Source organism: Bubalus bubalis, chromosome 18 (assembly GCF_019923935.1).
Source record: "Bubalus bubalis isolate 160015118507 breed Murrah chromosome 18, NDDB_SH_1, whole genome shotgun sequence".
NCBI classification, from domain to species: domain Eukaryota; kingdom Metazoa; phylum Chordata; class Mammalia; order Artiodactyla; family Bovidae; genus Bubalus; species Bubalus bubalis.
In genome coordinates, this window is record NC_059174.1 from 51099377 (window position 1) to 51227911 (window position 128535).

Sequence of the window (128535 nt, forward strand, 5' to 3'; positions counted from 1 at the left end):
GGGAACTATATTCACTATCTTGTAATAACGTACAATGGAAAATAATCTGAAAATAAGAATGTACACCTGAAATGTTATATATCAACTTCAGTCTTTTAAAAAAGGTAATATCAAATGTGGTTTTATAAATGGTTAACATAACACAGGAAAAAGAAATTCTAAGACACACAGAAAAGAAACAGACTCCAAAAGCACTGGTGAAGACTTACTAAATTGACTTCCTGGCCTACAGATTTTGTCCACAAGCATATTATTAATATAAGAGCAAATACATATATAGGTTGTATCACGCCCTGGGCGCTGCTCTAAGTACTTGACAAATACTGCTTAATCCTCACAACAATCTTAGGAGGAAGGTAACATTCACTCCCATCTTAAAGGTAATGATACTAAAGCCAAAAAAGGTTAAGTAATGTGCCCAAGGTCACGCAGCCAAGAAAAGGCTGGCTTAGAATTTTAGGCTGCCTTCACAAACGGCCTTGCAAAAGGAATATGATTATCCCTCATTTGACAGATTGGGTAACCAAGGCTCAGAGAAACTCAATGGCCAGGCTGATTCTGAAAGCAGAGACTAGTCCTCAAGAACAGACTTGCATAATCAGGGAGAAACGATGTCAGTGCTCAGATCCCGAACCAGGAGCCACTGTTTGCTCATCCAACCCGGTTACAAGAACAAGCCTCCTTTCACCAGCACTCAGGCTGTCGGACCAGAGCTTCGCTGTCCAACAAGGTAGTCACAGGCCACGAGCGGCTGGTTAAATTTAATTCAAATTAAACAAAATTAAAACTTTGATGTCTCTCACTCACCACCTTTAAACATGCACCCATGAGCTCATTGCTAGCACAGTGCACAACATAGGCTACAGACCATTTCCATGGTCACTGGAGGTTCTGTTGGACAGGGTGGAATCTAGAGATTGCCTTGCAAGGGCTTGACAATTGTTTTTCCAAAAGCAGGGACTGGGATAGTCTGGATTTTCTTTAATATATGCTAGAGCACATCCTATCAGATTTTTTCCTAACAACCACATTTAAGTGTTTTTATTAAAGTCACGGGCTTCCCTGGTGGCTCAGATAGTAAAAAAAAATCTGCCTATAATTCAAGAGACCCAGGTTGTATCCCTGGATCAGGAAGATTCCTTGGAGAAGAAAATGGCAACCCACTCCAGTATTCTTGCCCGGGAAATCCCAGGGACAGAGAAGTCTGGCGGGCTACAGTCCATGGGCTCACTAAGACATGACTGAGCATCTTTTGCTTTCACTTTTTTTCATTCATTGAAGTCACATTGTCAGATTTTTCATATAAACTAACAAGGTAGTAAGTAAATAAAGTCCACAAACTCCAACTCCAACTTGGGTTTCAATCCATAGCCGTGATTGCTGATGGCATTTGTAAATTCCCACCTTATAAATTTCTTTTTTGTTTTTGTTTGTTTTTTCTGGCATGTGGAACTTCCCCAATCAGGGATCGAACCTCCACCCCTTGCAGTGGAAGCTCCAAGTCTTAACTACCACCAAGGAAGTCCCACCTTGTAGATTTCTAATCCAGTGGCTTGAAACCCCAGATCTTGCTTCTGAATGTGGCATTCTGTGCCACATGATGTATGTATTGCCCTGAAGAATTACAAGTGCAGAACTCAGAAAGCAAAGTGTCTGCAAATGACAGCAGCTACCAGTCATTAAATGTTCTACCCACCTAGGGCTGTTACAGACCTAATTGTCACTATTTTCATGCTAACCCTAAGAGGGCTTCCCTGATAGCTCAGTTGGTAAAGAATCTGCCTGCAATGCAAAAGACCCCGGGTTGATTCCTGGGTCGGAAAGATCCACTGGAGAAGGGACAGGCTACCCACTCCAGTATTCTTGGGCTTCCCCTGTGGCTCAGCTGGTAAAGAATCCACCTGCAGTGAGGGAGACTTGGGTTTGATTCCTGGGTTGGGAAGTTTCCCTGGAGAAGGGAGAGGCTACCCACTCCAGTATTCTGGCCTGGAGAATTCCATGGACTGTAAAGAGTCGGACACGACTGAGCGACTTTCACTTTAACCCCTAGGAAGCACATGTGATGATCTTCATTTTACAAAATGAGGCACAGTGGCTCACAGAGGTAAAGTCACCTGCCCAAATCCACACAGGTAATAAATATAGAATGCAAACTAGATCGCTCCACCTCAAACTCCACATTCATCTTCTTCCTTTACCTAATCTAAAGAAAGGTTTCCCAGCTTGCGCTAGGGGTAAAGAACCGGCCTGCCAATGCAGGACACCTGAGTTTGATCCCTGGGTCAGGAAGATCCCCCGGAAGGGGCATGGCAACCCAGTCCAGTATTCTTGCCTGGAGAATTCCATGAACAGAGGATGCTAAGGTCGCACAGAGATGGACACAAATGAAGCGACTTAGCATGCATGCAACCTAAAGCAAACCAAGGAGAGACACAATTCTAGCACAAAAATAATTCTGATTCAGCCCACTGGAAATTCATCATGATATGGATCCAAGCAATTAGGATTACAATAGACGGATAACTGAATTTATGCTGATGATAGATATGTCAGAGGGAGGGTGGAGAGTAGGAAAAAATAACAGGTGTATGGGGGCAGATGAAAAGCCTGCAAAAAAAATAATAATAAAGATTAAAGCTAAGAGCGAGGAGAGGCAATGTCCAGCTGGCTAAATTTTTCCCCAGTCTGTTGTTGACACACCACCTAACCCAGCCCCATTGCTCATCAACATCACCTCTGCCTTGGGGATTGAAATTATATACCTTTTCCATCTTATCCAGTAGGGTCCAGCGCTGTGATGGAAGAAATTTTCATATATTGAGATTCCAGGAACTCATTCTGGCCTATATATGAGCTAACAAACTTTCTCTTTTTTTGGCCTCACTGCTTGACATGTGGGATCTTAGTTCCCCCACCAGGTATCGAACCCAGACCCTCAGCAGTGAAAGCGCAGAGTCCTAACCACTGGACCACCAGGGAATTCACAAGCTAACTTAAATTTTAAAGATCAGCAAGTTTTGTGGCACATCAGAAGAAGTTCATCTGCTTTAACCATGAAATAAAATGCATTTAAAAATTCAAATGGGGTAACTGTGGTTCAGTCATTCAAAATGGAGCTGAGTGGCCACTGCGGATGTGGTTTCAGACACATTCCTGCATCACTTGAGAACTTGCATTTTCTGAACTGTACTGGATTTGAGGATACCACCAGCCGTTTTCAAAGCAATATCCGCTAGCAGCTGCCAGCTGCAACCTTATGGTCTCAAGAACTCCCGTTGTAACTAAGCAACCCACTTTGGATCCCAACCAATCCTTGCTTAAACAGCACCCTTACTTCTCGCTAGTTCCAGTCCTGACTCTTGACAAACAATTTATGTAATTTTGTGGTTTTTGCTCTTACAAGCCTCCCTCTTTTTGTAGTCTAGCGAAACACAATTCAAGTGCTTCTTGAATCTGTGTCTCCTGGGCTATTGCTCTGTTTGGCTCAAACAGAAACTTAAAATTTTCTATTCCTATTACAGTTTGTTTATTGCTTATGTCCACTGACAGCTGTAATAATGGGAAGTTTTATGTCTGAAACTGTTCATACAACGGCCACAGGTGGTTATCTGAGCACTCAAAGAGCACCGAGAAATTGAATTTACATTTTTTATTTAATTTTAATCATTTAAAGTTAAATGTAGGGACAGGACTTCCCTGAATCTGCCTGCCAATTCGTGGGTCACAGGTTCGATCCCTGGTCTAGGAAGATCCCACATGCCTCACGGCAACTAAGGCCAAGCGCCACAACTACTGAGCCCATGCTCTGCAACAGGAGAGGCTGCCGCAATCAGAAGCCGGAGCACAGGGGCTAGAGATTAACTCCCGCTCAACCGCAACTAGAGAAAGCCTTCTGGCTGCAATGAAGACCTAGCACAGCCAAAATAAAGTTTTAAAAGAACAGGAAATGGAAACCAAAAAAAGTTAGATACACGTGGCACATGTGGCTAGTGGCTGCCGTATTGAACAGCACGGCACTAAATGGCAAGACGCAGAAGTTAGGGCAGGGCTTTCCCATTTGCGTCCCCCAAAACCTAACGTGTGAACTAGTTGTTTAAGGGGCACCGTCTGAGGTCAGACTCCCTGGGTCCAGATCTCTGTTCTGGTTTTGAAACTTTGAGGAAGCACTTAATCTTGCTTGTACCTCAGTGTTTGCATCTGTAACATATATATATATATGTACATATATATATAATGGAGTATTACTCAGCCATAAAAAGAATGAAATAATGTCATTTGCAGCAACATGGATGGACCTAGAAATTATCGTATTAAAGTGAAGTAAGTCAGAGAAAGACAAATATCATATGATATCATATTCTGGGTATTGTAAATAGCCCCAGTGAATATTAGGGTGCATGTATCTTTTTGAATTATGATTTTTTCTGGATGTATGCCCAGGAGTGATAGTTCTATTTTTAGTTCTTTAAGGAACCTCCATACTGTTCTCCACAGTGGCTGTACCAATTTAGAGTCCCACCAACAGTGTAGGAGGGTTAAATCCACTAGTTTAAACCTGTATGTTTTTTTCCAACACTACAAGCAAGTAACTCAATTCTGACACTATCTACTGAGAGATAGCATCGGATTCCACAGGTTAAAAGCTCAGCCGCTACCAACTACGGATGTCAATCGCAAGTCCAGGTTGTCACCTGTGCTTCTGACTGATGGGCTATAGCTCAGAGGTTCCCACAATCCTCTCCTTGGTGTTGGTTAATTTGCTCGAGCAACTCAAAGAACTCAGAGAGGGACTTCCTTGGTGGTCCAGTGGTTAGTTAAGACTCCTCTCTCCCAATGCAGGGAGCCTGAGTTTGATTCCTGTTTGGGGAACAAAGATCCTGCATGCTGTGTTGCCAAAATAGAAGAAGGAGGGGAAAAAGATAATGCCTTGAATTGAATAAAATGAAAATACAACATAATCAACTTAAAAAAAATTTTAATAAAGAACTCAGAAAGACATTTTACTTACTGGATTACTGGTTTATTACAAAGGATGTAACTCAGAAACAGCCAGAAGGAGGAGATGCACAAGGCAAGATCCCAGGAGGGGGCGGGGGAGTTCCAGACACACCATCCTCCTAACACCTCCACAGTTCATCGACCCGGAAGCTCTCTGAACCCCATCTTTTTGGGGGTTTTGGTGAAGGCTTTGGGGGTTTGGGGTGGAGGCTTCATTACCTAGACACAATTGATTAAATCATTGGCCATTGGTGATTGATTTCAACCTCCAGCCCCTCTCTCTTGCTGGGAGGTGGGGGTTGGGAGGGCCTGAAAATTCCAACCTCTCTAATTACATGGTTGATTCCCCAGGTAACTGCCCCCATCCTCAGGTGCTTTCCAAAAGTCACCTCGTAAGCATAAACTCAGGTGTGGTTTAAAGGGGTTTATTATAAATATCAAGACTCTTTTACCACTCTTATCACTTAGGAATTTCCAAGCGTTTTAGGAGCTCTGCGTCAGAAACCAGGATGAAGACAAATATAGGTTTCTGATTATAAATCACAATATCACAGTATCTATGGTTGAATCTTGCTTGAATTGTCATTATAAAGGTTGTCAAATGGTGACCTTTACAATCATAACTATTCCTTCTACATCATTCTTTAATTTGTAACTCTAGGAATGTGCTTTTGCTCCTTTTATTTTAAATCAGTCTGTAGTCACGAATTCTTGTTCATTTAGTGGAGTATAATCCTTTTTTTGTTGCTGTTGTTTAGTGGCTAAGTTGTGTCCAACTCTTTTGCAACACCATGGACTGGGACCTGCCAGGCTCCTCTGTCCATGGGATTTCCCAGGCAAGAATACTGGAGTGGACTGCCGTTTCCTTCTCCAGGGGAAACTTCCCAACCCAGGAATCAAACTCAAGTCTCCTGCATTGGCAGGTGAATTCTTTACCAACATGCCACCAGGGAAGCCCTTTACTATCTTTATTTAATCTGATGTTCAATTTGTTCCAGATTTGGTCATAAGAAGCCTCTTTAAGATGTCTTCCTGCGTCCTTCTGACATCCCCATCATTTTTTGAGTATTTCCTTACCCAGATTGCTTTTCTCTTAAAGATGGAGAAACTGAGGCACAAGGAAGTTGAATAACTTGCCCAAGTGGTCCTGATGTTAATTGGCAGAACCAAGATTTGAAAGCAAGCAGTGTGGTTCCAGAATCCAAGCTCTTAACCACTCAACCATATTCCACCTCACAGGGGCAGGAATCGTGGCTTTTTCTTGGTAGCTAGTTCCCTGACCAGGGATTGAAGCCTGGATGCCAGCAGTGAGAATGTGGTGCCCTAACCACTGGACAGCCAGGGAATTCCCCTTTATATATATATATATATATAAAGTGGGCTTCCCAGGTGGCTCTGTGGTATAGACTCTGCCTGCCAATGCAGGAGATGAGGGTTTGATCCCTGGGTCAGGAAGATACCCTGAAGGAAGAAATGGCAACCTGCTCCAGTATTCTTGCCAGAGAAAAAAATCCCATGGACAGAGGAGCTTGGTGGGCTACAGTTCATGGGGTGGCAAAGAGTCAGACACGACTGAGCAACCAAGCACATACACACACATAGATGTTAAGTATACATGCTTGGATTTATTCTGGGATTCTTTTTTTAACTGAAGCATAGTTGATTTACAATGTTGTGATAGTTTCAAGTGTGCAGCGATGTGATGCAGATACATACATATCTATATCTATATTCTTTTTCAGATAAACCATGACTTCTTGTTCAAAGCTATATTCCCACCACTCGGCATGGTGCCTTACCCATGGTAAGTATTAAATATAAATATGTTAAACAATGAAAGTGACGAAAGTGAAAGAGGAGAGTGAAAAAGTTGGCTTAAAGCTCAATATTCAAAAAATGAAGATCACAGCATCTGGTCCCATCACTTCATGGCAAATAGATGAGGAAACAGTGGAAACAGTGTCAGACTTTATTTTTCTGGGCTCCAAATTCACTGCAGATGGTGATTGCAGCCATGAAATTAAAAGACACTTACTCCTTGGAAGGAAAGTTATGACCAACCTAGACAGCATATTCAAAAGCAGAGACATTACTTTGCCAACAAAGGTCCGTCTAGTCAAGGCTATGGTTTTTCCATTGGTCATGTATGGATGTGAGAGTTGGACTGTGAAGAAAGCTGAGCGCTGAAGTATGATGCTTTTGAACTGTGGTGTTGGAGAAGACTCTTGAGAGTCCCTTGGACTGCAAGGAGATCCAACCAGTCCATCCTAAAGGAGATCAGTCCTGGGTGTTCATTGGAAGGACTGATGCTAAAGCTGAAATTCCAATACTTTGGCCACCTCATGCAAAGAGTTGACTCATTGGAAAAGACCCTGATGCTGGGAGGGATTGGGGGCAGGAGGAGAAGGGGACGACAGAGGATGAGATGGCTGGATGGCATCACCGACTCGATGGACATGAGTTTGGATGAACTCTAGGAGTTGGTGATGGACAGGGAGGCCTGGCGTGCTGCAATTCATGGGGTCGCAAAGAGTCCGACACTACTGAGCGACTGAACTGGAACTGGATGTTAAACAAATGAACAGATTGTCTGCCATGGCCCTCAGGTCCTAAAGTCCCTCCCTTTCAACCTTAAATTCCACTCTTCAGCCTTAGAATCACATTTTTGCATATACTCTCAAGTCCCTGACTTGATCGTGTTTGTAAGGCAATCTGCCAATATCCAACTTTCTACCCACTCAGTGCTTGTACCAGAGTGATGTAAGTGACCAGAGCTGGTGTCAACCTCAAAAAAAGAACGCAGGAGGCTGCGAATTTTTAAAAAAGAGTTTATTGGTGGTTTTACAAATTGCAATTTGGGAGACACGGACCAGGTAAAGGCAAAAGAGTGTTCCGAGGAAGAGGAAAAGTCAGGGGCTCATAAAGACAAAAAGCCACAAGGTTGTTAAAAGCTGCCGGGTGAGAATTGTGACTGACTCTAACCAGAGTCAGAAAATATTTGTCCTTAGGGAATCACAAGTTGTTTTAGGGTAGAAGTCCAACAAGTAGACAGATGGTCATGAGTCACTTTAGGGCAGTGTGTGGTAAGTATCTTGAATTTCTGGCAGGTGATCTAATCAAAAGATCAGATTCCATCCAGGCTCAGCGTGCAGAAGTCACACTTCCTTACTAGCCTCCTGGCTTCATTTCAGAGTCCTCGCTTAGCAATACCAATTCCATTTTATAAAAACTTTTTATTTGTATTGGGGCATAGCAGATGAACTAGTCTCAGATGAACAGCGAAGGGACTCAGCCATACACATATGCGTCCTGTCTCCCCCAACTCCTCTCCCATCCAGACTGCACAAAACAATGAGCAGAGTTCCATTTGCTATATGGTAGGTCCTTCTTGGTTATCCATTTTAAATACAGCAGTCTGTACTGCACTATATTCCAAACTCCCTAACTATCCCTTCTCCCCATCCTTCCCCCGGACAACCATAAGACCAACTCCATTTTCACCTTTCTCTCAAACTAGAAGAAAATCACTTGACCCTGTTGAAAATTCTGACTTTAAATCTATGATATATAACCTTCATTTGGCCCTTAATTCTGCCTAGAAATCAGCCTAGACTTTTCTGGTCCCATATACTTGCATGCTCTCCTATTTTATTTCTTCTCAACGCTCCACGAAGCTCCTCCCATTATCCTCTTAGATACCACACTAGTGAAAGGTTACTCCAAATGATTAGGGACTAGGGCTTCCCTGGTGGCTCAGCTGGTAAAGAATCCACCTGCAATAGGGAGACTTGGGTTCGACCCCTGGGTTGGGAAGATCCCCTGGAGAAGGGAAAGTATTCCGGCCTGGAGGATGCTATAGACTGACTGTATAGTCCATGGGGTTGCAAAGAGTCGGACACAACTGAGAGACTTTCACTTTCACTTTCTGGCAGTCCAGTGGTTAAGACTCCACATTTCCATAGCAGGAGGTGGATAGCCGATTTTGAAAAGGGTCTGCTAGTTTCTTATTAAACTTAATATACCCCCATCCTTTGACACAGAAATTCCATTCGATATTTATGCCAGAGAAATGAAAGCCTGTGTTTGTAAAAACAAATATACAAGAACACTCACACTAGCTTTATAACATAACAGCCCCAAACTGGAAACAGGTGTCCAGCAATAGAAGAATGAACAAACAAACCGTGACAATACCATATTTCACTGAGTGAAAGAAGCCTTTCCCCCAAAAGGATACACAATATATCTTCATTTATACAAAGCTCTAAAGCTTTAGATATTGAGCACGTAAAACGTGGCTAGTGGGAACTGAAATGTAACATAAGCATAAGACACACATTGGACTCTGAAGACTTAGTACAAACACCCCCAAAATATCTTATGAATAATGCTTTCACATTGACTATATATTTAAATGATAATGAAAAGTGAAGGCGTTGGTCGCTCAGTCCTGGTCTGACTCTGAGATCTCCATGGACTGTAGCCCGCCAGGCTCCTCTGTCCATGGGATTTCCCAGGCACGTATATTGGAGTGGGTTGCCATGCCCTTCGCCAGGGAATTTTTCTCAACCTAGGGATTGAACCCGAGTCTCTACATCTCCTGCATTGGCAGGCAAGCTCTTTACCCCCAGCGCCACCTGGGAAGCCAGCCGCAGGTAAGAGACAACACAACAAATACACTTAATGTTCACTCTTGTATTTGTTATAATATAATTTCTATTATGTATTAAATAGTGTGCACATAAGACTATGAGGAAAAAGCATTTTGATGTCCCAGATTTGGTTCAAAAGACTGGATTTAGGTTTTCATTTTTTTGTGGCTGTTCAGAATATTGTATAAGAAGAAATACTGTTTTGTTGTGATAACATTAAACATATTCAGTTCAGTTGCTCATTCGTGTCTGACTCTTTGCGACCCCATGAACCGCAGCACGCCAGGCCTCCCTGTCCATCACCAACTCCCGGAGTCCACCCAAACCCATGTCCATTGAGTTGGTGATGCCATCCAACCATCTCATCCTCTGTTGTCCCCTTCTCCTCCTGCCCTCAATCTTTCCCAGCATCAGGGTCTTTTCCAATGAGTCAACTCTTCGTATCAGGTGGCCCAAGTATTGGAGTTTCAGCCTCAACATCAGTCCTTCCAATGAACACCCAAGACTGATCTCCTTTAGGATGGACTGGTTGGATCTCCTTGCGGTCCAAGAGACTCTCAAGATTAAATATGTATGCACCGTAAAATATTTTTTAACTACAAAGATCATATAAAAAAGAATTGGATCTTCTCTTTTTACCTGTTTAACATGAATACTGTAAAATTGTTATTTACATATGCAATTTAAGTGTGTTTTGCAATATACTTCTGTTGGGCCATAATGGCCTAAAACTTAGAAATAAGATAAAAGGGGAACCACATATAACAGACCCATTCAGGGATTATCTGATTCTCTGTGGGTAATAGGGATATGTCTTCTTATTTATTATTGATTAGGGCTCAAATTCCGTAAAGTTTAGATATTAACTTAACAAATGATAAGAAGACTGGTATAGAGTAGTAACAGAGCTGAGATTTAAACGCAAGGAATACAGCTAATTCAAAAGCCTGTAGATGAGCGGGGATCGAACATGCCTCGAGGCTGCTAAGCCGAGCCCATACACCTAGAGCCCAGTGCTTGGAAACAAAGAGAAGCCACCACAGTGAGAAGCCCGAGCACCACAATGAGGAGTAGCCCCGCTCGCTGCAATCAGAGAAAGCCCACACACAGCTTTCCTGTGGGGAAACCTGGGGGGCTGTGGGGAACCTCGGGGTGTGGGTAACCTGGGGGGCGTAGCCAGCCGGGGGCGGGCCAGAATCCCGACTGTAAAAAGGTGCCTGGGTGCCCAGCACAAATATAAAACCCAGCAGAGTCAAATATAAAAATATATAAATAAAAGCCTGTAGACCAGATGGAAGTATATTTAGTCAACAAAAGAAAGAATGCTGAAATGTCCCTGGCAGTCCAGTGGTTAAGACTGTTCACCTTCCAATGCAGGGGTTTGGATCTCATCCCTGGTTGGGGAGCTAAGATAACCACATGCCTAGTGGCAAATAAAAACAAAAAAACAAAAAAAAAAAACAGAGAACAGAAACAATATTGAAGCAAATCGAATAAATACTTTTTAAAAAATGGTCCACATAAAAAAGACTCTTTAAAAAATGAGATTCAACATGAATTCTTGTCTTACAGGGTGATAAAACCTTACTCTCTGGGGCTTTATTGTTTACTGGGCAGAAGTCATTCTGTCAGAAATTATTTTCTTTACCAAACAAAAATTATTTGCAATGTCCGAACTGTGAGTCAATAAATTTCTGTTATCTTAATCACTAAAGGTCCAGTGGTTAAGACTTTGCTTTCCAAAGCAGCAGGGGAGCAGGCTCCAGGGTGGATCCCTGGTCAGGGAACTAAGATCCACATGCCTTGCAGTCAAAACACTAAAACATAAAGCAGAAGCAACATTGTAACAAATTCAATAAAGACTTTAAAAAAGGTCCACATCAAAACAAATGAAAAAAAAATTAACTATGATAGTAATACTAAAATGATATAAACTGATAACAATGCAAATATTCCTGCCTGGCAGATTATCGTTGACTATTTCTCTCTGGATACTGACCAGTTCTTTTAGCATTCCCGATCGCCTATATGCATGTGCTCTTGAATTCTCCTTTGAACTGGTTGCAACATTTTACGTAAGGGTCCTCTCATTCATAAATGAGTTAAATAAAATCTTGGACATCCTGGATCTGTGTAAGAGCTGATTTTACTTCTTGAAAAATATTATCCATCAGCACCCACTTCCCGAATTTGGAATTTCTTCCAAAAATTAGAAAACTCCCATGCCCACAGAATGAGAGGTGATAAGAGGATGATTTCCAGTCTCAACACCCTCAAAACCCAGGAGTCCTCTGACTTAGACTACAAAGACGGTAAAATACAGACTCAGAGTTACCTCTAAAGAGTGTAACACGCTGGTTAGCAGGTCTTGCTTATCAAAGCGAAAATCACACAGGTTAAGTTAACAATCTTCATTCCAAGGTGTTCCAGGGCTTCCCTCTTGGCTCAGTGGTAAACAATCCGCCTGCCAATGCAGGAGATGGGAGTTTAATCCCTGATCTGGGAAGATCTCACATGCCATGGAGCAACTGAGCCTGGGGGCCACAACTATCAATCCCGTGCCCTCGAGCCCACGCTCAGCAACAAAAGAAGCCTCTGCGGCAGGAAGCCCAAGCACAGCAATGCAGAGTAGCCCCCTCTTGCCGCAACCAGAGAAAGCCGACATTCAGCAACAGAGACCAAATGCAGCCAAATAAATACAAAAATAAATAAAATTAGATAATAGTAATTAAAAAAAAAAGATGTTCCAATAAGGTGGACTTCCTGGTGGTCCAGTGGTTAAGACACAGTGCTTCCACTGCAAGGAACACGGTTTAAGCCCTGGTCAGGAAACAGATCCCACATGCCTCCCAGCATGGCCAAAAAATAGAAGGAAAAAAAAAAAAGCCATTCCAATTAAGAGACAGAGGCTAGAATTCAGTCTGAACTCAACTTGGCTGAAACACAGGCCATTGAGTTTTTAAGAATTGGGGTGGGAAGTAGGGGTGGCAGGTCATCTCTGTTTGCTAATTGTCTTCACCCACGGGAAAAGGAAACTGTCTTGCAACATCAGGACAAGGAGCAGAGTCACAACTTGGAGAAAGGCCCCCACTGAAGTCAGGAAACTGGGAGACAGACGTACTGTCTCCTTTGATGTTTATATTTCAAAGAGATAGATCCCAGGTCCTTTCTAATGACAGTTTCTGGGTTGTAAAACTGGCAAGAGGCTTTTAGAGATTTATATGCAACCCACTTCAGTATTCTTGACTGGAGAATCCCTTGGACAGAGGAGCCTGGCAGGCTACAGTCCATAGGATTACAAAGAGTCAGACTTGACTGAAGTGACTTAGCATGCACGCATCCATCTCAAAAGGGCAAAGAATTTATGACGACAAGTCTTCTAAAGTACATGCTCTAAGAAACAGGAGGTCGGAGGCATCTGTGGTTAGGCTGTCTGGATTCTGGAAGGGATGAGGGTGAGAGGGAGTACAGTGGTTTAGAGGCAGGAAAAGTCTATCTAAAATTTAGTTAAGCTGAGGGAAAAGTTACAGCGCTTGTGATCATGCTCTATAAGGCTGGTCAGCCTGGGTTCAAACTTGAACTCCATTGCTTATTAGCTGGGTGACACGAGGTAAGTTACTCGACCTCTCTGGGCCTAGTTTCTCATCTTATAAAAAGCCGATGATTACTACTTAATTCATTAATATTTAATTCAAAAAGCAAAGCCATCACTTTGCCAACGAAGGTCCATATAGTCAAAGCTATGGTTTTTCCAGTAGTCTTGTCCAGATGTGAGAGTTGAACCATAAAGAAGGTTGAGCACCAGTGAACTGATGCTTTCAAATCGTGCTGCTGGAGAAGACCCTTGAGAGTCCCTTGGACTGCAAGGAAATCAAACCAGTCAATCCTAAAGGCAATCAACCCTGAATATTCATTGGAAGGACTGATGTTGAAGCTGAAGCTCCAATACCTTGTCCACCTGATGTGAAGAGCCGACTCATTGGAAAAAGCCATTATGCTAGGGAAGATTGAAGGCAGGAGGAGAAGGGGATGACAGAGGACAAGATGGTTAGATGGTGTCACCAAATCAATGGACATGAGTTTGAGCAAGCACTGGGAGATGGTGAGGGACAGGGAAGCCTGGTGTGCTGCAATCCATGGGTTCACAAAAAGTTGGACATGACTTATCAACTGAACGACAACAATACTTAATTCACAGGATGGTTGGTTAGATTAAATATGTTAATCCAAGTACAGCCCTTAAACCACTACCTGGTACATAATAAATATATGACTTGCTGTGGGTTAAATTACTTTTCCGTTCTTAGCCTGCATTTCCCCAAATCATGCCATCTAAGAATTATATGGAAAATTAAATGAGAAGATGGATGCACACAACCTTAGCCCAAGCCTGGCATCTGGTAAGACTCTTTTAAAGGACCAGTATTCCTGTAACTATAGCTACCATTACTGATACTTGTATTATTTGTTGCTCAGGCTCTTATTCCCTATTTTGTTATAATAACCACTATTTACTCTTATTATTAACTCACATACTCCCTATTATGAATGGTAATATCAGCAATATTACTTTTTTTTTTTTTTAAGCCACCCCAAACCGCTTATGGGATCTTAGTTCCCCCACCAGGGATTGAAGCCCAGCCCTCTGCAGTGAAAGCACAGAGTCCTTAGGACTTCCCGGGCAGTCCAGTGATTAAGACTCTGCACTCCCAATGAGAGGGCACAGGTTCAATCCCCGGTGGGGGAACTAAGATCCCACATGCCATGAGGTGCAGTCAAAAAAAAGAAAGCACGGAATCCTAACCACAGGACTGCAAGTGAATTCCCAGTATTACTATCTCACTATTCTGCACATCTGGTCCTCCTCTGTCAGTCAGTCCAGAAGCCTGCCAGGGTTTCTCCTTCCCAAGCCAGGCTTTTCCTCGCTGGACCCCCAGCCCTTCATCTGATTGGAGAAGGCGGTGGTGAGGATCAGGCCCCAAGTTCCCAACAGGAAGCAAAGACCGACAGCAGCACCTGCCAGCCCTTTGGACAGGTGGGATGCCATGACCGAGCCACTGAATGATTCTTTTTTCTTTTCATCATGAAGCTAGGCTATGTTTTCCTATATAATTTTTAAAGGTTACTTTCCATTTACAGTTATTAAAAAAATAGTGGCTATATTCCTCGTGTTGTGCAATGATTCTCAAGAAACCAGATAGATAGCAAGGTAGGTAAACCCATGAAACAAAACTCCCCTCTGCTCCCAAGCATTGCTAAGAGTCCCATTCACTCCTCCACATTGCTCAGAGGTCTCACCCGGTCTCCCTCTCACCGGGTGGGACAGCCCATGTGCGCTGCTCAACTCAGGAGGTGAAAGGTGTTCAAACACGACTTCCCCCGGGAGCTGTAACTCTGGATCTCAGTTTCTCTATCTCAGTCTTGGCAATCACACCCTAGGTCAACTTCCCACGAGTCTGGTGTAGGCAGTGAACTAGGAATACTTCTATAAAATACTACACAGGACTTCCCTGGTGGTGCAGTGGCTAAGACTCCACACACTTAGACTCCTTCAAGGCAGAGGGCCCAGGTTTGACCCTTGGTCAGGAAAGTAGATCCCATGTGCCGAAACTCAAAGATCCCTCACAACTAAGACCGGGCACAGTCAAATAAATAAATTTTTTTTTTTAATTTTAAAACAAATAAAACACTATAAAAGTAATCAAACTTTTATTGAAGCCTTTATGCGCCAGACATGGCACGGGCCCTGCTCTTGAGGAGCTCACAGTCTAGAAAAGAGAAGATACCAAAAAAATGATTCCCACAAAGATGGAGGGGCCTGGGGGGGGCGGGGGGCAGAGCCATCAACCCCACCGCCTCTCCTATTCCAGGTTGGCTGGAACAGAGAACAGAGAGCTTATCACCGTCTCTCCCTCCTTCCCTGGGACAGCTCTGACTTCCCACTGTCCTAAGCATCAGGAGGACACCAGGGAGAGACAAAGATGCGGGGGATACAGCTGCTGCCCTCAAAAAGCTAGAACATCCCGGCAGGATATATATATATATATATGTACAATGGTAACTTTGTGTCCCAAAGCCGCAAACCAGTGCAGCAAAAGCTGGGGAGAACAGGGGCTGGGCCAGCCCAGTCCAGGGGGTGCGAAAAGAAGTAACGGAAAGGGAGGTATCCAGGGCCCAGGGGGTAGGGCAAGAGGTGGAGAAGCTCATAGTAGGGCGCCAGCAGCCACAGCCAACAGAAGAGTTACCCATCCCGCCCAAGGAGCCACAGAGCCTTTACTATGGGTCACATCTTTTGTGGGGTACTGCCCCATATTTCTGCGGTCCTGGTGGCCACTAGCACCTCCAGCCAAGCTAGCTTCCTCTTCCTGGAAGGTCTCATGTCCCACCTCTTGTGGAGAAGTCTGGTTGGTCTGAGCTGGGGTGATGGCTTTGGTGGTGGACCGGGTGGTGGTGGGGACTGGGGTAGCTTTGGTGGTGACGGTGGAGGATGGGGCTGAGGTGGAAGTACTGACAGATTTGGCTGGGGCCAGAGTGGTGGACCGAGGTGGGGGCAGCAAGACGAGAGGTGGGAATTGAGGGGAGAAATAGGTCTTGTTGCGGAGGTCTGAGTTACAGCGGGACCCCTGGCAGCAGGAGCCGCTGAGCGTGAACCCTGGGCCTGTCGCCGAATCCCGGGTGCAGAATTCGTCCTGGACGCAGCCCCGGACAGGCAAGGACACGGTCACATTAGCTGCAGGAGAGAAACATGAGTAGGTCCATGGTTGGGGGTAGGGGGTAGGCACAGCCAGAACAAAACTTAGGGGCAACACGAGAGCAAGAACATCTAAAACAGGGGACGGAAGGGCTCTGCATCCATTAGTTCCTATGTCTCCATCTGGACCCCACTTTGAGAAACACTGTCCCGCTGTCTTTTGTACTCGGTAGACCACATTTCCCATAGGACTTAAGAGGAAAAATGTGTAGAATGAACTACAAGTTCCACAGTGCTTTGGAAGAAACATTTGAACTGGGATACAACACCTCTCAACAGGACGAAAGAGGAGAGCATTGCCTCCCTCTTCCTCCCCTGATGCCACCGTTGCCAAAATTCAGTCTTAGAGTCAGAACTCAGTTCAGTTCAGTCGCTTGGTAGTGTCTGACTCTTTGCAACCCCATGGACTGCAGCATGTCAGGCCTCCCTGAACATCACCAACTCCCACAGTGTACTCAGACTCATGTCCATTGAGTCGGCGATGCCATCTAACCATCTCATCCTCTGTCAACCCCTTCTCCTCCCACCTTCAATCTTTTCCAGCATCAGGGTCCTTCATCTCCCATAATACACCCTGCAGAGGATGGGATTTCAAAAACTCATGGTTCCCTGAGGCAGAGACCTGGAGGCTGAACCACATCTCTCCTAATACTTTGGGGTGGGACAAAGTATTAGCAGACACTAACCTTTGAGTTTTAAGGACTAGATTCCCCACGATGCCTGGGCAGAATCTTAGAGACTTAAATACTTTTCCCATTGCACATCCTCCCATTCTGCACCTGGCAAGCCTCTGTGAAAACATATTTCCTCCAAAACTCTGGGACAAAAGTATTCCTATTCCCGTGCTATCCTGGGAACAGGACTGCATTTCTCATGATGGTCTAGGACAAGCCACCAACTTAGGCCTACGTTTCCCAGAAGGCGCGGGAAGGTGGGGGAACCCTTTGGGGAAAGGGGTACTATTACCTACCACCCATGAGGCCTCAGAAAAGGCTACCACGACCCGTGCAGGCCAGGTACTTTGGAGCTCCGCTCACCTGCTGTCAAGGTGACATTGCCATCGAAACAGCCCTTGTAGAAATGGTCGCTGGCATTGTAGCAGCTCACGACGGGCGGCGCCCTGCCCTGGCACTCCTTGCGGCTCAGCCCCACGCAGCTGTAGCACTCGACGCCGTTGGGCTGGTAGGCACTCTCATTGCCTGCGAGGCGGGCAAGAAGGAAGGAAGCGGTCCAGGGGGTTCAGGAAGCACTGATCTGCTCCGCGTCCAAGTCCACGTCCCCGCCCCTCGACGGACACGCAGCTCCGCCTCTAACCCCGCCCCCAGGGTGTGACCCCGCCCCCAGCCCTTGAGGATTTTTTCCGCCTCCTGCTTGCGGCCGCCCCCCAGACGCTCGGCCCAGGCGTGGCTCCGCCCCCGGGGCGGTGGCTCCGCCCCTACCGACCTGCCGGGTTGAGCGCTCGCGAGGTGAGGTTGAGTTTCGCGTTGCAGCGGTCCTGGGGGCACTGCTGCAGCTGGATGAAGGCCAGAATCCCGTAAAGGTCCAGTCCGCGGTCATTCTTGCCGGGGATTCCCGAACCGCAGCCCCGCACTGCCACCGAGAATTGCCCGTGGACTGAGAAGAGGGGAGGGGGCGGGGTCAGAGGGGCGTGGCCCCTGGGCGGGGCCTCGAATAGATCGGCGCCAGAAGATAGGCAGGCCAAGGTGGGAGCGCCAGGGAGAGGGGGTTCAGAAAGAGCAGATCCGAGGGGAAAGAACAACAGACTTGAGAGATCTGAGTATGAGGGGACAGAGAAGCTGACAGATACTGTACATAAAAGCTGGGATGGGGTAAGAGTGGAGATAAGAAGGGGCACGACCACAGGGAGTCTCACCCGGAAAGCAACATCAGAAAGAGCCTGAGACTGACGAAAAAGGCACAGGATCAGAGATAGATGGAGCCTCCTAGGAGCTGTGACCTCAGACAAGGGCGGGTCAGAGGGACCCGAAACCTCAGCCTTGGGACCCTAGGAGAGTATCTCTAGGATGGGTCTCCATCACCAAGGGCCCCATTGGATGGGGGAGCCAAGGGTCAGAAGGCGATAGCGAGATCTCAGTGAGCCAGGCTGTGCCCTTGAAGGAGACGAGGTCCCAGGTCTGGATTCTCCCAGGTCACCTCACCCCTGCGCAGCGCTCAGTCCTCACCTCTCTGAGCCCTAAAGGCGTGGGTGTATTGAAAGGCCCAGGCCCTTGCAGACAGAAAGGGAAGAATGGGGATGCGTTCGAGTGGGTGTGGCCAAAGTCAGAAGGAGAGGCTGACTATAAGAAGGCGGGGCCCGGACTCACTAGTCTCCACGGCCCCCACAGCCTCTGTGCAGACTTCCACGCCTGGTGCACACTTCACCGTCTTCATCTTCTGCGGCGAGCACCCGTCATCTGCGTTCTGCACACAGCTGTAACACTCCAGGGCCTTCGCTCCTGGGGGTGCAGAGGCAAGTAGAACTAAGCGATCCCAACTGAAGTCTCCGCCTCAAAGAGGAAATAGTCCTTCCCAGTCCCTCCACCCCTGTGCAACTGTACCGCACATCCTTTTCCAGGGCAGGGAGATAAGGAAATGTGTGTGCGCTAAGTCGTTTCAGTCGTGTCCAACTCTTTGCTACCCTTTGGACTGTAGCCCGCCAGGCTCCTCTGTCCAAGGGATTCTCCAAGCAAGAATACTGGAGTGGATTGCATGCCCTCCTCAGGGACAAGGAAAACGTAGCCGCAAATCTGAGACCAGGAGATACACTGTGTCCCTTTCATTCCTACAGTGGGAGTATCTTTTTCACAGACCCTTATGCCCAAGGTGGGGGATCCCTGACTTAAATGGGGGGACTCTTTCTTTCAGTTCTCCACTTAGGATGGGAGAATTTTACCCACAGTCAAGTCATTCGGTGAGACATCCCTCCCCACCACCCCCCACCCACCCCGCGACGTCTACTCAGGATGGAAGAAAGTTTCCATAGTCCCTTCTGCCCACGGTAGCAAATCCTTCCTAGAGCACCCCCTCCTCCACCGAAGCAGATGATCTTTCCCACAATCCCCCTGTTCCAAGTGGAAGAATTTTCCCCACAGCTCCCTCTGCTCTGGACAGATTCTTCCCGCAGCCCTCTCCATTGAGGGGTGGCGGGATGGGGGGTGCAGACTCTTCCTTAGAGCTCCCACTGTGCGCCCTCCGCCCTCTTCTGGCAACAGACTCACCTTCTGGAAGCAGCAGCGACAGCAGGAGCAGCCAGCCAGTAGTCCAGATCACTGCCCAGGAGCCTGCTTTCCTGGCGGGGTCCATGGTTCCGTCCTGCTCTCTCGGCTTACCCCCTAGGTGTGCCGCCTCCCAACCCAGGCCCTCTTACCTGAGCCCAGGATGAGTAACCTCCCCCCAGGCAACCCTGGCCTTGCCCAACCGGGCCAAATCAGCGTCCGCTGTGGGGCGTGACACCCGCCCCTGGGTGCGTCGTCACCCACAGCTGCCAAGGAGGGAAAGGGCGGGAGTCATGGTTCCCTGGCAGTTCCCAGGAGAAAGTCTGTGTTTGGGATCTGAGACGGGGGAGAGAGGAGAGTACTGAGGCTCACAGAAGGGGTCTACTCAAAGCTCAGCATCCAGTAAATATTGAATGAGTGCAGGTTTGGGGTCGGGTGATGCTGGAGACTAAACAGAACCAGTGCTGGTCCTCCCAGAGGTCACTTTCTGATGGGGGAGAAAGATATGAATTAAATAATCATCCAAATTGTTATTTCCAGCCAAGACAATGAAGGAAGAAAAGGAGGGAGCTAAAAGGAGGTGTGGAGTCTAGAAGTAGGGCGCTGATCAGTGAAGCATCCCTGGAGATGTAAATCACTGAGTTGCCTGATAATCTTAAAGACTTGGAAGTTTAAACAGTGAAGCAGGTTGGGATGGGGTCAGAGCACATGGCAAAGCCCTCGGTGGGAAGCAACATGGACCGTTCAAACCCAGAGAAGGGAGCAGTGCCCCTGGAGCTCAGAAGGTGAGGGGAGTGAGAGGGAAACTGAGGCACAAGAGCCAGGCAGGGGTCACACTGTTCTAGGCATGCCAAGCCCCGCAGAGAGATCTGAGTTAATTTTGAACAAGATGGAGAATGTTTCTGGGGGTCTACATCTGGGGGATACACTCAGATTTGCTTTTTGATCTGTCAGTCTGGCACATGATGCAAAAACTTCTCAAGAAATGAATTCACTAAACCCAAGGAATTACCCAGCAATGAAAATGGGCCAACTACTGGCCTGGGCAGCAACGTGAATCTCAAAAACTTTATGTTGAGCTCAAGAACTCTCAAACAAATAAAAGATACCATGTGACTCCATTTCTATGAAAGTTCTAGAACAGGCAAAGCTAATCAGTGGTGATAGAAATCAGGGTCATTTTAGGAAGGTATTGCCCCAAAAGAGTGATAGTAAGTAGCCCCTCCTGTCTTCATCTGGGTGGTGGTTACACATGTAACTACAAATACGTAAAAAAAATCACCAAACCATATGCTATATATTTATGCACTTTACTGTATGTACACTATTCTTACAAAAAGAAAGGAAAGGGTCTTTCTTGACAATGCAGTGGTTAAGACTTTGCCTTCCTATGCAAGGAGTGTGGGTTCGATCCCTGATTGAGGAGCTAAGATCTCACACGTCTCATGGCCAAAATACCAAAACAGAAAAAATATTGTAACAAATTCAATAAAGACTTTAAAATGGTCCACATCGAAAAAAAATCTTAAAAAAAAAAACTGTATTAAAGAAAAAGTAAAAAAGAAAAGTGAAGTCACTGAGTCGTGTCTGACTGTTTGCAACCCCATGGACTGTAGCCCACCAGGCTCCTTGGTCCATGGGATTCTCCAGGCATGAATACTAGAGTGGGTTGCCATTTCCTTCTTCAGTATTAAAAAAAGAAAGGGATAAAGGCAGGGTGGAATGCCACTGTGGCCTCTGTAAAAAATGAAGAGACCATAGTAGGGGTGAGAAAAGGAGGGCAGGGGACCAGGGAGGGAGCAGGGCAGTCTCCTGGGTGAGAAGGACAGCAACAACCCTAATGATTGGGAGTTGGAGGCCTGTGTGCTCCGTCCCACCCCTGCACCAACACAGATGAGGCCCGCACTGTGACCCTGATGGAGTGAGACACAGTCAGGACCACTGCCTCCCACGTCTGAACACAGAAACAAATAAGAACTCTGGGCAAACCAGAGTGACTAAACATCCCCGTATATAAACTAATATAAGTGACTATGTATATTATATATTATTTATATTCTATTATTATCTAAAGCTACAGCTGTAATCTTACTTTGTTTCTCCTAATAGATGATGAGATTTACCTGTGGCAGGAAAATAGCGGCTGTGTTCATAAAAATTTTATCCGTTCCCTGGACCCCATGGGGTACCTCCCCCCCACACACTGCCAACAATGACTAGCACCTCAGTCACCTAGGCTGGGTCACTTGGCATCATGCCGCAGCTCAGAGAGAGAAAGTGAATGACTGTGAAGTCATTCAGCACTGCCCCCTAACCTTCCTGCCTCCCAGCCTTGGAATCTCAGCCCCACTTATGGTTTGCTGTGTGACCCTACCTAAGCATCTTCACCTCTCTGAGCCTCTGAGGTGTCTTATAATAAAGAGAGAAGAATCTTTCATGGTGGATCGAGGCAGTGGACAAAATTTCAAGTTCAGAGTTGGACAGACTAAAATTTTACCCCTGCCTCTGCCATCCTCTCGATCTGTGACCTCCAGCCACACCATCTCCCTCTCTGAATTTCAGCTGCCTCCTTTGCCAAGTGGGTCTGAAACCCCCTATCTCCTGAGGGATGGAGTGAGGCAGGGTGACAATACAATTATTATTGTGCGCTCCAGAGCAGGAGGCCCTGCAGGCCCCAGCTGCGTGGGAGAGTTTCAGGGAGGAACCCCAACTGGCCAGACCAGAAGAGCTGGCGTCTTGGGAGGGAGTGGGACCCAGGGTGGGGAGTTTCCTCTTGCTCAGGCCTGCCCGCATCCTGAGTGCTGACAGCCTGCTCCCCCCACCCACCCCCGCAACATGGCCTGTGACCAGAGAACACAGGGAGGTTTAAATGTAGGGTCTATGCTTATAACTACTCTATGACTCTCCCCAGCTCTCCTCCACAGGGGTCAATGCAAACAGGTTGAGAATCTGTTCCCCAGAGAGATGAACAGAGGGTCAGTGTGGAGGCACCAGGTCCCCAGCCCCAGAGGTCATGCCAGGGTGTCAGACAAGCCTGGGGCCATCTGCACTATGGGTTTCCTGTCCCCTAGGGAAGGGTAGGCTCTGGGCCCGGTGATGTTCCCAGCCTCCCTCAGACCCACTCCCTCTTGGATGTGTCAGAGAAGGGGAGGGGTCAGAGCCAGGGCCGGCTACATAATTTGCTGGGCTCAGTGCAAAATGAAAATATGGACCCCTGGTTCAAAGGGCAGGAAAGAGTGTAATGAAAGGTACTAAAGTAGAAATGCTGGGGACTTCCTGGCAGTCCAGTCCAGACCCTGAGCTTCTACTGCAGGGGTGTCATGGGTTCCATCCTTGATTTGGGAACTAAGATCCCACATCACATCGCATGGCCAAAGGAAAAAAAAAATTTTAATAAATGCTACTTTCCTTTCTTTCTCTGTCTCTCCCAACCCCATGTGTCATATTCCCTGGGTCTATTGTCTAATGTCATGTTCCCTTGTGCACAGGGATACTCATGGGACAAGCACAGACCCTCACAGGTGTTTAGAGACCCTGCCCCACAACTAAAGCATTCTGGTTGCTGGGTTCCCCTTCCACCAGTTGCCCGCTGCTGTGCCCCACCTGAGATGCTAGGAGGCACAAGTGTCTGACTCTCCTGTGGGCTCCCGGCCCCTGCCAGGCCTTGTGGATGGCAGAGGTCACAGGGCAGGAGCGAGGAGGGGAAGGCAGACAGAACCTATCCCAGGGAGGTGGGAGATGACAGATGTGGGACTTTGTTTGAGCCGAGGCCCCAATCCCCCCAGATCAATCTCCATGTCCCTTCAGACTTCACTTCCAAAATGCAAATTCAAATGTAAAATTAAGAATTTCCAGATGGCAATCACAGATGATTAAATCCAAGAGGGCTCTTCTGAATGCAGGGACCTGTCAACCCCATGAGTCACATGCCTGGGAAGCTGGTCTCTGTAAGGAGACGCAGTTTGCAGAGGGGCTGAGGGATGAAATAATCCAAAGATCCAGATATCTCATACCTGGAGGTAGAGGCCAAGGAACAGCTGGGGTCCCCAAAGGCCTGGGGTTTGGGTTGTTTGCATTCTGGGGTTTCAGGAGGACAACTAGATCCTTAAGGAATCCTGGGACAGGACACCCAGGACCAGAGGCGATGGGAACCAGAAGAATTGAATGCCTAGTTCCAGAGAAGTTTAAGGGAGGAAAAGGCCTATTCCACACAGGGACAGCCTAAAGTGGTCAAGGTTATATCTGGGGAGCTCAAGGGACTGTGGAAGCCCACCAGGGATCGAGGAGAGCTTCCTGAAGGAGGGGACACCTTGTTGCTGCTGTTGTAGCTGTTAGGTCACTCAGTCGTGTCCAACTCTGCGTACCATGAACTGCAGCACACCAGGCTTCCCTGTCCTTCACTATCTCCTGGAGTTTGCTCAGACTCATGTCTATTGACTCGGTGATGACATCCAACCATTTCATCCTCTGTCGCTCCCTCCTCCTCCCACCCTCAATCTTTCCCAGCATAGGGGTCTTTTCCAAGGGGACACCTTGGGTGAGACCTAAAGGGTAAAAAGTTCTGTCTGTCCTGTTTACCACCGCCCCATCCTCAGCATCTCTCTCATCAATTTTTCAACCATCAGACATTCCCTCAATACCTAGTTTGCATACGGGCGCTTTGTTGTGTGCCAAGGACTCAGTAGTGATGGAAACATTCCAACCCCTGCCTCCTGGAGCTCCCCCCTGCCCAGCACAAGAAACACACTCATCAGCAAGGATGACCCAGAGTAGTCAAAGCTCCAGTGGGGAAGGTGCAGGCAGAATGATCAGGGCTGGGACGGGAAGCCCTGAGGAAACATCTGACTCAGTCTGAAGAATCAGAGAAGGCTTCCTGGAGAAGGAGCCATCTGAGTTATGACCTAAATGATGAGGAGTAGGGTGGAGTGGGGAAAGGTGACTTAGCAAAGGGAACATTGGGTATATTATTACCAAGACTGAGAGATGAAAGGATAACTTTTTTTTTTCCCCTTTCATGGAATGAAATGTGCCCTATGGTGCTGGGAATACAGCTATGACCAGGGCAGCCCTGGCTCTGCCTTCTTGGAGCTCCCAGTCTGTCGGGACATAGATCCATCACCAATGATGACCCAGGATGTTCAGGAATGGACCGTGCATGCGTGACTGCTAAGTTGCTTCAGTCGTGTCCAACTCTTTGTGACCCAATGGACTGTAGCCCAGGGGAGCTCAAAGGAGAGGGTGTATTTGATCCAAGTGGGGGAGTCAGGAAGGGTTGCCTGTAGAAGGCAACAATCCAATTAAGATGTTAAGAACAAGGAGCTAGCTGGTTAAGGGAATAAAGGCAGGAGCCTAGGAGTTCCTAGAAATTGCCAATTGCCTAGAAATTGCCCAGTCAGGTCGAAAAGGGTGGAAGCAGGCGAACCCACAAAGTGAAAAAACAAAATTGCCACACGCCTCTCTACACCCACCCCCTGCTCCCATCCAAGACCATGGGGTTGAAGAAGATCTCCATTCCTTAAGGGCAGAACCAGCTGAGGGATGGTTGGTTGTCTTGGGTACCCGTAACTCAGATGCCTTGCCTAGGGTTCGAGGGGTCCCATACGTCTGTGCTGGGAACCTCAGCAAACTGTTTTCTTCCATGTTTAATTCGGTATCACATGAGCAACAATAAATAGTTTCTTCCCGCCCCTGCAATCTTCCTCCAGCCCGGGGCAGAGCCCGAGGGGCTGGCTTCCCATCCGGAGAAGGCACCTGCAGCCCGGAAAAGTCGCAGCTCAGACCAGCTGAGCCAACAAACCCACAAAACTCCCCGGAGAGTTAAAGGGGCGCGCCCAGGCTTCCCGGCAGTGGGCGTGGCTTCGAGGCAGTGCGCGGGGGCGGAGCTTCACTGAGATGTCCCCTCAGAGGGTGTGATCAATTAGGGGGCGTGGTTCTCATCAGCCGCTGTAACGATGACGTCCATCCAAATACGCACGGCCTCTGGGCTGGGAGCCACCATGTAGAAAAGGCGTTCGTAGGTTTTGACACAGAACGTTAGGCGAGGGTTCGGGCTCTGGAATAAGTAGCGGAGTGGAGGTGGTTAAGAGAACAGATATGACTCCACCCTAGTTCAAATTCCAGCCTTGCTATTTACAGGCTGTGTAGGGTTGGGCAAGCAATTTAAACTCCCTGAATGTATGCGGATCTGTCCTCCTAAATGATGTTACCTCCTTCGATGGGTTATGGGGGTTAAATGAATTAACACAGGAAGGCGCTGAGAATTATGGGAGCAAGAGAAATTTAAAGGAAGGACCCATGTCCCAATCCCCCAGCTCTGCTGCTGCGGCTGCTAAGTCGCTTCAGTCGTGTCCGACTCTGTGCGACCCCATAGACGGCAGCCCACCAGGCTCCCCCATCCCTGGGATTCTCCAGGCAAGAACACTGGAGTGGGTTGCCATTTCCTTCTCCAATGCATGAAAGTGAAAAGTGAAAGTGAAGTCGCTCAGTCGTATCCAACTCTTAGCGACCCCATGGATTGCAGCCTACCAGGCTCCTCCATCCATGGGATTTTCCAGGCAAGAGTACTGGAGTGGGGTGCCATTGCCTTCTCTACCTTCTCCTATATTAGAAATTGTTGCTGTTGTTCAGTCGCTAAGTCGTGTCGAACTCTTTTGTGATCCCAAGGACTGTAGCCTGCCAGGCTCGGCTCCTCTGTCCAGGGATTTCCCAGGCAAGAATATTGGAGTGGGTTGCCATTTCCTCCTCCAGTGGGTCTTCCCGACCCAGGAATCTGAACTTGTGTCTCCTGCGTCTCCTGCACTGCAGGCGGATCCTTTACCACTGAGCCCCCTTATGCTTAGTTGCTAAGTCATGTCCAACTGTTTGCGAGCCATTGACTGTAGCCTGCCAGGCTCCCTGTCCAAGGGGATTCTCCAGGCAAGAATACTTTAGTAGGTGGCCATGCCCTCCTCCAGGGGATCTTCCCAACCCAGGGATCAAATCCAGGTCTCCTGCATTGCAGGCGGATTCTTTACCATCTGAGCCACCACGGAAGCCCTACTGAGTCCCCTAGGAAGTCCATATATTAGAAATACAAGCATTCAAATTTCCCCTCTTCCAAATCTAGGTCTCCCTGGTTCGTAACTGGGAAAACTTTAGTCTACAACCTATTTATTGAGTACCTACTTGCCAACCCCAAATTAAGTAAAGCCTTTACGTCCATTTTCTGTCTTTAACCCCAACTGTGGAGACATGGGTTTAAGAGTGCCCATTCTGCAGGTGAAAACACTGAGGCTGGAGAATGGAAGTCACTTTTCTGATGTCCCACAGCTGGGATTCCAACCTAAGCTCTAAAGACACAGTTACTCTCCAGAGCTTTCTAAACATTGTATCAGTTTCTGGCACTGCACTTTTATAAATGTTCCAATTCCAGAATTCTCTGGGGAAAAATAAATCTGATATGACACCAGGGGACCCATTCCCATTTGGCAATTGTGAGAAGACACTAAGAAATGATCCTCTCCTTTTGATGCTCCCAGGCGGCCTCAGTCCCCACCTTGCCCAATTCAGTCATTCATTCTTGACTTGGCATCTGAGTTTCCCAAATTTCTGCTCTCAAACTTTTGTTCTAAGAAAAATAACTGTGGCTGAGAGCCAGAGACTGAGCTCTTAATTTTTGGTCCCTGCAGTGAAATAATCTGTCTGGGTTTCCTGTGCTGGATGGAGTACCCTGACAATAGGGGCTGTGGTTGGCCCTTCCCCAGGGGATAAGCTAAGATTTGACTGGCGGGGCTCCAACCATCAGGGCAGGGCAGCACCAAACAGGGGCTTCACCTTGAAGGCACAGCGTAAGTGGTCGTAGTAGACTTCCTCGATGGCCTGGAAGTAGATGACGCCTTTGAGCTTGGTCTCTTCCTTGTCTGATGGAGGGGGGTGAGGGAGAAACAGAGCCAGTGAGAGATGGGTTGGGGTTGGCGGGGAGGGTACCAAGGGGGAGAGGAGTCTCTGAGCCCAAGTCCGGAGACTGGGGTTGAGGTGAGGAGCATGGTGATAGAATCTGAAGGTCCCTAAAGCACTGTGGTTAGGAGGTGAGTGAATGTCGATGGGAGACTGGTGTGGTGAATGGATAAGGCTGGGAGGTGGGGTCTGGGGAGCTGGAATCCTAGGTCCCCAAGTCCCTTGGCCCCTGAGAAGGGCAGAGACTCAAGAAGAGGTTCAGAATCATCGATTACCCTAGAGAGGAAGGAGGAGAAGCTTGGAACCCTAGATCTGGGGGCTGGGCACTGATAATGCTCCTCCTGGGTATGGGGAAACTGGGATCTGGAGAGCTAGAATGGTACACAAGTGATACCCAATGAGGGCTGGGCCTCTAAAGGAGGAAGCGACTGGGGGTCCAGGCACATACATGGACCTAAGAGAGGAGAGACCTGGGGGTGGGGCTGCTAGGTCTCTGGGGTGAAGGTCTGGAGTGGTCTCTTTCACAGGCCTGGGGGCCCAGGCACCTCAGGCAGCAGGGCTGCGCTTACCTGCGTAGTAGGCCAGGCGGCGGGCCTGGCGGTCAAAGCAGAACCATCGCTTCCTCCAGGTCTTGATACGGCCACCCATCTTCACCAGGGGTCCGCGGCAGCAGCCCCCGGACACCCGTAAGTGCGGGCAGTTTTCCGGATTGTGGCCCCAGCGCTCCAGGTGCTGCCGGAGATCCAAGACCCGAGGGCCAGCAGGGCTGGATGGCGGCGCGGGCGGGGCCTGGGGAGGGAAGAGAAGGGGGCTGTGACGTCATAGGGTCAAGAGCTGGGAGGGAAGTCTGTAGCCTGGGTCCTGGAGGGGAGCCAGTCGGAGTAGCTCAAGCGTTAAGGACCAGCACAGCCTTTAACTTTGGCAATGAGGATTAAGACGGTATTTCTGACAGCTACTCCGATTGACTGCACACTGCCCAGGCCTTTACCAGCATCCATTCCTCAACCCCCCTCAATGGCCACTCTTGGGTCAAGGCTACTATAAGTCCCGTTTTTCAGATGAGCACACTGAGGTACAGAGAGAAACAATCCATCTGAGGTCACAAAGAGCTTCTAAGTGACAGAGTAGGGATGTGAACCCAGGTCTTCCTGACCTTAGCGCTCACCCTGAAATACCAGAGATGTGTTAGAAAAGTGATAAACCCCAGTAAGCCCTCATCTACTGTATCTGTAAAACAGGAACCAGATAATGAGTGGTTATAAGGAGAGCGCTGATTCCATTATTATTATTGTTGTAGATAGCATTCTTGCTGTGATGAAATTGGTGATCATTACCTGTGCTAAAACACATACACACACACTTTATAATCCTTTGCCCCCCTTCTCCTCAGGAGGTAGGTACGTCATTGTCCCCATTTTACAGATGTGGAAACCAAGATTCGGAGAGGTTAAGTCACAGGCCCAAGTCACACAGCCAGAGCTGACGAGCCAGGACTCCCCAGACAGAGTGGTCATCTCAGGTGGCCATAAAGTGGAGCAGAATGAAGGCAATCAAAGTGTCTACTGTTACGAGGTCTAGCCTGACCAAACCTGTTCTTCCCGAATGCTTCCTGCAAAGAATGGTATATGATCCCAAGGTCACACTGAGGCCTCAGACTCCAGCAGGCAAGCAGACCCCTAAGGGATTTTGTTAAAATACAGCCTGGGATTCAGTTCAGGGATGCTGATGCCGCTGGTCCATGGACCACTCTATGAGTATTGAGGGTTGAAAACACTGAAGTAAGGCTGAAGCAAGAAAGGATGAGAAATAGAGGTGAGAAGAATTGCATGGAGATAAGGGAGGTGAGGAGGCGGTGGGGGGAGGAGCTGGGGAATGCACAGGAGGGGAAAGGATGGTTAAAAGGGCACCCACTGGGTCATCCTGCCAACTCCACACAGTAACACTAAGTGGTCACCATGTATTGAAGGTTCACTCTGCGGCCAGCACTGTGCCAAGTGATCACCTCGCTGCTTCTCCAAAACAACCCATTATTGTCCCCATTTCACAGAGGAGGAAACTGAGGCTCTTAAAGAGGAAGTGACTCACCAAGGTTGCCCAGGTAGGACATGGGTGGAGCCGGGCCCCAGTCAAGGAGAGCAGGGATGGGCTTGGGACTGGCAACTCCCCCACTGCCCACCCGTGTCACCTCCAGGGAACGCCTGCCCCTCTCCAAGTCTTGGTATTCCTCATCCCAGCTGTTTCATGGATGAGCTCGCTGTTGTCACCTGGTGAGTCCACCCCCAGGCGCAAACCCCAGGGACACGCTTGCTCATGGACGCGAGAAGGCTGCTCGAGGTGTGAGGGGGTGGGGATGGGGGACAATGCAGTCAGCAGGGGACTGGTTAATAAATGATGGTGCTACACAGCAGGAGTGTTTCATTTTTAATGAGGCAGAGCTTATGCCTGACAACCCGGAAGGCTCCACCAGCCTTCCTGCTTTATTTTATTCCCGGCTCTCATCAGCACCTGACCTGCTACTTACTTTACTTATCGATGCTGCTTTCTGTCTCGCTCCCCTGCTAAATGCCAGCTTCCAAAAGGCAGGGATTGTCACTCTGCTGTCACCCAGGGTCTACCACACAGTGCGAGCTCAGTCACTCAGTCACGCCCGACTCTTTGCGACCCCATGGACTGTAGCCCGCCAGGCTCCTCTGTCCGTGGGATTCTCTAGGCAAGAGTGCTGCAGTGGGTTGCCATGCCCTCCTCCAGGGCATCTTCCCCACCCAGTGACGGAACCCGAATCTCCTGCATCTTCTGCATTGACAGGCAGATTCATTATCACTGAGCCACTTGGGAAGGCCACCATAAAGAGGCACTCCATAAATACTGGGTTGAAATGAATAAGGAAAGGCCTCATGTTTGAGAGAACCAGACAGTGGGTTGGGAACCATGTGCTTGTTTGTGAGGAACATAAATTCACCAAATGCAGTTTGACCAGTGAATGTGGAAAAGTATAAACACAGATTTAAAGCCTCCTCCATGACAGAAAACACTTGCGCCTCCCGGTTGGGAGAACTTCACTGGCACTCTGCACTCCCTCTGCAGGGTGCATGGGTTCAATACCTGGTTGGGGAACTAAAATCCCACGTGCCACCCGGGGAGGCCACAAAAATAAATAAATAAGGTGTATGTTGTAACAAAAAAGTATTCATATTCTTAGTATAGGTAGAAATAAAAGCTTAATGAGGAGCTGTCAGCTAAACTCAGAGTGTGAGAAATTCTACAAGATAAATGACTTTTCCACCCAATAAATGGCATTTTTTTAAAAAAAGCAGGGAGGGAGGACTCAATCTCAGAGATTTATGACATTTTTACTAAAAGCACTGTGTGTGCTTTGTTTGGATCCAGATTTGAATAACCAACTATCAAAATCTATTTTGGAGACAATTTGGAGACAATTAGGGATTTTGTTAAAATGCAGACTGGGATTCAGTCATTCCAGGGTGGGGGTCTGGAGGGGAATGAAGCTCAGGGATTCAATGCTGCTGGTCCATGGACCACACTATGAGTATTGAGGGCTGAAAACACTGAAGTAAGGCCAAAGCAAGAAAGGATGAGAAATAGAGGTGAGCTGAATTGCACGGAGACAAGGAGAGTGAGGAGGGGGTGGGGGGAGGAGCTGGGGAACGCACAGGAGGGGAAGGGGTGGTTAAGAGGGCACCCACTGGGTCATCCTGCCAACTCCACACAGTAACCCTAAGTGATCACCATGTACTGAAGGTCTGCTCTGTGGCCAGCACTGTGCCCAGTGATCATGATCACCTTACTGCCTCTCCAAAACAACCCATTATTGTCCCCATTTCACAGAGGAGGAAACTGAAGCTTCTAGAGAGGAAGTGCTCACCAAATGTTAATATGGACCAGGTATTAGAATGTTACAGAATTAGTCATAATTTCATAAGCTATGACAGTGGAACTTACGTTAAATATGTATATATATAGTAGGTACATACTGATATATGGAAGGAATGATAAAATATCTGGAATTGGCTTTAAAATATTCTTCTGCAGAATGGGAAGTAAGTGCAGGTCCAGTACAACAAAGTTAGTAAGTAAAATAAGATTCAATATTGATAATCACTGGAGCGACATGGAGGGCTTCCCTGGTGGCTCAGTGGTAAAGAATCTGCCTGCGAATGCGGGAGTCACAGGTTCAATCCCTGTGTCGGGAAGATCCCCTGGAGATGGAAATGGCAACCCACTCCAGTATTCTTGCCTGGAGAATCCCATGGCCAGAGGAGCCTGGCGGGCTACAGTCCATGGGGTCACAAAAGAGCCGGACATGACTGACCAACTAAACAACGGTCATGAGCTGCGTGGTGGGCACATGGGAGGTTATTAATCTAGTCAAACTTTGAACAATATGTTTGACTATTTCTTAAGTAAAAAGGGTTTTTTTGGTTGTTGTTTTTTAAGAATCAAATAAAACAAAATTTTAAATACTATTTAAAAGCCCCAGCTTATGGTTACCCTCATACTGCAGTAACTGCCGACACCGGCACCCACTTACAGAAGAGGAAACCGAGGCACAGAGAACTGAGCATGTCACATACCATGGATTCAGATGACCCTGATGGGAACAGAAACTAGGTCTTCAGAGTTCCCCTTCCCTTGCCAAGCCCAGGACACTTTTTGGAGGACAGGAGAGGGTGAGATGTCAAAGGGCAGAGGCCAGGGGAAGTGGGGGCAGGGGCAAGACTCACCATGATGGCAGGTACAGGGGGCCCTGAGGAATCTTCCTTGCTTCTTCTTGTCCCTTCCTGTGGGTGCAGAAGGAAAGTGTCAACGAGACTGCAAACCAATAAGAAGTAGGGGAAATGTACTGCGTTCCTGGGTCCGAGGGAGGAGGGGCTGGGGGCCTGGACTCCTGGTCCGAGGGAGGAGGGGCTGGGGGCCTGGACTCCTGGGTCCGAGGGAGGAGGGGCTGGGTCTCACCCTGGCCTGCAGCAGCCGCTCCCTCTCCGCCACGGCCTGCTGCAGGAGCTGCTCCATTCGGGCAATGTCTGGGTAGAGGGCCCTGCAGCTGGGAGCAGGGAAGAGACGGGGCCAGTGAGAGGAGCCCAGTCTCTTCCCCCCCGTCTCCCCACCTTCTCCCTGACGTCTCACCTATTCCCGGGGCCGCAGTTCAGCAGCTGATAGAGAGGGTGTCTCCCGGAGTCTCCAGCTTCAGGCGGGAGGGCTGAGGCCTCCAGGGATCCTGGGGGGAGAAGGGCCAGGGCAATGGGCTGGGATGCTTCCTGGCCTAAGCCTCTCCCTCTCTCCCCCAACGGGGGCATCCAGGTTTCTCCATCCTGTGCACAGGGAGGGTGGTGATGGGAGAAGAGGATATGTGGGGTGAAGTTGGTACTCACCAGTACAATGGAGCGACAGAGGCCGGGGACATCCTCTCTGACTGGCTCTCTCTCCCCTCTTCCGGGACAGGCTTCCAGTCCTCTGGAGGCCAATGGAGCCCTGAAAACACACACAGCCCAGGCACACAGGAAAAGATGCTCAGTCTCCACCATTAGATCAGAGAACCGCCAAGGAAAACCACCATCTTGAGACTTCCCGGGTGGCCCAAGGATGAAGACTTCGAGCTCCCCATGCAAGGGGCCCGGGTTCCATCCCTGGTCAGGGAACTAGATCCCACATGCCGCAACTAAGAGTTTGCAGATGGCAACTAAAGATCCTGCATGCCCCAGTGAAGATCGAAGATCCCCGAGCAACCCGGCGCAGCCAAATAAATAAATATTTTTTAAAAAAAAAGAAACCACCATCTCATTGGCACGGATCAGAAAGCCACTGTAAACGCAATGCTGAGTGAATGCAGGAGTCACAAAGGACCACACAGTGTACTGATCAGAATGGGCAAATCCAGAGAGACAGTGGTTGCCGGGGGCTGCGAGGAGAGGGGAATTGAGGGGTGACGGCTCAAGGGTACAGGGTTTCTTTGTGCATGCGTGCTAAGTCACTTCAGTCATGTCCGACTCCTTGCAACCTCATGGACTGTTGCCCACCAGGCTCCTCTGTCCATGGGGATTCTCCAGGAGAGAACACTGGAGTGGGTGGTCATTCCCTCCTGAATATTCTCTAAAATTGCTGATGGTAATGTTTGCACAACTCTATGACTACACTGAAAACCACTGAAAAACACTTTTAATGGGTGAATTGTAGGGTAGGTGAATTATAGATCTACATAAAACTGGTTGTTGTTGTTTTTTTTTAAGCCCACTGTATCAGGGGAGATGTGGGAAACCCAGACGTTCTCCCACAAGGCTGCTGCTGCTAAGTTGCTTCAGTCGTGTCCGACTCTGTGCGACCCCATGGACTGCAGCCCACCAGGCTCCACCGTCCATGGGATTTTCCAGGCAAGAGTACTGGAGTGGAGTGCCATTGCCTTCTCCGCCCACAAGGCTGAGGGCTGTTTTATTGGAAAAAATTTATGGAGGTCTGTTTGGCTCTTTTTAAAAAATAAAAATGGGAAAAAAGAAAAATAAAATGAATTTTTAAAAAGAAAGGAAATAAAATCAAAATGACAAATGTATAAAACTTTTGAGCCCCAACTCCATTTCTAGGACTGTATCTTGTGGGTACACTCAGACATGTGCAAAATGACCTGAGTTCAAGGTTAATTCCCACAGATGCCTGGAGACCACCTAGTTAGTTAGTTAGTGTTAGTCGCTCAGTTGTGTCCAACTCTTTGCAACCCCATGGACTGGAGCCCACCAGGCTCCTCTGTCCATGGGATTTCCCAGGCAAGAATCCTGGAGTGGGTAGCCATTCCCTTCTCCAGGGGATCTTCCCAACCCAGAAGTCAAACCTGAGTCTCTTGCATCTCCTGCATTGCAGGCAGATTCCTTACCTAAGTAAGGAAGAGACCACCTAGGAGACCACCTAAGTGCCCATCAAAAGGAGACAGGCTCAATAAACCTGAGGTCATCCACATGGAGGAAAATCCCAAAGCAGATAAAAGGCAAAGGATGCTGTTTATATCAGCTAGAAAACAATCTTTACGGTATAAGCAAGTACAGAGAGTGTGAAGAGGATACCACCTACCCATAAAGAGAGGGGGAGAGTGTATACATGCCTGACTGATTCAGTACAGAGTATTGGGACTTCCCTGGTGGTCCAGTGGCTAAGACTCTGACCTCCCAATGGAGGGGGCACGGGTTCAATCCCTGGTCAGGGAACCTGATCCCGAATGTGGCAACTAAGACCAGCATAGCCAAATAAGTAAATATCCAATGTACAATGAAAGTCGTTCAGTTGTGTTCAACTCTTTGCAACCCCATTGACTATACAGTCCATGGAATTCTCTAGGCCAGAATACTGGAGTGGGTAACCTTTCCCTTCTCCAGGGGATCTTCCCAACCCAGGGATCGAACCCAGGTCTCCTGCATTGCAGGCAGATTCTTTACCAGTTGAGCTATCAGGGAAGCCCAAATAAGTAAATAAGTAAAAATAAATACTTTTTAAAAAATACAGTACATCTCTGGGAAGACAGGAGACACTGGTAACCCTGGCTACCCCTGGGAGGTGAATTGAGTGGACGGAAACAGTGGCAAGATAGATCTTTTCTCTGAATGTCCTCCCTTTGAACTCAGAACAAGAGGAATCTTTTTTTTTTTTAATAATAAAATAAACATGACAACCAAGTGCAACCTGTGTTCCTGGACCAGAAAAAACAATTTTTTGTTGTTGTTGTTTTTTGCTAACAAAAAACATCTGCGGGACAACTGACAAAAATATGAATAACAAGAGCTTCCCTGGTGGCTCAGTGGTAAAGAATCTGCCTGCTAATAATTCAGGAGACATGGGTTCCAGGCCTGGTCCAGGAAGACCCCACATGCCAGGGAGCAACTAAGCCTGTGTACCACAGTCATTGAGATCTAGAGCCCGGGAGCTGCAACCACTGAGCCCTCCTGCCACACTGAAGCCCATGAGCCCTAGAGCCCGTGCTCTGCCACAAGAGAAGCCACTGCAACGAGAAGACTGCTGCTCCAGAGCAACCCCCTCACCACGGCTAGAGAAAACCAAGAGCAGCAATGAAGACCCAGCACAGCCAAAATTAGATAATTAAAAAATATATATATATATGAATAACATTTGTGGACTTGAATAGTATTGTCTCAATGTTAGCTCCCTGAATGTGATTGCTGTACTGTGGTTGCATCTGGGAATGGCCTTGACCTCAGATGATAAAAAGTAAAAGCATTTAGGGGTAAAGGGGAATCATGCTTCAGAAAAGAAGAATAAACTGTGTGTGTGCGTGTGGGTGTGTGTGTACAGAGAATGATAAAGCAAATGCCAAATGTGGTAACATGTTAGTCACACGATCTGGGTGACAGGTAGACAGGAATACTTTCTGCTCCTCCTGCAATTTTCCTGTAAGTCTTAAATCTTTTCAAAATAAAATAATAAAAAACTACCCCCCAAATGAAAGTAAACTTATTTGAGAGTTAACAAAGAAAGCAAACTAAAATCATTTCTTTAAAAAAACAGCAAAAACTCTGCTTGGATAACAAAAAATAATAAGAATAAATAAGTTGTATAATTTGAGCACCAACACATATCGTGCGTGCCAAGCTGCTTCAGTCGAGTAAGACTCTTTTGCAACCTCATGGTCTGTGACCGGCAGCTCCTCTGCCCATGGGATTCTCCAGGCAAGAATACTAGAGTGAGTTGCCAGGCCCTCCTCCTGGCCCAGGGATCAAACCCAAGTCTCCTGCATCTCCAGCATTTCCAGCAGATTCTTTACCAAGGAGCAACCAGGGAAGCCCACCAATATGTATGCTCACTGCTAAAGATATTAACTCATCAAATATATGTAATTCATGAGTTAATACTAAAAGAAAAATCGAACTGGTCACCAAAAGAACCAACTCTTTATTTTGAAGGTAGGTGAATGAAGTGAAATCGTCAAGCACTTTCTTTTCCTACAAAAACCATATCCCTGGGTAACCAAATAATCCATAAAGGCAAGTCCCTCTTTAGAAAAAATTGAAGAAGGAGGACTTCCCTGGCAAGCCAGTGGTTAAGACTCTGCACTTCCAATGCACGGGGTACAGGTTCCATTTCTGGTCAGGGAACTAAGATCCCACATGCTGAGTGGGCAGCCAAAAAATAATAACTGCTTTTTTTGTTTTAAGATTTCTTTAACTAAATTAAAAAAAAAAAAAAAAACCAATAAAAATAAATGAAGTAATGACAGATGGGATTTTCCCACTCATGAGCTCCAGGGAATCAATCAATGTATGCCACAAAAAAAGAGACACATGCTCCCAGGATGATTTGCCAAAATGCCAATCATGCAACTGCTCAGCCTCCCACATCCAACTTTACAGGAAATAAAGAGGCAGAGCAAGGTGGTGTTGACCCCCACACATGCAATCGGCAGACCCTGCCTGCGAAACTACAGAGCAACTGCCTGGTTTCTTCACCAAACAGATTTCAAGAGGGACAATAGAAGAAATGGGAGTCTGTGGATGCTGCTGCTGCTGCTAAGTCGCATCAGTCGTGTCCTACTAGAGTGGTTTGCCATTTCCCTCTCCAGTGCACGAAAGTGAAAAGTGAAAGTGAAGTCGCTCAGTCGTGTCCGACTCTTCGCGACCCATGGACTGCAGCCTACCAGGCTCCTTCTTCCACGAGATTTCCCAGGTAAGAGTACTGGAGTGGGTTGCCATTGCCTTCTCTGTGGATTCTAGGAGATTTAAAAGAGATGCGCTGTGCTTAGTCGCTCAGTCTTATTCGACTCTTTGAGACGCCATGGACTGTAGCCCGTCAGGCTCCTCTGTCCACGGGGATTCTCCAAGCAAGAATACCAGAGTGGGTTGCCATGCCCTCCTCCAGGGGATTTTCCCAACCCAGTGATCGGACCCAGGTCTCCCGCATTGCAGGCGGATTCTTTACCGTCTGAGCCACCAGGGAAGCCCATAGCCACACACACACGAAGTTTAAACTATAGCGTTTAGCGATAGACACTGTGGATGGAACTTTCCACTGATGGAACTTTCAACGTTAGACGACAGGGATAAACGTCAGGCTAGTGGTTATTCTCCGGGAGACCGATAGGGGTCACCATTGAGCGGGGGTACGTCGTGACCTGACACCTGGGGCTGTCACCCGAGTCTTCCCAATAATAATTAAGCTGTGCGTGTGCTCGATGTGATTCTCTTTGTCTGCATTATTTTAAAACGTTTTTTAAAAATAGTAACCATGGGACTACTGGGCTTCCCAGGTGGCTCAGTGGTTAAGAATCTGCCTGTCAATGCAGGAGACGTGGGTTTGATCCCTGAGTCCCGAAGAGCTCCTGGAGTAGGAAATGGCAACCCACTCCAGTATTATTACCTGGAAAATTCTATGAACAGAGGAGCGTGGCGGGCTACAGTCCATGGGGTCGCAAAGAGCCGGGCACAGCTAAGCACACACACACACACACACACACACGCACGCACACACACAAAACCATGGGACTCCCCTGGCGGTCTAGTGGTTAAGACTCTACACTTCCACTACAGGGGGTGCAGGTTTAATCCCTGGTTTGAGAATACGATTCTACATGCCATGCAGCTTCATTCAGAAGATTAAAAAATAATAATAATAAAAATAATAACCAGGATTTACCAAGTGCTCAGTCTTTACCTAAGAGTGTATGTGGCACACCACAGACCCATTGAAGCTTCTAGAAGCCCTGGGAGTCGGGAAAGGTTCACACCACTTCAAAAAGATGAAAATGAGCCCCAAGTTCCTGTGGTTCTTCACTCTTCCCTTCCCTCAACTCATATTCCCAGCACTTCCCAGCTGAGAGATTGTTGGCACTGAGGAAGCATGTAGGTAAGAGAGACTCAGTCTTTCCTGGTGGCCGAGACCATAAAGAATCTGCCTGCCAACGCAGGAGACCAGAGTTCCATCCCTGGGTTGGGGAGGTTCCCTGGAGAAGGGAATGGCAACCCACTGCAATATTCTAGCCTGGGAGAATTCCATGGACAGAGGAGCCTGGCAGGCTACTAACACACACTGTCAAGAGAGCGCCAAGTCTCGTCTGCATGGAGCTGACACCGTAGGGACTGAGTGACGGGTATGTGTGTGTGTGTGTCCAGTCGTGTCAGACTCTTTGCAACTCCATGGACTGTAGCCTGCCAGGCTCCTCTGTCTGTGGAATTTTCCAGCCAAGAATACTGGAGTGGGTTGCCTTTTCCTACTCCAGGGGATCTTCCCAACCCAGGGGTTGAGCCCGAGTCTCTTGCATCTCCTGCACTGGCAGGCAGATTCTTTACCACTGCACCACCTGGGAAGCCTCAAGGAACTGAATGAGTCATCATACAAGACGCATATCATCTGACATTGCTGTGAGTGAAGAGTGTTACAAAAGAGTGTTATAAAAGGGTAATATAAAAAAGGATCACCTGCAACTGGAAGACCAGGAACAGCCTTCTGGACACTGACCCTGAGGCCCAAAGGCTAAGAGTTGGCCAGGGTTGACTGAGGCGAAGGGTGTTCCAGGTCGCAGGATCGGCAAGTGCGAAGGCCCTGAGGCAGGAGCCAGCACGGTGTGCTGGGGGGTTAGTGCCCCTGCAGCTGAACAGAGTCAGTACAGGGAGGGGGATGCTGAGAGGTGGGCAGGGGTCAGACCACACAAGGACTTGTGGGCCACACCAAGGAGCCTGGGGGAACCATGGAAGGCTTCTGGGGGGAAGGGCTGAAGTAGGAGGGATGAAGATCACTCTGGCTGTTGTTTGGGAGCCAAAAACTAAGGTGGAGAAAGTCAGTGAGGAGGCTGGTAGAAGGTCACAAAAGCCAGAAATGAGGGTGGCAGTGGGTGGAATAAGAATTATAATAATTATAACAATATCAATCAAGGACCGCCCTGGTGGTCCAATGGTTAAGAATCCACCTTCCAATTCGCGGGACATGGATTCAATGCCTGGTCGGAGAGCTAAGATCCCACATGCTGCGGGGCAACTAAGCCCTTAAACCACAACTAGAGAGAAGTCCACGTACTGCAACTAACTAGCCCGATGCAGCCAAAAATGAATTTTTTTTTAAAAAGCTGGCCTTCCCTCATTAAAAAATATAATAATATTAATCATTATATAACCAGAGCAACAGATGCCCACGTTTACTAAGCACCTGCTATGTGCCAGGCATCACACCAAGTACTTTAATGCATTAGCCAATGAATGCTGTTATTATTCCCATTTCAAAGCTAAGTAAACTGAGGCACGGAGCCGTATCTCATGTCAACCAGCTAGGAAGTGGCACAACAGGTACTGGAATCCGAGCAGAGTCAGTACTCTTAGGCGTCACATGATCCTGGAAAGAAGGGGTGGGATTTGAGAAGGATTTAATAGGACTTGGAGGGAGAGGGGGGCAGGGGCAAGGGGGAGTGATTTGTTAATCCCTGCATTTATCTGCTTGTCTACTGTTTCTCTGGCTGCATAAACAAACACTCCCTGTGTTCTTTGTGGGGCTTCCCCCTGTGGCTCAGGGGTTAAAGAATCCGCCTGCAATGCAGGAGACTCAGGAGATTCAGGTTCGATCCCCTGGAGGAGGCCATAGCAACCCACTCTGGTATTTCTGCCTGGAGAATCCCATGGACTGAGGAGCCTGGCAGGCTACAGTCCATAGGGTTGAACAAAGTCAGACACAACTGAAGCAACCTTAGCAAGCACGCACATACAAGCTCTTCGTCATCCCTGAGGTCCTTCGTCACTGCCTTTGAGCTCGTGTTAACCAGGTGCCCACTTGGGTTCTCAAGTTTCCTTGAGAAACCCTCGTCTCTGAAAGGCACAGGCTGAGGAATCAGGCAGCTTTGGTTCACACCGAGCTCTGCCGCTTAGTTAGGTGTGTGACTTTAGCAAGTCATGTCTCTTCTCAGGGCAACTCCCCCTCTGTAAAGTGAGCAAGGTCCTGCTGCCCTGCCGTAGCTAATGCAAAGATTCATACGCTGACCTCATGCAAAATACACAAAAGAGTGCCTGGCACGGTCACCAGTGTCCAAGGGCCAGACACGTGGTGACACCCACATGCAAGGTGGGTGTGGGGTCCACGCCAGTGGGTACAGGGTCCACCTGGCCTTAGAGGCTCCGTGTCCACAGAAGCCACTAACTCAGGTGAGGACTCCATAGGAATGGCCCGGCTTCCCACCAAGTCTTTATAGATATGCAGTTTAATTATAAGGGTCATATTTACCCAAAGGCACGTTGCCTGGCAACAGAGCTGACAATCCACCTTTATCAGCCTTCCAGCTAGAAAGTTACAAAAGCTCTGCTAACCCTTTACCTGGACAATAATAGGACCCACTGCTACAGTTTCTTCTGACCAAAAAATGAATTTTATATCAGGTGCATTTGCAATTTCATACATATATAACATATATTCTTGATTATATATTCAAGAAACATATAATTTTAATATAAAATATATAGAGTTGAAGCATGTCAAACTGTCAGTATTTGACTGTTTCTCACCTTCAAATGGGCTTCCCTGGTGACACAGACGGTAAAGAAGCCTGAAGTGTGGGAGACTGGGGTTTGACCCCTGGATCAGGAAGATCCCCTGGAGAGGGGAATGGTAACCCACTCCAGGATTCTTGCCTGGAGAATTCCATGGACAGAGGAGCCAGAAATTATATGTTTCATGAATATATAATTCAATAATATATATTATATATGTATGAAATTGTATATGCACCTAATATAAAATTTTATTTTTGGGTCAGAAGGAACTGGCTTTGCATCCATGGGGTTGCAAAGAGTCAGACACAACTGAGCAACTTTCACCCTCAAATAATAGCAATTCCATGTGGTTCAAAGTGATGAGATGGCTTTAAGCAGACCCTGGCCTACATTAAGCTCTTAAATATTAATATCAATTATATTTTAGCAATAGTTAATAATATATTAATATTATATTGTTACTATTAAGATATGTTGCATATAATATAATATAATCAACAGGTAAATATTATAATATACAATATAATTAATTTATTAATATTAACTTTTGAGCTTTCCTGGTGGCTCAGACAGTAAAGAATCTGCCTGCAATGCAGGAGGCCCAAGTTTGTTCAGTCCCTGGGTCAGGAAGATCCCCTGGAGAAGGAAATGGCAACCCACTCCAGTATTCTTGCCTGGGAAATCCCATGGACAGAGGAACCTGGCGGGCTACAGTCCACGGGTCACAAGGAGTTGGATACGACTGAGCAACTAACAACAGCAACAACAATATTATGTTATTATTGTGGGTACAAAGACAGACAGACATGGATCTTCATAACGTCATTGCTTAAACTGCACAAAACTCCATCTGCCATCCTCAGAGAGGAGCTCCAGGCGCCCATACAGAATTGTGTGTGCACAGAAGCTCAGAGTGGTTCAGAGCGTGGGCTCTGAATGCAGTGCTGAGTTCAAATCCCAGCCTTGCTGTATACTAGCTGATTAAGAAACCTCAGCTGCCTCAGTTTCTTCCTGATAAAACGATAAGAAGAACCCAGCTTGTAGAGTTGTTGCAATGACTAAATGAGTGAATCCACATAAACATTTAAAACAGCGCCTGGGGACTTCCCAGGTGGTCCAGTGGTTAAGAATCCACCTTCCAATGCAGGGAACAGGGGGAACTAAGATCCCGCAGCCTTGAGGCATCTAAGCCCACACCCAGCAACTACTGAGCCTGTGGGCCACAGGGAAGATCCAGCACAGCCAAAAGAGAAAAAAAGGTTTTTAATTCATAAAATAAAACAGTGCCTGGCACACTATAAAGACTCCAGAAAAAAAAAAAAAAGGGCTTCACACATTTTAGCAGTCTTTATGATTGTTACTGTTTATATCATTACAGAGCCATTGAAGGAAGAGGCACCTCTAAATGTATCGAAAGAAAAAAATCTCCACCACAGTCTTGAGCTAGGGGAAAAAAAGCCAACTAGTAGCTAATACTGGAGAAGGCAATGGCACCCCACTCCAGTACTCTTGCCTGGAAAATCCCATGGGCAGAGGAGCCTGGTAGGCTGCAGTCCATGGGGTCACGAAGTGTCGGACACGACTGAGCAACTTCACTTTCACTTTTCACTTTCATGCATTGGAGAAGGAAATGGCAACCCACTCCAGTGTTCTTGCCTGGAGAATCCCAGGGACGGCAGAGCCTGGTGGGCTGCTGTCTATGGGGTCGCGCAGAGTCGGACACGACTGAAGCGACTTAGCAGCAGCAGCAGTAGCTAATACACATGTTTTTGAAAAAACATTTACACGATTGAACAAGCGCTCACCCTTTCTAAGGGCTGACCCCACATCCCTACAACAGCCCTACCTCCGGGCACAGCACTCTGCCACTGTCTACTCCATTTCATTTAAAGTTGCTAGCAACATATTCAATAAATGTTTTAACCCATTCATAAGTTGGAACCCCCATTTTTCAGAAAACCTGGAAGAAAGAAAGAAATAGCTACCAGGACCTCCCTGGTGGCCCACTGGCTAAGACTCCGCGCTCCCAGTGCAGGGGGCCCCGGGTTTGATCCCTGGTCAGGGAACTAGATCCCACATGCTGCAACTAAGATCAGGTATAGCCAAATAAATAAATACAAATACTAAAAAAGAAAAAGAAACAAATAGCTGCCCAGTTCTGAGGAGGAGGAGGGCCACGGCTCATTGAGCTGGGGAGAGGAGGACTGATTATCAATATGCTCTGTTGGGTGGCTTTTAAAATTTACATCTGGGGGCCTCCCTGGTGATTTAGTGGTTAAGAACCCACCCGCCAATGCAGGAGACACAGGTTTGTTCCCTGGTCCGGAAAGATCCCACATGCCAAGGAGCAGCTAAGCCCACGTGCCACAACTACGGAAGTCCATGCACCCTAGAGACCTTGGTTCACAAGAGAAGCCAGCGCGATGAGAAGCCCAGGCACTACAATGAAAAGTAACCCCTGCTCGCCGCAACTAGAGAAAAGCCCAAGCATCGCCACGAAGGCTCAGCACAGCCAAAAATTAATAAACAAATAAAATCTTTTTAAAACTAACTAAATAAAATTAACATCTGGGCAGGCCTGGTTCCATTTCTCCAGGGGAGGAGAGGTAAGATGTTAGGCAGAAGATAGAAAAAGAATAATAAAGCTGGAGCTTGGTGAAAGTTAAAAATGCGGCTTGATCAGCCTCCCCTCTCCCTCCCTCTCTCCCCCATGCCCACAGCAGAGAAAGCCACGGTGACCAGCGAGACCCCCCGGGTGATGAGGTATTTGGGGGTGGGGGGGGGCACCTGGAGGGAGCTGTGAACAGAGAAGAGGCAGGAAGAGGTGGCGGCGGCCGTGTGGGCAGTGGGATCCTGGAGAACCAGCAACTGGCGGTCTGTCTTCTGGGTGAAGAGGAGCTGCAGGAGAAGGGGTGGGGTGGAGGGCTGCTGCCAGGATGCTCTGGCCTCCAGAGCATGGATGCCTGCTGCCAGGATGCTCTGGCCCAGGCCTCCAGAGCATGGATGCCTGCTGCCAGGATGCTCTGGCCCAGGCCTCCAGAGCCAGCCCATTTCTTGGATGGAAAAGGAAAGGCTCAAGGCCCCAAGAGAGTGGGAATGCAGTCTCAGGGAAGGAGGACTTGTGTGCAGACTGCTGGTTCTCTGAGGAGGCTCTGGAAGTCTGCACTCCTGAGGCCCAGGGGGAAAAGGGATTAGGGGTTGAGAATGGTAGATCCCAAGGGAGAATGGAGGTGGGGGGCCTAGATTCCTGGGTCTGAGAGAGGAGGGGGCTGAAAGGCACACGAAATCTCCATACCTTGGTGAGAGCCTGGTTGGGCTCAGAGAAGTCCCTGCCAGGGGTTCCCTGAAGGCAGTTAAGCTCGAGCAGTCGGCTCCGTTCCTGGGGAGGGCAAGACATGAGCAACTCCTACACCTCAGGGGACATATGGGGTGCAGGCGAGGCAACGGTACGCCCCAGCAGGAAGTGGGGATGTAGGACAGGTGTCGGCAGTGAACTGACCTGTGTCAGGGCCTGAAGGGCCTCCTCCTTCTTTCGGCTCAGCCCCCGGCTCTCAGCAGCCATCTGCTCCCCCAGAGACTTGAGCTGCTCCTCCAAGACCTGGATCCGGCGCTGCGGGGCACCCGCCAAGGCCCGGGTTACTCAGCTGACCCCGGGTCCCGGGCTGGTACGCCCAGAACCAGGCCCTCCTTGAGAGCCTGGGGTGTGCTCCACCCCATACAGAGACCCTGGCATCTGGATGCCCGGGAGGGCATGGGGGACTCAGAGTTAACCTTCGCTAGTGCCCTTCTCCCCTTTGAGGGCCTAGAAGAGACCTGGGGTGAGCTGGAGGGATGGAGGTTCAAACATCCAGAGGCTGAGGAAGACAGAGACCCAGAGAAAGTCGACATTGCCAAGAACAGAGAGAGAGAGGGACTTTCCTGGTGGTAGAATGGCTAAGACGCTGGGTTCGTGCAATCCAGGGGGCCTGGGTTTGATCCCTGGTCAGGGAACTAGATCCCACATGCCAGAGCTAAAAAGATCTTACATGCTGCCATGAAGATCGAAGATCCCGCATGCCTCCTCTAAGACCCAGCACAGCCAACTAAACAATAAATATTAAAAAGAAAAAAGAACAGAGAGAAAGGGAAAGACAGAGATAAACCGGAAAAGATACAGAATAGAAGAGCCAAGACAGAGGGAGAACAGAAACAGACAGAGCCTGTGAGGCAGGAATGGGAAAGGAGACCCACATCGGAACTTTCTAATCTGAAACTCTGGGAACCTTTGTATTAAATACAGTCAAAAGTTGAAAGTTAGTCACACAGTCATGTCCGACTCTTTGCGGTCCCATGGACTGTAGCCCATCCATGGAATTCTCCAGGCAAGAGTACTGGAGTGGGTTGCCATTTCCTTTTCCAAAATATAGTCAAACTTGTAGCTTTTTCCAGCAGGACTTTTCAGACCCTTGAAAGTGAAGCTCCCAGAAAGGACTGGTGGGAGCATGATTTGAGATAAGGGCTGAGACATGGGGAGTGTAGTGGCGAAGACCTAGCAGGTTCAGATTCCAGTTCGATCCTTTGGGAACAAAGTGACCTTGGAAAAGATAACTTGAGCAGCTTGACCTTGAGTTTCTTCATTTAGAAAATGCAGGAAAAGATATGAAGACCTGTCTCCCAGGACTGTTGTAAGGATTCGATGACTTAATAGCCATGAAATGTTTAGGATCATGCCCGGCCCATGGTCAGTGCTCAATAAACATCAGCGACCATCATGACCGTTTTGAAGAACATGACACAGGGAGGCCACCAGGACAGAGAAGGGACGAGACAAGTGAATGGAGGAGCCAGAGGGCAATGGCGAGGGAGGCAGGGTGAGCCCAGACCAACTCACCCTGTGCTGCGCCACACTGGCCTGGAGCTCCTGGACCTTGGGGTCTGGCGCACCGGCCCCAGGGCTGTCCCGATCTTCTTCCTCCTGCCGGCTCTCGCGCTCCAGCTGCTGGAACTCCAGGTCCTCGTAGGCACGTTGGGCCATGTCCAGTTGTTCCCTCATCTGTGGAAGGAACACAAAAGGATTGGAGGCCTGGACCTCTAAGAACCAGGAGGGTGGAAGGCTGGAGCCACGACTCCTGGACAAGGAGGGAGGAGGGGCTGCGGATCTAGACTCCGGCGTCCTTCGGGTTAGGCGCTTGGGGCCTGAGCTCCTAGGTGAGTGAGAGAGGAGGGGACTGAGGGCCTGGATGGCTGGGTCCTGAGTGGCCTAGATACCGGGTCCCCTTACCTCCTGCATTCCCTGCAGAAGCCGCTCATGCTGGTCTTCAGGCTGTGAGTCAAGCTGCTCCTGGGCCTCCTGGAGTCTTTGGCGAAGACCCTCCACACGATCCCTCTCCTGGCTCAGCCGCCTCTGTTCCTGCATCAACAGCAATCAGGCTCTTAGCCTCAGCCTGAGCACAGGGAGGGAAACAGAGGCCAGATGGGGCTAGGCCAGCCAGATCTCAAGCTCCTACTCACCTGGGAAGTCCCCCCCTTCCAAGTCTGGGGTGTTGGCTCTATGAGGGCAGGGACCCTGTCTCTCTGGTTCATGCTGTACAGGCCCACCCAGAGCAGACCAAGTAAACAGCTTTTTAAGAAATGAAGGAGGGGACAGATGAATGGATAAAGATGTGGTACACATACACAGTGGAATATTACTCGGCCATGAAAAAGAAAGAAATAATGCCATTTGCAGCAACATGGATGGAATTAGAGATTAGCATACCAAGTGAAGTAAGTCAGAAGGAGAAAGATAAATATCATAGAATAATAATCATATGTGCCATCTAAAATTTGACACAAATTAACTAATCTATGTAACAAACAAACTCACAGTCATAGAGAACAGACTTGTTAGCGCAGGGAACTGTATTCAATATTCTGTGATAAATTGTAATGGAAAAGAATATGAGGGGTCTTCCCCTCGGTCCAGTGGTTAAGACAGTGTACTTCCACTGCAGGGGGCATGGGTTAGATCCTGGTCAGGGACCTAAGATCCCACATGCTGAGCTACATGGCAAAAAAAAAAAAATAAAGAATATATATATATATATATAAAAAACTGAATCACTTTGTTGTACAGCAGAAGTTAACACAACATTGTAAATCAACTATTCTTCAATAAATGTTTAAAAAAGAAACGAATGAGGGAATGAATGCTAAACATATCCAGACTTGGTGATTGATACTGGGGACCCAGAAGGGGGTCGGACCTGGGCCCTGTACTCCAGCAGGGGACACAGCCAGTTATAGCCTGGGACAATCAGGGCAGTGAAATGCAGATTCTGTGGGAACCAGAATGGGGGGAACAATTTCTACCAGGGTAAGCCTAGGCTTCCTGGATGTGAAGATTTTAAGATGAGCCACAAAAACCAGGGAACATTGAGACCTGGGGAGCTAGAGAGGGCTGGAAGGGCTTTCTGGACTGAGGGAACAGCATGGTGCAAATGAATGGAAGTTGAACAGTACAGGAGGGACTTTCCTGGTGGTCCACTGGCTAAGACTCTGAGCTCCCAATGTAGGGGACCTGGGTTTGATCCCTGCTCAGGACACTAGATTCCACATGCCACAAAGAAGAGTTTGCAGGCGTGCTGCATGCTAAACTGCTTCAGTTGTGTCTGACTCTTTGCAGCCCCATGGACTGTAGCCCACCAGTCTCCTCTGTCCATGGGATTTCCCAGGCAAGAATACTGGAGTAGGTTGCCATTTCCTCCTCCAGGAGACCTCCCCGACCCAGGGATCAAACCAGTGTCTCCTGAGGCTCCTGCATTGCGGGCAGATTCTTTACCACTTGAGCCACCAAGGAAGCCTAAGAGTTTGCATATCACAACTAAAAATTTCCACATGCCAAGTGCCCCAACTAAGACTCAGCAGAGCCAAATAAATAAATAAAAATAAATACTTAATAAAAGAGAAAAGTAAAGGAAGTGTAAGGGCAGACTGCAGTCAAGAAGAAAGAAGGTGGGATGGAGGGAAGAGATGGGGAATACAGGTGAGAGACGACAGTGGAAAGGCAGACAAGATGGAGCTCAGGTGCGGTTTGGACCACCAGGCTGAGGAACCCTATCTGGGGTCAGTGGGGAGTCACGGCAAGATTGAAAGGCTGGGGTAGGATCTGGGTGTGGAACCATCCCTCTGGGAGATAGGTTCGAGGGGTTGAGGCCAGCTCCTTCCTGAGTCCTCCGGGCAATAAGAATGAGACCTTCGACTTCCCTGGTGGCCCAGTGGTTAAGAATCCGCCTGCCAACACAGGGGACATGGGTTCAATCTGTGGTCTGGGAAGATCCCACATGCCGTAGGTCAACTACTGAAGCCTGAACTCTAGAGCCCAAGTACCGCAACAAGAGAAGGCCACAGCAACAAGAGAAGGCCACAGCAACAAGAAGCCCCAGCACTACAACCAGAGAGTAGCCCCTGCTCACCGCAATTAGAGAAAGCCTGCACGCAGCAGCGAAGACCAAGTCTATCCAAAAATTAGTAAATAATAAAAATTAAAAAAAAAGAATGTGACCTCGCCCGAGGTCTAGGCAGGGCAGATATAAAGGAGATAGACTAGCAAGAGAGATTCAGGGAGAACAAAGAACAGGACGTGGTGACTGACAGGCTTGGGGTGAGAGATAAGGAGGCGTGCAGAGCGAGGCTCAGGACTCTGGCCTGGTGACCAAAGGGACAGTGAGACAGGGACGGTGTGGAAAAGGGAGTTGCTGAGGTCAGCACTGGATATGGTGAATGAGAAGGGGCCAGACTCCTGGATCTAAGGCAGGAGGGGCTGGGGTCTGAAAACCCAGGTCCTAGGGGAAGAAGGAGCATCTAGGAACCAATGTCCTAGAAATCAGGACACATAGGTCTAGATTTTGAGAGAGAAATCAGGGCTGGGAGAAATACAGGCTCTTTGAGGTAACTGAAGACTTAGGATCCAACCCCAGGAAATTCCAATATGTAAGATAAGGGCAAAGAGAGAGACTGACAGAATTACAAAGTTATCATTTTCCAACCTGCAGCATGCTCGGGTAAAGCAATGACCACCAATGGATGTTAAAGCCTTTAGGTAAATAACTATTAGGAAGGGATCAGAGTGACCTCACTGAGGTCTGGAGAATCAGAGACAACATCCCCCTGGCCCAGTGCCCCCAAAGCACCACAGCACATCTGAATCTGATCCATCTTATACATTTAATCAACCACCTGCTTCCAGGAAGCGAAACAAGTTAAAGGACACCCCCGGTGTGCAACTGGTCACATACTGACCATGGGACAGAGGATTTGGTTTCTTCAACAAAGAGTTCGGGGGGAAAAAAACAGTAGGCAGGGACCATTAGAGGAGAAACAACACACACAAGGCATTTCAACCCATTACAATATACTGGCCTGCGGGGAACCCGATTCAAACAGCCAGCCGTTAGCCATTGTTTTGAGACAGTCTGGGACCCATGGAAACTGACTGGAGATGAGATAGTAATACTTCAGATGTGATAATGACATAGGGGTGATGTTTTCTTAAAAGAGTTCTTAAAGAACTAAAGTATCTACTGTCAACATGATGTCTGGTACTGGATTTCAAATCTAGGGACAGGGAAGCCAACTGGAGGACATGAAACAGGAATGGAGGATTCATCGCAGCTGAACTGGGGAGTACATCACATGGCAACCGTCTATTTTTTGTTGGTTTGACATTTTTCACAAAATGACATTTAGAGAGCAAAGAGAGATGGAACACGCCCCAGTGAGTCAGGCCCCAAAGTCATAGAGGAGGGAGGGAGGAGGGAAACAGAGAGAGGCATAGGTCCCTGCCACTGCCCACCCCCAGCCCCAGTATCATCATGGCTTGGGCAACGAGGGGTGTAACCCCGGCCCCAGGTCCCAGGAGCACCACAGGAAAGTCTGTCCAACAAGGAAGAGAACCGACGATGAAGATTCAGGAGGGCTAACACACCTGTTCCCGCTGCTGCTCCTGGCCGCCCTTCTCTGAGTCCACCTGCTGCCCTAGCAGCTCGCGAAGCTGCTCCTCCTCCCGCCGAGCGGCCACTCGCTCCCCAGCCAGCTCACCCCGCAGCAGGGCCACCTCCACCTCCATCTGCAGAGAGAAGGCAAGAGCTGGGACCCAGAGGCCTGGATCTGAGAGTAAGGAAGGCGTGCTGGCGCGAGGACGCCTGCCTGGGTCTGAGCGAAGAACCTGGGAATCCGAACTCCTGGATTCGAAGAGAGTATGGAGCTGGAGGCCTGAGACTCGGCTCCCATGGTTGTAAAGGACTGGGAGCCTGGCCTGACGGGGTTCCCCACGAGTTGGGGCCAGACTTCCCAAGGGGTCTGCAGCCTCACCTCGATCCTCAGTTCCTTCCTCTGACGCTGTAGCTCCTTCACTCGCTGCTCCATCAGAGCCACGCGAGTCAGTGCCTCCAGCTGCTGCGCGCGAAGCCGCCGCGCCGCCCCTCGCACCCCTTCTCCAGACAGAGCGGGTGCGGGGGGCGTGGCCGGGGTCTGAACTGGAGACGGAGCCTCCGCCTGAGGTTGAAGAGGGCTAGTCAGTTGGGGAGGACTCGCCCCCTGCTGTCACTAAATAGGTCCCTGGGGCGGGGGATGGGGGTGGGAGTCTGCGTTAGCGACCCTTAACCACCAAGCTCTTTTATCCGAGGCGGGGAGGGTGCAGGTCCGATGACCGCTCGGCCCCAGGAGGTGGCTCAGGGACTCGCAGTTCGCGGAGGGGGCACAACGCCGACTCAAGGATGCTGTTTCCCATTGTCTTGGCCTCATGTCTTCGAAGGTTCTGCATCTCTTTCTCTCTCCCCGGGTCTCTGAGTCTTCCCCCCTTTTTTCTCGGCTTCATTTTCCTGATTCAGTATGTCTTCTGTCTCTGAATCGTTATGTTTCTTTCTCCCTCGGAGTATCTCCCTGTCTCAAGGTTTCTCTGTCTCTCTTTCTGTTTCTCTGAGCATCACTGTTTCTGGGTTTCTGTCTGTGTCTATCCTCAACTCTCTGAGTCTCTTGTCTCTGGTCTCGCAGTGTCCCTTGACTCCTTTGGATCTTTGTCTCCCAGTTTCCCCGTCTCTCGGTCTCTATCTGGTCTCCCTATACCTGGCTCAATGTGTCTCTGTCACCCGCTTGGGTCTGCTCCTCTGGACCCCCCCACCCCCACCCAGTAACTCTCGCCCCCCGGGTCCCTCACCGCATCGTGGCTGCTTTCGGTGCTGCTGCCTTCTCCCACTTCTTCCTCTTCCTTCGCCTGCTGCTCAGCTCCTTGGCCGCTCGGAAGCTCTGCCGGGGCCTCGGGCGCCTCCCGCTCGCGGGAGTCTTTGGGGTGCCCCCGGGGCTTGGAGGCCCCTTGAGATCGGACCTCTGTGTCGCACTCCGGGACCGCCGACGGCGGGGCCCCCAGGTCCGGGCTGCTCCGCGTCCCCATGGCCGCTGAGAATTCCCGTCGGGTGGGCGGGGCCTGGGGTTCCGGAGGCGTTGGGGGCGTGGCCCAGGGGGCCGGCGCGTCCCTCCCTATAGCTATGGTGAGCGCTCCAGAGGCGGGGCCTGAGAGTTCAAAGGATGGGACTGAACATTCCACAGGCGGGGCCTGGAGCTTCTAGGGGCGGGGTTCGTGGCTCCTAGAACGTCACGCCCCAAGAGGCGGGACCGGAATTTGAGTCCGGGTCCTAGTACGCCCCCTACCGGCGTCTCCCTGCTATCTAGGTGTCGAGCCTTGTACTTTTCCCACCCTCCCCCGACTATCCCCTTGGACCACTTTAGAGCGACCCCATCACCATCTGCTTCGCGGACTCAGGATCTGTCCTGTCCTCTCTGGAGCCCCGTAGTCTCAGCTCCGACCCCCCTGTGTAAGGGAGCCGTGCCCCTTCCGCCTCACCCAGGAATCGGAGAGTCGGGTCTCCTGGTCTCCCTCTCTGGACAAACCAGGAGCCTTGAGTCCTAGGGTCCTCGGGAGCGAGATTCCAGAACTCCAGCCCCCGAGACCCCCACAGCCCCGGCCCCCTCACCGGCTCAGGCTTCGGCGCGCTGCGTTCTGCGCTCCGGCGCAGCAGTTTCTGCCCACTGGACAGGTGGCTGGGGAAGAGGGAGGAGAGACAGGCTGCTCGGTCCCCCTCCCCAGCAGCCCGGAAGTGGAGGGGGGGGAGACAACAGGTCCAACAGCTCTCGAGGGAGGAGGGAGCGACCAGCTCGCCCCGCCCGCAGCCGCGGCGTCGGGCCATCCTGGCCCCACCGGCGCCACCCTAGGAAAACCCAGCATGACGACCCCCCAGCTCTGCCTCCAGCACCCCCAGTCCTGCCCCCGGGGGGCCAGGCGCCTTGGTCACCTGTGTAAAAGCGCCTCCCTAATGCCCAGACCCTGAGAATCCTGACAGGAAGAGGGGAATGGAGGTAGGGACCTCTCCCCTCTAATGAGCACTTTAGAAGGGCCCTAACCGGTTTGGGGAGCTGGACAAGAGGAGGGGGTGCCCTGAGCTGAGTCAGAGCCCCGCCCAGAGACAGCGGGAAGTGTGGCCCGCCCCCCCACCTTGCTATGGGTGGAGGGCAGAGGTTAAAGGTCTCAGCCAGACCCTTTCCTCTCTAGGCAAAAACAGGAAAATAACTGCTGTGTGAGAAAGGATTTTTGGATGTCAGGAGCTGCCTATATAAAGTATAAACATTTTATACACATTAATTTATTTCATCTTGACAGCAGCTTACAGAGAAATTACTATCTCCATTTTATAGTCAGGAAACTGAGGCTGAGGGGGGCAAGCGTACCCAGAGTCTACACATGTTGTTGATGTGAGCAACGTATCTGTTCTCTGGAAAATCCAGTCTTTACCATTACGCTTACTGTCATTCAAGCCAGGAAGTCCCTGAGAGATCATTTGGAAAGATAGTAACAATAATAGTTAACACTGATAGGAAATCTGCTGTGTAGGCAGTGTGCCAAGCACTTCATGTATATGAACTCATTGGATCATCACAACACCCTATTATTATTTCTATTATTCCCATTTTACAGATGAAGAAACTGAGGCTGGGAGAATTGAAGTACTTTATTCTGGGTCTCACGGGGCAAGTGGTTTAAACTCAAGACTGTTCTAATCCAAGGAGCTGAGAAACCCTGCCCCACATATCTGTTTGCTTCTCTCTTATGAGTTACAAAAATCTCCTCCTTCCAGGCTCCCAGGACCTTTATCTTGCCTTGCTCCCTGACCTCTCCAGGGACCAGAACTAACCGCAGATACCTCAGCCCAGAAACCCACCGGTTCCCCCAGAAAACAGAAGTCAGATTCAGAGGAGGGAAAAAAAAAAAGATGTTTATTTAAGAAGCTTGAGGGGGCTAGTAAGGGAGGGGAAGAGGAGAGAGGCCCCAGTGATGGCACGGCTCCCCTCACCCCACCTAGTGCATTCTTAACGGATGTGAGCTGTGAGCGCCTGAGAGTCAGGGTCGGTCAGGAAGGAGGTGTCTGGATCCCACAGCGCATGTTAGCTGGAACAGCAAAGTCTGAAACGAAGAAGCCAATAGTGAAACAAAGGGGCCCAAGCAGACCATCCGGCTTCCCCTCTGCCCCACTGAGGACCCAGACGTCCTAATAGCTCTTCTTCTTTGAGAAACTAAGAGTCCAGACCCTCAGCACCTCCTCCCTCACACCCAGGTGTCCAGACCCCCAGCTCCTTCCCTCAGATCCAGGAGTCCAGATCTTCAGCCACTCACCTATCTGCTGAGGTTTAGGCAGGTTCAGTTTGTTCATGACCTTGACAAACTCCTCACAGCTGAGGGTGAGCCGAGGGTTCAGAGTCCGCTCCTCCTCCACAGTGGACACTGTGAGCCCTAATGGCCAAGGGAGTGGGGAGGAATGTCAAATTGTCCAGTGCCTCTGGCCTCCCAGAACTACATTTCCCAGGAGGCCTCAGGGTATCTTTCTGGCCCAGGACTAACAGATTGCTTTCCCCCTAGCCAATAGGCACTATGGGAAATGTAGTTTCCCAGTTCCATAGGTTCTATAAGAAAGTCCCAGGAAAGCCCATGCCTTCCAGAATTCTAGGCTTTGCCAACAAAGGTCCGTCTAGTCAAAGCTATGGTTTTTCCTGTGGTCATGTATGGATGTGAGAGTTGGACTGTGAAGAAGGCTGAGGGCCGAAGAATTGATGCTTTTGAACTGTGGTGTTGGAGAAGACTCTTGAGAGTCCCTTGGACTGCAAGGAGATCCAACCAGTCCATCCCAAAGGAGATCAGTCCTGGGATTTCTTTGGAAGGAATGATGTTAAAGCTAAAACTCCAGTACTTTGGCCACCTCATGCGAAGAGTTGACTCATTGGAAAAGACTCTGATGCTGGGAGGGATTGGGGGCAGGAGAAGAAGGGGATGACAGAGGATGAGATGGATGGATGGCATCACTGACTCAATGGACGTGAGTCTGAGTGAACTCCAGGAGTTGGTGATGGACAGGGAGGCCTGGCGTGCTGCGATTCATGGGGTTGCAAAGAGTCGGACACAACTGAGCTACTGAACTGAACTGACCCTCAGTATACCTCAGCACTTGATCTTTTTAGCCAGAGGAATTCCTGGGAATTGTAGTCTGAGAGCCACACGAGGGTTACAGCAGTTCAGTGCTCCCTCTCAAATGCTAAATTATGTAAATCCCACACCTCCTCCAGGAAGCCCTCACCGTGGTAATCATGAGCAGGGTAGATCAGACAGTTTCCTGGAAGAGTGAAGATCTTTTCATGAACTGAGTGGTACAAGGTCTTAGCACAGCCTGGGGAAGGAAAAGTCAGAGGTCAGTGGAACAACAGGTTGAGAGAAGCTCCCAAACTGCTTCCCTTCAGGAAGAAGACAGGAGGATAAAAATCACTGTAGCTAAACCTTCTCCCTCATTTTCTGTCAGTAGCCAACGCTTTGTGTAGAGGAGAGCGAAGGGAATTCTAGGTAAGTGGAACAACACATGCAAAGACTTGGGGAATGGTAAGAATTCAGCATGACTGTAAAGAAGGTTGGGATAGGACCCTGAAGCACCAAGTCCCGTCACTCTGGGGGGGCTAAGAAAGGATTCTGGGCAGGGAAAGTGGACTAGAAGGTAAGAAATTGAAGACATGAGGCAAAGGAGGATAGAGCCATAGTTTTGGCAAGAAGCTGCGAGTCCTAAATTGGGACAGGTGCAAACCTCTCAGAATGTTCTGCCATCTTTTCTTTGATCTCATGACTGTGGTGGGGATGAATAAATGGAAGATTAGGAGCTTCAGAGAGAAAAAGACAGAGACCAAGATGGAAAGATAAGGAAAGAGGAAGCAAGAAGCAGCCTGGGGACGTGGCTACCCACAGCCAGCTCACTAGGGCTGTCTCTTTTCTCTCATCCAGCGTCACCCTGCAAGGTGGCTGAATCCTCCCAATCTAGTGTCCACCACATTCACACACATACTCAAAGGGCAGTTGAACCCTGACACTGTGAAACTAAACACCCTTCCCATAGTGAAACTCCTTAATGTAACTGCCCCCAGCAGCTATACCCCAAATGTAACATCGTGCATGCATGCTCAGTCACTCAGTGGTGTCCAACTCTTTGAAACCCCATGGACTGTAGCTTGTCAAGTTCCTCTGCCTATGGGATTTTTCAGGCAAGAATTCTGGAGTGGATTGCAATTTCCTCCTCCAGGGGATCTTCCTGATCCAGGGATCAAACCAGCATCTCCTGAGTCTCCTGAATTGGCAGGAAGATTCTTTACTGCTGAGCCACCAGGGGAGCCCAATGTAACATCACCCCCTAGCAATTAAACCACTGAACCTAACCACCTCCTAGCAGCTAAACTCCTTCAGTCTAAGGCTAATCCCCTAAAAATCTAACATTTGTTCATTCATTCTTACAACGGACACTTAAAATCCTGGCATTCACATAACCATACTAAAATCTTGGGTCAGGGAAAAGGGCCTGTGACCTTGCTGGAAATCTGTCCGCCCACACCCTCGGATAAGCAGGGCGTCTCCAGTGAAGGCCATGCTGTGGTCATTCAAGACGAAGGTGACACAGCCAGGGGTGTGGCCAGGGCTGGCCCGGGTCTCCAAGGCCTGGCAGAGAAGGAAAGTACAAAGAGTCACCAATAAGCCTATGGTTTTACACTCATGGTAAAACTGGCCTCAGATGCTCCCACCTCATCCCAGGGTCACATTTAGATAATGTGTACTTTTTTTTGATTAAAAAAAAAATGTAAGATCCTAGACTCAAACGTCACTCCAGAGTAAACCCCCAATGAATTACAAACTTAAAACAAGGAAATAAAATCATAAAACTAGAACAACAAACATACAAAGAAATAGTAGGCTGGCCAAGAAGTTCACTCATGAAGTTTTTAGCCAACTCGATATATGATCTCTGGTTAGAGAAGAACATTCATCTTAAAAGGCTTAAATCATTAAGGGAAAGATCAGTGGTTTGAATTTTAATAAATTTGAGGTTTCAGAATGGCAACAACATCATAAACAAAATTTAAAGGAAATCAACATGCTGGCAAAATATTTTTGTAGCACATACATACCAGACAGTAGTCAGGATACTTTATGTACGAATGGATCTTACATATCAGTAAGAAAAAGGTAAGCACACTAATAAATATGAAATACTGAACAGTCATTTAAAATTATGTCATTGAAATAAAATTTAATGATGCCATACACAAATATTTAATGGCATGAAAGATGTTTACTAGCCAGTAAGTGCAAAAAAACAGGTTACAAAGCAACTTAAACAATGTCTATTTTTAAAAATTTATTAATTAACTCAAAATATTTTTTTCTTTGGACTCCTCCTATATTATCTTCTTGTTTTACAGTGAACATGCCATTTTGTAATCAAAAATAAAACACAAAATTCAGGATAAACTAAATAAACACTAAAAAAAAACACCCCAAAACTCTAGAAGGAAATATAAAAGAATAGATCTATATTTATAGATGCATATTATATTTATGTTTATATAACATTATGCATATATATTATATATGTATATACATAAAACCTTGAGGTAGAAAAAGTTTTTCTAAGACAGTAGGAAATCCTGAGGCCACAAGGAAAAACAGGGGCCACATAGTTTAACTTCATTATAGAAAAGGAAAATCAGAGTGACAAAACAAAAAAACTCAGAGACAATATTAGCAGCATGTATAAGAAAGTGTTATAAAGCCAGAATATCTGAACAGCTCCTAAACATCAATAAGAACCCCCAAAGAAAACTGGCTAAATAAAAGAACAGGCAATTCAGGGAAGAGGGAACAAACATCTGAAAAGATGTTTGATCCCCTCTAAAAAAGGGCAGGGAGAGAGAGGTTTAAAATAAATTTTAAAACCTTTATTTTTCATTTATCAGATTGGCAACTGTCAGAGTTGCTCAGGGTGTTTGAGACAAACCCTTTCATCCTCTCAATGTGAGTACAACTCAGAAAAGCCATTTTAGACAGCAGCTAAGGAGCGTCTCGGAGAAGGCGATGGCACCCCACTTCAGTACTCTTGCCTGGAAAATCCCATGGATGGAGGAGCCTGGTAGGCTGCAGTCCACGGGGTTGCGAAGAGTCGGACACAACTGAGTGACTTCACTTTCACTTTTCACTTGCATGCATTGGAGAAGGAAATGGCAACCCACTCCAGTGTTCTTGCCTGGAGAATCCCAGGGACGGGGGAGCCTGGTGGGCTGCCATCTATGGGGTCGCACAGAGTCGGACACGACTGAAGTGACTTAGCAGCAGCAGCAAGCAGCGTCTAGCAACATCTCAAAGGCACATATTTTCTGACCTCTCAAAGCCACTACTAAGGCCTTGCTGTTAAGAAAACCAACACATGAGCACAAAGACACCACCCAGGGAGCCCTGATTATCTAAATCCCCACACTCAGTTCAGTGAAGCAACTGTCAGAAAAAAAATTATTACCCCAGTGATCTAACAATCACGTATGAGATTAGTTTCCACTCACATATCACTCCTCCTCTCTTAACAGAGGCTCCTCCCACCAGTTAGCATCCTTGTCCAGGGCAGTCATCTGCTAATTATCAAAGGACACTATGTGCAGACTCTATATCCACACCCGATATCTGTTTTAACCTTCCCCACTCACAGATCTCCAGTTTGGTTTGGGGCATCAGTGTGCCCAGCAGAAGCACTTTCCCAGTCTCCCTGACAGCTTGGGTGGCCTCTGGCACAGTTCTCTGGCCAATAAGATCTCAGCAAGTATCCTGAGAAATTCTGGGAAAGCTTCTCCCTTCCTGATAAAAAGGGACTGGCACTTGCCCTTTCCACTTCATCTGGCTCTGAACACAAGATGTGATGGCTGGAGTTGCAGCAGCTATCTTGCAACCATGAAGGAAAAAAGCCAAGATAATCAATCCCACAAATGATGGTGATGCCAAATCAGAGAATAACTACCTTCTTCCAAATTTCCTGTCACAGGAAAAAGTAAAACTGTTTGTTCAAGCCACTGTATGTTTTTTTCAGTTACTATCTGCCAAACTAGGGTATATAAGTGCAAAGGGAAATCACAAATCTTGCAAAATCTTGTGGGAAAAAGCACATCCCCTGGCCCCTCAAATTAATATTGCCTTTTGGTAGTAGAGGAATGATATTTCACTTTTTATTTTGTATGTTTCCATACTCTCTGAATTTTTTAAACAAAAAGCATGGAAATTTTTGAACTAAAAAAGGGGATGGATATTCAGGAGAAATGTTCAAAATATTTAACTTTGGTTATAACAAAGCTATGACAAACCTAGACAGTGTGTTAAAAAGCAAAGACATTACTTTGGTGAAAAAGGTCCATATGGTCAAGGCTATGGTGTTTCCATTAGTCCTGTACAGATGTGAGAGCTGAACACTAAAGAAGGCTGAGCACAGAAGAATTGATGCTTTTGAACTGTGATGCTGGAGAAGACTCTTGAGAGTCCCTTGGAAAGCAAGGAGATCAAACCAGTCAATCTTAAAGGAAACCAACCCTGAATACTCTTTGGAAGGTCTGATGCTGAAGCTGAAGTTTCAATACTTTGTCTACCTGATGCAAACAGCTGACTCATTAGAAAAGACCCTGATGCTGGAAAGATTGAAGGCAGAAGGAGATGAGGGTGACAAAGGATGAGATAGCTGGATGGTATCACCGATTCAATGGACATGGACTTGGGTAAACTCAGGGAGATGGTGAGAGGCAGGGAAGCCTGGCGTCCTGCAATCCGTGGGGCCACAAAGAGTTGGACATGACTTGGCAACTGAATAACAACAACAACAAATAACATGGGTATTGGCCAATCAGAAGGGCGTCAGTTGTAAACAACCAGTAATTAGAGTATATAGGGGCTTCCCTGGTGGCTCAGCCGCAGAGAATCCGCCTGCAATGCAGGAGCCCTGGGTTCAGTCCCTGGGTCGGGAAGATCCCCTGGAGAAGGAAATGACAACCCACTCCAGTATTCTTGCCTGGGAAACCCCATGGACAGAGGAGCCTGGCTGGGTCCACAGGGTTGCAAAAGAATCAGAGCAACTAAACAACAGTTAGAGCATGTACAGTTGACCCTTGAATAACTCAGATTTGAACTGTGCAAGTCCATATATAGGAGGATTTTTTTTCAGTAGTAAGAACTACAGTACTACCCAATCTGGCTTAGTGAATCCATGGATGTGGAGAAAACACAGATGGAAGGACCGACTGTATTAAGATATATCCCGATTTTTGAATGTGGGGAGGGTGAGTGGCCCTAACTCCCTGAGTTGTTCAAGGGTCAACAGTATATGGCATATTAATTATGTGATGTGTATAAATTAAACAAAATTTTAATATAAATTGAACACAATCCTGCTTGCCACAGGGATCAAAACCTCCTAGGCCCTTAATGACCAAGGCTGTGCCACAGGTGGCTTTGCTAATGGTCAGCCTCCCTATTTATCTTTCCCTTCTCTGGAATATCTAGAATTTACCATCTCTATCAACCCCTATAATCCTGTCCATCCCAGGCCTCACCTGCTTGGGCCAACCACCAGCCTCCTCCCTGGCCTACCAGCCTCCAATCTACCTCCTACATGACCTAAGGGAGCTTTTCTACTACTCAGATCCAGTTTTGTCCCTCTCTGCTCAAAACCCGTCCTGGGGGAGGGGGGTTCAAGAGGGAGGGGACACATATATTCCTATGGCTGATTCATGTTGACACATGGCAGAAATGAATACCATGTTTTAAAGCAATTATCCTCCAATTAAAAATAAATAATTGTTTTTCAATCCAACAATTAAAAAACAAAAAAACCTTTCCCAGGCTCCCAGTGGCCCCGGGACAGAGTTTCAGCTCTTCAGCCCCGGCTCTGGTGCCTGCTCACGTTTCCAGTCCCATGTCCTATGACATCCGCCTTTCCCCAGCTACTTTGAATCCCAGAGTCATTGCCAGAAAACACCAGGCTTCGCCACACATTTTGTCCCTGCAATTCCCTCTTCTCCCATCAGTCTGGTCTGCCTACTTTTTACGAGCCTGATTGACTCCTTTTCCTTTGTCAAGGCTCTCTTCTAAGGCCTTGACATGACTGAATTCATTCAGACCTCACACATCATTACTCGGTAAGCATCATTCCTGTCCCCACTCTACAGATGAGGAAACTGAGGCACGGGATGCAAATGAACGAACTACACGTGACGATATGGATGAATCTCACAGACATAACCATGAGCCTAAACAAAAAAGTGGGGCAGACATAAAGAGGGAAGTGGAGAGGCAGAGGATGAAGTGGGAAATCTCAGACTGCCTGGTGCACAGGAAGGTAAGTGGTATTTCATGAAGCTGAGGTTTCAGTGCTGACCCCAGATGTAAAATATTTCTCTCTCAGTGAAAGCGCATGGATTAGTGGTTAAGAGCAGTCCCTGGAGCCATATGACATGGGCTGTAAATTTGGCTCTGCTATTATTAGCTGTGTGACCTTGGGCAAGCTATTTCACCTCTCTGGGCTTCTCTGCTCATTTGTAAAATGGGGATAATAATTGTCCCCACGTCATAGGGCTATTATAAAGATTAAATTATTTCACGTATGTAAAGCATTTTAAAAATGCTCAGGAAATTCCCTGACAATTCCGTGGTTAGGACTCCACATCCTCCCTGCCAAGGGCCAGGGTTTGATCCCTGGTCACAGGGACGGGGGAGCCCGGTGGGCTGCTGTCTACGGGGTCGCACAGAGTCAGACATGACTGAAGCGACTAGCAGCAGCAGCAGCAGGTAACTAAGATCCTACAAGCCAAGTGGTGCAGCCAAAAAATTAAAATGCCTGACATACAATAATTTCTGTATTATAAATAATAATAATGTTTTAAAATTCTAAAATACTGATCTAGTGGAACCACCAAGCCTCTTGGGTTCAAATCCTGGCTCAGCCAACTTTCTCAGTATAACTTTTGGGCAAATCACTTTTCCTCTCTGCACTCCCTTCTCTGTAAAATGGGAAAATACTTCTGATCTAACTACAGGGATGTTGTTGTTTAGTCACAAAGTCGTGTCTGTCTCTTTGCGACCCCATGGACTGTAGCTCACCAGGCTCCTCTGTCCATGGGATTTCCCAGGCAAGAATACTGCAGTGGGTGGCCATTTCCTTCTCCAAGGGGATCTTCCCAACCCAGGGATCTAACTTGCGTCTCCTGCATTGCAGGCGGCTTCTTTACCCCTGAGCCATCAGGGAATCCCTACTACGTGGTTAGGAAGGTTTAATGAGATTTATCTGTCAGAGAAGACACAGTGGAGGGTCAAGAACCAGGTTCAGCCATAGTAATGCTTCGTCTGGACTGCTCAGTAGTTATTAAAAGTCTGAATTTGCTGTTGACCCTTATCATTTGGAGGATTTCTCAAAAGTGTATATTTGTAGCTTCTAATTTTAAAAAAAGACTGAGAGAAGGGCTTCCCTGGTGGCTCAGTGGTGAAGAATCCTCCTGCCAATGCAGGAGACATGAGTTTGATTCCTCATCCAGGAAGATCCCACATGCCATGGAGCCCTTGTGCTACAACTACCGAGCCTATGAGTCGCTCAGAGCCTGGGAGTCGAAACCATTGAGCCCACGTGCAGCGACTACTGAACTCTTTGAGATCCTATGGACTGCAGCACACCAGGCTTCCTTATCCTTCACTATCTCATAGAGTTTGCTCAAACTCATGTACATTGAGTTCTAGACTAAAGGAGACTAAATACACATACCAGCCAAATGCCATGTATGAACTTTGATTGGGTCCTATTTAATAAAAGAATAGCTATAAAAATTATGCTTTTGAACTGTGGTGTTGGAGAAGACTCTTGAGAGTCCCTTGGACTGCTAGGAGATCCAACCAGTTCATCCTAAAGGAGATCAGTCCTGGGTGTTCATTGGAAGGACTGATGTTGAAGCTAAAACTCCAATACTTTGGCCACCTGATGCAAAGTGCTGACTGATTTGAAAAGACCCTGATGCTAGGAAAGATTGAGGGCAGGAGGAGAAGGGGACGACAGAAGATGAGATGGCTGGATGGCATCACCGACTCAAAGGACATGGGTTTGGGTGGACTCCAAGAGTTGGTGATGGACAGGGAGGCCTGGAGTGTTGCAGTTCATGGGGTCGCAGAGTCAGACGTGACTGAGAGACTGAACTGAACTGATAAAAATGATTCCTGAGAAAATGGGGAAATTTGAACATGGGCTAGATTTCAGAACTATTTAAGAATTTAAGAACATGTCTATGTTGTTAGACATGACAGAGATTTTTTAAAAAGAATGGTTCTCAAGGTGGTGTCGTAGGGGGAACCCTCAGGGTCTGCAAGATCAACACTATTAAACTATTTTCACAATGGTGTGAAGAGGCCGTTTGTCCTTTTTCACTCCCATGAGAATTCAGTGGAGTTTTCCAGAAGCTACATAACCTGTGATGATGTCATCACTCTGACAGCTGGGTGCTTGTGTATTCTTGTGCTTTTAAAAAAGTCTCAGTTTCAACTTCTGATACAGTAAATGCTTTTTGCATATCAGAATACTTATGTTTTCTATTTAAAACTGAGATATGATTGACATATAACCAATACAGTAAATATTAACAGACAGAATCCAGGTAAACAAGAGCTTTTTAGGGCCCTCCATAAACCCCATGAACTGCAGCGCACCAGTCTCCTCTGTCCATGAGAATTCCCAGGCAAGAATACTGGAGTGGGTAGCCATTCCCTTCTCCAGGGGGTCTTCCCAACTTAGGGATCAAACCCCCACCTCCCACAATGCAGGCATATTTTTTACTATCTGAGCCACCAGGGAGGCCCTTTATAACTTTTAAGAGGGTTAAGGAATCCTCGGATCAAAACGTTTGAGTTTGAGAACCGCTGATATAGGAAAGCAATCTTAGAAGTCTTTAGGGGGGAAAAGTCTGCAACTTAGCTTTTGACTACAAAAGGAGGAAAAAAGTATTAATATATACACAAGAGAGAGAAATAAAGCAAAGTAGTAAAAATGTCAGCAACAGGTAAACATCAGAGAAAAGATATGAGACTATTAACTGTACTACTCTTTTGATTTACTACAGTTTTGAAAATACTAAAAATAAAAAGTTGTGGGTGGGGGCAGCTAACATGGTGACCCAGCCCAGCCTCACCTGTTCCTGAAACCTGAGTAATCCTCTGCAGGGATTCTGTGGGACCCGCCTAACCCCACATTCTTTTCAAAAATTTATTCTTCCCGTTCATGATGCATCAAGGGCGTAATACAGCTCCATAGCTGCCCTTTCGCCTATTTCCTGCAGAAATGTGCCTGCTAAATCGGCTTCAGTCGTGTCTGACTCTTTGTGACCCTATGAACTGCAGCCGCCAGGCTCCTCTGTCCATGGGATTCTCCAAGGCAAGAAAACTGGAGCGGGTTGCCATGCCCTTCTCCAGGGGATCTTCTCCACCCAGGGATCGAATCCACATTTCTTACGCCTCTTGCACTGGCAGGCAGGTTCTTGACCATTGCGCCACCAACTGCCTGTTACGACCTAGCCTCGGAAGGCAGGCAGGATCACACCTGGGAAGCCCTTCCTGCAGATGTGGTGCCTTACACAACCATCAGCGAAACTCAACACAAGAGATGCACGCAAGCACGAGGCGCCTTCGCCTGGCAGTTCCCATGGCCCGCACTGCCCCCTGGTGGCAAGTAAGCGCTAGCCTTTTCCCACTTGGTTCCCAAGTTCATTTCTCTGCTCCATTATTTAAAAAGCACTTGGTTATGGTATAACTAACTGCTGTTTCTATACCCGATAAACTTGAAGATCTAAAGTGTCATTTTCCATTGTAGCTAAATACTCTGAAGTTTCATCAGCTAAACTTTCTTTCTTTTGCGAAAAAAATTAAATTTATTCTGCTTAGGGGACCAGGTACTTAAAAATGCATAAAAAAATAAGATGGACGCTGTGTTGTACACATGAAACTAACAAGATACTGTAAACCAACTATACTTCAATTAAAAAAATAAGATTAAGTGATGGATAGATAGAGGCATATGCTGTAAACGTTTTTTCAACTTTTATGTATGCTGCAAGTTTTTCATAAAAATGTTGGTGGCGGGGGTTAGACTTGTTCTGGGGCTTCCTGGTAGCTCAGCTGGTAAAGAATCCACCTGCAATGCAGGAGACCCCAGTTCGATTCCTGGGTTGGGAAGATCCCATGGAGAATCCCCACTCCAGTATTCTTGGGCTTCCCTGATGGCTCAGAAGGTAAAGAATCCACCTGCAATGTGGGAGACCTGGGTTTGATCTCTGGGTTGGGAAGTTCCCCTGGAGGAGGGCATGGCAACCCACTGAAGTATTCTTACCTGGAGAATCCATGGACAGAGGAGCTTGGCAGGCTACAGTCCATGAGATCACAAAGAGTCGGACACAACTGAGCGACTAAGCACAGCCCACAGACCTGTTCTACAATATTTCATTCCAAACAGGAAGAACCACTGAAATCCTCAGGTGGGCCAAATGAGAATCACCTGTGAGGCTTTAAAATATACTGATTTCTGGTGTCTGCCTCAAACAAGTAAATCAGAATCTCTTAAGTGGGACCCGGGGATTAGTATCTTGAGCAGCAACCTCTCTGCATCAATATATGAAAGTCGCTCAGTCGTGTCTGACCCTTTGCGACCCCGTGGGCTTCTCCAGGCCAGAATCCTGGAGTGGGTAGTCTTTCCCCTCTCCAGGGAATCTTCCCAACTCAGGGATCGAACCCAGGTCTCCCATATTGCAGGCGGATTCTTTACCAGCTGAGCCACCAGGGAAGCCCAAGAATACTGGAATGGGTAGCCTACCTCCTCTCCAGCAGATCTTTCTGACCCAGGAATCACACCGGAGTCTCCTGCACTGCAGGTGGATTCTTTACCAACTGAGCTATCCGGGAAGCTACATCAATATATGTAACTGGAAAGACTAACTTTCGGAATCTGCCACCCCTCATGGGAGCTGCTGAAAGGTTTAAGTCTCAATCATTGCTTAATAAAACGGAAAGTCCATTCTACAATAAAACCATCCAAATGTGGCCCACTGTGAGTATAAAATCTACAGCCGGTTCAAAAAGCTGGTGGTTTCTACTAAAGTTAAATATGTGTCAGTTCTAAGATCCAGCAAGTCCACTCCCTGGAATTGAGGGTAATGCCCGCCATTACCATTGAGGGTGATGTTCAAGAATCTCCAAAGCAGTGTTCTACATAATAGGCCAAGACTGAAATCAACCATCAAAAGGATAATAGATATAAACTGTCATCAAGTCACATGATAAAATGCTCTACTGCAGGGGCTGGCAAACTGCACTGCATTTGGCCTGCCACTGGCTTTTATAAGCCCTGGGAACTAAGAATGGTTTTTCTTTTCCATGGTTGGGGGAAAAAAAATCAAAATAAGAATAGCATTTCATGACACTTGGAAATTATTGAAATCAAATTTTCAGGGGCCATAAATAAGGCTTTAGTGGAGCCCAGCTGTGCTTATTCATGCCTGCACTGTCTATGACTGCTTTCACAGCAGCAGGAGCATTAAGTAGTTACAACAGGGATCATGTGGCCTGCAAAACCAGAAAGGTTTACTATCTGGTCTGGGCAGAAAAGTGTGCCAGCTACTGCTGTACAACACGAAAGGAAAGAACTGCAATTATACAGAAGCATATGTAGAGTGAAGGAAGCAGACACAAAGAGTACACACGGACCCCTGTTTATCAAGTCCAGAACAGACAGAACTAGTCTGATTTTTAAGTCAGAATGGTCCCTTCGTGTGACTGTCAATGGCCAGGAAGGGGGACACGGAAGACTTTGGGGCCAGTGGGCTTGATTTGAATCTGGGCGGTGGATACTCCTGTATAGACATATGTAACAAATGACCAGGCTGCACGTGTATAATATGAGCCCTTGTTATTATAATATGCATGTTACAATTAAAATTTTTAAAGTGGAGAGGAGAGAAGTGAGAGGGGAAGAAAAGTGCCCATCTCCAAAGGCTTATAAAGAACTCAGATGAAAAACAAACAAAAATGCTGACTAATCATAAAGACAGATAGTAAAAAGTGTTGGCGAGGATGTTGGAGGAACTGCAACCTTCACACAGGTGATGGGAACATAAGATGGTACAGCCAGGACTTCCCCGGTGGTCCAGTGGTTAAGAATCTGCCTGCTGATGCACAGGATGTGGGTTTGATCCCTGGTCAGGGAACTAAGTTCCCATATGCCTCCGGGCAGCTACGCTCGTGCGCTGCCACTAGTGAGCCTGTGAGCTCCAGAGCCCACACGCCACACCTAGAGAGAAGCCTGTGGCCACGATGAAAGATCCCACATGCCTCAACTAAGACCCAACACAGCCAAATAAATACATATTTTAAAAAATGTTTATTTAAGGGCTTCTCTGGTGGCCCAGATGGCAAAGAACCTGCCTGAAATGCAGGAGACCCAGGTTCAGTCCGTGGGTTGGAAAGATCCCCTGGAGAAGAGAAGGGCAACCCACTCCAGTATTCTTGCCTGAAGAATTCCATGAGGAATTCTTCCATGAGGAGCCAGGTGGGCTCCTCAGTCCATGGGGTCACAAAGAGTTGGACATGACTGAGCGACTAACACACACACATTTTTTTTTAAAGATCAATTTGAAAAAAATAAAATTGTGTAGACACTTTGGGTAACAGTTTTTTGGTTTTTTTTTTTTAATTTATTTATTTGGCTGCACTGGATCTTGGTTGAGGCAATGTGAACTCTTAGGTATGGCATGTGGGATTTAGGTCCCTGACTAGGGATCAAACCTGTGCCCTCTGCACTGGTAATGCAGAGTTTTAGCCAGTGGACCACCAGGGAAGCCCTGGGTAACAGTTTCTGATAACAGTTTCTCAAACTGTTAAACAAAGTTAGCATATGATCCAGCAATTCCATCCCATGTATACACCCAAGAGAGATGAAAACATACACCCCCACAAAACTTGTACATGAATATTCATAGCAGCATTATTCACAATACCCTTAAAGTGGAAACAATTTAACTGCCCATCAACTGATGAATAAATAAAATGTGATATATCCATTCAATGGAATATTATTCAGTAATAAAAAGAAACAAAACACTGGATACATGTTACAACATGGATGAACCTTGACAAATTGTGCTAAGTGTTACAGTCACAAAGACCATATATTATATGATAGCATTTCTATGAAATATCCAGAATAAGCAAATCTGTAGAGACTGAAAACAGATTAGTGGTTGCCTGCAGCCGTGGGAGCGAAAGAAGGACACACTGGGGTGACAGCTAAGGGGTGCAGAATCTTCTTTCTGGAGTGATGAAAATATTCTAAAATGAACTGTGGTGAAGGGTGTGCAACTCCGAATATACTAAGTCACTGAATATGTATTTCAAATGGGTGAACTGGATGGTATGTGAGCTATATCAATAAAGCTGTTTAAAAAACCCAAGCACTGAGAGTTCCCTGGTGGCCCAGTGGTCTGAACTCCATGCTTCCACTGCTGTGAAAAGTGAAAGTGACTCAGTCGTGTTCGATTCTTTGTGACCCCATGGGTCCATACAGTCCATGGAATTCTCCAGGTCAGAATACTGGAGTGGGTAGCCTTTCCCTTCTCCAGGGGATCTTCCCAACCCAGGGATCAAACCCAGGTCTCCCGCATTGCTGGTGGATTCTTTACCAGCTGAGCCACAAGGCAAGCCCAGGGCTGTGAGCCCAGGGCTGTGGCCCCGGTTTAATCCCTGATCAGGGAACTAAGATCCTGCAAGCTGCTCCACACAACCAAAAAAAGAAAAGCACTAGAACAATCTTCCATAGCTAGAGCCTTCCACATTGATTAACTGAAAACATCACTCACCCAACATAACAAAGGGCTCACCTTGACACATAACTCCAACTGTTTCTAACACCTCTAATGCTTGTTAGAACCTGCCTATTAAATACAGTGTATATAAATGCCCAATGCATTTTCTTTTTACTTCCTTCCAGGAAAAGACTTGAAATAAAGAGGCTGTAATCAGTGGAGCTAAACCCTCTGATCCCAAATTAGGAGTCTGAGATTAACATATACACACTACTATACAGAAAATAGGTAACCAACAAAGACCTACTGTATAGCACAGGGAATCCTACTCAATATTTTGTCATAACTCGATATGGGAAAAGAATCTGAAAAAGAATGGGTAACTGAATCACTTTGCTGTACACCTGAAATTAACACAATATTGTAAATCAACTAAACGCCAATATAAAATAAAAATTAAATTTAAAAAGTAATAATAAACCTTCTGATCCCACACACAGACCTCATTTCCGCAAAATCCTGGCTCAGATAAACTGACCTCGTTTAGCAAAACCTTGAGGCAAAGTCCTCACCCTGTCATCTAACATTCTGTCTACAAAGCCAGCCAAACTCTCTTCAGTCTTTAGCAACTCTGATCAGAAAAGAGTTCTGCCAGCTGTTTCCCCTTCCCCCTGAGGGCAACTCCCCCTAGCACCCGCCTCACCCATCATATTGCCCTGGGTTAAAATTCTGGCCGGAACCCTGCTGATATTACTGGTTGCAAAAAAAGGAGGTAGGAATCTTCAGACCATTGCTGTGTGAGGCAATAGCGGGGCTGGAGTTAGGGTGAGGCAAGCAGGCTCCTGAAGGGGCGCAACATTTAAGGAGGCACCCACTTGAAGGTGCCAGCCCTGACATTTCACAGATGTGAGAATGAGCGCCTCCTTAAGTGTTGCGCGGGAGGCACCTCTCTTGCCTCATCCTAGTTAGTCCTTGCTCTGGGGCTACTATCCGCACCTTCTTCCATCAATGATTTTAGGAAGCCGGGGCTGGGTCTCTCCCTCAACGGTGACCTTGGAATTCCAGCTCCCAGTCAAATATTATGAGACTCCAAGGCCAAAGGAGTTGCCACAAGGTTACAGAAAACTCTTTAAGTGTTGTTGACTTAAGGGGTTCGGTCAGAGACACACCTGTGAGAGACTCTTGGCCCACTTTTCCACCTGGGTTTATGGTGCCCTCCTCCCAGAGACAGATCAGGAACTCAGGCCTGGCCGCCCCTCCTACAGCAGGTCTCAGAAGCCCAGGCCTCCATCCCCACTTCCCTTTAGCCCAGGAAGTCCAGGCCACCACCCTCTTAGACCCAGCATCCAACTCACGAAGCGCCCGAACTGGATGGAGTCTCCATCCTCAATGTGCCAGTCAGCCTGGGCCCCGCTAAGGCGGGAGATGACAGACTGACAGCCGGGAAGTAGGGACCGGAGGAGCCCGGAGCCGGTAATGTGGTCCGCATGGCAGTGGGTATTCACTGGGAGAGAGAGGAGGGCCAGGTCCGGGAGGGCACAGAGAGGACCCGGGATCCCCAGCCCCAAGCCCCAGCCCTCCCTGAGACCCAGGAGTCCGGGTCTCCGGCTTCCCGCTCCAAGCTGCGGCCCCATGCCCTCAGACCCCAGGAGCTCCACACTGACCCGCATACAGCAGCCGCAGCCCCAGCTCCTTGACCAACTGGGCATCTCGTTGCGCTGTCTCCAGAACCGGGTCGATCAGAACCGCCTCTCGGGACTCTCGGTCCCCCAGAAGATAAGTATAGGTGCAGCTCTTGGGCTCAAACATCTGGGAAGCGGGGCGGGTACAGCTGAGAGCGCAGAACCGGACTTCCACTCATTGCGGACCCAGGAGTCCAGGCCTCTCGATTGTCTTCCTAAGATCCCGGCCCAGAAACTCCAGACCCGTTTTACTCCAGGAGTCAGGAGTCTGGGACCCCTGCACCTTACTTTGTCTAAAGGAAAGAATCCCAACATCCATCCGTCCCCAAATTTGGGTCCCCATCACCCATTCTGAAATAGAAGCAGGATTCCGGCCCCAAGTCCGGAGGATTCCAGAACCACCCCACCACCCCCCACCCCCACCCCCACCACCTTTAAAGGACGCAAGAGTCTAGCCCCACACCCCTTCCTCAAAGATCCAGGATCGGGGCCAGGGTATCTCTCCGGATTTAAAGGACCCAGGAGTTCCGCCCTTGCACCCGCTCAGGACCCAGTAATCTCGCTCCCGGGTCCAGCCACAGCGAACCTGCCGTAGGAGAACGGGGGCTCCAGACCCTGTGTGTTGACTGAGCCGCCGGCCGGCGATCTTCAGTATAGACCCCGCCATCGTGCCCGAGGCAGAGTAGGGACGGAGCCGAGGACGAATGCCCGCGGAAGCCGGGTGCTCCGCTGGCTGACCCCGGAGGGGCAGGGCGGGGGCGGGGCCCGCCTTAAAGGAGCCGCGACTGCGCGGACCGAGGGCGGGGCTGAGCAGAGCGAGGCTGGCGAGTTTGGAAAGTCCCAGAGAAACAAAGAACAGTCACCTCACACTGGCCTGAATGGCCATCATCAAAAAGTCTATGAACAATAAATGATAGAGAAGGTGGGGAGAAAAGGGAACCCTCCTACACTGTTGGAAGAGTTACAACCACTATGTGGAGAACAGTACAAAGGTTCCTTAAAAGAAAAAAAAGCGTCTGCCTACAATGTGGGAGACCTGGATTCAATCCCTGGGTGCGGAAGATCCCCTGGAGAAGGAAATGGCAACCCACTCCAGTACTCTAGCATGGAAAATCCCGTGGACGGAGGAGCTTGGTACTGTACAGTCCATGGGGTCACAAAGAGTGGGACACGACTGAGCGACTTCACTTCACTTCTTCACTTCAAAAATAATAAATAAATAAAAATAAAACTACCATATGATCCAGCATTCCCCCTCCAGGGGCATATATCCAGAGAAAACCACAATTTGAAAAGACATATGCACTCCAATCTACACTGCAGCACTATGTACAACAGCCAAAACAGGAAGTAATCTAAATGTCCATCAGCTGGGGGAATGGATAAAGAAAGTGTGGCACATAAATAAAAGGGAATATTACTCAGCCATTAAAAATGAAATAATGCAACATGAATAGACCTAGAGATCATCTAACTGCCTGAAGTAAGTCAGAGAGAAAGATAAATATCATGTGTTATCACTTATATGTGGAATCTTAAAAAATGATACAAATGAACTTATTTACAAAACAGAAACAGAGTCACAGACTTTGAAAACAAATGTATGCTTCAGTTCAGTTCAGTTGCTCAGTCGTGTCCGACTCTTTGCAACCCCATGAATCGCAGCACGCCAGGCCTCCCTGTCCATCACCAACTCCCGGAGTTCACTCAAACTCACGTCCATTGAGTCGGTGATGCTATCCAGCCATCTCATCCTCTGTCGTCCCCTTCTCCTCTTGCCCCCAAGGGGAAAGGTTGAGAGGAGGGATAAATTAGGGGTTAACATACACACACTGCTGCTGCTGCTGCTGCTGATGCTGCTAAGTCACTTCAGTCTTGTCTGATTCGGTGCGACCCCACAGACGGCAGCCACCAGGCTCCCCCGTCCCTGGGATTCTCCAGGCAAGAACACTGGAGTTGGTTGCCATTTCCTTCTCCAATGCATGAAAGTGAAAAGTGAAAGTGAAGTCGCTCAGTCGTGTCCGACTCTTAGCGACCCCATGGACTGCAGCCTACCAGGCTCCTCCGTCCATGGGATTTTCCAGGCAAGAGTACTGGAGTGGGGTACCACTACTAGATATAAAATAGATAAACAACAAGGTCCTACTGTATAGCCCAGGGAACCCTACTAAATAATCTGTAATAACCTATATAAGAGAAGACTCTGAAAAGAATGGATGTGTGTATCACGTATAAATGAATCATTTTGCTGTGCACCGGAAACTAACACAACATTATAAATCAACTATACTCCAATATAAAATAAAAATTAATTTTTTAAAAAATCAGAAAAACAAAACATAGGGAGATACTCAAAGGTCAAGGGAGGTACATTGGGAGAAGCATAGACTTCTTTCTCTGGAGAAGTAGGAAACCAAAAAGAGACCCAGTACACTCATAGCTCCTGGGCTATTTTATAGGAAAACCAGGCGGTTGGACACTCATTTTTGGAAAAAAAAAAAGTTTGGTGCAATGTCATTAGTGTCCTGAGGGGCTGTTGGGTGGGTGCCTGGCTTCAGAACAACATATTATCCAATTAAAATTTATTTAAAATTCGCTAAAGTATTTTATCAGGAATGTTTATCTCTTCCCAGGAAAAAATAATTTTAAAAATAATTTTCCAGAATTCCCTGGCCATTCAGTGGTTAAGACTTGGCACTTTCACCATCGACAGGTCAAAGATCCCACAAGCCATTCAGTTCAGTTCAGTTCAGTTCAGTCCCTCAGTCGTGTCTGACTGTTTGCGACACCATGAATCGCAGCACGCCAGGCCTCCCTGTCCATCACCAACTCCCAGAGTTCACTCAAACTCAGGTCCATCAAGTCGATGATGCCATCCAGCCATCTCATCCTCTGTCGTCCCCTTCTCCTCCTGCCCCCAATCCCTCCCAGCATCAGAGTCTTTTCCAGTGAGTCAACTCTTCGCATGAGGTGGCCAAAGTACTGGAGTTTCAGCTTTAGCATCATTCCTTCCAAAGAATACCCAGGACTAATCTCCTTTAGAATGGACTGGTTGGATCTCCTTGCAGTCCAAGGGACTCTCAAGAGTCTTCTCCAACACCACAGTTCAAAAGCATCAATTCTTCAGTGCTCAGCCTTCTTCACAGTCCAACTCTCACATCCATACATGACCACAGGAAAAACCATAGCCTTGACTAGACGGACCTTTGTTGGCAAAGCAATGTCTCTGCTTTTGAGTTGGTTATAACTTTCCTTCCAAGGAGTAAGCATCTTTTAATTCCATGGCTGCAATCACCATCTGTAGTGATTTTGGAGCCCCCCAAAGTAAAGTCTGACACTGTTTCCACTGTTTCCCCATCTATTTCCCATGAAGTGGTGGGACCAGATGCCATGATCTTTGTTTTCTGAATGTTGAGCTTTAAGCCAACTTTTCACTCTCCTCTTTCACTTTCACAAGAGGCTTTTTAGTTCCTCTTCACTTTCTGCCATAAGGGTGGTGTCATCTGCATATCTGAGGTTATTGATATTTCTCCTGGAAATCTTGATTCCAGCTTGTGCTTCTTCCAGCCCAGCGTTTCTCATGATGTACTCTGCATAGAAGTTAAATAAGCAGGGTGACAATATACAACCTTGACATACTCCTTTTCCTATTTGGACCCAGTCTGTTGTTCCATGTCCAGTTCTAACTGTTGCTTCCTGACCTGCATACAGGTTTCTCAAGAGGCAGGTCAGGTGGTCTGGTATTCCCATCTCTTTCAGAATTTTCCACAGTTTATTGTGATCCACACAGTCAAAGGCTTTGACATAGTCAATAAAGCAGAAATAGATGTTTTTCTGGAACTCTTTTGGTTTTTCGATGATCCAGCGGATGTTGGCAATTTGATCTCTGGTTCCTCTGCCTTTTCTAAAACCAGCTTGAACATCTGGAAGTTCACGGTTCACATATTGCTGTGCAGCTAAATAAATAAATAAATGCTTGCTAAGTTTCTTCAGTCATGTCTGACTCTTTGCCACCCTATGGACTGGCTCCTCTGTCCATGGGATTCTCCAGGCAAGAATATTGGAGTGGGTTACCATTTCCTTCTCCAGGGGATCTTTCCTACCCAGGGATCAAATCCTCATCTCTTAGTCTCCTGCATTGGTAGGCAGGTTCTTTACCGTTAGTACCACCTGGAAGCCCCAAATAAACAAATAACTTTCCATGATGCCTTGCAAAATCGGGTTTGGAATCATTTGGCTTCTTTTGGAATGTGAACTTCTAAAAATGGCTTTTGTTCATTTACACCAAGGACCTAGAGTTGAAATACATTTAGTCATGGGCAGTCTGAAAGTTTGCTCTTTGGAATCATATCAATAGCGAGAATAGCGCACCCCGCCCTCACCTTGGTCACAGATTCAGAGGTCAACTGTACCACATCATTTTATATGAGATACATTAGCATTCCCCATTCTGGTAGCCAAGAGGGGTCCTGGAACTAAGCACTCCCACCCCATCCTGCGGATACTGAACTCATATTCATGCCCAGTAGTTTCAGTCCCGTCCTACTCTTCATGAGCCCATGGACTGTAACCCACCAGGTTCCTCTATCAATGGGATTCTCCAGGCAAGAATACTGGAGTCGGCTGCCATGCCCTCCTCCACCAGAACTTCCCGACCCAGGGATCGAACCAGCATCTTCTCTGTCTCCAGGATTGCAGGTGGGTTCTTTACTGCTGAGCCACTGGGGAAGCCTGTGGATACTGAGGGATGACTGTAATTCTCCCTATGTTTGGGGAGACAACCAGTGCTCCATCTTTGGTCCTCTCCCCTTAGCCAACTTTGCCAGACTCCTAGTGTGTTTATGATGGACTTTATGAGGGGAGAGACTCAGAGACAAGGAAGATGCAGAGACTCAGTCATACTGAGAGAGAGAGAGAGATCTGGAGAGTTTCAGAGATACATGGAGAGGCATAGGGTTGAAATGGGGTGTGGGTCAAAAGGAATATGGTCACAAAGATATACCTGGAGGGACTTTACTGGCTGTCCAGGGGTTAAGACTCTGTGCTTCCACTGCAGGGGGCACAGGTTTGATCCCTGGTCAGCCTCAGTTGGTAAAGAATCCACCTGCAATGCAGGAGACGCCAGTTCGATTCCTGGGTTGGGAAGATCCCCTGGAGAAGGAAAAGGCTACCCACTCCAGTATTCTGGCCTGGAGAATTCCATGGACTGTATAGTCCATGAGGTTGCAAAGAGTCAGACACGACTGAGTGACTTTCATTTTCACTTTCTCTCAGGGAATAAGATCATGAATGGAACATGGCACAGCCAAAGCAAAACAAAAAAAGATATACTTGGAGATTCTAGAAGATTGTGGAGATGGGAAGAGATGTGGGAAGCAGGGAACATTAGAGCAGGGAGAAATGTACGGGAAGGAGAGCCTGTCAGAACAGGGAAACACCCAGAGAATGGAGAAACAGGCAGAAAGACAGGCTCAGACTCAAGGAGAGAACCTGCTTCAGTTATCCTCACATTGAGGTGTCCTGAATGTTTGGCTCAAGCTGGGTGAAGCTGGAGATGCAGAGGTGAGTCCTCAGTCTGGCTGGTGGGGAAAGAGGAGCAGACATCAGGCCTAAAACAAGGAGGAGAGGTACAGGGATGGCCAGGAGCTCAGGGGAGACAGAGGCCAGGAAACCAGGGACCCTCAGGCACTTTACTGTGAGGATCCCCCAAATAAAACCTCCTCAGCCCTGGGGCCCATTCCTAACTGTTCTGGCAGGATCTCTAGACAGTAACCTGTCCCTTGAAGGCATGCACGCCCTCTGGGGGTTTTGTAGCATTAGCTGTGAGGCATCCTAAGAGTTAGAAACTACCATCACTCTTCCCAACTGTGTGAGCTCAGGCTCAAAACTTAACCTCTTCTGGGCCTCTGTTTTCTCATCTGTAAATTGTGGCTGAAAATAGTTCCTCCCTCACTGTGAAGATCTAAGAAAAGATAACAAGCATCCCAATGTTCACAGCAGCATTATTTACAATTGCCAAGATATGGAAGCCACCTAAGTGTGCAGCCACAGAGGAATGGCTAAGGAAGATGTGGTGTATATATACAATGGAATACTACTCAGCCATAAAAAAAATTTTTTTGCTGTTTGCAGCAACATGGATTGACTTGAAGGGCATTCTGCCAAGTGAAATAAATCAGACAGGGAAAGGCAAATACTGCATGCTGCTGCTGCTGCTGCTAAGTCGTTTCAGTCGTGTCCGACTCTGTGCGACCCCATAGATGGCAGCCTACCAGGCTCTCCCGTCCCTGGGATTCTCCAGGCAAGAACACTGGAGTTGGTTGCCATTTCCTTCTCCAATGCATGAAAGTGAAAAGTGAAAGTGAAGTCGCTCAGTCATGTCTGACTCTTAGGGACCCCATGGACTGCTGCCTACCAGGCTCCTGTGTCCATGGGATTTTCCAGGCAAGAGTACTGGAGTGGGGTGCCATTGCCTTCTCCCAAATACTGCTATCACTTATATGTGGAATCAAAAAAATACAACAAGCTGCTGAATGTAACAGAAAAAAAAAAAAGAAGAAGCAGACTCACAGATAAGTACAAACTAGTGGTTACCACTGGGGAGCAAGAAGAGGGGAGGGGCATTACATGGGTAGAGGATTAAGAAGTATAAACTATTAGGTGCAAAATACGCTACAAGGATATACAATGCAAATGGAGAATATAGCCAATATTTCATAATAACTATAAATGGAATATAACCTTTATATTCAATAAACTGAATCACTATACACTTGTGATTTATATACTCTTGTCAGCAACTATATTTCAATTTAGAAAAAAAGCAAATGAGTGCACGCTTGCAAAAAGGTTGGCAGATCATCTGGCACAGAACAATTTCTAGGTGTTTTGCTCCCAGGGAGGTGGCTCTCCTTATTTCATCATCCTTGACTCCTTCCTCCTTTTACTACTTCCTCTCCATTCATTACTAAGCCATGTTGAATTAACCTCTCCAATCAGATCACTTTTGCATCATCATGCCCTCTGCCCCAGTCACAGAGGCAGCAAAGCAAGAACGTAAATGACACGGATTCCAGGGCTAGGCTGCAAGGGTTCAAATCCTGGCCCTGCTTCTTTCTGCTTGAATAAGTCTTCGTGCCTCTTTTTTTCTTTCGGCTGTTCTGGGTCTTAGTTGCAGTATACAGTATCTTCAGTTGTGGCATGAGACTCCTAGTTGCAGCATGTGGGATCTAGTTCCCTGACCAGGGTTTGATCCTGAGCCTCCCGCATTGGGAGCATGGTGTTTAAGCCACGGGATCACCAGGGAAGGCCCAGTGCCTCATTTTTGAAAAAGAATTCCTTTTTATTTTTGGCTGTGCTGTATCTTCCTTGGGGCGCATGTCCTCGTCCCTATGCGCGGGCTTTCTGTAGTAGCAGCCAGTGGAAGCTACTCTCCAGTTGCCAGTGCGCAGGCTCTAGCGGCCGGCTTACTAGCTGCGGCACATGGCCTTAGCTGTCTCACCGCAACGAAGAAAGATGTGAGCTCTTCCTGGACCAGGAATGGAAACCATGTCCTCTGGATTGGCAGGCAGATTTTTAACCACTAGACTACTAGACCGGGGAAGTCCCACTGTGCATCATTTTTATCATAGTAGCGCCTCCTCTCGAGAAAACTGCTGTCAGAATTAAATGAATGAACATCTATAAAGCACTCAGGACAATTTCTGATATAAAAGATCAGATGCTGTAATGATAATATAATTATTACAAAATTATATTATTTTTAAGAGTTAATATAATTAATATATAACAGCCGCCTCACTGAATTGTCTTCCACTCTGCCTCCCGATGATCCATTTTCCATGCAGTAACCTTTTAAACCTATTAAATGAACCTTTTAAAATGTTAAAGAAGAGACTGAAGACTCACAGCAAACAAATCCAACGTGTGGATCTTGTTTAACTACTGATTCAAACAAACCAAGCATAATAAAAATATTTTTATGGAATAGGAGGCCTGGTATATAACTTCAAAAATCACCTGGGAGGAGTGGGTGGGGAAATGAGCCCAAATAATCCTTCCTTATAACTCCCTTGACTGCCAGGGTTTGCCAGATCTTGTGGATTATCAAACTGAAGACCCACCCATGAGGGGGTAGTTCACGATCATTCCTGTGCGGGGCGGGAAGGTGCACCGTCACGTAATGGTGCCAAGCAAGCCACCCTGGGCCTAGCTTCAGGAGCTCCAGCCAGGAACGCGGGGGCCCGGGAAACGTGGACACTGCCGCCCTCCCTGCCCCAGGGCCTTAGCATTGGGGTGCGAGGGGCTGAGAATCCTGAATCACCCAACGGCGAAAAGTGTCGGGCGCTGTGCAAATAACGTGACTTGCACTGGGCATCGGCTCCCTCTGAGCCCGGAGTCCCGCTTCCGCCCTCTCTCGAGGAAATGGCTACCCTTTCCTTGCCAATGCCTTTAAGGGGAGAATAGGAAGCAGGTTCTTGAAACTGATTCGTGAGACGGAACTCAAGCTCCCAGCGGAATTCTCGAAAAGAAGGGGAACATAAAAAGAGAAGGCTGTCTCAGTGATCTCCGAGTTAGGTTAACTCCTGCACGTGCTTGACCCCAGTCAGCCACCGTAGGCCCCGCAAGCCGCAGAACACTTTCCTCCGGTCCTTCGGCCTGTTAGCTGTGCGCCTGCTCGCCAACTCACTGGCCTGGCGCACCCACCCTCTCCTTCCTCTCCATCTCCTCCGCAGCAGCCCCCGCGAGCCGCGACTGCGCATGCGAACTGACGCCCCCAACGTCTCGGCGTGGGAGGAGGGGATGGAAATGAGGCTGGGCCCAGCAGCTCGCGCGCGCTCCCTCCTTTTCCCTCCCGTCGTTGGGCGCGCGCCGGGTGGTGCAGCTCCCCAGCATCCGAAGGCAGCTCTGCAGTGGCCACGGCCGCCGAGGGAGGGGCCCGGAGCCCCGCCCCCAGGGAGGGGCCGTCCGCAGGTGAGGGGGCAGGGGTTCGGACCCAGACACCTGGGTCTCGGGAAGTGGAGTTGGGCCTGCACGCCACAGTTCCCGGAGAAGGACCCACTGGGGTCCTGATGCATAGGTTCCGGAGGGGCTGCATTGCCGCCTGAGCCTTGGGAGGGTACATTGATGCCCGAATGCCATGATCCCAAGGGGTGCGTGAAGGCTCGGACGCTTGCGACCTCGAGGGAGAAGTCCATTATGGGTCTCTGGATCGCAACACACGAGCCACGCTCTTTCTGTGTCTTTCTCCAGGTCTCCCCTCTCCTCTCCACGTCTCCAGCTCCACTCCGGGGTTGAAAGGCAGTGCACGCGGCGTCAATGGACTGAGACTGAGCCAAGAGCCGGGTAAAGCTACCTATTGGGTGTGTATTCCCGCACACAGAGCTCGTAGGCCCCTCCCCTGGGACAGAGTTGCTGAGCAACCGACTTCGGGCCTTAATTGTATAGCTCCACCCATCCGCGGCCGGTCCCGCCCACCCTGGGCTTAAGCCCCGCCTGCTCCGCGCCCGGGGCGTCTGGGAGTTAAAGTAGTAGAAGCCCCACCCACTCCGCCGGAAGGCTCAATCGCGGGGTCTAGGTTCCAGACTGCTTCTGGGTCGGGTTTGCGTAACCCCGCCCACTGCGCCCTTAGGCTCCACCCACCCTCGCCTTCTAGGACCCGACGTGATAGCCCCTGCTCCTGAACAAACTAACCCCTGAATATGGGCTCTCAGTCCTATCCCCAACAGCCTGATAACCCCCGGCGTCGCCCCCTCTCCCGGCTAGGTCCTCCCTCTAGGTTTCTGGGTCAGCAGGATGCTGGAGCGAGAGACGGAGTCTGCGGCCGGGGGCGCCGAGCCTAGTCCCACTGACAAGGAGCCTGTGATCAAAAGAGAAGGTGAGGGCGTCTCCACCCGGGGTTGGGGGCGTTCTCCAGGAATTGGGGCCAAGAGAGTCACGTATTGTGGGAACCTTAGGATGACAGTTTGAAGGCCCAGGGTGATAACCATTTCGGATCCCCAAAACGCAATGTTCTGGGGAATCCTCCAGGTTGTCTTTGGGGGACCTCAGTGATCCTCTGTAGGGATTTCAGGGTTATCACTTGGGAGGATACTGGAAACGAACACTTTAGTGGCTTTGGGAAAGCTTAGGTCTGAGGTTCCAGAGACGTAACTCTTTGGAGCCTGCCTTAGGAGAATGGATGGCAGTGGGTGAGGAACAGGATCAAGCCATTTGGGGAACCTCAATATGACCCTGTTGGTGTCCAGGTACCCTAGAATGTCAAGGTCTAGGGGGAGTCTGGTCTAGATTCAGGGCATTGGCTGCTTTCTGGAGCCCACCAACCCGCCTGTTCCCTAGCTCCCGACCAGGGCCCGCCGCAGAAGCCCAGCCAGTCTGTTCCAGAGCCCGCTGCCTCCACGGGGGCGCCTTCCCGACCCCGTCGGCGACCCCCGCCCCAGCGCCCGCACCGCTGCCCTGACTGTGACAAGGCGTTCTCGTACCCGTCCAAGCTGGCCACCCACCGGTTGGCACACGGCGGCGCCCGCCCCCACCCATGCCCCGACTGCCCCAAAGCCTTCTCCTACCCCTCCAAGCTGGCTGCCCACCGCCTCACGCACAGCGGCGCCCGCCCGCACCCGTGCCCGCACTGCCCAAAGGCCTTTGGCCACCGCTCCAAGCTGGCAGCCCACCTCTGGACCCACGCGCCCACCCGCCCCTACCCATGCCCCGACTGCCCCAAGTCCTTCTGCTACCCCTCCAAGCTGGCAGCCCACCGCCACACGCACCATGCCACCGACGCCCGCCCCTATCCTTGCCCACACTGCCCCAAGGCTTTTTCATTCCCCTCCAAACTGGCGGCCCATCGCCTGTGCCACGACCCCCCGACCGCGCCGGGCAGCCAGGCCACGGCGCGGCACCGCTGCTCCAGCTGCAGTCAGGCGTTTGGCCAGAGACGCCTCCTACTCGTTCACCAGCGCAGCCACCAGCCGGAGAGCCCCGGGGAGCGGGAGTGAACGCTCCTCTTGGCTCACTGGCTCCTTCTGCTGCCAGCCCCCGTCAATAAAGAGGTGGCATCTCTAAGCCAGGCTGTATGGACTTGCCTCTTCCAGGTAGACGAAAGGGAAGTTGACCCCGCATTGGGCTCAAACTTAGAGGCGGAGGAATCCTTTGTTTGGGGGAAAGTAAAGTGTCATCCATAAGAGTTTGCACTGAGTCCCAACCATGGACCTGGAGGTGTGGTTAGAAAGGTCTTGGCTCTGGTTTCCCCCCCCACCTATTCATATGGCAAAGGTTAAACTGCTAGCATTGTGTGCTGCTGAGGAGTGTGGAGACAAGCTCTCCTTGTGAGTTTAAATTAGTGCCTCCACTTTGGCCATTGACTGTGTGTGCGTGTTAGTCAGTCGTGTCCGACTCTTCGACCCCATAGATCCCTGTAGCCCACCAAGCTCCTCTGTCTATGGAATTCTCCAGGCAAGAATACTGGAGTGGGTAGCCATTCCTTTCTCTAGGGGATCTTCTTGACCCAGAGATTGAACCTGGTCTCCTGCACTGTGGGCAGATTCTTTACCGTCTGAGCCACCAGGGAACCCCCGACTATAGGTGTAAAGAAGTTTGAATGTGTCTATGTTCATGTCAGCTATTCCACGTCTAAGAATTTATCCTAGCACTTGGGGAAAAAAAAAAGGATATAAGATTAAGGACGTTCACTGCAGTACAATGGTAGTGCCAAAGAGGAGAAATAACCTGAGTGCCCATTGATAGGGGACCAGCTAAGGAATTACAGTGCAGCCACAGAATGGAACATGTAGCTGCAGGGGGGAAAGTCAGCTCTACATGTACTGACATGTAGAATTCCCAAGGCATACTACATCACAAAAGCAAGCACAAAGGGTGTACTACCAGAAGTATAAAAATTTTTTTAAAGCCCAAGCTTTGGAGCCATCTTTGACCCACTACTTAAAAGCCTCAGGGCCTCAGACAAGTTTTGTGATTTCTCTGGACTTAGATGCTTTATCTATAAAATGGGAATTTTTTTTTAAATTTTGGCCACACTGCACAACTTTCGCAATCTTAGATACCCAACCAGGGACTGAACCCAGGCTGCTGGAGTGAAAGCGCCGAGTCCTAACCACTGGACTGCCAGGGAATTTCCAAATGGGAGTATTATAAGGCCTTTACAAGCATCTTTTTGGGCAAAGATGGTTCCCCTTTTGGAGCCCGTTTCTCCTGCTATAAAACAAGGATGACTGAGCTAACAAGGATGACTGAGCTAACAGTGGACTGCTCTTCATTCTACAGACATGTATTAGGCAGGTACTGTGAGCTGGGCCCTGCACAGGGTGTTAGGAACAGGACAGTGGACAAGACAGACCTGGTCTAGTGAGGGGGTGGACACCAGCCAGAGTTGCAAAAACAAGAGAAAGAAGCCAAGGAACTTCTCTGGTGGCCCAGTGGCTAAGACTCCATGTGTCCAATGCAGAGTCCCCAGGTTTGATCCTTGGTCAGAGAACTAGATCCCACCAGCTGCAATGAAGATCAAAGAGCCCATGTGCTGCAACTAAGACCTTGTTGTCCTTCAGTGGCTAAGTCGCATCCTACTCTTTGTGACCCCGTGGACTGCAGCACGCTAGGCTTCCCTGTCCTCCACTATCTCCTGGTGTAGCCAAATAAATATTGTCTAAAAACAGTACTGTACAACATATAGGTTAAAAAAAAAAGTAAAGAAGCCAAGCCCACTTTGAACAAGTAGGCGAGCCTCACCTCCCCCCGATTCGAACAATTATTACACAGCTGTCATAATGAGGCCGGTGATGTTGGCTTGGGAACAGGCTGGAGGGACGGCACTGCGAGCTCAGAAACAGACCTGTGCTTACAAGGTCCTGTCAGGAGATGCTCCCCACCTGTATACTCAGAGGCTGGCAAATTTTTTCTGTAAAGGGCCGGGCAGCAGATCTTATTAGGTTTTGCAGGCCATACAGGGTCTGCCATCACTGCCCAGCTCTGCTGCTGTGCTGCAAAAGCAGACAGCCACATTAGGATATAAGGATGAGCGTGGCCGTGTTCCGATAAAATGTTATTTACAAACAGCCAGTGGGCGGATTCAGCCCATGGACTGTAGTTTGCCAATCCCAACCACAGACGAGCCGGGGCAGAATAGCTAATCTGCAAATGAGCTGAGAGATAAGAGAAGAAAATTAAATGAGACCCGGCAGAATAATGGTCCCCCAAAGACGTCCACGTCCTAATCCCTGGAACCTGAGTTTGTGTTGGCTTCCACACAGCAGAGGGGACTTTGCATACATGACAAAGGATCTCATCTTGAGATGGGAGATTATCCTGATTATTCCAGTGGGCTCAATGTAATCACAAGGGTCCTTACATGGGAAAGACGGAGGCACAGGAGCCAGAGATGTGACAATGGAAGCAAAGACTGGAGTGATGGGGGGCCACGAGTCAAGGAATGCAGGCAGCTTCTCAAGGCTAGAAAAGGCGAGGAAATGGATTCTCCCCTAGAACTTCCAGAAGAAACACAACAAAATAAAATTTTAAGTACATACATAAAATTAAAAAAATTTTAAAAGACAGAAGGAACACAGCCCAGACATCACCAAGTTTTTACCCCAACTTAGACTGATTTTGGTTTACTGACCTCCAGAACTGTAAGAAAATAAAGTTGTATTGTTTAAATCCTGTGATCTTGGTAATTTGTTACAGCAGTGTAGAAATGAATACAGCTCTCCACCTTACAGCATACACAAAAATTAAGTTCCTAGTGATTTAAGATCTAAGTTTGAGACACAAGACTCTGGAGCATTTAGATGGGAATAAAAGAATATCTTAGTAACCTCAGAGACAGAGAAACTGACACAAAAAGTATAAATTGTAGAGGAAAAGACTGGTGATTCTGATCATAAGCAAACCAAGTTACAACTATGATAAAGATACATAAAGGTTGTTTTTTTTTTGTTTTGTTTTTTGTTTTTTTTTGCCCCATCATATGGCATGTGGGATTTTAGTTCCCTGTCCAGGGATCAAATCCATGCCCCCTGCTTTGGGGATGCAGTCCTAACTGCTGGACCAGGAGGGAAGGTCCAAAGATACAGTATTATAAGTGTATGCATGCTAAGTCGCTTCAGTTGTGTCTGACTCTTTGCAACCCTATGGACTGTTCCCTGCCTGGCTCCACTGTTTGTAGGATTCTCCAGGCAAGAATACTGGAGTGGGTTGCCATGCCCTCCTCCAGGGGATCTTCCCAGGGATCAAACCTGCGTCTCTATGTCTCCTGCACTGCAAGCAGATTCTTTAGCAGCTGAGCTACCAGGGAAGCTCATTATGAGTGTATACCTGGCATATGCTGTCAGATACAGAGTTAGGAAAGGTCTTCTTGAGGAGCTATTATTTGAGCTCGGATCTGAAAGGTGGGGAGGATGGAATGTGAGGTGGTTTGTGGAATCTCCAGCATCAGGCTCCAGACAAATGAAAACGAGGCCACAGGATGGCGGGCTCCCCTCCCTGGGGGAGGGACAGCCAAGGGGCAGGATCTCTCCTCGGAAGTTGGCAGTATGGCCTGTGCCCATGTTTACCATGGAGCCTGTCTTGGCAGGTCTTCTGGGAAGCAACCACACCGCTATCCGAATCTCAAGGACACAAACTCATTTGGGATGTGTCCATCTGGTCCAACCTTAGCTTGTCTAGACCAGAGAGCTGACTCCTGGAGAGATGGGATTTGGTCATACCCAAACAAGAGGACAGGGCTTCCCAGGTGGCGCTTTTGGTGAAGAACCCAGCCTGCCAATTCAGGAGACACACGATAAACGGGTTTGACCCCTGGATTGGGAAGGTCTCCTGGAGGAGGGCATGGCAACCCACTCCAGTATTCTTGCCTGCAAATTCCTATAGACAGAGGAGCCTGGCAGGCTACAGTCCATGGGATCAGAGAGTTGGACAGGACTCTGCACACACATGCATCATGCCCCTGGTGCTGGAGATTCCACAAACCACCTTGCATTCCACCCTCCCCACCTCTCAGATCTGAGCTCAAACAATAGCTCCTCAAGGCCTAACTCTCAGACAGGACTGCGCACGCATACAAACAAGGGGGCAGTGTTGAGTCGGTGGGTTCCATTTTCCTGACATCCCAATGCCCTGCTGCTCCTTGCATGTGTTCCTGCCTTGCTTTTCCTCTGCCTGGAATGGTTCCCCCAGACCCTCCCTTGCTTCTTCTGAGTCCCTGCCGATGGGTGAGTGCTCTGAGATGCCTTCCCCATGACCCTGGCACTCTCATCGCTGGATAACCCCACCCAGCTTTTTCTGCTCACACGGGGTTTATTGCCATGCTGCAAGACACTCGCCATCTCTGACCCCAAGCAGAATGTCAGCCCCATGAGAGCAGGGACTCATGTCTCATTTGGCACACCAGAGCCCCAGTGTATGGGTGTGCTTGGCACAGTAATGACCCCCCAAAGACACCCACAGCCTAACCCCTGGAACCTGTGGATATGTTACATGGCAAAGGTGAATTAAAGAGAGCATAAGGGGGCTTCCCTGATGGCTCAGTGGTAAAGAATCCACCTGCCAATGCAGGAAACACATGTTTGACCCCTGACCTGGGAAGATCCCACAGGCCTCAGAGCAACTAAGCCTGGGCACCACAACTATTGAGCCCATGTGCCCCAACTGTTGAAGCTCGCCCACCCTAGAGCCTGTGCTGAGCAATGAGAGAAGCCACCGCAATGAGAAGCCCGGGCAACTCAACTGGAGTAGTCCCCACTTGGTGCAACAAGAGAAAAGCCCACACAGCAACGAAGACCTAGCACAGTCAGAAATAAACAAAAGATTTTAAAGACAGCATAAGGAAGGAAGGTTGCTAACAGGCTGACTTTAAAACCGGGAGATTATCCCAGGTTATCCAGGTGGGCTCAGCATAATCCCAAGAAGTCAGTGTCAGAGTGATGCAGCGTGAGAACAACTCCACCGACCATTGCTGGCTTTGAAGATGGAAGGGGCATGAGTCATGGGCTGGAAGTTGGGAAAGATAAGGACATATTCTCTCCCAGAGGCCCAGGAGGAGCAGAGCCCTGCTTGTGCCTTGATGGTTAGCCTGGCGAGACCCATTTTGGACCCCAAATCTAGGTTATAACCTTTAAGACACTAAGTTTGTGGTCATTTGCTCCCCAGCTCTGATCCTGCCCTTTGCCCTCCCTAGGATGAAGTTCGAGCTTCTAGGCTCCCATCCACTGCACTGCAGGGCTGCCCTGTCCTTCTGCTTTCTACAGTGAGGGAAGGCTCTCCATCGGCACTGTCCAGAGCAGCAGCCAGTGGGCACTGGAAGTACGGCCAGTGTGGCTGAGGAAGTGAATTGTTCATTTCACTGTTGCCAAGTTTTTGTTTTTTGCCACACCGAATGGCATGCAGGATCTTAGTTCCCTGACCAGGGACTGAACCCATCTTCCCTGCAATGGAATTGCATAGTCCTAACCACTGGACCACCAGGAAGTCCTAAAGGTGGTTGTGTTTATTTTGTTTTGTACTTTTTTGGCTGTGCTACATGGCATGCTGGATCTCTCCCAACCAGGGATTGAACCCATGTCCCTGCATTGGGAGCACGGAGTCTTAACCACTGGACCACCAGATAAGTCCCCCATCCCACCCCCACCTTCTACCCTGATTCTCTAACACCCAGGTCAGTTCCCACCTTAAATATGGTGGAGCCTTAAAGGGGGTCTGGGATTTGTGGAGGGTGATTTAAATGCCCCTTCCCTAGCTCTCCCTCCCAAATGTGGTGACGTCAAACCAGGCTGGAGATGGTTTCACAGCTACTTCTGAGAGCCCTGGAGAAAGGGAAATGTCCTTGGCCCAGGGGAACTGAGACTTCGAGGGAGGCCACCCCCTGAGCATCCCAGGACCCCTAGAGGGACAACCGAGATACGGGGATGGGCTCTGGGGATCCAAACCAGCTGAGGGGTGGTGCTGAGTGTCAGATTCCCAATCCCCTGCCACCTGCTGCCAAAGCGGGGAGGCACCAGGGAGAGTAACAAGAAGCTCCTCCCCAACCAGGCCCCGGACAGAGAGCTCTTCCGCAGACTCGAGGACAAGAGTCATCACGTGGCCCACAGACCCGGCCTTCAGAGGCGAGTGGAACCAAACCTGAGACAGAAAGCAGGGAGCCTGAAAGGGTTCTCAGAAGCGCGAGAGGGAGGGGCAGCTGCTCCAAGCCAAGTCTCCTTTATTAAACTCGTGTGGGTGTGTGTGTATGCGTGCACATATGTGCGTGCGTGTGTGTATGCATCCATGTGTGTGCGCACACATTTCACGCCTGGGGCACCACCCCGTAGAGCTGGTGGGGAAGTAACTTCTGCTTCTCGTTGCAACTGTAGATCCAGCGGGGGCGGACGAACACCAGGGAGGGGTTGTCCGTCAGGGCCTGCAAAGGGCGGAGGCAGTGGGACGGGTACAGGCAGGAACGTGTCAGCCAGGAGGGGCTGGGGGATGTGCTGGGACAGGCGGGGCCTCCCTCTCCCTGCCCCTCCAGCACTCACCTCCTCAAAGCTGGGGTCCCACTCCTGCGCGGTGATCACAAACTGGACCCGCTCACTCATGTAGTCCTCAAGCTCCCTGGCAGGGGACGCGAAGAGGCGGAGAATCGGCGCCCCTTCTCTTGACGCCCTCCTCCCCAACCACTCTGAAGCCGTCCTCTCTCCATGCCCACCCATCGCCCCTGTGGGCCACCCGTGGGTCCCCCACTCCCACGTGCCAGGCTCGCCGTATCCATGAAACCGCCAGCTCCTGCCAGCACCAATCCTTTCATAAGGGCGGTGAGGAGCCTCACTTTAGAGAAGAGGAAACGGGAGTCAAGGGGTCGGGGGTGGGGAGTTTGGGGGTGTGGTGTGGGAAGCTATGCATCCAGGGCCCCAGCACAGAGAGCAGGGCTGGCACGGAGCTCCACAGCCTGTGTCGACCCTCAGGGTACATCCCTTCTCCATCTTCCCCATGACCTTCCACCCCCCACCCCCTGCCCCTGGAGACTGACCCGTTGAAGGCTGTGACATAGCGTCTGAGCGTCCGCCGCTCGTCCCCTGGGAACTCCCCGTAAAGGAAGAAGCGTTTGCCCTGGAAAAAGTCTGCAGGGGAGAGATGGGGCGGGGAGAGCCAACGTGAACCCCTGGAGTCCCGGGGTGCCAGCCAGGAGCCACGGGACACTCAGACTGGACAAGAAGGCAGGCGCAGCGGCTGGATGGGGTGAGGAATGTCCGTGGACACTCTGACTCAGAAGCCATCCCTGACAAGCAGTGGTTCTAGGGAGGCCTAACGGGGTTTTGTTTTATATTGATGGTAAAAGATACTATTAGTGGCAATGTGTTTCTTACACCAAGTCAGTCAGTTCCTTAACTTGGTCTGGGTTGGAAATTTCACATCCTGCCACTTCCTCGACTGGCTGGCCCACTCCTTTTAACCAGTGCCTTCTCTGGCGCTGCCCTTCGGGGTGGCTCTTCGTTCCAGTTTAACATGATTCTCTGTTAAGTTGCCAAGGTCACGTTTGGGGCTTTGGAGGAGGATCAGAGTATGTTCCTGCCCATCACTTGTGAGGAACCAGGTGGAAATGGATTTTTCCAGTGGCCACAGACCCTCACCTCCACTCAAGAGCCTCTGACTGTCCGGCTCTCCTTTCATTCTCTTTTGGCTGCGCCACGCCACACACGGGATCTTAGTTCCTTGACCAGGGATCAAACCTGAGCCCCCTGCACAGGAAACCTGGAGTGTTAACCACTGGACCACCTGGGGAGTCCCTCTCCTTTCATTCTTGACCAGAAGAGGCTCCAATGCCTGCCCCCATGTCTGGGGTGATGAATAGCAAGGTGGGTCCCAACAGAGATCGGTGCATCTGTATTCCCTGAGCCCCACCCCCACCGACAAAGCTGAACCCGGGGGTGCAGCCGGAGTACCTGCAGATTCTTAAAGCCCCCGGGTTGGTCTTGAAGCCAAGGGAGTGGGAGGCCCCTGTCGTCAGGGGTGAGAAGCTAAAGGGGGTCTGGCGGGGGGCTGGGCTGTGAGGGAGGTGGTCATAGCAGCGGAAGTCAGGATGGGACAGACAAGAAAGGATGCTGACAGGAAGGGAACAGGCCTGATAGGATACGGAGGTGGCAAAGGTCAGGGAGGAGGGCGAGGAGCCTGGGAGACAAGTAAGAGTGGGCAGCAGCCATCCCGGGGGGCCTGGGGCAAGTCACCTCAGCCAAGTGACAGGGCAAACCCCACATTGGGAGGAGGGGTTCCCACCTGGGAGCTCGGGAACTGGCAGGTCGGGAGACTCCGGGGGGCCCTCGTGGTCCGTGTTCTCATCTGTGGATCCCGCGTACGGGTCCTCGCCATTCTCCTCCTGACCAGGGGGCTGCCTTTCTTCCTTCTGCTCGGCCACCCTGGGGAGGCCAAGAAGGGTGGGGAAGGAGCATGCAGACCGGCTCCCCCTCCACCCAAGGCCGGGGCCACCCCGACCACTCAGCCCCACCCTACCTTCTCAGCTCGTCCTCGGTGTCCCCAGAGTCTTCTGCCCCGTTGTCCTGTCCTTCTGTGAGCAGACGCTTAGTCAGCTTGAGGCCTCTACCTCCCAGCCTCACACCTGCGCACAGGTGGGGTGTCCCAACCCCCAACTCAATCGGTCCCCAGATTCAGTTGGGGTTGAGGGGGCAGCCTCCCCCCCGCCCCCCAGATCCACTGTCTGGGATCCAGCCCCATCTCGCTGGACCCAGGAGCTCAGACTTGGAACTCCTTCCCCTTTTAGATGAGGGAGTCTGGGTCTTCAGCCACTCCTCCCTCAGACTCTGACCTGACTGCTCCGCCTCAGTGTCGTCATTATCTTCCTGGGCCCCTGGTGAGGCTGGTTTGGTCTCTTCTGGGGTTGGGGGTCTCTGGGGTGAGCTAGGTCCTGCTGCCTGAGGGGGCTTGGCTTTGGTCTGGGGGCGCTGAGGAGGGAGGGTGGGTCAGGGAGGAGGGAAGGGGCAATGAGGGTGTGAGTGTGTGCCCACAGGAGACAGGAGAGTTTGGGGTACCATGTGCCCCCGACTCCACCCTCCCCCGTGCCGGGCAGGGGACATGGACCTTTCGGGGAGCCTTGGGGGCTTCATTCCCACTGTCGCCGCTGTGAGAGCCCCCCTCGTCCTCGCTGCTCGAGCCTGACCCAGCCATGAGGTACCTGGGGGAGGGATTGGGCCTCAGACCAACAGCAGATGTGTCCTCCAGGGGAGGTGGGGAGGGGGCTTAAGAAGCAGCAGGTGCTGGAATTTACTAATAAACAAATCCTCAGGGTGCAGTTGTGGTCTCCCTCCTGGTCTGCCCCTTCTCCCAGCTCCAGAAGGCCCCGTGGACCTTCAGCCACCCACACCATAGACCACAGCAATCCCTGGCTTCCCCTCCCTCTGAGGGAAGAAATGTCTCATTTCATAAACAAACAAAAGAAATGAGAAATAACTCTCTCCTTCAAGCATCAAGGTCAGTTTCTCATTAGGAGAACGTCTACTGATGACGGGGAAAATCTCAAAAGCAAATTTCTATGTGCCAGGCACTGCTGCCAACACTCGACAGGTTCAGAGTCGCTGACTCCTGAGGCAGGTGCTATTTTTAGCCCCATTTTACAGATGAGGAAATGGAGGCCCAGAGAGATCAAGTGGCCCCAAATCCAGGGCAGAGTGCGCACGCAGCAGAAGCAAGTGAACCTGCTGGCGGTGCTGCCCTGGCGCCCACGTTAAGACCCTTCTGCACGTGATATGGTTGTTTCCAGCCTGGTGACGCCCTTTTCGGGTAAGTCACCCTCACTGTAGAGCCATGGCTCGTGGGAAGACTCAGAAGACTTAAAGTGGTGGGGCCTTCCCTGGTGGTCCAGGGGCTCAGACTGCTAAGGGAGCCCCTCCTCCCGACAGACACCAGGCTGACCCAGCCTTGGCTCCTGCCTCTGCTCAGCCTGGCGAACCTCTTCTCCTCCTTGAAGAACCCTGGCTCACTGCAGTTCTCCCTGTGGGCCCTCCTCCAAAGTATTTCACAATAAGTCTGGCCCCCTCATCAAAGTCACAGGCTCTTAAAAGGAGGGACCGATGTCTGGGGTCCAGCAGTGGGCAGCCCAGCCTGACACCGCACAGGGGTTTCAGATGAATGAATGTCAACAGGTCCCAACACTTCATTCTCCGCCCTGAGCCTTTGTGAATGCTGTTTCTCCAGCCTGCAGCTTTTTCCCTTGCTAAGCAGGCTTCCCAGAGCCCTCCTGGGACCCCTGGGGATGCCCTCCCTCTCCTCCCCATCTCCCAGCCCTGCCCCTCCTCCTCTGGGAAGTCGGCTGACTCCGGGCTGGCAGGCCACAGTCTCATTTCTCCCCAGATGCCTGGCACTGCCCGGCACGGGGATGAGGGGCAGGGTCGGGGTGTGCGTGTGTGTGTGTAAACCACACGTGTGCAGAGAGGCCTCACCTCCGCGAGGGCAGCCGCCGCCGCATGCGGTGACAGTCCAGCACCCACTCTTTGCGCACGATTCGGCCTCCGAGGCCGAGGACCTGGCTGTACTTGGGGGTGTTGGCAAAGGCGCAGCTGGTGGGGAGCAGAATGGAGGGCGGTCTGAGCGGCAAAGGCAAAGAGACAAGGGGCACGGGAGAGAGACAGAGGGGCGGAGGGAGGAAAAGAAAGAGAACAAGAGGCAGAGGATACAGAGAGGCGAGGTGACAGAGAGAGAGCAGGACGGAGCAGATGGAAAAGTCGGAGAAGGGGCAGCAGGGAGTGACAGGAGGGGACGCGGGCCTACATGAGGTGTGTGCTGTCTGGAGTCCAGTCCGGTCGATACTTGGCCCCCAGCTCAAGGGCCTTGTCCCGGAGCTCCGAGCGGAAGGGGTTCTGGAAGCCACTCAGAACCACCACCACACCCTGGAGGATCTTCCCCAGCTCCTGCGGGCCTGCGCGGGGGGCCTTGGGCTCAGCGCCTTCTCCTCGGGGCTTCCCTGGTGCTGCGCCTCGTGCTGGGGCAGGGGGGCGGGGAGTGGCTGGGGTACGGGTGGGAGCTGGCACTGGGGAAGCCAGAGAGTGGATTCAGTTAGAAAACGTAGGGCTACACCCCCACCTCTCCTCTTTCACACCCAGGAGTTCAGGCTCCCAGCACCTCCTCTCTGAGACCCAGGAGTTCAGACCCCCAGGCCCTCTTCCCTCAGACCCAGGATCCCCGCCCCTCCACCCTCGGACCCTCTGTGGGAACAAGGAATACAGTTTGCTCACATTTGGGTCTTTTGAGGGCAGGGAGTGAGGGCTGAGCTGATGGTTTGCTGGGGGTCTTCTTTTCTTCTTGGTTTAAATCCAGCTTCCTCTTGCCTTTGGGGGACTCCTGAGGCTTAGGGGGTGGGTTGTGCTGAGGCCTCCAGCTCCTCTCCTCCTTTTCCGCTCCCCCGGGGTCTGGTGATCTCACCTTGGAGGCGCTGCCTGCTGCCTTGGAGGCCGGGGAGGCTGAGGCGGCGCTGGAGGCCTGCAGTGTAGCTGCTGCATAGCTGGGTCCTGTCGGGTCACTGGCTGTCACTGCAGAGGGGGAGAGTGGATCCAGGATGAAGGGGCTGGACCCTCAGGCCTTCTGGCTCCTTCCTATCCATGGGTCACAAAGTGTTGTTCCCAAGACCCAGCAGTGACCAAGGGTCCAGGCCCCAGCCCCCACTCCCTCAGGCCCAGGATCCAGGCCCCCAGCCTTTACTTGCTCAGGACCCAGGCTTTCTGTCCTCACCTGGGGGTGTCTTGTTGATACGACTGAAGAAGAGAGCCCCAGGTTTCAGAGAGCTGGCACTCTCATCCTCCTCCTTCACACGGAACTGGCCGAGCTTGGTCACCTTCTAAGGTCCCACAAGGTCAGTGCAGTGGGAGGGCTGTTGGCAGGTGAGGGTGAAGAGGTGGGGAGAAGGCTCTGGGCAGGGGCAGGCAGAGCTTACCTGGGATGAGGCCTCAGCCTCGTCTTTGTCTGGGGGGCTGTGAAACCGTACAAAACTCAGGCCATAGGGGGCATCCTGGGAGAGGAGGGGTGGGAGTCAGGGAGCCTGGCCAAGGACAAAGGCTTGGCCCCCATCCCTTCCGTTTAGAGAAACCCCTTCCTGACTCTTTCCCTCCAATGGATACACACATCTGGGGAGCTGCCTGGTTGATCATGACAAGGATAATAACCACAAGCTGTCACTGAGCCCTAACTTGGGGTCAGGTTCGGCACAAAGCCCTTTACATGCTCAGCCCTTGAGCCTCAGAGCAACTGGCAAAGGCTGCAGGGTGTCTAGGCAAATCCACTCTGCCTGCCAATTTCCTGCCCATGGAATGGGAAGGAGGGCTGTGTGCCACTTCCGTGACTCAGAAATGCTCCCGGCTCTTTCCTCCTCTGCTGGATGGACGCAGAACCATGAGATGGAAGGAACCTGGATCCCAAAATGGCCAGAAAGGTGAAGTCACTAGCCCGAGATCACAGAGCTAAGGAGTGCAGCAGCCAGGTTTTAAACCAGAGTTCTGACTCCAGATCTCACGATGCTAACCCTGAGGCCTCGCTCTAAGAAGCCACACATCTCCCACAAGTCAGCAGATCCCCCTCCCAATTCCCGTGAGAACTTGCAGGTCACCCTTCCCAATCTCCCTGCAGGAAACCAAGATTCCTATATGGGGAGGACGGAAAGCCAGTTTCAGAGAACGCAGGGGCCCAGCCTCCTCGTAATTCCCCTGGGAGGCGAACTGTCCGGCCCTCCCAGCCCTCGGGGACTCAGTATCAGCCTCTCGCCTCTCCTGTGGCGCAGGACCAAGGACCCCGCTCCCACCCTGGGTACCTTGCTGTAGGGCTGGCTGCAGACAATTTTGACTCGGTCCCAGCGCTTCTCTGCTGCTGCCCGGACCAGCTTGTCAGGCCCAAAGATACGAACGCGGTTGGAGTTTGAGCCACTGCGACTCTCGGCAGGGGACATGAAAGATGAGGTGACCAGAAGGACCTGGGAAAAGGCAGAGTGGCTAAGGACCAGGCCTGGCTGGTGGCAATGACACCTCCTAGGGACTGGAAGAGTACAGGGCCCTGAGCAGAGACTAGGGGGTCTCCAGACCCAGCTCTGCCTCAGTGCTCCTCAAGGTTTCCAGACGCTTCTCTTCTTCCTGCATGTCCTGTCGGTCCTTCCCTGACACAGGCCACAGAGGGATCCTTCCACTCCTAGACCTGAACCACCCTTCTCTAAATCCCTCCAGGGTCTTCTATATCTGGACATGCAGAGGCTGCACAGCCTTGGGAACCCTCCCAGATGGGCGGGCCCCAGCAGAGGATATTCACAATGACTTTTCAGAAATGCACAACTGAGGGAGCAGAAGGGAAGTGTTAGGGCCTGAAGGAACAGCCCAGAAACCAAAGAGCAGGGGAGACACACCCACTATTAACTGACTGTCTCTGGACCTCCCTGGCGGCCCAGTGGCTAAGACTCCATTCCCAATGCAGGGGGCCTGGGTTCGATCCCTAGTCAGGGAACTGGATCCCACGTACTGTAATGAAGACTGAAGATCTTAGTGTGTCACGACTAAGACCTGGCACAGCCGAACAAATATATTAATTAATTTAAAAAATTTTTTGACTGTTTCTCAGTTCAGACCCATCTTTGAAAAATAAAAAATCAAATAAATAAAATAATAAAGGAATATAATGGAAAAAATCAAAAAGAAGAAAAAATTTAAAAAACTTTTTTTTTATATTAAAAAAAAAAATTCCACACTGGTGGCTCAGCTCTGGGATGCTGGGGACATTTCTAATTGACAGCCGCTCCTTGTCAGGCTCCACCAGCAGGGGGAGCTGGAGAGAGAGGCTGCAAGGCCGAAGAAGGGAGGTGGATTCTTGCAGATCAGGTGGGCAGCATCTCAGGTGTGCTTTGCTGCCGCTTGTGCAGCAGTTCTTCCCGGGAGGTTGGGGGGGCGGTGGGGGGAGTTGCACAGGTGAATTCAGTTTGCAGCATCCCAGGACCTGCAGAACTAGCTTCACCGCACATTCTCAGGGTAGACCAGAACCAGCTAGGGATCACCCGCTCCTCAGGATCTGAGTTTCAGCCCCAAGGGTTCACCTCCAAGCTTCAAAACACCCACATTTCAACAATTCCAACCTCTTCCTTTTGTTCCTCCAACCCTAAGGGTGGTGGCTGCTCCCAGCAGTTGCTTCTGTGTTCTACCTGTGTCTTCTGGCCTCTTTAGTTCAATACTTAGTTACTAATTCTTTATATTAATTCTCTCTGTTAAACTAACTGGGGTGATTTCTGCCTTCTGGTGGGACCCTGACTGATACAGTGGGTGGCACTCATGTTGGTGTCTGCCTTGTTACCGACTTCAGGTGGCACAGAGCCTGATTGAATCAAAGGGTTCTACATGGCAGGAATACTTTGGCCACCTGATAGAAACAGCCAACTCGGTGGAAAAGACCTTGATGCTGGGAAAGACTGAGGGCAAGTGGAGAAGTGGGTGACAGAGGATGAGGTGGTTGGATGGCATCACCGACTCAATGGACAAGAGTTTGAGCAATCTCTGGGAGACAGTGAAGAACAGGGAAGCCTGGAGTGCCGCAGTCCATAGGGTTGAAAAGAGTCAGAAGGGATTTAGTGACTGAACAACAACGTGATGTGAGCAGGGAGAACAGGGAGTTCAAAGCATGAGCTCCAACTCAGGAAGAAAGGCATCTCAGGAGACACTCCTGTGCAGAGGGCTGGACCTTCCTTTCATGAGTAAATTAGGGAGAAACGTGTCTTGTGGGGAGAGTCAGTGGGAGCCCTTAGCTCTGGCCAGAGCTCTCTCCCAGCTGAGAAAAGAAGAAAAAATCTTTCTGCAGACTCCTATCCCCAGATGGGTTTCCCTGGTAGCTCTGATGGTAAATAATCTGCCTGCAATGTAGGAGGCCTGGGTTCAATCCCCAGGTTGGGAAGATGCCCTGGAGAACAGAATGGCAACCCACTACAGTATTCTTGCCTGAGATCTCTACTCTCAAGGATTTGAAGCAAAAGTCCACACTAGTTATCAGAATGGGAAAACCCAAGTTGAAACGCAAGTGGTCCCATGCATGTAATATCACCTGGTGCTGGCTGGAGCACATCCTCTTTGGAGGAATGTACTTCAAAACAGGCCCTCATAGAACTTCCACCTATATATTACCCAAGGGTGGAATTAGCACACACACACACACCATTAGGCATGAGGAAACAGGCTGCCATGATTTAAGGTCAGCAAAAATCACAAACTGCAGACTCAGACACACAAAGAGTGCATATATTGATGGGGAAAAACTGGAAAGAGTGACAGACTTTATTTTCTTTGGCTCCAAAATCACTGTGGATGGTGACTGAAGCCATGAAATCAAAAGACGCTTGCTCCTTGGAAGAAAAGCTATGACAACCTACACGTCATATTCAAAAGCAGAGACATCACTTTGCTGACAAAGGTCTGTATAGTGAAAGCTATGGTTTTTCCAGTAGTCATTAATGAATGTGAGCACTGGACCAAAAAGAAGGCGCTCAGCCGAAGAACTGATGCTTTCAATTGTGGTGCTGGAGAAGACTCTTGAGAGTCCCTTGGACAGCAAGGAAATCAAATCAGTCAATCCTAAAGGAAACCAACCCTGACTACTCACTGGAAGGACTGAGGCTGAAGCTGAAGCTCCAATACTTTGGCCAGCTGATGGGAAGAACTGACTCACTGGAAGAGACCCTGATGCCGGGAAAGATTGAGGGCAGGAGAAGGAGGCGACAGAGGATGAGATGCTTGGATGGCATTACCTACTCAATGGACATGAGTTGAGCAAACTCTGGGAGACAGTGAAGGACAGGGGAGCCTGATGTGCTGCAGCCCATGGGGTCACAAAGAGTCAGACAGGACTTAGCAACTGAACAACAACATATTGATATTATCAAACATACAACATAAAAGTAAGTGTGCAACTTCCCTGGTGGTCCAGTGGTTAAGAATCTACCTGCAGTGCAGGGGTCATGGTTTCGACCCCAGGTCTGGGAAGACGCACACGTCTCGGGGCAACTGAGCCCAGGAGCAATTACTGAGCCCGTGCACCACAAGCAGAGTAAAGCCCGCCGGTGCAGCTAGAGAAAGCCGCGCACAGAGATGAGGGCATGGCGCAGCCAAACTGGCAACCAAATTATAAAACTATAAAATTAAAAAAAAACCTCAAGGGAATGGGAGACTACTGACATAAAGGTTTCCAGACTCTGCAAACATAAAGTCCTGAGCTGACCATTCCACTTTTCTAGGTAGACAAGAGGTTTACAATAAAGATCCACATGCCAGATTAGATACAGTTTTAGCAAAAAATGCACTGGCTCTTCTCATAATTAAAAAGTGGAATTTTGATCTGAATCTGTTTGCCAAGAAGAGAGAACTTTTTTTTTAATTGCCCCAAAGATGGTTGATTTTATGTAAAATTTTAAACAAGGAGGCCATTAGATTGGGTGACTCTAAAGCCTTCGGTAGCTTCAGTAAATCAATCAAAATTTAAGCAAGAGTTGATGAACTCAAATCTAAGAAAATGAAATCAACTAATCGTGAATTGCCAAGTCCCTCGATTTTCCCAAGTAAGGCAACTGTTTAAGCTCCAGGGAGGTGGGGTGGACTGGGACATTGGGACTGACACACGTATCCTCCTGATACCCTGTCCAGCAGAGACGGCTGATGAGATCCTTCTGTACAGTGCAGGGCACTGCACTCAGGGCTCTGTGCTGACCTCAATGGGGAGGAAATCCAGGAGTGATGGGATCTGTGTGCACGTGCAGCTGATTCACTTTGCTGCACAGTGGAGACTAACACAACATTGTAAAGGAACTATATCCCAATAAAACTGATTAATTTAAAAAGTTCACACTCAAGCCAATTAAATAATTGCTCTGCTCTGCTTTCCTGTTTTCGCTCTAAAAACCTCTGTCCTAGCCCACCCACAAAGCACCTCTAATAATTTTTTAGTTTTGGCTACCTAGTTTTTGATTCAAGTTGTCAGCTTAAATAAACTCTTTAAAACATAACGTGCCATCAATTTGCCTTTTCGCACCTTATAAAACCTTTATTTTATTATTGTTATTTTTCGTCACACTGCGCAGCCTGTGGGATTTTAGTTCCCCAACCAGAGATGGATTGAATCTGGGCCCCTGGCAGTGACAGTGGCATCGTAAACACTGGACATGTGTGCATGCTAACTAAGTCACTTCAGTCATGTCCGACTCTTTGTGATCCTATGGACCGTAGCCTTCCAGGCTCCTCTGCCCATGGGACTCTCCAGGCAAGAATACTGGAGTGGGTTGCCATGCCCTCCTATCCTAACCACTGGACCACCAGGGAATCCCCTAGAACCTTTAGAATAAGAATGTGTGTTCAAGGAAAACCTCACTGGTTGGAATGTACCTTGCATGATGGAAAAAGTACTTGATAAAATTCAACACACATATTCATTTAAAAGACTGGCAGGACCTCACTGGTGGTCCAGTGGCTAGGACTCTGCACTTCCAATGCAAGGAGCCTGGGTTTGATCCCTGGTCAAGGAACTAGATCCTGCATGCCACATATGACCACAACTAAGACCTGGCCCAGCGACATAAATAAAGACTGGCAACATCAAGTATAAATAAGGGTGTGGAGCTCACATACTGCTGAAGGGAATGTAAAATGGAATAAACCACTCTGGAAAACTATCCATTTCTAATAAGGCTGGAGAAGGAAATGGCAACCCACTCCAGTATTCTTGCCTGGAGAATCCCATGGACAGAGGAACCTAGCAGGCTACAGTCCATGGCGTTGCAAGAGTCGGACAAGACTTTAGTGACTAAACCACCACAATACTAGAAACTGTAGTTTGGGCTTCCCTAGTGGCTCAGACGGTAAAGCGTCTGTCTGCAATGCAGGAGACCCGGCTTTGATCCTTGGGTTGGGAAGATCCCCTGGAGAAGGAAATGGCAGCCCACTCCAGTATTCTTGCCTGGAAAATCCCATGGACTGCGGAGCCTGGTAGGCTACCGTCCATGGGGTCGCAAAGAGTCGGACATGACTGAGCGACTTCACTTTCACGTTTCCAATAAGGTTAAAACAGAGATCTACCTGAAGACACTGCAATTCAACTCTTTTAAGTATTTACCCCAAAGAGATGTCTATCCAGAGGCTTGTACAAGAAGGTTCACAGCAGTTGTGTTCATAATAATCAAAAAGTGGTGGGGAGTTCCCTGGTGGTCTACTGTTGAGAGGACTTTGCACTTTCATTCCTTTGCACTCTGCACTCTTGGGGTCTGCATTCAAACCCTGCCTGGAGAACTAAGATCCTGAAAGCCTCGAGGTGTGGACAAAAACAGCCACCAAAAAGTGGCAACAGTCCAGAGGCTCGTCAACAAGAGAATGGAGGAACAAGTTGAGATCTACGCTTCCAGTGACACTTCTCAGCAATAAGGTGGAACAGACCGTTAACCTACACACAGTATGTTAGACCCTCAAAAAACAGTATAGAGTAAAAGAAGCCAGCCACACACACAGAAATACCTGAAGACCGCATACTGTAACGCCATTTATATGTAATTCTAGGAAAGGCAAAACTAGTCTGCAGTGACAGAAAAGAGGTGTGGCAGCCTGAGCTGAGGGTGGGACAAGTGACCCAAGTGACATGAGGGAGCTTGCAGGTAGGCCGGAGATGCTCTGTGTCATTTTTTTTTTTCTTTTTTTTGGGCCACACTCCAAAGTATGTGGGGCCTTAGTTCCCCGACCAGGGATCGAACCCAGGACTTCTGCATTGGAAGGCAGAGTCTGAACCACTGGAACACCAGGGAAGTCCAGTGTTTTATGTCTCGATCTCGGGGATGGTTACCCAGGTATGTACATCTGTCAGAACGATGACCTGTGCGTTTTATTACACGCAAAATATACCTCAATTAAAAACAATTTCTCACGGCGAGGAAAAAACCATTTCTTGTAGAAAACAGATTCATTCACTTAAAATTATAAACTTTCTTTTTCACAATATGTTTCTTTTTCCCCAAAACATTTGGCTGACTCACCAGCTGTCTCACTATGATCTCCCCAGTCCTGCTTGCATTAATTCAACTGGTGTAAAGGGATTGGGTCAACATTTAAAATATTCGTAATACAGCAAGAGACTCATACACATTTGTCACGAATCAAGTAGCTCACAGAGGCGCCCCAAGCAATTTGGAATGTCAATTTGCCGGGACATCTTGGAGAAGTTCTGGGACCAGATAAAAGCAGTTTTGCTCTCAAGCTGCTGCTGCTGCTGCTAAGTCACTTCAGTCGTGTCCGACTCTGTGCGACCCCATAGACGGCAGCCCACCAGGCTCTGCCATCCCTGGGATTCTCCAGGCAAGAACACTGGAGTGGGTTGCCATTTCCTTCTCCAATACATGAAAGTGAAAGTGAAAGGGAAGTCGCTCAGTCGTGTCTGACTCTTCACGACCCCATGGACTGTAACCTACCAGGCTCCTCTGTCCATAGGATTCTCCAGGCAGGAATACTGTAGTGGGTTGCCATTCCCCTCTCCAGGGGATCTTCCCGATCCAGGGATTGAACCTGGGTCTCCTGCACTGCAGGCAGATTCTTTACCACTGAGGCCCCTGGGAAGCCCAAGAATACTGGAGTGGGTTGCCATGCCCTCCTCCAGGGGATGTTCTCGACCCAGAGATTGAACCTGGGCCTCCTGCATTGCAGGCAGATTCTTTACCAGCTGAGCCACTAAGATGCCCGAGTCGTAAAACACAGAGGTGCCTTTGGTTCTTTCTGCAACTGTGATGCCGTTTTGGCACACAGCTTATTACCTGAGTCAGCTCTTTATCTCTTTGAGCCCTGGGCTCCCCTGAAGGGCTGAGGTGGCCCAGGGGCTAGGAAACCCTGGGGCGGCAATGGGGGCATCTGGGGCGGGGATCAGCAGGGGACACACCTCAAGGCCCAGCTCACCTCATAGTCCTGCTCCCCGGCACCTCCGGCCGAGCTGCCCACCAGCACCTCCACGAAGGCCGAGCCGTCATTCCCGATGTCCACACTGTGGATCTGTTCCTCCTTCTCCAACTGCAGGGGAGGCAAGGCCCAGGTCAGTGCCGCTCTGTTCCGCGCCCCAACTGGCTTCCCTGTGGGACCTCAGAAGATGGATGACCCCCATCCGGGCCACCCTGTCTCGTTGCCAAGTCAACTCAGTGACAGAGGGGGCAGAGCTGCAGGCTGCCACCGTGTCCCCTGTACACAGCACAGGATGTGCAGTCAGAGTTGGAAAACAGACGCTGACCGACTGCCTACAACCCTGCACCCACGTTGCCGGCTCCACCAGACTCTGCCTGACCAGCTTCTGACCCGGCACCACGGAGCTCTCCTTGGCGGCGCTATGCAGACAAAGGGCACACCAGTTGCCCCTGCCGGCAATTACACAGGATCCCATGGATGCTCCCTGAGGGTAGGGGCCTGGTCTGGTTTGGCTCACCAGGGACTCTGGGTTTGAGTCCCATCTCTGCCACTCCCTAGCTATAGGGCCTTGTCAGCTCAGCTTTTGGAGCCTCAGTTTCCTCATCTGTAAAGTGGGGATGATCATCCTATGTAGGATTATGCACATAAATACCACATTCACAGGGCATGGCATGCAGCAGGCACCCTGTAGCTACCAATCAGGAAGTGTTATTAGTCACTGCTCAATGATTATTTGTTGAAAGAAGGAAAGAACTGAATTTCCCTGGCGGCTCGGGGGATAAGAGTCTGCTTGCCAGTGTAGGGGTTTGACCCCTGGCTCGGGAAGACTCCACATGTCACAGAGCAACTAAGCCCATGAGCCAAAACTACTGAGCCTGTGCTCTAGAGCCCGTGAGGTGCAACTGCTGACCCATGTGCTGTAACTACTGAAGCCTGTGTCCCATGCTCCGAAACAAGAGAAGCCGCTGCAGTGAGAAGCCCACGCACTGCAACTAGAGAGTAGCCCCTGCTCGATGCAACTAGAGGAAGGCCACGCTAAAGCAATGAAGACCTGGCACAGCCAAAAACAAGAACTGACTGTAGGAGGTCTTCCCCCAAAGTCTCTGACAGTCCCGTCTGATGTAAACGCATAGAAAGTCATGCGGGCGTTGAGGCAGCTACAGGGGCTGAAGCGATCTCCTACTTTCCATCCTGGGGCTCTTAATATTATTATTTATTTATTTGGCTAACTCGGGTCTCAGTTGCGACACTGGGGATCTTCACTGTAGGATCCTTTGTTTGGATGACCGAGTTTAGTTACTCCAAGGCACATGGGATCTTAGATCCCGGACTAGGGATCACACCTGTAGCCCCTGTATTGCAAGGATTCTTAACGACTGGACTACCTGGAAAGTTTCTGGGGTTGTTTGATTTGGCTCACAGAATTAGAAGTGACTGTGACCCCCCAAAAGTTCCTAGTCCACCACCCCACACAGCCAGGAACATGTGATGGCCCAATTCTCAATGTCACCTCCCGGCCGGGAGGTGGCCTGGAGACTCTGCTGGCACCCTGCTACAGACAGGAACGTCCCTACATCAGAGGAAGGAGCCTGGGCTTGTGAGGAGGCCAGCCCGAGTTCAAATCCAGCCCTGCCACTGCCAAGCTGTGCAGCCCTGGGTGACATAAAACCTCTCTGAGCTGCAGTTTCCTCATGAGTGAAGGGGGCCTCCCCACTTCTGAAAGGAGTTGACAGGACACAGAATGCTAACCATCACAACGCACAGCCACTGTGGCGGCACCTAAGTGTGAACAGTGTGGCAGCCCTGCAGTACCTGTAAGACCGCCGACACCTCTGGAGCCAGGATCTATCTTGATCTCCACTTCATAGGCGAGCCACTGAGACAGGAGGCAGCTGTGTAACTTCCCAGAGGTCACGAGGCTGGGCTAAAGCCAGTGACAGCTGGGCTGCGTTCCTTCTAGACGTTCTGGGGAGAATCGTTTCCTCCTCTTGTCTGAGCTTCTAGAGCCCCCTGCCCTCCTCGGTGGCGGCCCCTTCCTCCAGCTCCAGAGCCAGCAGTGGCATCGCTCCAGCCTCTGCTTCCATCCCCACAGCTCCTCTCCGGTTCTCCTGTCGCCCTCCTTCCCTGATAAGGACCCTTGTGAGGACACTGCTTCCCCCAGTTCATCCAGGCCCATCCCCCTCCTCGAGACCCTTCCAGGGACTTCCCTGGTGGTGCAGTGGCTAACACTCTGCCCTCCCAATGCAGAGGGTCTGGGTTTGAACCCTGGTCGGGGAACCACATCCCGCAAGCTGCAGCTAAGAGTTCACAGGCTCCAGCTAAAGGACTGCGCACACCACAACGAAGACGGAAGATCCCGCATGCCCCAGCTAAGACTCGATGCCGCCAAATAAGTAAGTATTTTTAAAAATGCTCCCAAAGTCTCTTTCTCCATGTAAAGGACACATGCACAGGTTCTGGGGGTTAAGATGCAGACAACTTTGTGTGTGTGCACACTCAGCTGCCCAGTCATGTCCAGCTCTTTGCCACCCCAGGGACTGTAGCCCACTGGGCTCCTCTGTCCATGCAACGTCCCTGGCAAGAATACTGGAGTGGGTTGCTCTTTCCTTCTCCAGGGGATCTTCCCAACCCAGGGATTAAACCTGTGTTTCCTGCATCAGCAGGCAGATTCTTTACCACTGAGTCACCAGCGAAGACTGTGATACCTTTAGGGGGCTGTTATTCTGTCTACCACGCTGAGCAAAGCTCTTCCTGGGCCGGGCATCACTGAATCCTCACGACCACACGGGGAGGAAGGGGCAGCTAACTCCCCCAGCCTTACAGATGGGGAAACCGAGATGCAGACAGGAAAATCAATGCCTCACGTGTCACACACAGGTAATGACCAGCAGAGAAATTCAGACCAACTGCCAGACTACACGCCAACAGTGCTTTCCAACTCCACAGTTTCAATCCTTGTGGTAAAACCTCAACATCTTGGAACTTGCTTGGTGGTCCAGGGGCTTGGACTCCCACCCTCCCAACACAGGGGACCCAAGTTCCATCCCTGGTCAGGGAACATCCCACAACCCACAACTAAAGGATACTGCATGCCACCAGTAAGACCCAACTCAGCCAAATAAATAAATAGATATATATATGTTTAAAGTCAAAAAACTCCTTGCCACTGCCTCCTCTCCCACTGGAGACATTCCTCATTCCTCCTGACTGTGTAATATCCTCCCCAGCACTCGTCATCTGACATACGTTTGACTTACTGCTCTGTCAGTCTTTCCTTGCAAATGTAAACTCTCCACAGGTCAGACGTTTGTCTTGTGATGTCTGCGGCACTGTGTGCCCACAACAGCACTGGGCCTGCAGAAGGCGCCGCGATGAATGCAGCAACGCACGAGTCCCTCCACTCTCAGGCCTCCAGGGCCTGATCTGCGCTGACAACTCCCACAGCTCTGTCTCCGGCTCCAGGCCCAATCCCTAACTGTCCCTTGGATACTGTTCCTTGTGTGTCCCAAAGCCATGGCAAGCAGTAGTCGTGGCCGAGCGGTTAAGGTGGTGGACTAGAAATCCAAAGCCATGGCAAAGCTGGCATCCCAACCAGCGGATGACCTTCTAAGGCTGCCCCCCTGCTCTAGGTCCTGCCATGTCCCCGTCGGTCTCCCAGGCCAGAGAAGCCTGAGCCTCATCTGGTTCCTCTGGCTCTCACTCCCCACTTCCTGTCTCTTCCTGCTCCCACTGCAACAGCGGTACAGAATTAAACGAGATGTTCTTGATCATAAAAGAGCCCAGCAAGATCATCCAGGAATACACACATGAATCCCCCCCTTTACAAACAAACACCTGCGTGGTGACACGGCACTTCTGCAAACATTATGTCACCAGATTTTCACGGTAACCCTGGGCTCCCATCACATTATCTTCCACGGACAGATGAGAAAACAGCTTCTGAGAAATGAAACCATTTGCCTGAGGTCACAGGGAGAGTAAGAGGGAGAGATGGGGACTTGAATTCCACCTGAGATTAACTTGTCAGCCGCCTGCATCTCTCTCTCAGTTGAAAATACCGGCTCTAGGCAAATTGTATAATCTCTCTGGGCCTAGTTTCTTCATCATTCAACGGGATAATAATAGATTGGAGGTGATGGGATTTTTATGAGGATTCAATGAACTAACCCATATGAGGCATTTAGAATGGTAACTGCCAGGGTTTTTTTTATTCTGGGGTGGGGGGCATTTTCCCAAGTTGGGCATTGAACCTGGGCCTCGTGGCATGGAGTGGAATCCTAAGCACTGGCCACCAGGGTATTCCCAAACAGTAGTAACTCTGAATAAACTCTTAGCTCTCATAATTCTGACTATACTACCTTAGGGAACTATGAAATATTAAAAGTCCAAAAATAACTCACAAAATCTTGTGACTTTGAGTATAATTCCTGGGAGGAGAATTCTCAGTTTCTCTCTAATTTGCAAAAAGCTTTATGAACCAAAACATTTGCAGAGCCACAGGGTAAGACAGACAATAATATATTTAACACAATCTGGTAGGCCTTGCCCCCAGCATCACTCCCCAAACACCCTTATATTGGAGGGATGAATGTAGCCAAAATCAAGAAGTGGAGGACTTCCTTGGTGGTCCAGCGGTTAATAATCCATGCCTCCAACAGGGCAGGGGTCTGGGGGCAGGTTCAATCCGCGGCTGAGGAACTAAGGCTCCAAAGTGTCATGTGGTACGGCCAAAAATTTAAAAAAAAAAAAAAAAAAAGACAGTGACTTCCCAGGAGGTTCAGTTGATACGACTCCATGCTCCCAATGCAGGGCACCCAGGTTCCCAACCCTGGCCAGCTAACTAGATCCCACATGCCATAACTAAGACCCAACGCAGCCAAATATGAATAAATATAAAAGAGAAAAGAAGTCAACATACGGACACAAAGAAGCAAGAAAAAGGTGGCTAGAGTGCCCACACTGGGTTCAGCTCTCAGCACCGCCATGTATGAGGGGTGATAACAGCCCCACCACCGCCCGACTCCCTGGAGCGCAGATCCCGCAGGGCAACACCCAGGCAGCCCCTGGGAACACGCCAGCTCGCTTCACCCACCAGTTCCTCATGCCTGATGGGAACAGCCTGTTGGGAAGTCTGTCACCATCCTGGGTCAAGCTCCCCTTTTCCCTTTGCTCCTTCCACTTCACCAAGCATGTACCAAAGCACTCTGCATTCCACAATGGTCACTAAGACTGGCCACTTCACTTTGGCCCTTCCTAGGCCTCAGTTTCCCCATCTTTAAAATGAGGTTGATTGCCTTAGATGATATGAGACACCTTCCAGTCCTAAGCCCAGGGCCTTGAGAAGCAGAATGCGTGGCAATGGTTTACTCTCTTCCAACTGAGGATGATAAGGCTCTGAAAAGAGCAGCAACCTGCCTGGACCACACACGGATTCATTCCTGGCCTAGTCCTTGCATCACCCATCTCCTCTGCTAAGGGCACAGGGACCACACTGCTCATTGTCCAGGTGAGGTGGTGGGGACCAAAAAGACAGTGCCTCAACTCACTGCCAGTTAACTCCAGAGTAGAGTCTGGACCCTGGACCTACAGATTTCTATTAAGGAGATGGAGGGAGGGAGACTTCTCTGGGGGTCCACTAGTTAAGACTCTGAGCTTCCAGGGCAGGGGGCTCCAGTTCCATTCCTGGTCAGAGAACTAAGATCCCATAGACCACCCAGCAAGGGGGGGGGGGGGGCGGGAAAGATGGTAGGGGGCGGTTGGAAGAATCACCTGGAGCACCACAGAGATGGTCTTCTCACCCGCCTTGGCTGCCCGCCATTTACGGTAAGTGTCTGCCTTGAGAAGGTTTTCTGCACAGTAAGTCTGGAGAGAAGAGTAGAAAAGGGAACGTTAGGGTTCAGAGATGAGAGCTATGTCCCCAGCTCTCAGATTAGTCTGAGAGTTCTCCCAAGCCCTCTGACATCACCCAGGTTTCAGTTTCCTTATTAATCCCCCCACACTCTGGGGTTTCAGGAAGAATGGATACATGTATATGTATGTGAGTCCCTTTGGTGTTCACCTGAAACTTACAACATTGTTATCTGGCTGTACCCCAATACAAAACCTTCTAGTGTTAAAATAATAAATCCCCCACACTCTACCTTGAGCCCCCTCCAACATTCTCCCCTAGAAATTCACCTCTGCTCCTTCCCAGGGGGCAAAACACCCTCCTTTTCTCTCAGCAAATTCCTCTATCCACATTTCTCCAGAATTCCCTATGGCCTCCCAGAAATTCTCCCATGACTCTCCTAGAATTCCACAAAGTCCACTTTGTGAAAGGAAAACCAAAATGAAGGCCGTATTGCTAAAAGTGTTCTCTAAAATTGACCGGGGGGCCACTGAGGAATTCTGACCAAGCGGGTCACAGCTGCAGTGGAATCTGACCTTTTAACCACTTATTGTATTCACACAGGCATCCAGAATATGTGCCAGAAACTCAAGGTACTTATCAGACCCTTACCCTCTGGTAACTCAGGACAGCTTCTTCTTTAAAGCCAAATATTTCTTTCCGTGTATCACAGTCAATTAGAATTCTCTCCACACGGCTTTAACAACCTGCTGACCTCTGTCCTCACAAGCCCCTGATTCCCTCTGCCAACACTCCGTTTACCGGAATCTGTGTCTCCCAAACTGCAATTCTTAAGAACCCCAATAACGCTCTTTCTTAGCACCCCGCATACGGAATATTTTTCAACACCTTTGAGATTCCAAAAGTTCTAGAGCCCGCTGACGAATTCCTTTACTTCTTCCACCCTCCCCCACGCCAGTCCCTCACCGAGTCCTGGCTACTGCAGGACACCACATGGCGGAGGCGGATCTCCGGCATGTCAACGTCGTGTGGGCTTCGCCTGACCCAAGAGATGCACGAAGGTCTGAGTTTGTGGGGCTCAGAGGGGGTGCGCCCCGGGCGGCCTTTACTGCGCAAGCGCACGAAGCTCGGGCCTTTCAAACCGCGGCGCGCCGGCGGTTACGTCACCACGGCGCATGCCTAGTTCATCTCCCCGGAGAGCGGCGAGAGGCGCCGAGTTCCCTAGCAACGCGCTTTTCCCGCCTCGCTCTGGCCAACCGCTCTCTCGCCCCTCCTCCCGGTCACTTCCTAGCAACCGGCTTGGCCCGCAGGATTGGTCCCCAGCAGAAATTCCCCATCCTCAGCGCCCCAACTGAAGCCTGGAAAGCAAGAGGCCAGCAATTTTGAGTGGATTTTTTCAGGAAGCCGGGAGCCTACCGCAACAGGATCCCCTCCATGGCTGGCTGGCTGGCTACCCTCCCCACGCCCAACACACACAGACACACACACGGACACGCACACACGAGAAAATCTCTGATCCCTGAAGATCAGGCCTGAGGCAGAGACAGTGTGTAAAGGGCCTCAATAAAACACAAAGTATGTGCCCGAACCAGACACACACCCAGACTTGACTGCTTCCAACCATACGTCACTTTTCCATCTGACCACTACCATCCCCATGCCTTGAACAAGCACCCCTCTGTTCAGTCTCTGAGAGACCCAAGTGCATCGTGGGGTGGCGTCGGAAATGGAGAGAGACCAAACACAGAAAAGGGAGTATGAGCTATGCCTGCCCCTGCAAAACAAGCCTGGCCTTGCTGGGCACTCACAGGAAGGGCCTCACCCACACTGGGCACCTCTTGGGGACGGAGAGAAGGGAGAGGACACCTGAGTCCTAGCAGCTGCTCTACCCTACAGAAAAAAAAATGACCTGATTCTCATCTTGGGCTTCATGTTGGAAAAAAAGGGGGTTAGGGTTAGGGCAGTGGAACCTGATAGAAGAGAGGGTTGGAAGCCCAGATGCCTGGGGCTGCATGGAGGAGGGGGGTGGGCACAAGATGCCACTGCTCCTTTTGGAATCTGGTTCCAACTCCCCCACTCAGAGCTGCAGAGACCTACCCCCAGGGCTTACATCATCATTTCTTAGCCTAGGGGTAAGGGAGGTCCAGACCCGCCCCTTCTCAGCTTCCTATAAGAACAGCTGGGGACCCAGGCCTGCAGGGTCACTATCCATCCATCATGAAGCCTTCCATGAAACCTGAGACCTTCCTGGTGGCCTCCTCTCTGCTCTGCACCCTCCTGGGTCTGGATAAGTGACTAGGGCTCCGGACTCCTGGGACCCTTAATACAAGGAGTATGAGAGAACATTCTGCCAGGTCCTCAAGGGAAAAGGGAAAGAGGAGGTATCTTGGGAATTGAAATTCATGGAGAAGGCAGAGTGTAAAGGAGAGAAAGCCTGGGTCCCCAAGGGAGGAAGAGCTAAAAAACATGTGGGTTTAAATCTCTGAGAAAAGAGGGGTTTGGATGGGCTCTGCTCCCTGTATCCCAGGTAGTGTCTCAAAATAAGACACCTGAATTCTAGAAAATCACATGAGAGTATGATTAGGATTTTTAATTAGTATGAAAAAAAATGAGACGAGGTCAAGACATTTCCTTTCTCCCAGGACTCTAAGCAGTTCAGGTCCCCGGTGTTCTCTTCCTTAGATGTAGGAGTTCAGGCAGCTCGACTTTCCCCAGGACCCAGATGCCTTGTGTCTGGGCCCGCAGTTGCCTCCTGTCTCAGGACCAAGGAGTCCAGGCCCTTATCCTCTTAGTCCTCGATCTTTCTTCTTGACCTGGGATGCAGATCTCCTCTCAGGTACCCCTGCCTGAGCGCCCACTGCCTACCAGACATAGACAGCCTGGTCCCCACAAGGAAGGTGATCCCACTTCCGAGAACCAGCTGCACCTGAAGGTTCACAAAAGTCCATGAAGGACTTGCCCACTGGTTCAGGGCACAATCTGCCTGCCAAAGTGGGGGACGGGGTGCGATCCCTGGTCCAGGAAGCTTTCACGTGCACTGGGGCAAATAAGACCCTTCACCACAACTACTGAGTTCATGCCCTAGAGCCTGTGCTCTGCAACCGGAGAAACCAGCACAAATGAGAAACCCCAAAACCGCAAGTAGGAAGTAGCATCTACTCACTACAGCTAGAGAAAAACCAACAGGAAGCAGGCACCCAGCAGAGCCAACAATAGAAAAAAGAAAATTAATAATATAAAGAATATTTTTAAAGTCCATGGTATCTTCAGTAGAATCCCTCAAGGTTTATCATGGGGTCTAGCATCCAAAGTTCCCAGCCTTGTAATTAGATAAACTTGCTCCCTGATCGGAGTTGCTTTCTGCCCTGCCCCAGAAAGCAGCTTTGCTCACAGCACCTTGGCATCCCTGCCGAGCTTCAGACAGATCCCTATTCAGCAGCCAGTGTCCCACCCATGAAAACCAAGGAGACAGCAGTCCTTCTTCCTGCAGACCCCTCCACCCCATCCCCGTCTGGATCCGGGAGTCATGGCCCACAGACTACGGCACCTTTCACTAGAGCCCCGCTCTCTAATTGCAGGGTACCCACTGAGCTGTGAGGTGTGTGTTGGTGACAGTCCCAGTTGCAGAAGAAAACTGCAGACTTGAGCCCCGGATGAGGACTCCTGCATAGTTGTCCAGACTGAGACCAACAGAAGTAAGAGGGCAGGGGCTGGTATCACATGCTGGGAGGTGGGGGCGCCTTCACGGTGGCAGGTACCGCCAGGCGCTGGGAGGGACCTTGAGTGATGATTATGTCAGGAAAGAGGGAAAGGCAATCTCGAGGTGGGTGGTGGACAGAGAATCCGGTGGAATGACAGAAACCACTGTTGCCAAGGATTTCTGAAGATGAGACTCCAAAGAGAGGATAGGGAAGTGCAGATACAGACTTTCTTTCCAAAGAAGGAATTAGGAAAGCAAAGGACATGGGAGAAGAGTGAAATCCAGAGAAGGGGGAAATCTAATATGTCAAAGGTGAAGGGATGGGTGTAAAAGAGACTTGGGTGAGTTGGAAAGAATGTGATCAGGTTGATTCTCAGGGGCTGCGAGGGGTCTCCCAGAGATGCGGGCTGGAAGAGACTGTTTCTGACAAGAGAAAGCGGATGCAAGCTCAGTTGTGTCTGACTCTTTGTGACCCCCTGGAGTGTAACCCGCCAGGCTCCTCTGTCCTTGGGATTTTCCAGGCAAGAATACTGGAGAGGCTTGCCATTTCCTTCTCCAGGGGATCTTCCCCACCCAGGGATGGAACTCATGTTTCTCGCATCTCCTACATTGGCAGGGCAGTTCTTTACCACTGCACCACCAGGGAAGTCCCAATATTGTCATAGAGAGAGAGACGTATAAGGACAGATGAGCCCTGGGCACACTCCATGAAGTTGCAAAGAATCAGGCACAACTGAGCACCCACACACCCAAGCACGGGTGGTAAAGAGCAGAATCCCTAGGCTTGGAGGAGCACACCCCGTCTATGGTCAGGAAGGGTAAGGCCAGGGAGACTGGAAGAGACCACTTTAGGAAGACCTGAGAGTAGCCAAGGAGGGCAGCAAGAGATCATAGCTAGGAAGTCTGGGGAGTGACCCTGGGAAATCTGGAAGTGTCTACCTTAGATGGAGAAGGAAATGGGTGTTACAGCAGGTGGGGATGGCAGCCCAATCCCAGCATTTGGTGGAAGGAATTCCAGGGGTCAGGGGAAGGCTGAAGACTGGAACAGACCATTCATACAGGCATGGGGGTAGTCACAGGTGGTCTGGAAAAGACCATTCCAGGTGCAACCCCTGAAGGATGGCAGTGGGGTGGCCTTGGGGCTGAAAGGGCTACCCTGGAGAGTCCAGCACAGCCTGGGGGATAGGGGAGGAGGGGTTGCATAAGTAATGAACCATTCAGATGATACCCCAGACAGAAAAGGGATCTGAATTTGGGGAGGTGGAAGAGACCTCTCTAGACAGTAGTGGCTGGGGCAACTCTTAGGTGGGGAGGACCAAGGCCCACTGGGCCCTCTGCCCACGGCCATCCTGCAGAGGCCTCCTTGGCGGTGACCAGCTACAAGGGGTGTGCGAAATCCAGCCAGTGTGAGTCCGGATTCTTTGGTATCACCGTGAACCCTGAGAACTACATGGGCTCCAAGAGGCGCTGCTGCCAGAAGGATGGCTGCAACCAGGACCCCCTGCCCGGTAAGCCCCAGCTGAGCCCCATGCTGGAGTCCCTCCCTGCCCACCCCTCCCCCACCAGAGCCAGCTGTGAGCACCTGTCACTGACCTGCGCTGTCACCGGGGCAAGCGTCTTCCTTGCGCTGAGCCTCGGTTTCTTCTCCTGTAAACTGCAGCATCCAGGGACGTCCCTGGTGGTCCACTGACGAAGCCTCCATGCTCCCTATGCAGGGGTTGGATCCCTGGTCAGGGAACTCGATTCCACAGGCCGCAATTAAGATCCAACACAGCCAAATAAAGATTGTTTTCTGAAAATGCAGTGTCCGTTACCAACTGCTGTCCCCTGAGTGGTTGGGAGGTTGGGAAGGGGACTCTCGTCTCCGACTGCCTTACCCTCCACCCTCCTCTTCAGCGTTCGTGAGAAACCATACAGAGAATGGCCTTCGGTGTCCTTCCTGCATCGCTGCCTTTACGGAAACATGCACTGCGACTGCGGAAGCGCTCTGCGTTGGCGAGGAAACCCACTGTGTCGCCGTGTCTGGCCTCATGCGGCCTGGTAAGGGGCACCTGGAATTCGGGGGGAGGGCACAAGGGTTCCAGACAGGCCCAGAACTGGAGCCTCATGCTTCCAGATTCTAAGGGAGAGAGTGGCTCCAAAGATCTGGGGGAGAAGGTGGCTGGGCCATATGACCCTGGACTAGGAGTGGGGAGGCATTGGCGATCCTGACTGTAGTCTAAAATCCCCTCCAGCAGGTGACAAATTTGCCATCCAGGGCTGTGGTACCAAGACCGCCTGCCACACCAAGCCCGGGACCCTGGTGCCCTCAGGCGCTCGTTTGTTCACCATCAAGAAGACCAGCTGTCTTTGAAGCCCCCAGGCTTCTGGCAAGGCTGAGTGAAGAACTGAGGCCCATGTGGTGTTTGGCCTCCATTCCTTCTCAGCTACGGTTCTAGAAATTCCTATGGTTCCCATGGGTCTATAAATTAAACAAGTTAACAGAACTATCCTGAGTCTGTGATGTGCTGAATTTCGGGGAGATGGGATGCAAAAAGCAGGGGTCTGAACCCTTGGGAACCCTCTCTTTGGAAGAAAGAAAGGGGAGATGCTGCCTTTTCTTAAGGGGTTACTTCCTGCCTAGTCCCCATGCTAAGTGTTTTCCATGCGGTACCTCATTTCATAATCACAACTCTATGACACTGAAAGTATTGCCCCCATTTTACAGAGGAACACACTGAGGCACGGATTGTGGTGTCACTTGCCTTCAGTCAAAGAGCTGGGAGGGTCAGACTCCGGAGTCCACAATCACCTCTCCTAGTTAACCTGTTTTTGCCCCAGAGTTCATGTTCGTAAAATGTGGATATAATAGCTATAACCTCAAAGGGCTGTCTTAAGAGTCAAATGAAAGGAAAAGGAAAAAGGCCTTAGTGCAGTGCCTAGCACCTTTCAGGGGCTTCCCTGGTGGCTCAGACAGGAAAGAATCTGCCTGCCAATGTGGGAGACGTGGGTTCCATGCCTGGGTGTGTAAGATCCTCTGGAGAAGGGCCTGGCAACCCACTCCATTATTTTTGACTGGAAAATCCCATGGACAGAGGAGTCTGACGGGCTCAAGTCCGTGAAGTCACAAAGAGTCAGACCCCACTGAGTGGCTGAGCACGCTGCACTAGCACCTTTAAGACACTGTGGGCTCTGGAGACAATGTGTCTGGCCAAATACTTAACGACCCTAATAGCCACTACTTACTCAGTAGCCATGTTTGGCAGCTGCCAGACCTTGGCATCTATCAGGATAGTCTGGATTATGCTACAGGAACAAACAAGTCCCTAAACTCAGTGGTTTCAAACAACAAAGTTCTATTAGTCTGTTCATGCTGTACAAATGTCTGTAACAAACCAAGCCCAATTTGAGACTTATAAAAGGAAACATTCTTCTTCCTAAGGGTTTGTAGGTATCTGGGGTGGCTCTGTTTCTGGCTGTGGGCTGGTGGGTTTGGCTCCAGTTTGGGAGGTGGACTCTAGTTCTTCTCCGTGGGTTCCAGAGCCTTCTGGGATTGTGACTCCGTGGTTAACGTCCTTCTCATGGCACAGGGGCACAGAACCCAAGTGCACCAAAGGTCCCTGCGGAGGTTTGGGGGTGAGCAGGAGTTCTATCCTGCACACAACCCCAGCATCCCTCCTCTCCAGAGACCCAGGACTCCTCACCCTGGATCCCTCCTCCCTCAGACCCAGAAGTCTAGGCTTCCAGTTGAGAGAATCCCAAGCACCTTCCACCCCCCTGAAACCCCAAAGACAGACCCACAAGAGAATTTCTACTTTTTTATTCACTCCTCCAAAAAAAAATCCCACAGGCAAAGCACCCCCTTGATTCTCTGGGTTTCATGGTTCCTCACCTCAATGGACACACATTTATCGTTATCCAGAGAAGGAGGAAATTCAGCTAAGCTGATGAGGCTTTTGGATCTCCTCTGCTTCTGCCAGTGGCAACACTGAATTTCTTTCCTTGAATTTCTGCCTTCAAGGGCCTGCCAGCCTGCAGGTGCCGTGTAGACTCACCCTGAGGTCAGCTAGTGATCCCTCCACAAGGGAGTCTTCAGTCTTTTCTGTTTGGGTGCTCCCAGAGAGAGATGCATCACTACCAACTTGCAGGTGGAATTCCTATTCCCCAAAAGGGACCAAAGGGCCCCCAGTTCTCCCACACGGACCCCAATTCCCTCCTCTCCATGGAGACCTTTCAGCAGCCATGAATCATGAAGCAAGGTGCACAGCCCTCTGGGGAGCCAGGAGTTCTGAGATTCCCTGTCCCCCAAAGAAGATTTAAAGCCTTCTTTGGATACAGGCCTATCCCCTAACCCTTGAAACCTACATCGTATACCCTTTGTGGCTCAGAAGCCCAAGGATTCCAGCTCCCTGGGGAACCCAGAGCCCCCTCCTTCATGTCAGAATCCCCAGTGTGAAGGAGACCACCTTCATCAGCAATTAGGGCATGCATCTCCTCCTCCACAGAGGGACTAGACACCTATTAAACCTACTTTCTACTCTTGAAAGACCAAGATAGCCCCATTCCAGGAGTCCAAACCCTCAACTCCCTTGAGGAGTTCCATAGTCTGATGGTACCCAGAGAAATAAGGAATCCCGTCCCTAAAACTCTATTTCCCTTCATGACCCAGGAATCCTGGTGACCAGATGTCACCCACTTCAGCCCTTAGTCAGGGCCCTCATTCCCTTCAAGCACCCAGGATTCAGACGGCCGACCCCTCGCTGTGATGTCTCAGGCCCAGACATCCCATGCTAGAGTCTGGGCCCCGTGCCCTCTCCCTCTCACCAGGTCTTGAGACCTCAGCCCCTGGCAGAGCCAGGCACCTAGGGCCCTGGGCACACGCAGAAGCCCAGGCCCTTAGCCCAGCTCTCACTGCACGGGCACCTGCAGCGCCAGCACTGCCTTGGCGTCTGCGCGCATCTCGACCAGCGCCTGCACCAGGACGGCGAGTGCCGCGCGCCCTGGATGCTTGGGATGCTGGCACAACACTAATCCCCAGCTGCTCCTCGACAGGCTCCGCCAGCAGGGGGAGCCAGAGAGAGAGCCTGGGCTGCTGCATGGCTGGTGAAGGGAGGCGGGAATCCTGCAGGTCACGTGTTCAGCACCCCAGGTGTGCTTTGAGGCTGCTTTGGTAGCGGGGATGAGGGGGGTCGGGGCGGGGTCGCGCAGGTGAATCCAGTTTGCAGTGTCCCAGGACCTGCAGAACTAGCCTCACCACACGTTCTCAGGGTAAGACCAGAATCAGCTGGGGATCACCCCCTCCTCAGGATCTGAGTTTCAGCCCCAAGGGTTCACCTTCAAGCTTCAAAACACCCACTTTTCTGTAATTGTACCGCTTCCTTTTCTTCCTCCAACCCTGAGGGTGGTGGCTGCTCCCAGCACTTGCTTCTGTGTTCTACCTGCGTCTTCTGTCCTCTTTAGTCAATGGTGGTGCTTTAGTCACGAAGTCGTGTCCGACTCTTTGCGACCCCATGGAATGTAGCCCGCCAGGCTCCTCAGTCCATGGAATTCTCCACACAATTATACTGGACTGGGCTGCCCTTTCCTCCTCCAGGACATCTTCCCACACCAGGAATCCAACTTGTGTCCCCTACATTGAAGGCAGATTCTTACTGACTGAGCCACCTCCTGACTAATTCTTTATATTAATTCTCTGGTAAACTAACTGCTGTGGTTTCAGCCTCCTGCTGGGACCCTGACTGATGCAATGGGGGGCACTGAGTTGGTGTCTGCCTTGTCACTGATTCAAGTGGCACAGAGCTTGATTTTCAAAGGGCTCTAGGTGGTGGGAATACTTTGGCCATCAGATGTGAAGAGCTGACTCACTGGGAAAGCTCCTGATGCTGGGAAAGGTTGAGGGCAGGAGGAGAAGCGGGTGACAGAGGATGAGATGGTTGGATGGAATCACCGACTCAACAGACATGAATTTGAGCAGACTCTCGGATATAGTGAAGAAGAGGGAAGCCTGGGACACTCCAGTCCATGGGGTCTCAAAGAGGCGGACAGGACTTAGCGACTGAACGACAATGTGGCAGGAGCAGGAGAGGACAGGAAACAAAGCCTGAGCGCCCACTCAGGAAGACAGGCCTCTCAGGAGACACCCCTGAACTCTCAGGAGTGCAGAGAGCGGAGCTCTCCTGCTGTGGGTAAATGAAGGAGAAATGTGCCTTGTGGGGGGAGTCCGTGGGAGGCCTTCGCTCTGGGCAGACAGGAGACAAAACATGAAAACTTCTCTCTGCCTCTCTGCAGACTCCTAGCTAATAATGGCTTCCCTCGGGGCTCTGATGGTAAAGAATCTGCCTGCAATGCAGGAGACCCGGATTCGATCCCTAGGTCCAGAAGACCCCCCAGAGAAGGAAATGGCAACACACTGCAGTATTCTCATCCATGATTTCTACTGTCAACGATTTGGAGCAAAAATCCTAACTAGTTGTCAGTGCGGAAAGACCCAATTTGAAAACTCTAAGTGGTGCCATATATGTAGTATCACCTGGTGCCAGGGCAGATCGTCTTTGGAGGAATGTACTTCAAACCAGCCCCTCAAAGAATTTCCACCAATAATTACCCAAGAGTGGAATTAACACACACACACACACACACCATTGGGCATCAGGAAACAGGCTGCCATGATGAAGGGTTGGTAGAAACCACAAACTGCAGACTCAGACACACAAAGATTGCATATATTGATGGGGGAAAACTGGAAAGAGTGACAGACTGTATTTTCTTGGGCTTCAAAATTGCTGGGACAGTAACTGCAGCCATGAAATTAAAAGATGCTTGCTCCTTGGAAGAAAAGCAATGACACACCTACACATCGTATTCAGAAGCAGAGACATCGCTTTGCTGACAAAGGTCCATATAGTGAAAGCTATGGTTTTTCCAGTAGTCATGTATGGACGTGAGCTTTGGACCATAAAGAAGGCTGAGCAGCAAAGAGTTGATGCTTTCAAACTGTGGTGCTGGGGAAGACTCTTGAGAGTCCCTTGGACTGCAAGGAGATTAATCCAGTCAATCCTAAAGTAAATCACCCCTGAATATTCATTGGAAGGACTGATGCTGAAGTGCCAATACTATGGCCACCTGATGTGAAGAGCTGACTCATTGGAAAAGACCCTGATGTTAGGAGGGCGTCCTTGGTGCCTCAGATGATAAAGAATCCACCCACAATGGGTTCGATCCCTGGGGTGGGAAGATCCTGTGCAGAAGGGCATAGCTGCGCACTCCAGTATTCTGGCCTGGAGAATTCCACAGTCAATGGGCTTGGAAAGCGTCATACACAACTGAGTGACTTCCACTTTCACTGATGCTGGGAAAGAGTGACGGCAAAACACAAACAGGGCAGCAGAGGGTGAGAGTTTAGATGGCATTGTGGACTCACTGACTTAATGGACATGAGTCTGAGCAAACTCCAGGAGCCGGTGAAGGACAGGGAAGCCTGGCATGCTGCGCTCCATGGGGTCACAAAGAGCCGGGCATGACTAAGGTACTGAACTACAACAAACTGATATTACGAAACACACAATATACAAGTAAGTGGGTAAGAATCCACCTGCCAGTGCAGGGCTCTCAGTTTCCATCCCAGGTCTGGGAAGATCCCACATGCCTCAGGGCAACTAACTGAGCCCGAGCAGCACAACTACTGACTCCAGGCACCAAAAACCTGTGCTCCGCAATAAGCAAAGCCTTTGTATGAGAAGCCCACACACCGCAACGAGAGTAAACTCCACTCGCTGACACTAGAGAAAGCACATGCTCAGCAATGAAGACCTGGTGCAGCCAAAACTGACAAATAAATTGTAGTAATAATAATTTAAAAAAAACCTCAAGGGAATGAGAGACTACTGACATAAGCGTTTCCTCCCTCTGCAAACATAAAGTCCTGAGCTGACCATTCCACTTTTCTAGGTAGATAAGAGATGAATAATAAAGATCCACATACCAGATTAGATACAGTTTTAGCCAAAAATGCATTGACTCTTTTCATAATTTAAAGGTGGAATTTGGATCTGAATCTGTTTGCCAATAAGTTTTTTTTTTTTAATTGCCCCAAGATGTTTGATTTTATGTAAAATTTTAATCAAGGAAGCCATTAGACTGGGTGACTCTAACGCCTTAGGTAGCTTTAGTGAACCAATCAAAATTTAAGCCAGAGTTGATGAAGGCAATGGCACCCCACTCCAGTACTCTTGCCTGGCAAATACCATGAACGGAGGAGCCTGGTAGGCTGCAGTCCATGGGGTCGCAAAGAGTCAGACACGACTGAGCGACTTCACTTTCACTTTTCACTTTCATGCATTGGAGAAGGAAATGGCAACCCACTCCAGTGTTCTTGCCTTGAGAATCCCAGGGACGGGGAAGCCTGGTGGGCTGCCATCTATGGGGTTGCATAGAGTCAGACACAACTGAAGCGACTTAGCAGCAGCAGCAGCAGCAATCTAAGAAAATGAAATCAACTAATCATGAACAGCCAAGTCCCTCGATTTTCCCAATTAAGAAAATCGTTTAAGGTCCAGGAAGGGCCTTTGGGACATTGGGACTGAAACGCGTATCCTCCTGATACCCTGTCCAGCAGAGACGGCTGATGAGAACCTACTGTACAGCACGGGGCGCTGCACTCAGGGCTCTGTGCTGACCTAAATGGGGAGGAAATCCAGGAGGGAGGAGATAGGTGTGTACATGCAGCTGATTCACTTTGCTGCACAGTGGAGACTAACACGATATTATAAAGGAACTATATCCCAATAAAATTGATTAATTTTAAAAGTTCACACTCACGACAATTATTTTTTTTAATTTTAATTTTTATTATTTTTTTTTACTTTACAATATTGTATTGGTTTTGCCATACATCAACATGCATCCGCCATGGGTGTACACGTGTTCCCCATGCTGAACCCCCTCCCACCTCCCTCCCCATACCATCCCTCTGGGCAATCGCAGTGCACCAGCCCCAAGCTTCCTGTATCCTGCATCAAACCTGGACTGGAGATTTGTTTCTTATATGATATTATGCATGTTTCAATGCCATTCTCCCAAATCATCCCCCCCCCATCCCTCTCCCACAGAATCCAAAAGACTGTTCTATACATCTGTGTCTCTTTTGCTGTCTCGCTTACAAGGGTTATCATTACCATCTTTCTAAATTCCATATATATGCATTAGTATACTGTATTCGTGTTTTTCTTTCTGGCTTACTTCACTCTGTATAATAGGCTCCAGTTTCATCCACCTCATTAGAACTCATTCAAATGTATTCTTTTTAATGGCTGAGTAGTATTCCATTCTGTATTTGGACCACAGCTTTCTTATCCATTCATCTGCTGATGGGCATCTAGGTTGCTTCCATATCCTGGCTATTATAAACGGTGCTGTGATGAACATTGGGGTACACGTTTCTCTTTCAATTCTGGATTCCTCGATGTGTATGCCCAGCAGTGGGATTGCTGGGTCATATGGCAGTTCTATTTCCAGTTTTTTAAGGAATGTCCACACTGTTCTCCATAGTGGCTGTACTAATTTGCATTCCCACCAACAGTGTAAGAGGGTTCTCTTTTCTCCACACCCTCTTCAGCATTTATTGCTTGTAGACTTTTGGATCGCAGCCATTCTGACTGGCATGAAATGGTACCTCATTGTGGTTTTGATTTGCATTTCTCTGATAGTGAGTGATGTTGAGCATCTTTTCATGTGTTTGTTAGCCATCTGTATATCTTCTTTGGAGAAATGTCTATTTAAGTTCTTTGGCCCATTTTTTGATTGGGTCATTTATTTTTCTGGAATTGAGCTGCAGGAGTTGCTTTATATTTTTGAGATTAGTTGCTTGTCAGTTGCTTCATTTGCTATTATTTTCTCCCATTCTGAAGGCTGTCTTTTCACCTTGCTTATAGTTTCCTTCGTTGTGCAGAAGCTTTTAAGTTTAATTAGGTCCCATTTGTTTATTTTTGCTTTTATTTCCAATATTCTGGGAGGTGGGTCATAGAGGATCCTGCTGTGATTTATGTCGGAGAGTGTTTTGCTTATGTTCTCCTCTAGGAGTTTTATAGTTTCTGGTCTTAATTTAGATCTTTAATCCATTTTGAGTTTATTTTTGTGTATAGTGTTAGCAAGTGTTAGAAAGTGTTCTAGTTTCATTCTTTCACAAGTGGTTTTCCAGTTTTCCCAGCACCACTTGTTAAAGAGATTGTCTTTTCTCCATTGTATATTCTTGCTCCTTTGTCAAAGATAAGGTGTCCATAGGTGTGTGGGTTTATCTCTGGGCTTTCTATTTTGTTCCATTGATCTATATTTCTGTCTTTGTGCCAGTACCATACTGTCTTGATGACTGTGGCTTTGTAGTAGAGCGTGAAGTCAGGCAGGTTGATTCCTCCAGTTCCATTCTTCTTTCTGAAGATTGCTTTGGCTATTCGAAGTTTTTTGTATTTCCATACAAATTGTGAAATTATTTGTTCTAGCTCTGTGAAAAATACCGTTGGTAGCTTGATAGGGATTGCATTGAATCTATAGATTGCTTTGGGTAGTATACTCATTTTCACTACATTGATTCTTCCGATCCATGAACATGGTATATTTCTCCATCTATTAGTGTCCTCTTTGATTTCTTTCACCAGTGTTTTATTACAGTTTTCTATATATAGGTCTTTAGGTAGATATATTCCTAAGTATTTTATTCTTTTCGTTGCAGTGGTGAATGGAATTGTTTCCTTAATTTCTCTTTCTATTTTCTCATTATTAGTGTATAGGAATGCAAGGGATTTCTGTGTGTTGATTTTATATCCTGCACCTTTACTATATTCATTAATTAGCTCTAGTAATTTTCTGGTGGAGTCTTTAGGGTTTTCTATGAAGAGGATCATGTCATCTGCAAACAGTGAGAGTTTTACTTCTTCTTTTCCAATTTGGATTCCTTTTATTTCTTTTTCTTCTCTGATTGCTGTGACCAAAACTTCCAAAACTATGTTGAATAGTAGTGGTGAAAGTGGGCACCTTTGTCTTGTTCCTGACTTTAGGGGAAATGCTTTCAATTTTTCACCATTGAGGATAATGTTTGCTGTGGGTTTATCATATATAGCTTTTATTATGTTGAGGTATGTTCCTTCTATTCCTGCTTTCTGGAGAGTTTTTATCATAAATGGATGCTGAATTTTCTCAAAGGCTTTCTCTGCATCTATTGAGATAATCATATGGCTTTTATTTTTCAATTTGTTAATGTGGTATATTACATTGATTGATTTGTGGATATTAAAGAAAGGCAATGCCAAAGAATGCTCAAACTACCGCACAAATGCACTCATCTCACATGCTAGTAAAGTAATGCTCAAAATTCTCCAAGCCAGGCTTCAGCAATATGTGAACCATGAAATTCCTGATGTTCAAGCTGGTTTTAGAAAAGGCAGAGGAACCAGAGATCAAATTGCCAACATCCGCTGGATCATGGAAAAAGCAAGAGAGTTCCAGAAAAACATCTATCTCTCCTTTATTGACTATGCCAAAGCCTTTTACTGCATGGATCACAATAAACTGTGGAAAATTCTGAGAGATGGGAATACCAGACCACCTGATCTGCCTCTTGAGAAATTTGTATGCAGGTCAGGAAGCAACAGTTAGAACTGGACATGGAACAACAGACTGGGTGCAAATAGGAAAAGGAGTACGTCAAGGCTGTATATTGTCAACCTGCTTATTTAACTTATATGCAGAGTACATCATGAGAAATGCTGGGCTGGAAGAAACACAAGCTGGAATCAAGATTGCTGGGAGAAATATCAATAACCTCAGATATGCAGATGACACCACCCTTATGGCAGAAAGTGAAGAGGAACTAAAAAGCCTCTTGATGAAAGTGAAAGTGGAGAGTGAAAAAGTTGGCTTAAAGCTCAACATTCAGAAAACTAAGATCATGGCATCTGGTCCCATCACTTCATGGGAAATAGATGGGGAAACAGTGGAAACAGTGTCAGACTTTATTTTTGGGGGCGCCAAAATCACTGCAGATGGTGACTGCAGCCATGAAATTAAAAGATGCTTACTCCTTGGAAGGAAAGTTATGACCAACCTAGATAGCATATTCAAAAGCAGAGACATTACTTTGCCAACAAAGGTTCATCTAGTCAAGGCTATGGTTTTTCCTGTGGTCATGTATGGATGTGAGAGTTGGACTGTGAAGAAGGCTGAGCGCTGAAGAATTGATGCTTTTGAACTGTGGTGTTGAAGACTCTTGAGAGTCCCTTGGACTGCAAGGACATCCAACCAGTCCATTCTGAAGGAGATCAGACCTGGGATTTCTTTGGAAGGAATGATGCTAAAGCTGAAACTCCAGTACTTTGGCCGCCTCATGGGAAGAGTTGACTCACTGGAAAAGTCTCTGATGCTGGGAGGGATTGGGGGCCAGAGGAGAAGGGGACGACAGTGGATGAGATGGCTGGATGGCATCACTGACTTGATGGACGTGAGTCTGGGTGAACTCTGGGAGTTGGTGCTGGACAGGGAGGCCTGGCGTGCTGCGATTCATGGGGTCGCAAAGAGTCGGACACGACTGAGTGACTGAACTGAACTGAAGAATCCTTGCATCCCTGGGATAAAGCCCACTTGGTCATGGTGTATAATCTTTTTAATGTGTTGTTGGATTCTGATTGCTAGAATTTTGTTAAGGATTTCTGTATCTATGTTCATCAGTGATATTGGCCTATAGTTTTCTTGTTTTGTGCCATCTTTGTCAGGTTTTGGTATTAGGGTAATGTTGGCCTCATAGAATGAGTTTGGAAGTTTACCTTCCTCTGCAATTTTCTGGAAGAGTTTGAGTAGGATAGGTGTTAGCTCTTCTCTAAATTTTTGGTAGAACTCAGCTGTGAAGCCGTCCGGACCTGGGCTTTTGTTTGCTGGAAGATTTCTGATTACAGTTTCAATTTCCATGCTTGTGATGGGTCTGTTAAGATTTTCTATTTCTTCTTGGTTCAATTTTGGAAAGTTGTACTTTTCTAAGAATTTGTCCATTTCTTCCACGTTGTCCATTTTATTGGCATATAATTGCTGATAGTAGTCTCTTATGATCCTTTGTATTTGTGTTGTCTGTTGTGATCTCTCCATTTTCATTTCTAATTTTATTGATTTGATTTTCTCCCTTTGTTTCTTGATGAGTCTGGCTAATGGTTTGTCAATTTTATTTATCCTTTCAAAGAACCAGCTTTTGGCTTTGTTGATTTTTGCTATGGTCTCTTTTATTTTTTTGCATTTATTTCTGCCCTAATTTTTAAGATTTCTTTCCTTCTACTAACCCTGGGGTTGTTCATTTCTTCCTTTTCTAGTTGCTTTAGGTGTAGAGTTAGGTTATTTATTTGACTTTTTTTCTTGTTTCTTGAGGTATGCCTGTATTGCTAGGAACTTCCCCCTCAGCACTGCTTTTACAGTGTCCCACAGGTTTTGGGTTCTCGCGTTTTCATTTTCACTTGTTTCTATGCATATTTTGATTTTTTTGATTTCTTCTGTGATTTGTTGGTTATTTAGCAGCGTGTTGTTCAGCCTCCATATGCTGGAATTTTTAATAGTTTTTCTCCTGTAATTGAGATCTAATCTTACTGCATTGTGGTCAGAAAAGATGCTTGGAATTAAAATTTTAAAACAAGGTTCCACATCCATGAAAGGCAATGTTATGCACCATTCAAAAGAATAAGGGAGAACTTGATGCCATTACACTGGACCTCTAAGATATGGTTTCTTGGAAAAAGCAAGGGTGATGACCATGTACCTATTATGTACTTTAAAAAGGGAGGTTCGGGTGAATATACATGCTTGTGTGTGGACAGAGGGACCTGGGGAACCACATCAGAAGCTGCTCACAATGACTGCCCAGGAAGGAAGACCTGGGCAGCAGGAACGGGGCGATGGGGCAGGAGGGGACTGAGGCAGGTGGCCTGTGATGAGGACTCCTTTTCAGTGTATAGCCTCCCTCTTGTGCTTTTTTCAGGTATGGACCACATGAGCCCCGGCTGGCTCCTCTGGCTCTCTCACTCTCCACTTCCTGTCTCTTCTTGCTCCCACTCCAACAGCAGAATTAAACAGGATGCTCCTCATCATAAATGAGCTCAGCAAGATCATCCAGGAATACACAGGTGAATCCCCCCCTTTACAAACAAACACCTGCGTGGTGACACGGCACTTTTGCAAACATTATGTCACCGGATTTTCACGGTAACCCTGGGCTCCCATCACATTATCTTCCATGGACAGATGAGAAAACAGCTTCTGAGAAATGAAACTATTTGCCTGAGGTCACAGGGAGAGTAAGAGGGAGAGATGGGGACTTGAATTCCACCTGAGATTAACTTGTCAGCCACCTGCATCTCTCTCTCAGTTGAAAATACTGGCTCTAGGCAAATTGTATAATCTCTCTGGGCCTAGCTTCTTCATCATACAAGGGGATAATAATACATTGGAGGTGATGGGATTTTTCTAAGGATTCAATGAACTAACCCATAGGAGGCATTTGGAATGGTAACTGGCAGGGTTTTTTATTCTGGGGTGGGGGGCATTTTCCCAAGTTGGGCATTGAACCTGGGCCTCGTGGCATGGAGTGGAATCCTAAGCACTGGCCACCAGGGTATTCCCAAACAGTAGTAACTCTGAATAAACTGTTAGCTCTCATTATTCTGACTGTACTACCTTAGGGAACTATGAGATACGTCAAGTCCAAATATCATTCACAAAACCTTGTGGCTTTGTGTATAATTCCTGGGAGGAGAATTCTTATCTACTCTCTAATTTGCAAAAAGGTCTATGAACCAAAACATTTTCAGAACCACTGGGTAAGACAGACAATAATATATTTAACACAGTCCGGCAGGCCTTGCCCCCAGCATCCCTCCCCAAACACTCTTACATTGGAGGGATGAATGTAGCCAAAATCAAGAAGTGGAGGACTTCCCTGGTGGTCCAGTGCTTAAGAATCCATGCCTCCAACGGGGCAGGGGGCTGGGGGCAGGTTCAATCCGCGGCTGAGGAACTAGTGCCCCAATGTGTCATGTGGTGTGGCCAAAAATTTAAAAAAAAAAAAAAAAAAAAAAAAAAGACAGAGACTTCTCAGGAGATCTAGGAGCTACAACTTCATGCTCCCAATGCAGGGCACCCAGGTTCCCAACCCTGGCCAGCTAACTAGATCCCACATGCCATAACTAAGACCCAATGCAGCCAAATATGAATAAATTTAAAAAAGAAAGGAAGTCAACATATGGAAACAAAGAAGCAAGAAAAAGGTGGCTAGAGTGCCCACACTGGGTTCAGCTCTCAGCACCACCATGTATGAGGGGTGATAACAGCCCCACCACCTTCCGACTCCCTGGAGCGCAGATCACGCAGGGCAACACCCAGGCAGCCCCTGGGAACATGCCAGCTCGCTTCGCCCACCAGTTCCTCATGCCTGAGGGGAACAGCCTGTTGGGAAGTCTGTCACCATCCTGGGTCAAGCTCCCCTTTTCCCTTTGCTCCTTCCAACTTCACCAAGCATGTACCAAAGCACTCTGCATTCCACAATGGTCACTAAGACTGGCCACTTCACTTTGGCCCTTCCTAGGCCTCAGTTTCCCCATCTTTAACATGAGGTTGATTGCCTTAGATGATATGAAACACCTTTCAGTCCTAAGCTCAGGACCTTGAGAAGGCAGAATGCATGGCAATGGTTTACTGTCTTCCAACTGAGGATGATAAGGGTCTGAAAAGAGCAGCAACCTACCTGGACCACACATGGATTCATTCCTGGCCTAGTCCTTGCATCACCCATCTCCTCTGCTAAGGACACAGGGACACTGCTCATTGTCCTGGTGAAGGGGTGGGGACCAAAGAGAAAGTGCCTCAGCTCACTGCCAGTTAACTCCAGAGTAGAGTCTGGACCCTGGACCTACAGATTTCTATTAAGGAGATGGAGGGAGGGAGACTTCTCTGGGGATCCAGTGGTTAAGATTCTGAGCTTCCAGGGCAGGGGGCTCCAGTTCCGTTCCTGGTCAGAGAACAAAGATCCCTCATGCCACCCAGAGAGGGGAAAAAGAAAAAGATGGCGGGGCGGCTGGCAGAATCACCTGGAGCACCACAGAGATGGTCTTAGAGGCTGCCCGCCATTTACGGTAAGTGTCTGCCTTGAGAAGGTTTTCTGCACAGTAGGTCTGGAGAGAAGAGTAGAAAAGGGAACGTTAGGGTTCAGAAATGAGAGCTATGTCCATAGCTCTCACATTAGTCTGAGAGTTCTCCAAGCCCTCTGAAATCACCCAGGTTTCAGTTTCCTTATTAATCCCCCACACTCTGGGGTGTGGGGAAGAATGGATACATGTATAGGTATGTCTGAGTCCCTTTGCTGTTCACCTGAAACTTTCCCAACGTTGTTATTTGGCGTTCAGTCGTGTCCGACTCTGTGCGACCCCATAGACGGCAGCCCAACAGGCTCCCCTGTCCCTGGGATTCTCCGGGCAAGAACACTGGAGTGCGTTGCCGTTGCCTTCTCCAATGCATGAAAGTGAAAAGTGAAACTGATGTCGCTCAGTCGTGTCCGACTCTTAGCGACTTCGTGGGCTGTAGCCCACCAGGTTTCTCCGACGATGGGATTTTCCAGGCAAGAATACTGGAGTGGGATGCCATTGCCTTCTCCTATCTGGCTATACTGCAATACAAACACCTTCTAGTGTTAAAATAATAAATCCCCCCACACTCTACCTCGAGTCCCCTCCAACATTCTCCCCTGGGAAATTCACCTCTGCTCCTTCCCAGGAGGCAAAACACCCTCCTTTTCTCTCAGCAAATTCCTCTATCTCACATCTCTCCAGAATTCCCTATGGACTCCCTGAAATTCTCCCATGACCCTCCTTGCTGCTGCTGCTTAGTCACTTCAGTAGTGTCCGACTCTGTGCCACCCCATAGACGGCAGCCCACCAGGCTCCGCCGTCCCTGGAATTCTCCAGGCAAGAACACTGGAGTGGGTTGCCATTTCCCTCTCCAGTGTATGAAAGTGAAAAGTGAAGTCGCTCAGTCGTGTTCCACTCTTCGAGACCCCATGGACGGCAGCCCACCAGGCTCCTCCATCCATGGGATTTTCCAGGCAAGAGTACTGGAGTGGGTTGCTATTGCCTTCTCCAATGACCCTCCTTCGAATTCCACCAAGTCCCCTTTGTGAAAGGAAAACCAAAATGAAGGCCGTATTGCTAAAAGTGTTCTCGAAGATTGACCAGGGGGCCACTGAGGAATTCTGACCAAGCGGGTCACAGCTGCAGTGGAATCTGACCTTTTGACCACATATTGTATTCACACAGGCATCCAGAATATGTGCCAGAAACTCAAGGTACTTAACAGACCCTTACCCTCTGGTAACTCAGGACAGCTTCTAATTTAAAGCCAAATATTTCTTTCCGTGTATCACAGTCAATTAGAATTCTTTCCACAAGACTTGAACAACCTGCTGACCTCTGTCCTCTTATAAGCCCATGATTCCCTCTGACAACACTCCGTTTACCGGAATCTGTGTCTCCCAAACTGCAATTCGTAAGAACCCCAATAAAGATCTTTCTTTGCACCCCGCATACGGATTATCCTTCAACAGCTTTGAGACTCCAAAAGTTCTCCTGGAGCCCGCTGCGAATTCCTTTACTTCTTCCACCCTCCCCCACGCCAGTCCCTCACCGAGTCCTGTCTACTGCAGGACACCACATGGCGGTGGCGGATCTCCGGCATGTCAACGTCGTGTGCGCTTCGCCCGACCCAAAAGATGCACGACGGGTTGAGTTCGGGGGGCTCAGAGGGGGTGCGCCCCGGGCGGCCTTTACTGCGCAAGCTCAGGAAGCCACTGCGCATGCCTAGTGCGTCTCTCCTAAGAGCTGCGAGAGGCACCCAGTTCTGTAGCAAGGAGCTTTTCCCGCCTGGCTCTGGCCAAACGGCTCTCTAACCCTCCTCCCGGTTACTTTCACACCAGGCTCTCCTAGCAACCGGCTTGGCCTGCAGGATTGGTCCCCAGCAGAAATTCGCCTTCCTCAGCGCCCCAACTGAAGCCTGGAAAGCAAGAGACCAGCAAACTTGAGTGGATTTTTTCAGGAAGCCGGGAGCCTAACGCAACAGGATCCCCTCCATGGCTGACTGGCTGGCTACTCTCCCCA

At 49.1% G+C, this 128535-nt stretch overlaps 6 protein-coding genes across 16 annotated transcripts; 2 read left to right on the forward strand and 4 right to left on the reverse strand.

The window, feature by feature from the left end:
- Positions 1–15339: 15339 nt before the first annotated feature.
- LYPD3 (LY6/PLAUR domain containing 3) lies at positions 15340–19782 on the reverse strand. Its single transcript, XM_045163261.1, has 5 exons — positions 19620–19782; positions 18726–18857; positions 17845–18015; positions 17439–17600; positions 15340–16380 (listed from the first exon to the last, which is right to left on the reverse strand). The coding sequence occupies exons 1-5, from the start codon at positions 19702–19704 to the stop codon at positions 15854–15856; spliced, it is 1077 nt and encodes a 358-aa protein (XP_045019196.1). The 5' UTR covers positions 19705–19782; the 3' UTR covers positions 15340–15853.
- A 5461-nt stretch (positions 19783–25243) lies between these two features.
- Positions 25244–52133, reverse strand: PHLDB3 (pleckstrin homology like domain family B member 3). 3 transcript variants are annotated; one of them, XM_045163264.1, is made up of 16 exons: positions 52015–52133; positions 51201–51553; positions 50357–50539; positions 49971–50111; positions 46287–46415; positions 45897–46058; positions 44526–44636; positions 44322–44405; positions 43814–43924; positions 32942–33041; positions 32697–32787; positions 32526–32613; positions 32294–32350; positions 28121–28340; positions 27429–27514; positions 25244–25668 (listed from the first exon to the last, which is right to left on the reverse strand). In XM_045163264.1, the coding sequence occupies exons 2-16, from the start codon at positions 51432–51434 to the stop codon at positions 25534–25536; spliced, it is 1932 nt and encodes a 643-aa protein (XP_045019199.1). In that variant the 5' UTR covers positions 51435–51553; positions 52015–52133; the 3' UTR covers positions 25244–25533. The 3 variants fall into 3 exon arrangements, with proteins under 3 accessions (XP_045019199.1, XP_045019197.1, XP_045019198.1); XM_045163262.1 differs by having other exon boundaries at positions 51885–52016; XM_045163263.1 differs by lacking the exon at positions 43814–43924 and having other exon boundaries at positions 51885–52016.
- Positions 52134–53283: 1150 nt separating this feature from the next.
- Positions 53284–70677, reverse strand: ETHE1 (ETHE1 persulfide dioxygenase). 2 transcript variants are annotated; one of them, XM_006052407.4, is made up of 7 exons: positions 70514–70677; positions 69910–70054; positions 69601–69749; positions 55928–56057; positions 54664–54753; positions 53709–53825; positions 53284–53498 (listed from the first exon to the last, which is right to left on the reverse strand). In XM_006052407.4, the coding sequence occupies exons 1-7, from the start codon at positions 70592–70594 to the stop codon at positions 53446–53448; spliced, it is 765 nt and encodes a 254-aa protein (XP_006052469.1). In that variant the 5' UTR covers positions 70595–70677; the 3' UTR covers positions 53284–53445. The 2 variants fall into 2 exon arrangements, with proteins under 2 accessions (XP_006052469.1, XP_025125002.1); XM_025269217.3 differs by lacking the exon at positions 69601–69749 and having other exon boundaries at positions 70514–70673.
- A 7914-nt stretch (positions 70678–78591) lies between these two features.
- On the forward strand, positions 78592–80988 carry ZNF575 (zinc finger protein 575). 4 transcript variants are annotated; one of them, XM_006052409.4, is made up of 4 exons: positions 78592–78900; positions 79180–79289; positions 79693–79804; positions 80266–80988. In XM_006052409.4, the coding sequence occupies exons 3-4, from the start codon at positions 79723–79725 to the stop codon at positions 80919–80921; spliced, it is 738 nt and encodes a 245-aa protein (XP_006052471.1). In that variant the 5' UTR covers positions 78592–78900; positions 79180–79289; positions 79693–79722; the 3' UTR covers positions 80922–80988. The 4 variants fall into 4 exon arrangements, with proteins under 4 accessions (XP_006052471.1, XP_006052472.1, XP_006052470.1 ...); XM_006052410.4 differs by having other exon boundaries at positions 79180–79272; XM_006052408.3 differs by lacking the exon at positions 78592–78900 and adding an exon at positions 78918–79079.
- A 6128-nt stretch (positions 80989–87116) lies between these two features.
- Positions 87117–107837, reverse strand: XRCC1 (X-ray repair cross complementing 1). 4 transcript variants are annotated; one of them, XM_044931336.2, is made up of 17 exons: positions 107659–107836; positions 106614–106706; positions 100845–100955; positions 93716–93874; positions 92846–92920; positions 92644–92749; positions 92338–92444; positions 92151–92256; positions 91687–91945; positions 91359–91475; positions 90001–90094; positions 89729–89864; positions 89416–89470; positions 89182–89321; positions 87938–88028; positions 87447–87522; positions 87117–87331 (listed from the first exon to the last, which is right to left on the reverse strand). In XM_044931336.2, exons 1-17 carry the CDS (start codon positions 107707–107709, stop codon positions 87218–87220), a joined length of 1890 nt encoding a protein of 629 aa, XP_044787271.2. In that variant the 5' UTR covers positions 107710–107836; the 3' UTR covers positions 87117–87217. The 4 variants fall into 4 exon arrangements, with proteins under 4 accessions (XP_044787271.2, XP_006052476.2, XP_044787270.2 ...); XM_006052414.4 differs by having other exon boundaries at positions 92151–92262; XM_044931335.2 differs by having other exon boundaries at positions 89416–89467; positions 92151–92444; positions 107659–107837.
- Positions 107838–110252: 2415 nt separating this feature from the next.
- LOC112580316 (phospholipase A2 inhibitor and Ly6/PLAUR domain-containing protein-like) lies at positions 110253–112877 on the forward strand. 2 transcript variants are annotated; one of them, XM_044931338.2, is made up of 4 exons: positions 110253–110387; positions 111748–111900; positions 112289–112432; positions 112630–112877. In XM_044931338.2, exons 2-4 carry the CDS (start codon positions 111843–111845, stop codon positions 112743–112745), a joined length of 318 nt encoding a protein of 105 aa, XP_044787273.2. In that variant the 5' UTR covers positions 110253–110387; positions 111748–111842; the 3' UTR covers positions 112746–112877. The 2 variants fall into 2 exon arrangements, with proteins under 2 accessions (XP_044787273.2, XP_025125008.2); XM_025269223.3 differs by having other exon boundaries at positions 110256–110387; positions 112627–112877.
- The last annotated feature ends 15658 nt before the right edge of the window (positions 112878–128535 follow it).

Coding starts and splice junctions, on each gene's coding strand:
- ETHE1 (XM_006052407.4), bottom strand. CDS start 70,594: ATGGCGGGGTCTATACTGAAGATCGCCGGCCGGCGGCTCAGTCAACAC. Junction 56,058..69,600: donor CCATCCAGTTCGGGCGCTTC/GTGAGTTGGATG, acceptor CTTCTCTGCCAG/GCCTTGGAGACCCGGGCCAG. Junction 53,499..53,708: donor GCCTAAACCTCAGCAGATAG/GTGAGTGGCTGA, acceptor TCTTCGTTTCAG/ACTTTGCTGTTCCAGCTAAC.
- XRCC1 (XM_025269222.3), bottom strand. CDS start 107,709: ATGCCGGAGATCCGCCTCCGCCATGTGGTGTCCTGCAGTAGCCAGGAC. Junction 92,445..92,643: donor TATCAACAAGACACCCCCAG/GTGAGGACAGAA, acceptor CCCCCTCTGCAG/TGACAGCCAGTGACCCGACA. Junction 88,029..89,181: donor GCCAGTTCCCGAGCTCCCAG/GTGGGAACCCCT, acceptor TCTCCCCTGCAG/ACTTTTTCCAGGGCAAACGC.
- LOC112580316 (XM_025269223.3), top strand. CDS start 111,843: ATGGGCTCCAAGAGGCGCTGCTGCCAGAAGGATGGCTGCAACCAGGAC. Junction 111,901..112,288: donor CAACCAGGACCCCCTGCCCG/GTAAGCCCCAGC, acceptor CCTCCTCTTCAG/CGTTCGTGAGAAACCATACA. Junction 112,433..112,626: donor GTCTGGCCTCATGCGGCCTG/GTAAGGGGCACC, acceptor AATCCCCTCCAG/CAGGTGACAAATTTGCCATC.
- ZNF575 (XM_006052408.3), top strand. Junction 79,290..79,692: donor CGGGTAAAGCTACCTATTGG/GTGTGTATTCCC, acceptor TCTCCCGGCTAG/GTCCTCCCTCTAGGTTTCTG. Junction 79,805..80,265: donor GCCTGTGATCAAAAGAGAAG/GTGAGGGCGTCT, acceptor CCTGTTCCCTAG/CTCCCGACCAGGGCCCGCCG.
- LYPD3 (XM_045163261.1), bottom strand. CDS start 19,704: ATGGACCCCGCCAGGAAAGCAGGCTCCTGGGCAGTGATCTGGACTACT. Junction 18,858..19,619: donor GTCGCTGCTGCTTCCAGAAG/GTGAGTCTGTTG, acceptor CTGCACCCCCAG/GAGCGAAGGCCCTGGAGTGT. Junction 17,601..17,844: donor GCGAGCGCTCAACCCGGCAG/GTCGGTAGGGGC, acceptor CCCGCCTCGCAG/GCAATGAGAGTGCCTACCAG.
- PHLDB3 (XM_045163264.1), bottom strand. CDS start 51,434: ATGGGGACGCGGAGCAGCCCGGACCTGGGGGCCCCGCCGTCGGCGGTC. Junction 50,540..51,200: donor CCGAAAGCAGCCACGATGCG/GTGAGGGACCCG, acceptor CTTCAACCTCAG/GCGGAGGCTCCGTCTCCAGT. Junction 32,614..32,696: donor AACTGCGGCCCCGGGAATAG/GTGAGACGTCAG, acceptor CCCTGCTCCCAG/CTGCAGGGCCCTCTACCCAG.